Below are 141,860 nucleotides of genomic sequence, written 5' to 3' on the forward strand. Positions count from 1 at the left end.
AAGTTGTTGGACTGTAGGCAGGGCTGTAGCTCATACTCAGACTACTGGTGTAAGGCAGAGTCTGCAGGTGGTGGTAGTAGATGCTTTTGTTTAGGCATCTTTTTCAACAATCTGCAGGTGGAGGCAGAAGCTGCAGGTTGCAAGAAGAGGCTTTCGTTATTGATCTGCAGCTGACTGCAACAATGAGGCGGTAGGGGTGGCAGCTGTAAATGTTGTTAATGTCATTATTTTTTACTAGAGTCTAGAGTCGAGGCAGAGTGGAGCAAGGCATATTTCAGAGAACTACATTTCCAAAACCACCATGCTAAAACTCAGCTGCTCCAGGTGAGGCTCGAACTCACAACCTCGGCATGTCTCTGCAGGTTACTGTCTTATAAGTACCGCGCGCTGACCGATTGCGCCACTGGAGCCTGTTACTCTTGAGGAAGTGGTTCTCATGGTAAAATTGGGTGGAGCACTGCTGGGAGTTAGCTGATGTTACCACAGTATGTTTGTTCCAACCAGGACTGGATTCACCCACTGGTTCTACCAGGTTCAAAAGAAATACAGATCCCTGCTGGTATTAAGGAGTAAGAGCAGTAGTAGTCAGGTGACGTCTCCGCTTACTGTCAAGATTCGGACCTGTGTTGGTTGCAGAGAGTGGATCATTGTGATTCATGTGATCTATTTTTCTCATGATTCTATTACTACAGTCTAGAGTCTGATCAAAGTACAGGAAGGCATATTTCAGAGAACAACATATCCTCTTCCACCATGCTAAAACTCAAAGCTGGGGAACAATAGTCTGTATGGGGGGGGAAGAAAGAGGAAAGAAGGGGAAGAAGGGGAAGGAAGAAAAAGAGGAAAAAGAGAAAAAAAGAGAGAAAAGGAGAGAAAATGAGGACTCTTAATGGCTCTTCTGCATGTGAAAAGCCCCTCCAGCTCATAATTTTTTATAATAATTCCAGAAATCACCCAAATGTTGAATATTTGTAGTTTCTATAAATAGGAATTATGGATCCAAAGGTTGCTGGTTCTGTCCCTGCCTGGATCAACACAAATTTCACCCAAAGTGCTTTGGATTGTTTAGATTAAATAAGTGAAACAAGTTAAATGAGTTATGAGTTATATGACATAAGAAAACACTTATTAGTATTCAGATTTAGTGAAATCAATACTATTTGTCATTCTGTATTTTATTATGCATTCATGATGTGCAGGAAAGTGATAGTGTGATTTTCATTTCACCTCAGTTTTTAGTTTTATAGTTTTATTGACATTAATTCAAAGAACTGTATAAGTTATAAGACATTATTCCGAACTAATGAATTGAAAATATTAGCTTTTATTGTCTCCTTTCCATCTAAGAAAGGGTAATTTTATAGTCACAATATTATGGTACTGTATTGTGTTATCATGCATGGTGGGGCAAAAAGCAAAACCTTGTTTGACTCCTGGTTTTACACTGAGATTTAAATAAGTCAAATGAAAGAATTGTTGTAGAAACAAACCACATATTTATTATAAATAGAAAACACAGTGAAAACAAAGACGTCCCACCCCCCAAACCCTCTCTTTCACGCACCCCATCTCCACACACACGCACACAACATTATAGAACGACAATTAATTGAACACAACAAAATAAATAAGAAAAATTATGCCAAAAATGATTAATCAAATGACTCCGGTAGTGCAAAGAACACAATAATGAATAAATACAATACCAAAAAAAAAAAAATATAAAACAAATGTCTGCCCTTTTCCACTAAATGTCTTCCAGCCACTGCTCCAGTGGCATCCCTGCATGGGACAGTAGATGGTCTGTGGCCGCTTTCTTCGGTGGCTACACTTTCTTAGGAGGCTAAAGAGAAGCAGAAACATTAGTATAAAGAACACAACATCAACAATCTGCACATGACAATTTGATATTAGTTTACAAATACCTTCTTAGTATGGAAACCACAGTCACATGTCTGTGGGCCCCTGAACAGAGTTGCCTGCCCCCTCAGCTGCATTGGGCATTCCTCAATCTGTAATATTTCATGACAACAAATAAGCAAGTCTCTTTTTAAAAACATTTAGCTTTATCATTTATAACTGTATGCTAATTGCTTTACACAACTCTACCTTCTGATAGAGGTCACGCCACTTCTTCTGGCAGGGAGCAGGCCTGTTTCCTGCATCGGACGGCCAAACACCAGCGGCAGCAAACCTCCGCAGGCGTCACATCCATTCATCATCACCCATAGTCCTGTGTTTTTGTTGTGTTGAAGCCATCTGTGGCCAAAGAGGAGAAAAAATGTACACTATCAAATCCCACCATCTTAACACTGGTAATGCTACCATCATAAGATAAGATAAGACAGAACAAAGTCAATGTTAATATAGTATAGATATGTGGAATTAACTTATTCACAACTACTAATAAAACATAGAGATTAAGCATGGAATATAGGGCAAAAATACATAAACGAAGGGTACAAGAGGTAAAAGTAAGGGTCATGTTGTGTGTAATAATTCAAGTTTCATTAGAAGTATATGTAAGTTATAAGGTCATACTGTAAACAAAACACTGTTACTGTGAAATTGTTATTTAGCCTACCACACAGCAAAACTCCCCATTCTTTTTTAGTAACTGACCCCTCCCTCCACAAGATGTTAATAAATAATCAATAAGCTCATGAAATAGGGCAATGTTATATTCTATATATTAATAACTTAGCCGAAATGGCCTCAACAACGTTAGTATCGAGGTGATACGACAACGACGTGCGGAGATACAGGATGCATGACGATGTAACACGACAAAATACAATACAAACATAACTTACGCGTCTCTGACGCTGACAACAATAATCATTGTAGTGACTGAAGACATTGACCGTGTTAACCAAGACGACTGTCGCTTTTTTTTTTTTAATACCGACAACTGGATTTGACACAAAGACGCTAACCACAATGGCGCGAACGATCAATATAATAATATATGGATGACAATAGTTGTATTGATGCCATTTACCTTGAGATTGAGAGCTGAAATTCCGCTTCGAGTTTGAGTTTGCCGCCGCATCCGGTTCCCCGCAGAAAGTTGGACTTGCGTGGCTAAGATTGGCTGAGAGCAGGGAGGGGGGCGGGAGCTAGAAAGCTGAAATCCCCCGAGCGCCATTGGTTGGGAAAGATGAAAATTCTGAAATCCCCGCGACGCGATTGGCTTTGAAAGCTGAAATCGGGAGGACGCGATTGGAGGCTGGGAAACAGTCGGACGGGGGTGCGGTGCCGCCAAGGAGGAGGCATATTTGCTTGTAGAGAGTTATTTTATAGGCCGCAGTTGTCTTCAACAATCAGCAGGTGGAGGTCAGATAAAGACTGTTAGTGGCTGGAGGTGGAGGCCGTTGCTGCAGGTTGCTGGGACAAGCTGCAGATGAAGGCGCCAGCTTTTGTTGTGTGGCGAAGGCTGGAGGAGGAGGCACAGGGTGCAGGTATCAGTAACAGCAGGTGGAGACGGCAGCTTTATGTGGAGGTTTAGGCTACTTCCGTCAGCCACAATCCACAGGTGGTGGCACACAGTGTGACAGGCGTTTAAAAATATATAGAGAGAAAAGAAAGAAAAGAAAATAAATCTCCTTCCTCATGACTCCATGTTTGCTTATGCAGGTCATATCGAGGCATCAGTATTAATTTAGTTTTCAATACATCTGTCTGTTGATCTGGTTGTTGGATCTGAAAGTCACCATGACAGAAAACATAATTATAATTGTCATTTTGACTGTTTTGTACTGATTGTCTTACAATACAATCAGCTAATAATGCATCCTTTGGATTTTGTACAAATATAATCAAAGTAGATTTTGCAAAAAATGTTTTCTGTAGCTTTATTATTCACAATTTTGTTACAAAATTTACTTTTAATTATCATTATTATTTTTAATGCTGCTTTACTCCTAGTTTAAGTATGGACGTAGCTCTTGGACTGTGCTTTTTTGGTTGTGTTTTTTTAAGTGTGACAGCTCCCTAAAAGTGAAGCCAAACCCTCTCTATCGCCCCCTGCTGACTGGCTGCAGTATAGGTCATAAAGCCCGCCCTTTTTCCCCGTGTGTACAGGGTTCCCTCTGGGTACTCTGGCTTCCTCCCACAATCTAAAGACGTTCTCTTTAAGTTAATTGATGACTCTAAAATTAAATGTAGGTGTGGATGTGACTGGTTGTCCGTCTCTTTGTGTCAGCTGTCTACCTGTGATCGCCGCCTCTCGCCCAATGATCGCTGAAAGAGACATATTTTCATTTTTACTGTAAGGCGGTTTTTCACATTCAGATTTATTGTAATAGACAGAAAAAAACAGTATTCTTTTGATTGTTTGATCGAGTGCACTGAAAGTAGAAATTCACAATGACAAAACAACTTTTTTTTTGCAGGCTTGTTTCCACAACTCACGCAGGTGCTCCATAAACATTACAGAGAGCCGTCAGGTAATGCATTTTCCCTGCAATTGCTTGTTTTTGCCCCCTGTGATTATTTATATGTAGTTCTAATTGCTTTGAGTTCATTAAATATTCGTTGTCATCACACAGCAGCGGGAACGATTCGCGCGTCTGCAAACAGAGAGCACCTGTGCGCATTTTACGCACGCGGCACAGCAGCGGTATTATCCTTTCTCATCAAGCCGCCTGACGCCACAATGAGGATCTAACGGTACTCTCTAAATATCAGATATGTGCGCTGCTAATACACACAGATCTCAGGTGTAACTGCAACTGGAACACAGTTTTCATTAAACGTGACTTGAGATCCAATTCACTGATGGAGACAGGCTCCAGTGGCGCAATCGGTCAGCGCGCGGTACTTATAAGACAGTAACCTGCAGAGACATGCCGAGGTTGTGAGTTCGAGCCTCACCTGGAGCAGCTGAGTTTTAACCTACAGACAGTGAAATTAAACACATTCGAAGTCATGTTCTCACACTGAAAATTGACAGCTTAAACATGAATCACCAGACGTCTAAAAGCCACCATTACTGTGCTGGCCTCTTTCAGCAACATCTGCATATTTGAATGCAAGACATATGATTTCTAAGTTAATTGCAAATATTACAATAGTAATATTATTATTACAGTAATTTTGGCCTTTCATTAAATCTGAGTTGTGATCTAATTTGATTCAATTTCTGGCTCCAGGGGCGCAATCGGTCAGTGCGAGGTACCTATAAGACAGTAACCTGCAGAGAGATGATGTTGTGAGTATGAGCCTCACCTGGAGCAGCAGAGTTTTAGCATGGCTGTAGAGGAAATGTACTTGAAATATGCCATTCTTAACCAGACTCCAGACTAGACTCGAGCTGTTTGTGTGACTTAAAGGAGCAATTCTCCCCACTGTCTCAAAGCTGGCGTTCTCTGTAAACAATAGAAGCAATAATATTTAAAATTGGCGCCATAGCTGTGGAGAGAGATTGCTTTTTTGGCCAGTTGCATGTGAATGATTTCATAGAGTTCCTTTTGCTGACAGTCAAATGTTAAAGCAGATAACAAGAACAAGAACTTTATGAGGACAGGTATTCTGTGACTTTTTTCAAACAGCCAGCGACCCTGGTAGGACTAAACTTCAAATCACTGCTTTCTTCTTCTGGTGATCAAGAGATGTTCGTGTCTTCACTTGGTGATTTAGAATAAACAGGTTCATCTTTCCTTCATGGCCCCTGTAGGACCAGTAGATGAATTAGGTCCTAGTTGGAGCATTATAGTAAAGTCAGTGAACTCAAGTAACGCCCAAATTCAATGTGAAAAGTGTGCAGTATTTACAAGACAGTGACCTGCAGAGTGATGCTGAGGTTGTGAGTTTGAGCCTCACCTGGAGCAGCAGAGTTTTACCTGCAGCAATCACATTCTGTTCATCGTCAGAGTTGTCAGTCATCAGTTGGAAAGCTTAGAGACTTAAAGTCAACACCACCTTTGCTGTGCAGACAAAGAATTGTTTGTTAGAGTTTCCTTTTCTTCATCCCTCAGAGGAGACACTGCCCGTGTTCCCAGCAGTCATTTCTAAAGCATCCTATTGGTCAGAATCTGCTGAGTCATCTGTTGGTGTTGAATTTCCAGCTTAGCTCCATTGGATTAACCTGCTTTCAAATCTAACCAGAAGAAGGTAAACATGCTCCAGTGGCGCAATCGGTCAGCGCGCGGTACTTATAAGACAGTAACCTGCAGAGTGATGCCGAGGTTGTGAGTTCGAGCCTCACCTGGAGCAGCAGAGTTTTAGGATTACAGCTGAAAAAAACCCCTCTTTGACAGGTGCAACAGGAGCCCACATCAACCTCAAAAGTAATAGTCTAGATCCTCACATACATTTGTCGATCTTGGGCCCAGATGTTCAAAAATATTCTGATCTCATTCCTGCTGTCTGTAAAGATCAAGGCAAGAGAACACGTTGTTCCAAAGAAGAAGAAGATTATCCTGATGCGATCCCAGCAGAGAGGGATTCAGGCTGGATTTCAGAAGCGTAATTTAATACTTAATTATGTCAAACTTTTAAATCAATCAACATTTTTACAATAAAGTTTATACTGTAGACAATTTTTTAAGGGTTGTAAGAAATTAAATAATCCACCAAATAGCCGTCGTATCAAACATAACATATCCTTTTTAAAGCAACTGTGAGGGATATTCATTTTGTGTGATGTTGGCGCCCCCTGTGGACAATTTATGTAGTGCACCGTCTCATTCAGAGCACTGGTAATCCGGATGTGGTCATCCTGAAAGGTCTGTATCTGGATCAGGTTGATCCAAAAACTGGTTTTACTTTGAAAAACCAGGACAAAATAAGATGGATTAGCTGATCGTGGATTGAAAAAAAAGTGATGAAATGTTCTGAATAACTGGGCCCGTAGATTCTAATTTTAGAAGGCTCTGTCACTGAGGAGCTGAGACATGATCACACATGTATTCTGTGGGTAAGAAAAGGGGAAATATAACAAAAAACATGTTAAATCCACATAAAATACAGTTTAAAAAGCTTCTGTTTAAATTAGGATCACTTAAGGACGGAGCACTCGGGTGCCTTTAGGGGGCACCATACACTGACCACAACAAGTGCTTCAAACTAACACATCCACACAGCAAGCATGCAGACAAGTGGTGTCCCAGGGCCTTTAACCACAGTATGCAGCGAAGACATTATGCAGCTGTGAAGTCCTGGCTGTCCTGTTTAGTTCCATCTTTATCTTTTGTGATTGTAGTGACCTTAAACTCGCAGCTTAACTCCACCTCAACTGGGTACAGATTTTACAGCACAGGCCAAACAGGCTCCAGTGGCGCAATCGGTCAGCACACGGTACTTATAAGACAGCAACCTCCAGAGACATGCCAAGGTTGTGAGTTCGAGCCTCACCTAGAGCACCTGGAGTTTTAGGATAATCGTTAAGAAAAAATGATTCCTTGACATACACAACAATAACTCACACCAATCACAAAACAAACAGTCAATTCTTACATCTTGTGTTTCCTTTCTAAACTTTCTAAACAGGTTTTAATGTACCACACAAATGTCCATGAAGTCACATCACTTCCAGCTAGTATGAAAGCTTAAAAACGTTAGATAAAATAAAAGGGTTGAATTGAGTATTAAAGTTGAGGCACAGGTTTAGCAACACTATCCTCCGCCCGTTTATCATTATAGCTCAGTGACTGTTTATCACACAGACTGAAAGCATGACTGTGCACTTTTGCTAAGCTGAAGATCCTGTCATTATGCTGAGTCAGACCTCACTGCTGACACTGACAAGTCTAGTTATGATTCAAATGAATAAAACATAAAAATAAATATATTTTAAGGACAGCACTAGATGTTTTTGATAGAAGGCCTATATTAAATCAGATGGACTATTACTCAAGCGATCTGCTTTTATATCCCTGTTTCTGGTCTAAATGTTGCACATGGTGTTATGTAATCACTGTGAAAATGATGAATCCTGCTTATATGTGTATTAAAAACCTTCCACTATATAATATAAAAGCACACAGAAGCTTAAAAACAGAAACCAGCATGTCATGGGTGCACATAAGGGTGGGGGGGTCGTGTAAGGTCACCATAATGACTGCAGAGCCTCGATGGGAGGTTCCTGCATGATAACCTCGCTGGCACCGGCCCTCTCTCACCCCCACCCCTCTGAGCTTTTAGTCTCAGTTTGCACGTGTCCTTAGACAAACTTTAACTCGTGAAAAAACATGCGTCATTTGTTATTCCTGCAACATTTTGAATTATTGACGATGTATCCCGCTGTCCATTTACAAAGTAAAACCAGAGCTGAGGGAGTGCAGTCTATTAAAATCACGTCTTTTATTCCAATACTGAAAGTCAAAATGACATCTTTATCCAAGTCAAAATGACATCTTTATCCATAATTACTTTGATGTAATTTATTGGGGACTCTTTAAATTAGGTCTGGGTCACAAGAGGTCATAAGAGGTCATCAGGTTGTTTAAGATCAGGTTGGCTGAGTCAGTGGTGTCTTCTCAGTCTCTTCTTAAAACTTTTAAAGACTTTTATTGATTTACATTTAAATTTTTACTGGAATTTAAATTCTTAAAAGTTTGCTTTTGCTTATGATTTTATGACCGCTTTTATTTTGCTGACTTGGTGAAGCACTTTTGTTACAAATGATGAAAAATGCTCTATAAATAATGATTATTATTAGTATTATTATTATTATTACTTTACTTTACTTAGACTTTTACTTCATTTTTTGCAAAACCAAACGCAGCCAGAACTTCTACATGTAGTGTAAAGAAAGGCATATATTTGTAATAGTTCTATTAAATATATTTTTATTTTAAAGAATAATTTTAAAAAATGTCAATTACATATTATCAATTAACACGTTATCAAAACCTTGTTTTCCTTACATTGTAAAATTAATTCATGATGCCTTCTTTTTATTCTATTCTATTTTTTTCCCGTCTTTTTGCGTTGCTTTTCATGTCGTCTGTTTATATCGGATTCAAGATTCATTCAAGTCTTTATTGTCACTGTGCAAAACCACGAAACAGTGACGCATCTCCCTGAGCTGCGTGGTGCAGAATAAGATCAAATGTGTACAATAAAATATAGAATAACAAGAATAGATAGATATAAAATAGCCAACTTGTTTACATATAGTGTAAAGAACAGTGAATGTAATATAACAGATCTCGCTTATTCCAGAGAGAAAAGGGCATATTTAGTGCAAAGTTGTGATCTGATTCAGCTGATATTAGTGATGATTTGTATCAGTGTTTCTGCTCATTAAGTTGTTTTTTATTATGTTTTTGTTGTTGTTGTACTTTCCTACTTTCCTATGTGGTAGTTATGTGGTTTTATGATTAACTGTCACTTTGCACTAAAAAGCATGACTGATATGACGGAGGCTTTCAGACGGGATCTGGTTTGCCTGATTTTGAGGCCCTGCTTCTGCAGAGAGAGGCCCCCATGTGAAGACTTTAGCCTACTTTTTCAGTCACTTGTTGGCTTGTGTGTTCCTTGTTTTTCAATTGATGATTTTAAACATATAGTCAGCTAGCTCCTCTGTGCAGATGTTCTCAGTCAAGTGCAGGAATAAAACACACACCATGTCTCACAGCAAATGTTAAAATCCTCACATTTGTATCTTTGTCTCTTGACCAGCAGCTTATGGAGCTGCAGATAGTGGCAGCTCAGACGCTTTATCTGAAACAGTCTCCTCCACACTGCAAAGATGCCTCTGACTTTCATTCTTACAGTCAGGGTGAAAAAGACCATTTGTGGAAATTCAAAGAAATATTTAAGGATAAGCAATTATACCCCTGCTGTTGTATTAAAAGCATCTTCATTTTTATTCATTTCAAAGTCAATTAAGAGCAGATAAAACACTTAAACCTGCTAAAACCCACAAAAACAAATAAGATGAGTGGCACACTGGCACACACACTGCAATTGCAGTATCCAGCGTGACGCACGTTTATCTCGCAGCAGACAGCGCAGCGGTGGTGCGGAGCCCCCACCCTGCCCTGCCTGTTGTCCGATAACACAGAGGACGGAAACAACACTGAACCTTTACACCTCGTGTCCTTCACAAAAGGAATGATTTCTTCATCTTGTTTTCGTTTTTTCGGCGATAAAATGGTCGATTAACAGCGTTTACGCGAATAATCAGTCGCCTGTTGTGAATCTAACTTAAAGTAATCTCACTGTCTGGATTTTGAGCTGCAGTCAACTTTATAAGACAGACTACGATGCTCTCAAAGAAGGAGAGGGAGCTGATTGCAGAAATATGGGAGAGACTGACTCCTGTGGCGGAAGAAATTGGATCAGATGCGCTTCTTAGGTAGGTTCACACTCAAAAATACACACAAACTCTTTTTGTATCTGAAATATCATTTGTCACATGTAACACGTGTGTCTTTCATTGTAAACTCACATACACACCTCCAACACTAAATCTGTGGTGTGTTTTGGAAGGCTTCCAAACGGATCTATATCTTAGTGTCCCATCATTATTTAAAAAAACCTTAAACAATCAAACTTAAAGCCACAAATAAAGATGTAGTAGTAAGGAATTTATGGTATAAAGCCGTTTACCCATAAGCTACTGTAACCTTAAATTTGATGGCTATAAAGGTAAATGGTTGATTAACGACTCAGGATATAAATCCTACATGATAAAGAGGCACCACAGAAAGCATGCACGTCAATCTGATGATGACGACATTGGGAGCAACAAGAAGTAAACAAGTGCATCATTGCTGGTGGTATTCAGAAGAATTTAAATCCTTTACATAAGTATAAGTTCTAATACCACACTGTGAAAAAAAACATTAAAGTATGTACGTAAGTATTCTCAGCAAAATGTACTCAAAGTAAAAGTGCTCATGTTTTGGATAAATATTACAGCTGCTTTAATGTGTATGTTGCATTTTACTGCTCTAGATGTCCGGGGTGGACCTTGTTCTTACTACTTTTTATACTGTTGGGTAGCTTAATCTACAGCGATGCATCATATTGTATAAGATTATCATAAGTTACAGTACAATGTGCTACGATAGGATACGTTACAGTACAATAAATTACAATACAATGTGCTACAACACAATACGTTACGATCATTATGCTATAATATAATTCGAAAACTACAGTACAATTTGCTACAAGACGAAAAGTGGAGATAAGCTGTGTTAAGATACATTATGCTACCATACGTTACGATGCAATATAGTATACGAAACCTTACAACACAATATAGGATGATACTATATGTTACAATACATTTTGCAATGATACAATCATTTGTGATACAATATGCTACTATATGATACGTTAGGATACAATACGATACTTTACGAGGCAAGATGCAATGATACAATATGCAAAAATACAGTATGCTACAATGTTAGACATTACCGTACATTATGTGACGATACAATACTTTATGATACAATACGTTGTGATACAATATGCTATGTTACGTTACACTACGATACGTTACAATACGTTACGTTACGATACGATACGTTACGTTATGATACGATACGTTAAGTTACGATACGTTCCGCTACGTTCCGCTATGCTACGTTACGTTACGTTACGATACAATGTGCAATGATACGATATGCTACGATACAATATGCTACAATATGAAAACAAAGGTAGAACATGCTTACTGCAACTTTCGGAGGATCTTTTCAGGATGTTATGAACAGGTGGGTTCAGGTATGGCCTAAACTATTCTTGGAACCAAATAAAAACTTCCCGTTCAAAACATTACCAGAGCATCGTACATAACATTCTCAGAACGTTCTTAAAGCAAAACATTTCTAGCTGGGATGCCCTTTATTGACCCTGCAAGAAAATTTGCCTCAGAATGAAATGCTGCGCACATTTAGCTGTCTCCATAGTTGTACAAAGAAGAGTCCCTGTCCTGTGAGAACCACGTATCTCTAAATTTAAAACAACTAGAATCGTTCATTCATAAGAATTAGAATGATCACTTCCTTTTCTTCCACAGGATGTTTGCCTCTTACCCTGGTACCAAGACTTACTTCGCCCAACTGGACATCAGGCCTCACTCGGCCCACCTGCTGTCTCATGGGAAGAGGATCGTTCTGGCCATAGCCGAGGGAGCCAAAGACATCAGCCGGCTGAACGAGACTCTGGCTCCTTTGCAGACGCTGCACGCCTACCAGCTCCGGATAGACCCTGGGAACTTCAAGGTGCCTTTTTTAGTAGAGCATCACTTCTACTGATTAATTAATGTTGCTCATTGAAAATGTTTTTAATGCAGTGTGCTACTTTATTTTGGAGTACTGTTTAGTCATAAAACTTTGATGAGTTACTCAGTCTGCTTTAATCTTTTATCTATTTGAATCTTGACATTTATATAGAGTAGGTAACTTTTTGGAATATATACTGTATAATTGTGCTAATAAACTCAACAAACTAGCGTGTTTTCAGTGGTGTCACAATGACATCACCTCCAGTTCTTATCAGATCTCACTCCTGACGTCAGCAGCTGTTTACAGCTTCAAAACCAACATGGCTGTCACAACTCATGGAGCTGTTAGGGTTTTTGCAACACACGTATATTTTACCACACATGGAAATATAATGTATACTGGTATGCATTTGTTTAAGCATAGAATATTTTGGAAGATGCTAAGTATGTTACTGCATTTTGAACAGTCTTTCTCTGGCCGGGGGTGTCTGAGGGGTGCCAAACATTTTCTGTACACAGAACAAGAATAAGAGATTAAATCATTTTAGCCCCTAGGTGGGAGGTATGAAGCATGGAGGAGATACTGGAAGGGTTTTACTGGGAGTCAGCAGCAGGAAATGTTCAGTTGTGCCTCAAATAGGAAGTCAGTAGTGCTATTCAACACTCGGCTCTTATATATAAAGTAGGAAATGGACTAAGACGGCACTGAACAAGAAAATCCCAGGAGTGCAGATCAGACCTTTTTACTTGAACAAGAGACCCAACTGGAATGAGAATACTGTCGGTAACGCACCTTTTCCCTCTCTGCAGCTCTTCTCTCACTGTATGCTCGTGGCTCTGGCGTGTTACCTGGGCGACGACTTCACGCACTGCGCACACGCAGCGATGGACAAGTTCCTGTCAGCTTTCGCAGCCGTGCTCGCCGAGAAATACAGATGAGACCCAGAAACGGGGTTTAATGAAGTATATATATAAACATTTATGATGCATTATAATCTGATGTATTTATGTATGTGTGGATGTTACAGTGCAATGTTTTGTAGAAATAAAAATGTGCAATAATCACATTTAACATGTGTTTGGATTCATTGTAAAGAACCAAATCTGTGATTTACCATGTTCACCCCATGAGTGTGCACAGCTGGTTATTTTCTAAGCACACCAAATGTCATTAGACAATACTGAACCCCAAATTTCTCCTGTGTGAGTGCGTGTGAATGGTTAGCTGATTAGCGGCCTTGCACTAAATTAGTGTGTAAATGTGTGTGTGTGTGTGTGTGTCTGTGTGTGAAATGGTGAATGTTGACATGTAATGTAAAGCGCTTTGAGTGGTCAGACAACTAGAAAGGTGCTATATGTGTGCAGTCCATTACCATTTTGAACCTCCGCTTTTAAGCCCAAGAGTGAGAGGTGCTAACAATGTGAAGTCAAAATGTTAAATCCCCCGATATCTGGGAAACTTACATAAATGGCCAGTCAAGACTAGTCTTAAGCCTTCTCTGTGAAACTGGCCATTTATGTTAAGTTTCCCAGTTTCCCAGATTAAAATGTCTGTTTGAGCTGTCTTAACTTAAAGCGACTTGCACAGACTTATCTTATAATAGTCATAGACTTAGCCTGGATTAACCTAAACTGATTGCAAGAGGGAAGGTTAGAGCTTCTCTAGGACTAAATTAAAGCTTAAATTAATCCTTCAAAGAGGCAGGTTTAACTCCTGCTTAATACTGTTTGTGAAGAAGCATGGACTATTTGGAATATCTAAATGAAGACCAACATGCACTACAGAGGCCGGCCAGACGAGTAGTTGTGGATAAGTATGAGTGGTTTTTTTTTTAATTTAAATAGTGTTCAGCAAAACTAAATGAGTGATGAAATCAAGGCCATCTCAAGATGTAGTTTGTGGTGATTAAAATCCTCCATTAGAAGCAAGAAATATGACAAAAGTGAAATAGTGAAAACAGTAAAGATATCTCACAAAAAGTTCTCGTCATATTTTTATTTGTGCTGAATCTACCACTGATGTTGAATTGCGGAACTGTCCGTGGTACTGAAATATACCTACAAAGCTGTCTGTGGTGCTGAAATACCTTCCGAATGAATGAACTTACCTCATTAAAGTGAATACGGAGAAATCCCTTGCACAAAAATATGGGAGCTGTCTGTGGTGCTGAAATAATTGTGTAATCTGACGCCTCCATTAAAACTGCACACCACAGTTGTAAACATAAGTTGCAGGTAAAAGATAAGAAACAATAGACACAAATACAGTCAAATATCAAATCACGAGTCATGATTGGGTCACGTAAGTGTAACTTGGACAGAAGCGCCAAGATCTCCTTCGATTTCATGAGACATACAAATAGCGCCCCCAGCTGGATTTAACATTGTTTGTCAAGCACCGCTACATGACGAGTATGGGGAGGAATATTACATTTGAAAGTTATTGATTATTTGAGTTCAATTTTTATGTCTTTTATGCTTCATCTTATATAAAGATCATATTTAAATACCTAAACATCTGCAGCAGCCGCTTCGAAAAATCATTATTCGTCTTTTTAATGACTATTAATTCTGCAGAATTTATTCTCGTTTCTCACAGTGTCTGCTTGTTTTAGTGGTGACACCAAGCTCTGTCTTATCTTTAAGGTTAAAGGTGTCCTCATATGGCTTTGAGCTTGCACTCCTCAAACTGAGGCATTTTTAAGGGTTGGAGCGCTTATCTATTAAAAACTGCGGTCAGAGATAGTCGTAGAAGAAGTGCGTATGTGTGAGCGATCAAGTGAGTATCACACGGAAAAACCAGACCTCAAGACTGATAGCCCATTTGTCCTCAGCTGAAACCGAAAACCCATTCATGACTTTTATTTTGGGAATATTTTTGTTCATTATGATTATCATGTATTTAGTTTATAGTGTGCTTTATAAGAAATATTCTACTGTAAACGTCCCAAGGATCAGCGAACAAGAGTGACTCTAAAACTCATCAGGATGCTTTTACAGCTCACTGTTACCCGGTCATAGTGTCTGTCTCTTTTCCTGTTCTCCCCCTCCTTTTTGTCTCCTGTGATTCCCTGTCTGTCTCTCTCTGTGCTGTGTGTGTCTGTGGGCGTGCTCTCCCCTCCTGCTCCACCTGGCTGGCACACCTGTTTATAATCATCTTATCAACACTGCAGTATATGAACTCCGGCTCTCCTTCCACTCAAGTATTTTTGGTCTTGTATTTTTGCTTGTTCTTGTTTTTTTGGTTTTTTTTACCTTGCTTTTTACCTGTGCTTCAGGTGCAACATCCCGTGTGCTCAGTCTGTTCGGTGCTTTCTCAGCCTGCCTGCCTGTCTGCCCTCAGCCCTGCTCTCACCACGACTCCAGACCTGCCAGTCAGCTCATCAGCTCTCAACATCCTTTTCTTTGAACAATAAATCTCCTTTTGTCAAATTGTTAACTGGCTTCTGGTCTGTTCTGCTTTTGGGTTCAGTTTTTAACAATCATGGGCTCACCTCAGGTATTTGTTTGATTTTTCTTTCATTAATATATATAAAGACCATTTCTGATTAGGGTCTGTAATTTTGCCTTTGAAACTTTTTAATCAGAACCAAACATCAGTGTAATACTGTATGATCGTTGTGCGTAATTACGCACGTACAAAAACAAACACAAGGACAAGAAATGAACTTTGCTTCAGTGTGAATTTATTTCTTTATCAAGGAGACACATAACAGATGTTAGGCCTCCTTTTGGTGCCCTGTTGTGGCAGGTTTAGTGGTACTGCTTTCCCAGAGCGGACACCACAACGTTCATGAACTTCTGAAGGGCGGCCTGTGTGTCAGGGGTGAAGGCGCTTCCCATTTTGGCGGCGACGACGACGGCCAGGCAGTCAGCCAGCAGCTATACCAAGAAAAGAAAAAAATGAATCCCTTTCATATATTTACATTGATTAACAATACTGTCAGAAATACAATTTGAATCCTAGAAACTTTTCGTTTTCAGATACACGTTTTTTTACATGCCTTTATACCTGTGATGCCAAAGTGTTTGAAATGTGTGCGGGTGAGTTGAAGTTTAAAAAAAATGACAAAAACTGAAAGTTTACCCGGAAGTTGTCGGGGTCGACGTGCAGCTTCTCGGAGTGCAGCTCGCTCAGCTCAGTGTAGGTTGCTTTGATGTTGTCCATGTTCTTCAAGGCGCGGTCCAGGCCGTGCAGCACCGTGATGCCGTGTTGCGCGATTCTTTCGTTGCTCTTGATGGCTTCAGCGTTGTAGAGGTTGCCGAAGCCAGCGAAATGCCTCTGAGTCCAGGGGTAGACGATCAGACACCTGCAGGGAAAGAAAATGCGACAAATGTAAAGTTATACATTAAATGTACAATTCATAGCAGGTTAGTTTCAGGAGTGTTGTGTTCCGTACCTGCACAGAGCCTTGGGGCCGATGTCATCGTAGTTCATGCCGGCGAAGATGCCATTGATGATCTTGCGCTCCTGATCAGTCCACTTAACCATGTTGGCTCTTGTTTAGTTTGCGTTCAGGCTTGAAAGAAAAGGCTGAATGTTTGTCCAGCCTGACCTCCGTCTTTTTAAATGTTCTCAAGCGCCCCCGCCCTGAGGGAGAGGAGCTGTGATAGGCTGGAGATGAAGAGTCTCAGATTAACTAGAATCTCCGTCAGAAATGGTCTATCGGTTTGTTACAGATCTACAGAGATGCCAAATATTGGTTCAGGTCCCGTTAAATTGCTGCAATATGGGCAATGTGTTCTCAGGCTTAACATCCAGAACGCGTCAATTAGGCCTTTGTTAGTGGTGACTGAATTTAACTTAGATGTTAAAAACTTGGGTTTTGAAGGAAAAACTGTGTACAATTTATTTGGGTCGTTTTGTCCTGTGAAATGAATCCTCTTCCACACAAAAACTGCCATTAGCAAAGGTTACACAGCATCACTGTCTGAGGCAGGCGTTGGATAACTCACTATAATGCTATTGTGAAGAATCATGAGCTCATCTTGTCTCTTTGTTTGAATAAAACTGAATTTGTATTAAGGCCTTTTACTTTTTAGGGTCAGTATTTTTGCTTTTGCATCTTTCCCCATCAGTACCAAACGTCAGTGTAAAAAGGTTTCGTGCGTAATTACGCACAGATTGAAACAAACACAGGGACGAGAAATGAACTTTGCTTCAGTGTGCATTTATTTCTTTATCAAGGAGACACATAACAGATGTTAGGCCTCCTTTTGGTGCCCTGTTGTGGCAGGTTTAGTGGTACTGCTTTCCCAGAGCGGACACCACAACGTTCATGAACTTCTGAAGGGCGGCCTGTGTGTCAGGGGTGAAGGCGCTTCCCATTTTGGCGGCGACGACGACGGCCAGGCAGTCAGCCAGCAGCTATACCAAGAAAAGAAAAAAATGAATCCCTTTCATATATTTACATTGATTAACAATACTGTCAGAAATACAATTTGAATCCTAGAAACTTTTCGTTTTCAGATACATGTTTTTTTACATGCCTTTATACCTGTGATGCCAAAGTGTTTGAAATGTGTGCGGGTGAGTTGGAGTTTAAAAAAAATGACAAAAACTGAAAGTTTACCCGGAAGTTGTCGGGGTCGACGTGCAGCTTCTCGGAGTGCAGCTCGCTCAGCTCAGTGTAGGTTGCTTTGATGTTGTCCATGTTCTTCAAGGCGCGGTCCAGGCCGTGCAGCACCGTGATGCCGTGTTGCGCGATTTTTTCGTTGCTCTTGATGGCTTCAGCGTTGTAGAGGTTGCCGAAGCCAGCGAAATGCCTCTGAGTCCAGGGGTAGACGATCAGACACCTGCAGGGAAAGAAAATGCGACAAATGTAAAGTTATACATTAAATGTACAATTCATAGCAGGTTAGTTTCAGGAGTGTTGTGTTCCCTACCTGCACAGAGCCTTGGGGCCGATGTCATCGTAGTTCATGTCGGCGAAGATGCCATTGATGATCTTGCGCTCCTGATCAGTCCACTTAACCATGTTGGCTCTTGTTTAGTTTGCGTTCAGGCTTGAAAGAAAAGGCTGAATGTTTGTCCAGCCTGACCTCCGTCTTTTTAAATGTTCTCAAGCGCCCCCGCCCTGAGGGAGAGGAGCTGTGATAGGCTGGAGATGAAGAGTCTCAGATTAACTAGAATCTCCTTCAGGAATGTTCTATCGGTTTGTTACAGATCTACAGAGATGCCAAATATTGGTTCAGGTCCCGTTAAATTGCTGCAATATGGGCAATGTGTTCTCAGGCTTAACATCCAGAACGCGTCAATTAGGCCTTTGTTAGTGGTGACTGAATTTAACTTAGATGTTAAAAACTTGGGTTTTGAAGGAAAAACTGTGTACAATTTATTTGGGTCGTTTTGTCCTGTGAAATGAATCCTCTTCCACACAAAAACTGCCATTAGCAAAGGTTACACAGCATCACTGTCTGAGGCAGGCGTTGGATTACTCACTATAATGCTATTGTGAAGAATCATGAGCTCATCTTGTCTCTTTGTTTGAATAAAACTGAATTTGTATTAAGGCCTTTTACTTTTTAGGGTCAGTATTTTTGCTTTTGCACCTTTCCCCATCAGTACCAAACGTCAGTGTAAAAAGGTTTCGTGCGTAATTACGCACAGATTGAATCAAATACAGGGACGAGAAATGAACTTTGCTTCAGTGTGCATTTATTTCTTTATCAAGGAGACACATAACAGATGTTAGGCCTCCTTTTGGTGCCCTGTTGTGGCAGGTTTAGTGGTACTGCTTTCCCAGAGCGGACACCACAACGTTCATGAACTTCTGAAGGGCGGCCTGTGTGTCAGGGGTGAAGGCTCTTCCCATTTTGGCAGCGACGACGACGGCCAGGCAGTCAGCCAGCCAGCAGCTATAGAAAAAAAGATGTAAACGCCCTTAATGAGTATTTACTGTCACATTATATTGAGTTATTTGCGATCAAGGAAAATTGCATTTTTAAATATTATCTTCTCCCAAAATGGGCCTACATTTAACATTTTAACAGGTTTTATGCATACGTTTTAAATAAAAGTGTATTTATAGGCTTACACGGTTTTACAAGGTTTTTCTTTGCACCTTTACATCCTAACATATATTTGAAGTATTTGGATGCCACTTAATTTTGTTAAAATGAATGACGTGAGATAATAGCTAAAAGTTTACCCGGAAGTTGTCGGGGTCGACGTGCAGCTTCTCGGAGTGCAGCTCGCTCAGCTGAGCGTAGGTTTCCTTGATGTTGTCCATGTTCTTCAATGCGCGGTCCAGGCCGTGCAGCACCGTGATGCCGTGTTGCGCGATTTTTTCGTTGCCCTTGATGGCTTCAGCGTTGTAGAGGTTGTCGAAACCACCGAAAAACCTCTGAGTCCAGGGGTAGACGATCAGACACCTGCAGGGAAATAAAATGCAACAAGTGTAAAGTTATGCATTAAATGTACAATTCATAGCAGGTTAGTTTCTGCAGGGCGCATTAAAACATTTAAAAAGCCCACGATGGAAAGTCTCAGATAAATCCAGAGATACCTCCAGAACTCTCTGGAAAGTGTGAGATTTTCATAGAAGGCACATATCTGGTTCAGTTATAACGAAGCAGTTAATGGTTCTATTTGCTCCTTAATTATGGGTTTTGATTCAACAACATGGCAACTACTTTGGTGCTTGTGAAGGAAAAAAGCCAGGTTGCAAAGTTTATTCAGGTCGTGCGATGAACCCCCTTTACGCACATTAAACTCTTTTGTTTCGTTTTTAAATGAAGTATTCAACATTTTATGTTTTATTCTAGATTTTTTTTGTGTGTGTTTGTTTTCCTTCCACCTTTTTAAATCTGCAGGACAATCAGGCCCCTTTTTTTCAGCACTCAGGGCGTTAATTAAACCCACAGTATTGAACTGACGTCTACAGAAACCATCAATGATCGAATCTAAAGAAACAGCACGATTTTATCCTTAGGTCATACTGAAAGCACGCATACTATTCTAAGGAAAACAACACAAACAACTATGTCTGATACATGCATGTAAAATTTTCAAATTCCGCTGGACGGCATGGCCTTTGCCAAGCAGCCGCAGAGTGTTTCATGCCAGAATGTTATCTCTAAAAGCACGCTGGTGTTATCTGCAGCAGCGCCCCCTCCACCCAGGCACGCGCTGCCAAAATACGAATATGTTTTGATGAAGAGAAAATTTGAGACTGGTGAATATATACTCCCTTTGATAAGAAATGAATTGTAGACGAAGTCAAAATGTCGAATAAAATAAATTGCATTCTTGATAAACGTATACTACGACTACCACGGCTGCAGAGCAATTACACTGAACCTACGGAGTGTTTGGAATTGGTCACGTGCACTCTGCGTGGTGCATTTAAGTCCAAATGAACGTTTGTTACTCACTTTATTGTGGTTTGATTGAAATGCGTAAAGAACACGCATACAGGCACCTGACTGATTGTAACCAGCGTTCTCAAATGAGCCATAATTGTTTCTGACTGAGTGTGTTTTTACTATGGGAATTAAAGAATTCGCCTAAATAGCACTTTGTGCATTAATTGTGTCAATTAAGTCTTACAAGCTCACACAAGACACACTGTAAAAAACAAACAAACAAACAAGTTATTTGAATTAAAAAAGTAAAAAGTTTAAACTTTAAGTTGATCGAAAGACTAGTTGAGATAAATGTGTATTTATTCAAAACAAATTCAAGATTCAAGACGTTTATTGTCAACTGTGTGAAATTCTTAAGCTGGGAGGCTCCAATTACAGGGTTAATATGACATATAGAATAAAATTCATTAGCCGGGGCTGGAATAAGACAAAATAAAACTCCCTCAGGGCGGAGGATATTTAAGAAATATGTAGGCTACATTTTTCTAAATATATAGTCTCCAACTGAGGCAAAAATGTACACAATCAATTTCATACATGGCCAGACCAGGATGCAAAGCAGGGACCTTGGAGCTGTGAGGTGGCCACTTCTTCTCATGCCAACTTAATTATGTAACGACACACACTGTGTTGACATTCTTAATTCAATGGAATAAAGTTGTAAAACTTTGCATTAGTTGAGATGACATAAACTCAAAATATTGAGTTATCACAACATTTACACTACCTTTGTTAAACTGACAATGATTTATAAGTCATGACTTAGTGTCTTTACAGTGCAGGCCTATGTTCAACCCTTCCACCCTGTAAACATGCAGCTCCTTTCAGCCGAGAGACCCTGTGGCGATCATAAAAATAAATAATGTTCATAAAAGTAAATGTTTAGAATCCAAACAAGAATTTCTATGTTGCATTTGATGTTTCAGGGCTGAGCAGGAATGTCTCGCATCTTATGATAGCTGGAATTATGGATTTTAATCATTGGTGTAAGAAAGTCAGGTGTATTAATACGTTAGCACGTTACTCGTGCGTAGTGTGGCACAACTACTAATGCCAGCTGTGACCTGAGATGCCCTCGTGCACCTCAGGGAAAAAGCTGTACCACCTGTTCAACCCCCGACTAATCATAATGTGGGCACTCATTAGACTGCACATCAAGTTAATATCTCTGCCAACTGCCGCCCACGATGTGAGCAGCTGATAGTTTCTAATCAGGCGGGCACGAGGGCTCCGACCTGCGTCAGTGGACGCGGCTTGGCATCCATTCCGGTGGGTGTGACTGTCGAGACAACTGAATTTAAGTGCAAGTCCAAACTGTCCAGACACCACTGTCTGACTCAGGTAGACAAGCGACAGATCCGAAAATGAGTTTGAACAGCAAAGACAAGGCCGCAGTCAAGGCACTGTGGGCCAAGATCTCCAAGTCCGCTGATGCCATCGGCGCTGACGCTCTGACCAGGTAAGTGTCACGTCTGTGTTATTGTTTTTTATCAGAAATGTTTTTTTTTAAATACTTTTACTTTATCTTTAAGGTCGATTAATGACTTGTCTGATTGACCGAAGGTGCGCGATCACCCTAATCACTGATGAAGTGTTAGCGCAGGGCACTCCTAGCTACTTAACAAGTTAAAAAATAAAACTTTTAAGAATGTCTAAAACCGGAAAAAAATAACAAATAAAAATATATTTATAATTTAAAGTCAGAATATTCGATACAAGCCAGACTACCGAGCTTCGTAGTGATTGCCACTTCCATCTAACGTTCTATCCACCTCCACAGGATGCTCTGCGTCTATCCCCAGACCAAGATCTACTTCGCCCACTGGGCAGATCTGAGTCCCGGCTCTGCCTCCGTGGCGGCCCACGGAAAGAAGGTGATGGGTGGAATCAGTCTGGCTGTGAGCAAGATCGACGACCTGACCGCCGGCCTGCTGGATCTGAGCGAGCAGCACGCCTTCACGCTGAGGGTTGACCCTGCCAACTTCAGGGTGAGAAGCTGACATCAAGTAGCCCTATTATGACGTCATTATATAAGACATGTGCGGACAGAGATTAAGTTTAAGTTCATACTTGGCTCACATTTAGCGGGGTTAAGATCAGCACTCGTTTACATGAGTTGTGCGTACTTTTACGAGTAGACCTGGATTTACGCATAGATTAAGCCTTAATTCCAGTCGTAGAATACTAATTTCGATAAACAACTCAAATAAATCTTATTCAAATGTTTGCAGTGTAAACCATATATCTGCTATTTAATTGTTTTCTCTGTGATCTGCAGCTCCTGTCCCACTGCATTCTCGTGGTGCTCGCCACCATGTTTCCCAAGGACTTCACCCCCGAAGCCCACGTCGCCTTGGATAAATTCTTGTGCTGCGTGGCTCTGGCTCTCGCTGAGAGATACCGCTAAGCTGCCAGGAGTTTGGAGTGCGGTCCATCACACGCGGCGATTGAAATCGTTGTGAAAATTTTAAATAAAAACTAAACTGCATGCCTCCAAAAACCAAACCTACCACTGTCTGCTGTCCTTTATGTCTCCTGTGTTATCACTTTATACATGCATACGCAGCAACATGTTACTTTTTATAGGAAGGAAAACAAATAAAGAGATCCTTCATTTGTTTTTATCTTTATTTTATTATGAAAATCCACACAGTGATCACTTTGACATTAGGGTACAAAAAGAAAACTACAATATCCAAGTGACAACATGTCATTATGACATAAATGACACGCATCAAATTGCTAAACAGACAAAGGTTGAAGGTTTAATGACGTCTACATGAGAATAAACAGGATATCTGCAGGCTGTTATGATTTCATAACGACCCGAAGCTTATCATCACCGAGTAGGAGCCTAAAAACAAGAGAGACAGTGTTTAGTCTGGTGTTTTTCATTAAATACTTCTTAATTCAAACGTCCAATCAGATGTTGCTTCTCTTACCTGAGCAGAGCAGCGGCCACCACACCTCCCCCTGCGGGTCCCACCCAGTAAACCCAGTGGTAGGTCCAGTAGTTGGCCATCACAGCCGGACCGAAAGCCCTGGCAGGGTTCAGACACGTTCCTGATACGTCACCACTACGACAAGACAAAATACGTTTAATTTACAATACAATTTAAACTCTTAAACGTGGACACAAGAAATTTAAATATAACGATATAATATAAAACATAATTTAAATTTTACTCATTTGAACTTGATTATAAATTATTTTCTAATATCATACAGTATAACTTTGAATTTTCTTTGTACACCATTTAAATTGGTGGTTAGATCGAAATATTGCTTTTTTTAATTAAGAAAAAAAGCCAATTATACCAATGAAAACAGGATTCATTTTGTTACACCAACTTACATTTTTATAGCATCAGCGAAAAAACCCCAAAACGTAATAATGATTTTTAAATTATTTCAAATAATAACATTTATTATTTTTTATAATAAAATATAATGTATCATAAAATATTTTTTATTTATTTTATAATAAATAAATTTAATGAATTCATTTATTTATTATAAATAAATATATAATATTTATTATAAATAAATATATAATATTTATTTTATATTTTTGAAATAATAAAATAAATGTAATTATTTCAAAATTAAATTATTTTTTAATTTTATTTTAAAATATTTAAAAGTAAACTAAATCAGGAAGTGCTGAGTCAAAATATATTAAAATCCTTTTGAAGCTCTAACATCTTTAATGTTTTGGGGCAAAATTTCTGACTTTTATTTTTTTATTTTTCACTATTTAAATTTAGGGAACTTTAATTTGAAACTTTTTACCTTAAAGTAAATGCTATTATCAGTGAGGACTGTATAGCTGGTTCTAAGTGAACGTGGTAACTGACAGCTGGGTTCTCTCATAATAAAATCCTGTGTAAATATTTAACACACAGTTGACTCAATAAACTGTTAACACACATTATGGCCATAATCCTTTTTTCTCACCCTGCCAGGATGTTAATGATGACCGTGCAGCCCACCAGGAAAGGAGCCAGCGGGGTTTTCGTCTTGTTGTTGACCGCCACCAGCAGCACCACCATGGTGACCAGGCAGGTCATGGCCACCTCCCCAAAGATGGCCCCGGACAGCTGGCTCTCTGACTTTAGGATATCAAACGCTGCTCCTGTGGCGTTGATATAGCGCTCTGCTGGGGTCATCATCTATGAAATATGGATGGTGGTGAGCTTTATTTATTTATGGTTCATGTTAAACTATTAAGTATTTATAAGTAAGTTAGTCATTAAGTACATTATTTAGTAATAAAGTATTATGTAAGAAGGGTTCAATGTAGATATGCTTTTTGCTTCAGGGATCAATAAAGGATCACTTAACGTAACTTGACCTGACCTGATCTAGCTTATCTCATCTTAATGTCACTTTACTTAACTTGATTTAATTTAGCATAGCTTAGCTTAGCTTTACTTAATTCAATTTATCATAACATAACTTAACTAAACAACATAACTTAACAACTTCACAATAACCTAACTGAAACTAACATAACTTAATTGTGCTGAACCTATATATACCTTATATATATATAAAACCTATAATAGCTTAGCTTAGCTTAGCTTTTCCTAACTTAACTTATAATAACCTAACTTAACTGAACTTTAAGGAGCAGCTCGCCCATGGAAAAAGTTGCTGTCAGTCAAAGCTGGTGTTCTCTGTAATCGATGGAAGCAATAATATTTGAAATTGGCACCATAGCTGTGGAGAAAGTTGTATAAACAGCTCGGGGTTTAGCCCATTCTACATTCCTACAACACCCAGCATGCATTGCGCCCCTCCCTCTGAAATGAACTAAACAGCGAGAGACGCTGGAGTGAAATACTACTGTTTCGCTGCAGGCAACGGCTCAGAGCGGTACAGAATCCGAAACACGTCGAGGATATACCGGTGGATCGTCTAAGAAATCTTCAGGTCTGCAGTCTACATTTCAAACCTGAAGATTTTGAATGAGACATGACATCGGAGGCGGGCGTCCTAGATTGAGGAAGTATAGTTTAGCAAGCTCCCTGGAAAACCTCCGCCAGACTATGTAAAACATGTGATCTAGCAGTGGTTTTCCAGGACCCATTGAAGAGGCAGATAGCATCCTTCAAATGCATTACTGGCAATAATCAGTGATAACAAAAGCACTCTTCCCAATTTAACCCCGTCTACGGTTGGCTCCCTTTGTCACAGTTTTAATTTTTGATTTTCCTCGCTGATAGTCGCTTTCCTTTTTAGACTGTTTGCCTTCATCTGAGCGTCATATTTGTTTCTTTTTCTTTGGATTTTCACTTATTTATGAAGTTGTATCTGTAGTCATCAATTTTGCAGAACACTTGCAGAGACGGGAAAAGCAGCCGCTTAGCTCCGCCTACCCTCTCTGGCAGACCAACCACTGCTGGGTGATCGAAAACTCGTCACTAACTGGGCACAGCTTTTAATTTTTTCCGCGAACGTCTCCACAGACACCCAGTCTGTAATAATACTATATACTGCAAATGCAAAGGCTTTCATCAGTGGGCCATAGTCACCATTGTGTTACCTCATCCGGTGATAGTGACTTAAAAGACGTTTATTTACATGAGAAAGTTCGAGATCGTTACTTTAACTAACAAAATATTGCTTTGAACTCTCAACTGACCTTGGCCATTCCAGCTCCCAACACTCCCCCAATCAGCTGGCTGACCACATAGGGTCCCACTAACATCGGCTCCATGCCTCCACACAGGTAGATGGCAAGAGTGAAAGGTGGGTTGAAATGGGAGCCGCTGGACGTAGAGATGCAACAAGTTGAAAACATAGGAAAGTGCAAAAGTTAATTGTTACACACACAAAGGCACAGGGCAAGCAAGCAAAAAATGTACTAGGCATCTACTTTTATTTCATAGTACAATTTACCTGATCTTATCCATGACAGCCACCATCACTGCTACAGCCAGGCCATGCACCAGTGCAGGCTGCAGGCGTCCAGCTGCTGGCACATTCTCAATGACTGACACACAGCCGATGAAGACGAAGAACATGGTCCCTACTATCTCTGCCAGGCAGGGCTGGAACAGCCTCTCATATTTGTTTGGAGGTTTGGACGCAGGTTGCTTCTTGCCCTTTTCCATTAGAGTACAATCTGTGCCCTCCATTTCCATTTTCTCTACTCCCATTGTGGCTTGTTTGATTGCTCTGTTCCAGGATGATTTCCTCTGCACCTCCAGCTTGGACCCAGTCTGCGAACTAAGTCAAGGTCCGTGCAAGTTGTTGTGGTTATTTATAATCACCTGCAGCTGTAACACTGAACTAGAATTGCTTCACGGCGTCATAAAACGTCAAAGGTGAAGGATTTTCTATGATTCCTCGTAGCAAAGAACAATCTCCGCCCCAAACAACTTCTCTGACACCTGCACGGCTTTGAAGCTTCGGATCAGTCAGGCCAGGTAATCTCACAGGAGAGACCCTCTGTGGAGATGTATGATAAAATGAGCTGTTGACATCGGTCAGGGTCAGACGAGTTCAAGAGGTGCATATTATCATCATTCCCACACTTAGATTCACAGGCATGTGTAGAGTTTAGCCTACACATGAAGATAAGACCTGGACCATAGACTTTACAAGACTCAATGTAGGTTAATGCCTTCATGCAGTCTGTAGTTTTACATATAATATGAAATAACACATCTTTTTTTTGTTATGTCTCACTTTATTGTAGAGTGCAGTGTCCTGTCCCTGTCCTATCCTTTAAGCAATAAAACTATTAAAGAATAATTCTCCTTTCAGGACTTTGACAAAAACAGTGAGTACAACAAGACAGTTTATAGATAACAGAAAGTGTCATCATGGGCATAGAATTGTATGTATGGACTTTATTAAAAAGCAGCTATCAGATCCACATCACATCATAAAACACTTGAATAAAAAAAAACCTCTTAAAATAAACACATAAACGACATTGAGACTGAGTCATAAACTGTAGCTTGTTTCATGGGAAAATATATTTGCACACATTTTGCTGACAAATGTACATTTTACAGGCTTATTGGTGATTAAGGTTTGACTATATACTGGAAAAGCTGTTAACGTGTCAGTTAGGATGTCCTCTCTCTCTTCTTCTTCTTCTCAATAAATTACACATTCACTTCAACACAAGTCTGGTCTTCTGGTCACCGAACAACAACCTGCAAAAGAGGGATACATAAATTAGTCAACTGATCAGTCACAGCAGCACAGAGTGTGATTTAATATCACGTGAAGAACAGGGATGGATTACTGAACAGGCCCATCAAGCATGCCCTCAAATAGTCACCAAAAGATGGTAAAAAACAGCAGAGCGATGCAAAAGAGCACAAAGATATTTAAAACAAATACATTAAAACAAACCTCTGCGAGTTTTAAAACCAACAAAAAAGAACCTCAACAAAGAATGACGTGTAAAACAGCTACAGATAGATGTGAAAAAATTACAAAGACATTAAGTTACTTCTAAAATATGAAAAAAAAAAAAAAAGATTTAAAACAGCTACAGAGAGATTACAAAGAGAAGCAAAACCAACACAGAAAGACAAAACTGGGGCCGCTTTTTTTTAAATGTCTTTTAGGTCTGGGGGCCTGCAGGAGAGGTGGGGGCCTTTGACATGGACATGCCCAGGAGCCTTTTAGAATCCATCCATGGTGCAGAAGTATATTTGATATATAGTCAAATCTTGACCAAACGGACATAAGGTTGAGTAGGTGGGAGGTCAGGCTGTAATAAACATAAAGCTCATTGGGTGGAGCCACAGGATCAGTTTTTGTGTAACAGACTGAAGTCCAGTGGATTAGGAGGTAGATAGCTACCTTTACTTCTAAACAACATACCAGGACAAGTCTATTTAGCAAAATAACTTTGAGGTTTAAACCAGACTCTTATCTACACCTGTCTATCTCCAGGAGATAGTCACCTTTAGTGCTGACCTTTCAGCATCATGTGTATCATACAAGTCATCACCTATGTGTGCTTTTTTTCATTTTCACCATTTTGCTTCAGAAAAGTTGCGCTTCATGTCTCCGCCTATTTAAATTTAACTCTACCAATTGCTTTATTTCTGCTTCCACACAAATAGCTCAGCGAACAACAAATTGATATTAAACCTACAGGCTGGGAAAGTGAGGCAAAGCACCAAAAGTATACTGGAAATACTGTTTTATTGGGTGATTTTATAGCAGTTATTAAAGCTGCTCTATGGTGGGTTTTTTTGTTTTTGTTTCTGTACACAAACTTAATGTTTCGTATACATTCACAGTTTTCACCCAAACTCTGTGTGTGCATCATTTGGGTATAAAAATAAAATTTTAGAAAGCAAATTCGAAAAAAATATAAACCGTAAAAACTTATATCCGGAGAGCTGAAAACATACATATATGTGCATTCTAACAACAAAAAAGGATCCATGCGTAAAAGCACTGCTCCACAGCGCCTCTAGTGGTCAACAACAGTTCCTTTTGCTAACGAAGAATTTTATTGAATTAAAACAAAATAAAATAGGTTTTAAATAATCTTGGGAAATGTGTGAAACTTCCACTGTGTTCTGAACTCTACATACCTGATGAAGCTGACAGTAATCAGTGCACCACAAACAGGTCCAACCCAGTAGATCCAGTGATAGCTCCAGTGGTTTGCAGCCACTGCAGGACCAAAGGCTCGGGCAGGGTTCATACAGCCTCCAGATATCATCCCACTGAAACAACAGGCAGCATGTATCAACACTGTAATACAGCTGCTGACACAGCTTAAAGACCCCCTCCAGTCAAAATGAAGTGTTTAACCTTGTAAACATCCCCATGTGGTGTTTTTATGTGCTACAAGACATATCAGGGAGAACATCAGCAGTCATCTCCATGGCTGAGCCTGACAGCATTTAAACTGCAGTGTACCAAGGACAGGCTGAACAATACGTTTTCAGATTGGCAGGTTTGAGACGTCACAAACCTAAGGAGCCAATCCCGTTAATGGACGTGGTGACGCTATGCATATCATTATGTGCGACCTATGACAACTACTTTGGCGATGCGCGAGCCAGCTGTAACCGTCATCGTATCGTATTTATTTTTATTTTTTGCCAACTCACTACTAACTACTAACATTAACGTTACTACTACTAATTACTACATTTCAAGCTAGCTAAGTTTCAACAAGTTGCCTCTAATCGATGGCAGAGACGTGTTTTGTTTTCAGCTGTCATTTTACAAAAGTAGAAACGTAGCACATAGTGGGCGGGGACTATGCAGATTTAGGAATTTTTAATGAGGGAGAAGGAGGAGATGGATGGGAGGATTTTTACAAGGTAAACGTATTTTCAGAGACAATTTATTATTTCAAGCAGATAATTTTATACATCTTAAAGCATGACTGGAGCTGCTCTTTCACAATAAACTCCTTATTAGAAGTGGCTGCCACCTTTGCAGCAACAGATACACCCATATTAGACACGTGAGAGACATGATCATAAACATCTACCTGAGAATTGATAATACACAAGCATGAAGGACGGCCGTTGTCGGGGCTGTATCTAATTAATAACATTGAAGACACTATGATCATGTCTGTTTTTAGTGGTAATCTGGGAATTTTAGCAATTTTGGTAAGTCTTATAGTCTTTAATATTCTAAAAAGCCTAGAATTATTTATATATAATATAATAATGTATACTTATGCCAGTATTTATAGATTTTTTTAATATTTACATTTGATTTGGTTTATTAATCCTCAATTTGTCTTTTTTGTGTCCATAGTTTTCTAACTACTTCATAGAAAATATACTGGATTGAATTGCATCTTATTTAAGTTTAGTTTATTTAAAAATTAATTGAGTTAGTTATAGTTAGTTGAGGGTATGAGCGGTAACTGATTAAGAAGTAACGAGTAATTAATTAATGTAAGTAATTCAATCAATCAATCACTTAAATCAAATTATTAATTTACTGCTTAAACGAACAGCTGACTAAATGATAAACACAATAATGGTGATGACTTCTCTGCTGACGCTCTTACCCAGCGAATATGTTGGCCGTCACACTGAGGCCGATGCAGAGAGGAGCCCACGGTGAGCTGGTTTTTCTGTTGATGGCCCCCATGCACACCACGGTGGTAAGGAATGTGGTCATTACCACCTCTGCCAGAGTGGTTTCAGCCAGAGCATCGGGGGATACGCCAAAGGCCCCTCCGAGGGACGCAGCATACACGCTATTGGGGTAAATTGCCTGAAAGTGAGACAAATTGAACATACATTAAGAACTTGAATGAAGTGAATAGTTTATATTATTTTTTACCCAAATTATTTTAGTCTTTTATTTAGTATTTTTTTTGTCATAATTTTAACGTACTTGGACAATTCGGAGATATGAACAAAAATAATAAATATTATCTTGTAATTTGGATTTTTTAAGATACGGCAGGTTTTTTTTTTCTTTTTTTTTGTTTCTTGGCTTCATTGGGCTTCCATATATTTTTTCCTCACCTTGGTCAAACCAGCACCAGCCATCCCTCCGACCATCTGAGCCACGACATAAGGCACCAGCAGAAGAAGCTCCATCCCTCCACACAGGTACGCCATCAGGGACACCGCGGGGTTAAAGTGCCCCCCACTGCAATAAACATAATGAACTTTACTCTGTATCTCTCAAAGGATGTTATGAACTGATAATGATAACACCTATCTGTCCTGGGATTAACAGAATTTGCCAGCAATTCTTAGTATGTGTACTTACTTTGTTGTGTCAAATAGAAGAGTCAATGATTGACAGAAAATCAGAACAAACTTTGTTTTAAGCTGGACTCTGCTGTGGCTGTCAATGTTCCCAGTGCTATCTGACTTAGAGTGAACTTGCTGATCTTTTAATAAGACTTTGAATAAGTCCATTTATTTAGGAGGAAAATAAGAGAAAACTGTATTAAACTGTATCATGGAGAGCTCAAGAATATTATGAAAACAACATTCAGCACAAAAACAACCATTCACAATCAATTTAACACACAATAAAAATTAATGTGATCATACTTTACCTTATTTGTCCAAACACCATGATCAGCACTCCCAGAGCCAGTCCGTGTGCCACAGCAGGCTGGATGACACCCACGGTCCCCACATTTCCGATAACAGACGCACACCCCACAAACACAAACAGCCCCGTCCCAAACAGCTCGGCCAGGCAGGGCTGCAGATACTTTTCAAAGATGCATCTCGTCTTGTTCGATTCTCTCACGTCTCTCTCATCAGTTATTGTGAAGACCTCGGTTTTGGTTTCTTCCCCCGACATAGTGAATTTGAACTTTCAACCCTGTGTCAAGTTCACTTGTTCCTCTGGTGGACCGCAGCCTGAAACTAGCCGGTCTGATGTATGTACAGTCCAGTATATAAGCCATTTTTATGATGATGCATTAAGGACATACGCACATCCCCACTTTTTTTTTCACCGGGAGGCCCCACCTTCCTGCAATTGTTTGTACTCCCAAGACACTTCATCATGTAAGGCTCATAAAAATATTAGTCCTGTGTTATCGAGTGACAGAGGACACACGCAGATAAGGATGAAGATGGGAGGTGTGTCATCACTCAACAGCACATAGTGTTTCACTGATACTACATCTTTTAGTTTCCTGTCAGCAGCATTGTTTGATGCAACTGAGGATGTGCAAGCTTTGTTGTTTTAAGTGCAACTTTGATTATTTGAAACCAAACACTCCTAAATGTATAACTTGTAAGTAACTTGTTACAATATCGATACCAGTATCAGAAATGCCTCCTAAAATGCTGCATCCGTTATCTGTTAATAGCCTACATCAGACAATGCACTGCTCTGCTAACAGAATTTATTTGCCCCCCAAACGCTTAAGATTGCAGCCTACACAGCAATAAATGTTATTATGGCTGACACTTGCAACTATTGTTTAAGAGAGAAAAAGAAGAACAGATTTCAAGTTAATTATTGTGACATTAGCAAACAACCACAGTGCAATGCTAGCTTAAAAAGATAACAAAGCTAGCAAAACGTCTGCACTCCCATCACAAATTGTGATGCTGTACTTTTCTAAATTTAATGTTCAGTAAATAACAACGTATGTTTTTTTGCCCCCTATAAGTTGACTTGTTTCTTCTCTAACATAGCTGCCTACACAGGAATACATTATGTTGTGGCTGCAACTTAAAACTACCGTTTTAGAGCGTAAAATAAACAATTTCAAGTTAATTATCGTGACATTAGCAAACACCCACAGTGCAGTGCTAGCTTAAAATGAAACCTTTGTTGAAGCTTGCAAAATGTCTACAATCAGTGTTTTTCCATCACAAATTTTGGTGCTGCATGTTTCTAAATTCAACGTTCAGAAGCCTAAATAACCGGTACAAATTTACCAGAATTTATTTGAAAGCTGACTTGTTACTTGTTCTCTAAATAGCAACATACACAGAAATAAATTATATTATGGCTGCATCTTAAAACTACTGTTATAGAGAGGAAAAGAAGAACTGATTTCGGGTTAATTATCATTAGCAAACAACAGTGCGGTGCTAGCTTAAAATGTAAAGTTAGTCAAAGCTAGCATAATGTCTGAAATCACTCTCTTACTATCACACATTTGTAAGGCTGCATTTTCTTTCTAATTTCAAAGTTAAGTGTATTAAAACAGGTATAAACACAAAAAAGAGCAGGTTCATGGGAAAAATCTATGTTTGTCTTCGGCGGACACAGGAGTCAGGAGGGGTAGCGAGCAGAGTTTTAGCTAACGTTAGCCCAGCTTGTTTCTAGATGCTCAGCTTTATTTAGGCCTAAAGGTTAAAATTCCTTCAGTGTACTGAGCCAGGTCTTAAAACAATAACTTCCAAACAGGGTTACTAGATTTGATATTAAACAATGGCTATAATTTGGCTTATAGCCCTCTGATGTTGTAATACTTCAAACCTACAAATGAAAATTGGAGGTAAAGACTTCAGACACTGATATCTACAAAATGGCCAAATTCATCTTTACCATTCAGGCTTCATATGAAACATTTCTGTTCTTTGGTTCTTATGTAATTTGAACTGAGATGAACCAATACAATTTCCCTTACTGACAACACCTCTCCCCCACATGTGTTTGTTATCAACTATCAGATGGATTCCAAAGTGCAATAACTGCAATGTAGTGAAGTTTTTGTATACAGAATGCAATGTAAAATTAAGCTAAAACTTGCCCATATACAGAGGCTACAGTCCTTGATGCGGCGCCCCACCACATGGAGATGTTTACAAGGTTAAAAATGTTCACTTGAGAGGGTGGAGTGAGTGATACATGACTATTTAAAGAAAGCAGGATAAGATTTTTTTTTTTAATACCCCCACTTAAGCATGTACAGGACTAAATCAGGGGGCACCAAAATCAACAGAAACTGAAAGTTCCTCACAGGAGTTTTGAGTCCAATATATCATCTCCTTTAGCCACGTTTGGGCTCCTCTTGTACCTGAGGAAAATAAATATCTCTTAAGTAGCTAAATACTTCAAAATTATTTTTTGTGCATGGCCATCTGCGGCTGCAAACCATGCTGATGAAAGAGTGAAAAATGCTCAAAATCTCAGCAGAACTGATTCAAACTGCCAAATGATTTTGCACTACGGGTTTATATTTATGAGCAATATATGTAAAGTAATGTAAAGATGAAAAAACATGATCAACACTATTTTAACTCTGAGTATATGTTATTGATAAACTGACCAATGCCTATATAAAACGCTCATTTTAGTCAAACTTGATTTCTCTATGCAGGATCCAAACCACCATATTCACATAACTCACTGCAGGCTTATCTGTCCTTAGCCTGTCCCTCCCACTGCAGATAACCACACTGATAATGTGATAACAAGTTCATAACAGAGTAGATAAGTGACCAGAGCAACACTTTCTTACACAAAAGGACATTTTTATTAGACAGCACTTGACCGGCGTTCATCAAATATAATCACAAACTAATCTGTCGTGTCCTCTTAGAAAACATTTTATAAGCGATGTCTCTTAACCAGTAGCTTGTATGTAATGTATTTATTGCCGTTTGATGCTAGTTCTATCACATGCATGTGCGTTTTTGTAAGAAAATGAGTCTGCGATGGACAATTAATTTAAAAATAACATCAAAATGGCACATAAACACCAGGCGAAAACAAATATATGACTGTTTCATTCTTCAAATTTGTTACATTCTTTAATGAATAAAACAAACTTCATGTTATTTAACGTTGACAATTCAGTGCCAGGGTAGACCTTTTCTGAGACCTTCTAATTACCACTTGACTTCGACGCGCTCGGGGTCGCAGAAGGACGCTCATTAAATCACTTTCTGCTGATGGAGGGAGTTTTTCATGCCGGCTTGATGGAGAATTAGGGCTTCCTCTTTCCCAATCTTCTCCAGTTGTTGATTTTGGCTCTTGCACATGTGAAGCAGGTCCAACAGTGGAGCAGTTTTACGCTCAAAATCCCAGCTGTGACAGACCTGAGGAAACGGAACATGACCTGTTCTTGTAAACCACCTCAGCAGACGTTCAAACTGGACGGATGGGTGGAAACGTGAAGAATTTGACACATATGAGTAACACTAAATAAACAAACTAAGGGACAGCATGGCGCCATCACGGTCACCTGGAACTGAGCATTCATTATTTTTCTTATAAACTACAGCTAACAAATCCATTCAAGTAAATGTAACTGTAACATAGCTGTACATTACCCAGGTTGAGCTTGTCCTTGCTGGCCCAGCAGATGCTGTAGTGTTGGAGAAGCTGCTGTAAGAGCTCCCTCTCATCCAGGAACTCCAGACTCTCAATTCTGAAACAAGTAAAATATGTCACATATTTCATTATTTCTTTAACATTTCGTCTTAGAATGACATCAAGGCAAATCATTAGAAAAGGCTTAAAGGGGAAATATATAAAAGGAGGCTAGAGGGAAATTTACTCAGGTTTTTATTTCACTCCTTCTTAGATCCCTCGGATGGCCTAACTGACCAGTAATCTATGTTGGAAATGTCAGATGGAAACATTTTAAACTGTTAAGTGTTAACTTGTTTACCCATTTTGGGAAAAAGTATTAGAATAAATAGGGAAATGCGTCATCAAAATGTGACTCTGCGTTGATAATTGTAGGGGTTGTCACGGCTGCACAAGTGATCCTCAGATTATGGAAAAGTACATCCTCTCCGAATCCTAAAACATGGATGGAATTTATGTGAGAAATATTATCGTATGAACACAAGTTAGCTAGAATTAATGATGAAGGGGAAAACTTTAAGAGGTCATGGGACTGTTTTCTCATAGCATCCCTGGGACACTGTGGGGATATGGTTGAATTAGTGTAATTGCTTAAAGGTATAATCTGGAAGATCACTATCGTCGAATGAGGCAACACAATGGTGATTGGGCCTATGGCCCACTGATGAAAGCCTTTGTATTTGCAGTATTATGGACTGGGTGTCTGTGGCGACTTTCGCGGAAATAATCACAAGCGGTGCCCAGTTAGTGATGTGTTTTCCATCACCCAACAGTGGTTGTTCTGCCAGAGAGGGTAGGCGGAGCTAAGCAGCTGCTTTCAGGTCTCTGCAAGTGTTGCGAGTAAATAGTAATCTTACGAAAAAGAAACAAATTCGACGCTCAAATGAAGGCAAACAATCTAAAAAGGAAAGAGAGGAAATTCAAGAGGTACAACTGTAACAAAGGGAGCCAACTGTTAGTCTGGTTAAATTGGGAAGTGTGCTCCCGCAATTACCGTTTATCGCCAAAGGTGCTGCCAAAGAGAACGCAACTGAAATCTTTGACTTTAGACCTTTAATGTTTGTTTGTTTTGGCTGTTTTGTATGTGCAAATGTACCACAGGGCTTTGAATAATTTGTAACGCAAAGTTATGACAGTCAGTTTGTATATCTTTAAATAGATAAAAACTTTAATAATAAAAAAGAAAAGGCCTCAAAGGCCCAATGAAACATGACAAAAGTCGTCTTTGTTTATAAATAATGCACCAGCACTCAAGTGTCTTATTTATGAAGTATATAACTCTATGATGACAACATTACCAAATCATCAATGTCAACCTATTTTATAGCAAAGGGATATTCCACTCATTTAGAAAACATGCAAGTATAAGTTTAAAGTAAGAATATCTAACATTGATGCAAAAGAGACTTTTAGTTCCTGTGGTTCAAGCTCCAAAAATCAGGATACTACACTTCCCATAATGCAAATTCTATACCATCTTTCATAATCACCAGTTTCGTTTTAAGATATAGGAAAGCTCCCTTTGAGCCAATGACGACAGCATACAGCTGTTCTGACAGGACAAGTAGTACCCCCCGTGAGTAGTAAACTGATCTCCCTGTGCAGTATCGTTGGAGCGCTCCTCTAAGCTCACACTGCTCTATGAACAGAGAGTAAAGATGCGACAGCCGTGGTGAGGAGGATTAGTCACAAAACTTTATAACTGAAAAACATTGCTGTTTTGTACAATTGTGATGAATATTAAGCCTGCATTACCTTGCCACATCATCCTGGGGCAGCATACTGTAGACGGTCATCATGTCCAGAGCATCAGCATGCTCCCAGCCTGTCTTCAGAAACCGCTCCTTCTGCAAAACGACACTCAAATACGTTACATCTGGATATTTAAAAAAAATTTCAAAGAACTGATAAAAATAGGTGCAACAAATGAAGTTTCACCTGAGAGTCCACAGACTGGCAGATCTCCACTCCTGCCAGGGTGCACTGGCGACGCTGCAGGTTCTCGATCATCACCTGGCCAAACCGATCGCTCATGTTCACCTGATCGAGTTAGTGAATGAATCTCCGGTCAAACACACATATACGACTTCTGTCTGTTATACTGTACATATAAATGATTTTTAATCATGGTTCTGTTCACACTGACCAAGAGGAGTAAACATGAAGTCAATCAGACTGACAGATAACTTGTTACTTGGACAGTTTCGGTGATCCTGCATCATCAGTGCGTTATCAGGACTTTAATGGTAGTGTTTTGTATGTTTGTGTTCTATGGTGTCAGTAAAAGCTCACGGATAAAAAGCATTATTAGTATAGAAAGCAAGTTGTAATGAATAATGATTATCAGGTAAGGACAGGACGGTCTCTAGTTTAAACTGCTTTTATATAAATATTAAACCCAGATACTTTCTGATAATGACCAGTGTGTTCTTCTGCTGTCATTTGTCACAGGTTTACCTGCTCGTAGTTGATGAACATGGCAGTGTGGAAGGTTTCTGATGCCCAGTGAACTAGATTAGAGGACTGGGAGGGCGTCATGTAGACCAGCACACACTCTGACAGGAGCAATGTGGGTAATCTGGGAGTGAGAACAACACATTTTACCATAAGAACATACTATATGTAGTAAGCTTTATTAAATGTTAGAATTGTTTTTATGGATCTAGACATGTGTCGAAGCAAACAGGGCATACAGATATTTTTTTTCATTCAGTTAAGTAGAGTAGAAAATAAGGAAAATGTTGTAAACATCTCGAGGACACCTGTGCCATATTTTTACACCTGCGTCATTGAATTTTTCATTGATGTTTTTAGTTATCTTGGTAATTATCAGAAGTGGCACAAAGGATTACCATAACTCACAGTGTTTGCTTCTCTCTGGAGTGTTTTCCTACACTTTAAATCTACCTGTATATTTACAAAGGGATACTACACTTACACTCTCACCTTTAGCGAGGGGAGGCAGAACACATAAAGTAAATGACCTCTCGCTCTTAAACAATAAAGACCAATTTAAAAAAACACTATATTCCCTCTTTCCCACATGGTACTTTCCTGAAAATGGAGCCTCACAGTTAGTCAAACTTCCCTGCTGCATACTGGCAATAAATGTGAGTTACAGGCTGAGGTGACGAAGTGTGCCAGCCTGAGGTATCCTCACCAAAGAAAACATCCTATCTCACAAAAAGGATGTCTGTGCCCTCCAACATCCTACTTTCAAATGGGGACATTTCTTTGTTTGACGCTAGTGATGAAATGATTAACCGCCATAAAATTGTTTTTTCAACACCCTGAAGAACTAAATCGTCACAGTAAGTTCAGCAATGGAACGGATGATCAAACCCTCCAGAGAATCTAACATGTCATGCTAACACCCTCCTCTGAGTAGCATATTTGGCTGAACATACTGTCACGATTATGAACGACAGCGGGTTCAGTGTTAGGCGTTCAAAACATACATTTTGGGTGGGGGATCCCTTTAAATCTGGCTTCACGTTAAATATTATATCTGCATTACAGCCGTACACACTCTCTTAAGTGACCCTCTTATCTAGAGTTACTCACAGTGAGAAGACGCACAGATAAGCTGCAATTCTTAGATTTCTGAAGGCATTCTGGGAAAAACTAACTGACAGACAAGGGACTTAATGGACCCTAAATACCATCAGTCACTTTCTTTCAAAGCTAAATAACTTGATCAGCAACGCTAGTTTGTATTATACCATTGAGACTAATCTGAGGTAAGGAAATTCTATTTTTACATACTCTGGATTAAGCTGGAACTTCTTTAGTTTTTCATCCAAACTAGAGATGTCTCTGAGGTCCGCTCCGATGATGCAGTACCGGTCTGAGTCAAGGCTGTGGGCATCTGAGCAAACAAATGCAAACACGATAAGGAAGCTGGAAAAGATCATGAACAGACACCCAGAAGGATTTTCTTTTTACCAAAACCTCATAGATGTGGTGTGTAACGAATGAAATGTTTGTTCGTTACCTAGAAGTAAGGAGTCTGTGGAGTGGGTTTCGATGATGGGTTTGGAGAGGGGCGGTTTTGTCCTGGTCAAACAAAAGAGAAACTTTACAGTTTAAGCAACACTGCCTGTTCAAAGCTACAATCAGGCTTTAGATTCTACATTTAGGTCGGGAATCGCAGGATAACTCACAATACGATACATGATAAGTGGCCCACGATAATGATATCACGATACAGCAATACTGCGATAATTGATATATTGCAAGACAATCATATAATGAAACTAGGGATGTGTATTTAGAATTTTGACCTGTTAACCAACAAGATTAAAATGTACTTCTTGGATTGGATAAAAGTCTGGGATCCATGCAGACACTTTCCCAGGTCTCCACCGCAGCAATTAGTTTAGCCGCAAGGTTGTCAGCTGTGTGTCTGGCTGCCTGTGTTAGGAGGATGGCCGGTCTAACCTCACATGCCTCATCAATATAATGGCACGTATTTGTCACCGCCATCCAGCAGTCTGTTGTGAGAGAACAAACTTGGCACCGCCATGCATCGCACTGTCTCCCTGCTAGCATGGGGGGCAGAGATGGTTGAGAAACTTGTGCTGGACCTGCAGGACGGGATACTTGTGGACGTTTGCTTCGAATGTGGTATTGCACTGTGCTAGTACAACCACTCTATTTAAGTACTGCATCGTATAATTTACAACATCGTCGTCGTCTCACAAACGCTGCTTTTTTTTGCTTGTTTCATTTTGTTCTCCTCTCAGACTCAGCTCAGCTAACGACAACAAAACATGTGTTTCCCAAATATATATGTGTAAATGTATAAATTTTATTTAACCGTTTCACTGGTAGTATTAATGTGTTAACAGGGTAAAGTGCCCATCCCTAAATGATACATCTGATTCAACTGAAGAATACAAAATTCCCCTAATCTGGTGTCAGTTTCACAGAATTTGACACAAACTGAGATGAAACAAAGTTTCAGTCAGTAAATTAAATTGAAAGAACTATAGAACAACTGTAAAAACAAATTAGGCCTTTGGATTTTAAAGTGGCTGACACATCTCTTAACTTCTTTTCACCGCTGTCTGACATTATCCTGCTGTCTTCTTCTTCTACTATTCTGCTGTCAACTTCTTCTTCTGTCATGAAGTAGTGACGCGTAGTGTAGCATAGTGTAGTAGTGATATAGATAATTGTATTGCACTCATTAGTCATTGTGATTACATTAAAAAATATTATACTGGCTTAACTGTACTATATGAAGACCTTCATCTAAATTCTAGCAGCCATTTACATATACAAGGCATATAAAATATAAAAGTCAATCTAACATATAAGTCAAGATAACATACAGTATTAAAGCCATGCCACTGTTACTTTAACTCTTCTGTACAACTGCTGTGAAGGTTAAGATGATACTTCTGTTACCTCAGCTCTCTGTCTCCCTCTAGAGATCACAACCCCACACTGCATTGCTGAAGCCTCATAACCTCGTGCTGCACTTACTGTACTTCTTTAATGCACTTATATAAAATACATTTCTAAATAATAATTTCTAAAATTACTATTAGGTTTTTCTTTAATTAGAATGCATGCTGGTGCAGTGACATACTGCATAATATTTGAATATTAAATACCAGATTTTCTAACCTGTAAGGAAAGATTGCGGCTGCTCTGGTTCATGTATGACACATGGTATGTTATTAATATAGGAACTAATATTATATTATATTATAATAATTTATATAACAATAGCATGTTTGTCTTACTTTATATTGTGTATTTTTCTTGCCACAACTGTTGGAAAGTCAACTTCAAAGAACTTCCGCGGCATGATGTTTTCATCCTATAATACACACAAGAACACAAACAAACAAAAATCCATTGTATTACATTGTATACATCAGTATCACTGAATCACATTACGACCAGTGTGCTGGCAGTAAGCTGGAACTGACCTTTAGTCTCCAAAATGTGGTGTCCAGTCCAGCACCCAGGTTGATTACTTGACAGTCACACTTTGCTTTCCTTATAAACGCATCAAGAAGATGGTTAACCCCTTGAACACGGGCATAGTAACCTGTCAAATTAGATAAGCAAACAGTTAAACACACACCTGGGCTATGTCACCTGTGAATAGATACTACTAAAAATGTAGCTGTCAGAAATATGGAGGCCTATAGAAACTTTGTAAACATTATGACTTTGTGAGGGTAGAATTCTTACTGGCGACAACTCTTTTACCACATTGTAAAGAGAGATGTTGATAGCTGGTTATAAACATGTATTATTACTCTACTAAACTTTTAATCTTTCAGCTCTACAGCATGGTGCTTATGAAGTACTGTTGATCCTATGACTTGTAGTGCCACTAATAAATAGTATGACTTGCACTAAATGATTTCCCGAGGCCAAAAGAAATATATATGAATATATTTAAGATGTGTGTACAATGAGAGGCTGTATCACTTACCTCTATTGATTTCAGGTGCCTTCCTCTCCCCAATAGATCTTGCGAAATACTGGATATAGGGGTCCTTCCAGTAGCTTTTACTGGTAGCAAACCTGGTATAGAAATGATAAATTTCATTTGGTGACATTTTTATTTGCAAAAGATTTCTGAGCCTGCTGATGCACAAAGACTATAAATCTGTGCCGTTTTCTGCTTCATATTTAGTTGTGCTTAGTCATACTGTATGGTCAGATCCATACACGTCTCACTGGCTTCACAATTGAAATGGGTAGCACAATGTACATTACGACTAGAATTTTATCAACCACTGTTGCTCTCTTTGTCAGTAGACAAAGATTATATAAATGGTGCCCAACAAGCAACCCTACGCCTTAGAAATGCAATTACTCTTTTCCAACTTTAGTAACCTGAACATCAAGCAGTGAAAGCCGTTTCATTGCAACATTAAGTAACATAACGCATATCCTGCTGTTACCTTTTGCATGTGGTTGCATCGTCACAGGTCGCCCTCACGGCTTCATCGGCAGTATCCGTGTCCGTGAAGGCTTGCCGAGCTGCCATTAGAAATCCTTGTCCTAACGTTGTGTAGTCAACATTAAAGCTGTGAGCGCTGCAGAATAACGTCCACCTGCTTTGCACTGGCAAGCAACAACAAGCTAGCCACGGCTAGCTCAATTTGACAGGTGGGTTTATTTAACAAAACAGGGAAGGAGGATAATAAAACTGTGAGCATAGTCGGGTTGCTTAAGTACTTACGTATGCTATATGAACTGCAAGTTTAATGAAAATAAGCTGCATTAAAAGAGGGAATCATATTTTCTAGCCACGAGCAACTTGCACGGAGCTAGAAATGTACGGACAGTTCCGACCAGCTGACACTTCCGGGTAGTATTTTCAGATTAAAAGTATCAATGCGAAATGTCTAAATTTCATATTGAAAGCAGTGGTGTGTGGTAAAATGTATGACAAAATTTTAAGCATATTTAACCTACTTGACTTATGTCTCAGCTGTGCATTTCTGTGTTTACAACCTACATCCTCTTTTGGTCGATGAAAAATAGCTTTGCACTGTTAGACTTTTAACTTGAAATTACATAAAAAATGTAAATAATCCTGTCAAAGTACAAACATACGTTGTGGAGAATGTCATACAGAGACTTGCCTCAGGTTACTAAATGGCTTTTTTCATTGAAATCATTATTTTGAATTACTACTTACCCCTCTGACATTCTGCTGAATTGTATTGAATTAAAAGAAGCTGAATAAGAGGCTCCAAAACCGGCCACTGACTCCTATTTGTTTCATTCTGAAGATAATAGTGAAGACAGTCAAAATGAAAAAGGCGAAAACAGAAAGTATTTTGAGATTGTCTTACTTTCTTTCTCACTATGGGGAATACTGATTATACAGCCACTCTGACACATTTCCCCACAAACTGTGTGGGAAATCCTACAGTTACAAAGCTAAACTCTTTGATGTAACCTTATTTCAATCAGATAAGCAAGAATGCCACAGTGGCATCTTAGGAAAGTGTTTGACCTCCTTAGAGAATCTAATGCACATAAAAGAATCCCATCAAAAGAGAGACAGACTTGTCCTACTTGTGAAAGAAACTTTTGCAGATGTATTAAAAATCCATTAGATAATCCACACGGGGGGAGAAACCACACAGCTGCAGAGCATGCAGCGTCAGCTCTAAATAACCACATGCAGTAAAATAAAGGAAAGAAGCCCTGTAAATGTATTATGTGCTTCATCGACTGACTGTAACACTCAGCTGAAGGGTCTCCAATTAAATCTTAAAGCTGATTTTTAGTTCCAAGAAACTGGTGAGCAGCTGAAAACCATATGGATCTATAACTGCGTTCTTATTAAAGGATAATGCATTTGGCTTCAAACTGAGTTCTGTCTGGGTCATATAGGGTCAGCTACTTGAGTTGCATTAAGGGTAAGTAGAGCCTTATTTCCTCACAGCTGAAAGGATGTGTGCTTGTACTAAAGTACTGATTCCCGTAAACTTCCAGCACTTAAAAAAAACAAAAAAACACCACATCCAGTATTTTGTTGCGCAATTTTAGGAACTAAAATATTATGGTTTGTTCTTATGTCTAAACAGAACTAAACTATCAAAGCTGACTTTCTTTTCTTTTGGTGCATTATTCTTCCTGCATTAAAACACTGCTTATTTTAATTTGGATGCATGATGGATGCACACATATTTAATGTATTTCAGAGCAATATTACATACATTATACGTATGTATACACATTTTTCTTTTACAGGTGAATCTTTGTAATATTCAAACTAATCTGAGACATTATAATTAATGTAAACTTGCTGCTAACATACTGCACGGCTATGAGTTGATTCCAGGGTGTGCAAACTATTGTTTCATGTATGATATACATCATGTTTCATTATGTCTGATACAATACACCTGCACTTATGTGGTGCATGCCTACAGGTACAATTTTGAGGATGCTATTACTGTATTTCAATATCAATTTAACTATCATATATATAAGTGTATTTATTAGCTTTAAGATACATTTCTTAAAATGCAAAACCATTTTAAGAAATGTATCTTTTTAATTGCTTTTTTATAACTTTGATTCGGTTCTTGATGTCGTAAGTCGTAAGGTACTGTGAGGAACTTTTGGTCTGTGTTGATTCTGGCGACCCCTGTGGACAAAGTGATACCTCTTACCTCTTTGCTGATCTTGTTCTGTACATGTGTAAGAAGTGTTCTCATCCTGCTTTCTTTTAAAATTCAAACTTGTCACTCACTGTGAATCTTTGCCGTGGAAAATATAGAAAAAAGGCTGATTAAAGTTAACTGCCTCTTCTGACCCCTACCCCTCTGCAGTGGTTATGGGCATTAAAAATAACTAAAAAGATATAATCAATCTTGTTGCTGATGGTCTTGTTTGCTTTTGTAGCTCATATAGAGGCATCTGTATTAATTTCAGTCCATTTCATAACCAACTAAAAACTCGTCACAAGAGCTTTAACTTGGCTTTAAAAGATTTTATTAAGATGGTACTTTGCTTGAGTTAAAGAGCGCACAATAAAAGTTACTCTAGTATAAAAGTTACTAAATGCTAACTTAGCGAAAAAAAACTAACACACATGACAAGCTATGATTGTTTACACTTTTATACTGTAGTAAAGGATGGTTTCCTTCATTCCAGCGCTCCATATGTGAGCAGGTTTCTCCTTTCAGTGTCCAGGGGGAGGTGTTGCTGTGCGGCAGATGCTGCTCTCTCTCTCTCTCTCTCTCTGTTCTGGTTGCTCAGAGGTGTTGAACCCGCTGCTGCTGCTGCTGCTGTTCACTCGGCTCCCAGCTCTGCTCCGCTCTGCTCTGGGAAAAAGCGGTCGACGGGATTATCCAGCTCGAGCTCGGTAACGTTAGCTCGCCGGCTAACGGTCAACACAGCGCACGAGAGGAGCCATGGAAACCCGCTTGAGCCAGTGAAAGTTCTTCACTGCTGACTTCGGGACTTTAATGTACGGAAATACACGAAGAAGGAGGTTCGCGGATCATGCCGTCGCCCCTAACGGGAACTTTTCTGTAGGATTTCCACTTGGGAAAGGCTAGCTTAGGGGCTAGCGAGGCTACAAACTATTTTTAATTGGCTTTGGGCTCAATGGCTCGCGCTTGTTTCGCCCTGTCATAGCGACAGCTCGAGGAATTAAAACGGGGAGAGGCCCCCGTGAACTTCATGACAAACCAAAGCCTGGTTTTGAAGCTTAACTTCGGAAGGATAGACTGTGAAAGGACCGAAAATGAAGAAGCAGTTCAACCGGATGAAACAGCTCGCCAATCAAACAGTTGGCAGGCAAGTATTAAAGTCAGCCTTGTTTACTCATTTGACGCAAACACACTTTATTTTGCTCTTCATGACCTTCCTTTAATGTTTGTAGACATATTTTAACTCCTAACTGTCTTTAACCCTCCCTAGCTTGCTGTCTAGCAGTTGGGGCACTGAAAGATAAAAAAGAAAAGACAACCTGACCTCATTATAACAACAAATCTAATCAGTTGCCTTTGTTGACAAGGACAGTCTTAAATGAATGAATCATCTTCTTTCAATGGCTGACAACCAGTATTAGGGACATGACACCGTTAATAAAACTGGTTGGATGGGGTTGAATGCTTTCCTTTAGCCCTTGTGTGTGAATGCATCAACACTGCTGTCTGAACCCAACCAGATGTCTTCCTAAAAAGCCTGAATCAGCCATCCACACAGTGTTTGCACTATCTTAATGGGAAATAAACAGCAGCGAGGTGCACAGTGATGGTGCACTTTTCTCATTCAATCTATGCCTGTTGGCTCTGCACATTTCTTCCATTATGAGCTCTTATGTTGTTTAAAGCTTGTGAGGAAAAAAGCAGAGATGTCTGGCAAATATTGAAGACCTACACTAAGGCATGTGGCCAAGTAGAGGAATGTACCGTACATATATTTTAAGCCAGTATGGATATAAGAGATTTTCCCACGCTATTGACATTTACCTTACAGCCTTTTTGCAAGAGCCTTCTTATATGTGCAGTTGCAGAAAAGGGTAAAGATTTCAGATGTGTGTGCAAACGAGGGTTTTAATGGTTTTATGTGGCATTACATGAGTGATACAAGAAAAGTTCACAGAAATACTAGTTTCCAATAATGGCTAATGGCTAATCCTCTTGGGCTTTAACGGAAGAGATTTTTAGAGCATATTCCAGCTGATAACTGAAACAACATCATCATCATCAAAAGTTATCTCATGACTCAGTACATTTTTTTAATATTGTTCACACAGGCCAAACTCAAGCCAAATTATGACTACTTAAATTTGTGAGTCACTAGCTAGGGGTCAGGCCTTTAGGGGCCAGTATGTGTCTGATCTTACAAGCTCCTGTGCAGCTCAACTTAGACCACAACCCAGGGGGAAAAAAATGAAATTTTAGTGCAACAGGACTTTTTTATACAGCAGTAGATGACAGCTTTTATACTGTGCACCAAGCAGCTAGATTAGCTTGCAGTTGTTGCTTATAAAGAGGAAGTTAGAGCCTTCCAAAGTTCTGTAGCCCCTTGACGCCAAGCTTAAACCAGACAGGACACATGAAGCAAAATATGTTATTTTAAGCCATGGAGTAGTATCTGTTGTTCTACTTGTCAGTCATTCATTCTCTTCTGTCTGCAGTGTCTAACCCGAGCGTTTGCACTGTAAGAAAGCGTTCAGTGTTAATTAGTGCTCCTATGTGATGTCACAGTGTCCCTCTGTAACAGTATATTTAAAGTAGCGATGGCTTCAGCATGACCGTGTGTGCACAGGAGGGTGAGATGCGTCAAAGGATGTTTTCTATCACGAGAGGACGGCTCTAATGATGAGTGGCAGTTTGAGTGTTTTTTATGTGGAGGTTAGTGTGTGTGTATATATGGGTGTCAACAGTGTTTGGCACCTCAGGCAGACAGCAGGTGCACCCAGTACTGGATGGTGCAAGATCAAGCTACCAGCAGGCTGATAACAAATATTGTGTCATCTTTTTAAAAGGCAGAGGCAGCGCTGCCAAATAAGTTCTACTTCAGTCCATATAAAAATCAATCAGCAAAGCATATCACTACATGTAATATTTGATTACTCACTTTTGTGTTTGATCATTTGGTTTTATAATTTAATAATCATTTATGATTGCATTAAGGTGCTGCCAGCCAGAAATGCACCATCAGAAAGACCAAAAGGAAGCGATGGAGAACTATATTGATGTATTTATTCATCAAAACAGGATGTTTTGGTTGTGGTACTTCATCAGAGGTGAGGAGGTGAGGAGGTTACTTTGGGCTCTGATAACTTGTAATGAGCATGAATATTTATATTTGAAGTGCTCATCGTTCACAGTGTTTTTACTGGGAGCCGAATTATCGACTGATTAGAAACTGCCTCTTGTTCGAAACAAATGGACCCTGCAAGTAAAAACACCAATAGGCCTAAATAGTTTCAAGTTAAAAATCAATGACTTTCTCATGCTCTTCAACGGACACAGGATGTCCGGTGAGGGGGCTGCTAGCCGAGCTGGCACTAAAGTCAAGTAAAGTTCAGTGACTGTGTGTCTGTGTTGACGTCTAGCATACAGCCAGCAGTGTCCACCTGTCACTCAAGTGAGCCGGCCCCTATGATTTGAGGCTTAATATAATAAAAACGGGTGTGTTCTAAAAGAATTCACCCTCAGTACAATTATCTTGAACAATAAAATCTTTATTTCTGCTTTAAAGATTGGCATTTTCCCACCTGCCGTAATGTTATTTCTTGGTTTCTGGAGCCAGCCTCAAGTGGCCACTCGAGGAACTGCAGTTTTTTGCACTTCCGCATTGGCTTTATTTTTCAACACCGGAGGTTGCCACTTGCTACACATGCAGTCTTCAGCCTTTTTCCTACTGGTCAAAAAAACTGCTAACTACCGGCTTTTTTGCTTAGTGGGAACGGTTACAATCAGCATTCAGACTCCGGTCAAATGACTCTGCAGTATACCCGGGTAGTTATCGCCTCGGCTCTGTTTGGCAGTGATGGGAACACAAAACCAGTATCAACACGCTAATCTCCGCCCCCTTTCTGGCGCCATGCTTTGCTCCGTCGGTAACTTCTGCGACTCCTTGTAATCTCAGCTACAAATTCCGCCCGTCTCCGTCCGAGCAGCGCTCGAACATCGTTCCTAATTTGACTGTGCCGACTTTGATAAATAGACTCAATGATTAATAGATACAATAAAAACCTAGCCACTGTAACATCTTCACTGTTTACTAACCCCGTCTCCGCGTTTGTGACATCAGACGGTGATGCCGTAGAAAAGAAACCTACAGTATAGTAGTATACTTCACTGGCAATGGGAACAGAGACAATCAGCATTTATAAGCGGGTCTTCCCGAGTCTAAAAAACCTGCGTCAACACGCTAAATTTAGATGGAAGAAGGGGTATTACTGGCGGTTGTTACTATTTCTGCTGCTGTTTGATCTATCAGTATTGAGAAAAATGTCTAAAGTTTATCAGCGTTATCGATGTAAATCTTATCACAAACCCTTAAGACTATATTATGTCTTAGCCCTAGCACGATAGCATCTTAATTTTGTCACATTAAAGACTAGCGACTTATTAAATTGATTGCAAAAAATAAAAATGATCACAAGTAAACCGAGGGGGGCTTTTTGTAGTCAAACGTAAAGGCATAGTTTGGCACAGAGAAGCTCCACACAGTAATGCCCTCTTCCCTGCAGTGTTTATCTGGTGATAACACTATCGGCAGGCTTTAACAGAGAGAATCTGACCTAATAATGTTCCTACGAGCAAAATCCAAGAGAAGAAGAAAGAGGGCAGCTGGAATACTCATAATTTCCTCAGCAGCAGTAAATTAGAAGGAGAGAGTGTAATGCAGAAAACAGACCTGTGTGCATGTGCGTGGAGTAGCTATTTCTTAGGGTTGACCTATAATGCACTCATATGCATGCCCTTCGTAAGGAGAGATGTGTCAGTGTTTGGATTACTCTGCTTCGCTCATTATGTTCGTGTCTGCTCGTGCGTCTGCGTCTGCAAAAATTTGCGCGTGCAAAAGGCCCTCTCCGCTGCCCCCTGGGTTCCTGTGATTGTGCAAAGGCAGAACACTGTGTCCAGTAAGCAGCCGCTCTGAGGAAATCTCTCCTTCTTCTCCTACAAACAGGAAACTGCCTCCCAGAGACACGCTGGTGCTTTCTAGAGAGCAGAGGAGAGAATGCTGGGGAGACTGATGTATTAAAGGAAAGAGGGTGAAAAACAGCACGTGATTCATGTCTGGGAACATAAATGTTGAGCTGTCTGTGGAGGCTTTTTTGAGGGTTGTTATCACTGCACTCTGTGGCCTCATGCATGCATGTTTACTGCAGGTAATATGTTCAGTAACACCTTTAAAGAAGATAACATGAACAGGCTGTCGTTAAGCACTATCAGCATCAGATAAACTAACAGTTATGCTCCACAGACACAGAAGGAGATTCATGTTTTGCACTTTAAAGGTGTTTTTTAAATGTTTTGTTTGAGATAATGAAATCACCTCTGATAGATAAGTCTTTCAGTGGCTGATGAAGGAGTTTGATAATAACTGTTTCACATGAAGTTGTTCAATGAAGGACAAATGGGGGTGGTTCAAAGGTTAAGGGTCCAAGGTTTAGGTGCTGTGGGTCGACTGAAGTTAGTGCCGACTGATAAATCATATTTGCTATATGATTATGGGTGATAAACACAATTGCAACACAATTGAAACACAATGAGTTAGCAAAGCCATTTAAAGTACACATGTCAAGCATTCACACTCGGCATGCGAACATGAAACCTATCCAACTGAGCCCTAGATACACAGGCCATGCTTTCACACTATTTGGCCAATCTGATGAGGCCCCAGCTAGGTGTCAGCTATCCTTGAGTTAATTGGTGTCAATTTGGTGTCTACTGCAAGGCTGGCTAGCACTGTAGCTGGAGAAGGAGAGAAGAGTGAGTGGCAAAACATCATGCAACATGTCTGCATTCAGCAGGAGACATGACGGATAAATATCTGCTGAAATTAAGGGATGTTGGACTCGACATAGATCCCTACAATTTACCAAAGACACGGTGGACATGGGTTTCCTGACATTTATATGTACCTAATTTCAAAGCCTGGGAGCCTTGCAAAAGCCTTCCCCAGCATATAAGAGCCTTTACGCTTGGCGATACTTTGAGGCAGGATTTGTTGTTTGTTGTCAACAAAAAGATAGCTCTGACTTCCTGTTGAATCTGTTAAAGTACAGTCAATCGCACAACAGCTTTTTTTTTGTTTTTGCAACATTCAGGCTGACGCTCGTACTGACGCTGCCACTCGTACGTGCTTTCTGCCGCTCAGTGGGTGTAACCGCCGAACATGAAGTCACGTGCATCGCCTCTAAAAGACCTTGTTCTAAAAAAAGACAGAGATTCTGCTATTTGCAACTATTTTGGATTTAGTGTATATATTGTTTTACAAGCGCAGTTACATGCCCAACAGCAGAAAGACATAGCAGCCATTGTAGCGAATGTGCATCGTCAATGTTTATTTGTCACACTATGTTGTCATCGCAATATACAACATTTTAAAAAGACTTTCAAATCATGCAGTCCTTGCATGAATAAAATATGTTTTATCACGTATAGTATAGTATTAGTAAAATGAGGAGATTGATTCCACTCATATCTGCGGTTATCTGAAGCTACAGCCCCAACAAAATATTGCAATCAGCACCTTTAGGCTGTGTTTAAACTGATATCGTATCAATACCTTTCTGATTTATTCCAAGTTAAGTAAAGCAGAGTCTAACAGTAGAGCACTAACTCCCTCAGCTAATCAATTTCCTGGGGGAACCCGGGCATGTCACACACACCACATCAGTGTAACTGCTGAAACACTGACTAATCTGGGTTGGTACTGTAGTTGTGTTGTCACACAAGAGTAACACCAATCAATTAATCAATACAGACAAGAGCTAACAGCTAGTTGCTGACTGGAATGTTTTTTAAAATTGGGGTCAAAAAATCACAAATCCCCGGCTGTACTTCAACAGAGAGCGGTGACTGAATGTATACAGTTTTACTTAACCTTGTCTCCCCCTCCTCTTTCATCATTTACTGGCACTCTAAGCATTACACAATCCCTTTTTGATGATATCTATCAACAGAAGTCTTCTTACTTAATAGCATCCTGTTATGCAATCTAATGTAGACCTATTGTATGTGGAGGTCCTTGATTCACTCGAGAGGGAGTCGTGTTGAAAAGAGGCTTCCCCCGCAGGGATCAGCTAAAGGTCGAGTAGGAAAGGTAACGCTGGGCGTTTCCTCTGTATTACTAGGCCAGTGCCTCGAGGACAAAGGGGTGTGTCAGCCGGGATCCTTTGTGATGCTGCTAGTGATACGAACAACCCCTGAGGCCATGTTGTTTGTTTGCTAGATGTGAAAGTAATTTTCTTTTAAATTGTGATAGAAGGAAAAATGTGGCATGGCAATGGCAAATATCGGGATATCGTTTACAATAATCACAAGTGTAATCTGTATTTACAAATTCTACATACTAATGTAGAATCTGTTGGCGTGGCGTGTTCTGGTTTCCATTTGTAGTCTTAAGCAGTATTGACCAATCACGTGTCAGCAGGCTTTGGTTGCATGCCGCAAAACGTGTGGAGAGCAAAAGCAGGCGGAACTCAATCCACTGTAATGACATCCCAGCTGCCATTTGACGATGATATAGCTTGTTGTTTATCTCCATAAACAGATATCTGCAGCAAGTTCAGCTAACAATACATTTGAGATAACAAAACTTTAACTTGGGCGACATTTGCTTGGAGCTGTGTCCCGAAAGCCAATCAGTGTTTAGATTTCCCTGACTTCCTTGAATGCATCAGAAAGGATTGATCCGACCTCCAGTAAACAAGCTGTGTTTTTTTCCCTTCTTGACAACAAACCTGATAAAAGTTGCACTTTTCTTCTTACTAATCTGCGTCATGATGTTATTTCGGCAAACTTAAGAACCGTTAATTGCAAGTAAAACTCAAGAAAATATTTCTTTTTTTCGGGTTCATACCGCTGAAGTAAGCCAGAGTGAAGCTTCTGTGGGGGATTTAAGGAACCAAGAAATGATGGGGTTTATTTTGCAGACATAAGTGGAGGGGCAAATCCCGCTTCACTTTTGATCTGAAAACACGCTCGCTTTTCAGGTTAACTGAACTGTAAACGATGCAGCGCACGGAAAAGGAAGTCATGGCTGGAAGTCCTTATTGCTAACCAACTGGACATGTACAAGTTTGCAAAAACTGCAAAGTTGGACTCAAGAGTAATTGTCACAATTCTAGCGCTAAAACAATAATCAGATTAAGAAGAAATTAATTGGCATGAAAATGATTGTTAGCTGCAGTAGTAATAATATAATACCTTTTAGATATCGTTTACGTGGACATTTATTTATTGCTGCTGCATTTGGATATAGATATCTTTTAAGAAGGAAGCATCCTGCTTTGTTAAAATGCAAGGGTTAATCTTTTTACCTCCATTGTACAAGTTAGGTAAAGGCTGTCAGTTTGTACTCCCAATGTTTTGCTCAGGTCTAATGTTAACGTAAGAGCACATAATCAGCTACATAAGAGAGGTTGTCTGAGCTGAGTCACTCAATTATTCCAGCTCCTTTCATCCTGCTCTAGTATCCATTACCTCCTGCCTTAAGCTGCCAACTGTTGCACACACCCCTCCCTCCTCCTCCTCGGCCCCTCTGATTGTGTTGAGTGGCCGCTAACAGCCGCTCTATTGTGCTTACGGCTGCAGGATTCACTTACTCCCCTTCCACTTTAGATAGTAGATCGCCATGGTTACCGTCCTGATCTAGCTGCGCGGCGAGGATCTCTGGTTGTTAAGACAGTCACATGCGGCGCACAGTGACACACTTTCTCCAAAGGCTGCAGCTTCAGCGAGGCGCGGTGGGGTCAGCTCTTTTTTCGCTCCGGGTCAGCTGATGCCGGCAAAACAATTGTTGTTTTGTTGTTGTTGCTGCCCCGGCTGCGCACAGCTTATTTTTGCTGTAATGACACAGGGCTTTTTCGGATTAGTTCACACATATGTTGCTTTTACAAGAACTTTTGATTTCAGTTTTATCACTTGTGTTCTGATCATTTAATCACAAGGTCATGGTGGTATTTGTGAATGTCACGCAACCAGTCGCACCAGATTTTCCTCCTTATTTTAACACAGTTAAACACTATTAAAATCCTGTTAATTCAGCTAAATCCTTCTCTAATTTATCCTCTAATTTGCCCCTTTATGAACTAGCACTTATTTAGATTGTGTGTGGGAACTTATTTGTGTTAGCAAACGTTCTGCACAGTTGTGTATTCATGAAGGGAAAATCCAGCATGATATACTGTGGTTTAATACTCTAGATCAGGCCACATAAAGAGCTCCTCAGCATGTCAACTACACCAGAACATGGCTTCCATATTGCGGCTTTATAATCAAGCTCTGTATGTCTGCATGCATTAAACTGTGTGTGTGTGTGTCCCATTTATTTCCCCTGCAGTTAGCTTGTCTGTAGATTTCTGTGGCTCCTCACTCTTCACGTGTGACCTCACCAGCTTGGCTTTGGCTCTCCTCCACAGAAAGTCTTTCCATTCAACTCCGGCCTCTAGATTATTCTGGTTTGGCACTTAAAACCCGCCCCCCCAAAATCTCTGTATTTGTATTTCTTTCCCTCAGACCCCCAAACAGTCGTCCCCTTCTCTGTCAGTCTCCCTCTCTGTCTCTGTGTTGTAATTGAAAGCAGCTGTGACGAGGTAACTACAGTTCATACGGGGCAGTTTTTGGAGGAGGGCCCGGGCTTCATTTAGAGCTCCAGTTACCCAAAATGAAGGCAAGCGACTGTCTACAGGTCAGTTTAGTTGGAGGGCTGCACTTGGAAAAGTTTACTTGGACACATTATTTATCCTGCACAGAAAACAAACAGAAGGTTTGACAATAATGTCACGTGAGAGTGAGGGATGGAGAGGAAGGGGGGGGATGGAGGCCTGTAACTGGACGTCTGCCTATTAGCTCTACTTCCTGTGTAGTACAATGAAATTCACATTAGGTAGGTTGGATCACACTTCCTGCTGAACTGAGAATCATGTTAACAGCAGTATAAAGTAACACCCATAGAAATGCTGGCGTGTAGTGTTTGCATTAAATCCGGCTATAGAGGGACTAGGAACAAGCTTTTGATGTGCAGAAGTTACACATTCACCAGACACTGAAAACACTTTAATTAAAAGCTGGTGAAAATTTAACAAAGTTTGTCTCATGGTAATAAACTCCTATTTTAAGTTGAAGTGCATTTCAAGTATATTTCATTGAATCAGACAACATACTCTTTCCGTTTTGCACCGGTTGCATGATATAAACGTCATCACAACACCCTCTCGCTTACGTGACTGTTCCTGATAATTGGCTTTTTTCACAGCACACATTTTGAAGGAAATGAACAGGAGGAAAAGCACAGGTGTTAATAATAACTTTAACAATGGTTCTGCTCTATTCAGGTGTCTGAGAAAGCCACGACAGGCGGTCAGCCTGCACACAACCAGGACCATGAAATTGAAGCAGATAAATGGAATACAGCCCTCATTAATGCTACTATAAACACCTGTGCTTTTCTGTGATAGGCCTTTTTAGCATATTACCTGCTGAATTCACACATCAGCTCACCCCGACTTCTTGCTAACATTTTACCAGGAGACTGGCGGTAAAAAGTCTGCATAAAGTTCAGCCATTTGCGTTCACACATGCAGCCCACCCGGATAATGCTGGGAGATTCTCAGGAGTGCAGTGCATGTATGAAAGGGGCTTTTCTGGCATATACCTAAAATTCTGCTTTAGGGCCTGTGTCCACTAACGGCCTTTTTTGCGCTGGCCTAATTTCTGTACAAAACCAATGCAGGTCAGCGTTTTGAGCATTCAGTGTCCTCGGCTGTTTTTTATTGCTGCGCTCTCAGTTTGAAATAGTTCTGCTTTGGAACACTACCGCGCTTGTCAATGTCACTTCTCCCTCACTGACCAGTCAAAATCAGGAATGGGCAGGGCTTCTGATATCATCTTTGTCAACAACAATGGTGGAGGAGAAGCTAGTCCTTTCATTTTTTAATTGGTACAGTTTCCATGTGTAGAGCTGCTGCTAATGCCAGGACACGATTCCTTTCCATTGTTTTTATGTTTTCTTTGTATATTAAGCATACAGATCAATTTTAAAAAGACCTAACGATCACTACCAAGGGTAGTTGAAGTGTCGTCAGACAACTTTCATAACCTAGCAACAGTAGGAAGCTCTCTGAAATTGAGATTCTGGGCACTTCCAGAAAAAATGGGGTTAGTGGACACAGGCCCTTAAATGTCCATAAATGTTGATATTTTTTATTTTATTTAGTGTTTTTGTTTTTTAAATATATATACATTTATGTATTTTGGGGGGGGGGGACCAACAAACAGACAAAACTTTTAGAGCTTAATACACAACATATGTCATCAGGCCGAACAACCTACAAATACTTAGTAATTGTAATGGTAGTTACCCCAACTGTATTAGGAGTTAAAGTATCTGAATCAGTGTTAGTAAAATCTGGATCGGTGCATCCATGGGGAAGTTTGGTGCATTAGCTTCCTAATATGACATCTGTACCATCGAAAGAAACAGCAGATCAGGTGTAAACAGCAGTGTGCATCCCTCTATAATACAGTGTTGACATTGCTTATTCTCTAATTGTATAATAGTTGCAGTAAACCACAACAATCAACTCTTCCCGCCCTCCACCGCTCGCCCCAGAAGCAGTCAGCCTGCATATGTGAAGGTGTTGATAAGCAGTATGAGCTGAGTCTGTGTTTCCCAGCCTTCTCCTTTTAAGTGAATCTAATCTGTCTGACCTCTCTGAGTCCAACTATTAGTTTACTATTAATAGGCTCAGGCAGAGCATGGCTGTGTGGCTGCACGACACCATGAGCCTGGCTGGCCGTGGCTTAAGGAAATCAAAACTTGTTGCGCAGCAGGAACAGGCTTCTGTTTGAAACACACCTCCTCATTTAGCTTAACAGAGTCTTTTCAATGTTAACTATAAGACTGAAATCAAGCTCATGCAGGTGCAGAGAGACATGCTTAGCCTCCAGCTTTGATACTTGCCTGTTACTTGGCTGGTCGTGCCATGGAAACATACTGAAGAGACCCACCCTTGCTGATGCACCAGATTCAATTCCTCACGTTAATCTAGGTGAGAAGCTGAACGCGCAAACCAGTCTTTCAGGAGCCGTGTCATAGGATGTTTTCACAGCGACTGCAGTGTGTTGAAATACAACTATTGATCTGTTATCACAGTTTGTTAGTACTAATCTGTACGCTCTCTGTTGTCTTTTGTCACCCACAGAGCGGAGAAGACAGAAGTCCTCAGCGATGACCTCTTACAGGTAAATCATTAATCCGGCTGTAGAGCTCTGACCAGGTGGAACGGCTGCATCTGTTGGCTGCGGTCACACGGACCAGTGTTTGGCTCCACTGAGTCAAATCCGATTGTTTCTCAGAAGTATATATAATATATTTTAAATAATTAAAGGTCAAATACACCATAGTTAGCAATAAGGAGTCTATTATGCAACATTTTTAAATGCCATAATTATAAAGAGGTCAAGTTTTTATTCTTTCTTCATGTTACATACTGTAACAATATCTTAGGAGCACAACTTTAGTTCACTTACACTCAAAGCACCCACATCTGTACTCAAATTAAAACAGAAAGCAGTTCTTGCTACCTCGACAATTCCAAGGCTAAAGCAGGTGATTTAACTTTTTACTCCGTCCCCCTGTGCTCGTAGATGTGTTAATCATTGATACAGCCTGGTTTAGTTTTTAGTTGGAATGAAAACTTGTGTAGTGTCACTCTCCATTCCACATGACTGCATTCGTAATGATGTGCAGCCTCTGCCATATAAATACACATCAATTTCCTGCTCTGTTTCTGATTCAAACAAGAATTTAACCGTTATTTGTCTCATAGAGGCCCTTTAATTGTCTTTTAATTATGTTTTTTTTGGCCTTTTATGCCTTTTATTTATAGAGAGGATAGTGTTGGAAACAGGGGAAGAAAGAGTGGGGGGGTGACACGCGGCAAAGGGCCAAGGTGGGAGTCGAGCCCGGGCCGCGATGACTGTGGCTTGTGTACATGGGCGGCTGATTTAACCGCTGAGTGAAACCGGCGCCCTTATTGTCTTTTTAATAGGAATGCAATGATCAGTAAAATAGTTATTGTGTCTATTAATAAAAAAAAGGGACAATTACACATTAACCACAGTTTTCAAAGGCAAAGTGATGTTGTGAAATTTCTTCATCCAACCATTAGCCTTATTATGCTAATTTTAAGCTTCATATTTCCCTCTGTGATACCTGTGGAGTAGCTTAGCATAACTTACAGTTAAAAAACTCTGTGCAGGCCCTCATACAGCCTCTGCCTGAAACGACACAGTCAGCTCTGTCCCTTTAAGAAACCCTGCCCCTACAAACCAACTTTCTTCTGATTGGCCAGCTCTCCTGAGCCTGCTGAGGCTGCACTTTTTGGCGTCACAAAGTGAGTCAGGAGTCAGGACAACAATATATTGCTGTATCGATATTTTGTTCCACCCCTAATATAGAATATATATTTGTATATGAAGTTGGCAATTAATGTTCCCTGGATCAAGTAATTGATGAATTGACTAAATATTGCAGCTCCAGTTTAAATGCCTGCTACACCTCTGCATTGACTTGTCTTAATGTAACAGTATGACAGTATTGGATGCAAAACAGGCAGAAAAACGACAGAGAATGAGGTATTTTGTTTTGATGTCTTCCCTGTTTTACACAGGAAAGACTCTGATTGAAGTTTAAAGAGCAGCTGGACTTTTTGCTGAGCCGAAAGTATGCAAGTCTTCCTGCCAACTGAACAGAACAGCAGCTGATATCACTTATTAGATCCTCCTCTCTGTTTGAAGGCTGCTAATCAGCGGGGTTAGCTGGTGTAGCGCTTTAAGAGCTGCACAGTCATGAGTCTGTTGCTGACTTGTTCATTATCACTAAAGGGCTCAACAAGCTGCACAGAGATCAGTATAGCTGTGGATGTGTCAAACTTGCGTATATCTGTAGAGCTGTGTGTGTGCGTGTGAAAGCCGCTGGTGCAGGGATTTCCCTGGAGGATCTGTCTTCATCCACCGAGGCCGTCTGAGGCAGACAGCAGGTGGGGCAGCGACTTTCTGGCTGCTCAGCAAAGACATTCCAGCGATGAGGATCATCTTTGTGTTCGAATGGGAGGCGTCATACATGTGAAAACAAACTCAGCTGGCTTTGTGTTCTGAGAACAGCCAAGGCTACAAAGTCTGACACCCTTTCATTCCTATTATTCCTCCCTCCCCGCCCTCTTTCTAGCAGGTGCATAAACAAACAGCACCTTCCTGTCTCTCAAGAGCTATGAACATTAAATTGGCCTGTATGTGCAGACATGTATTTGAGTGACAGCTTGAACATTTAATTTATAGTTGCATGAGTGAACAGTGGTGACTAATAATGTGCTTCAGAGGAGAGGATGCTATATTATCACTGACAATTGACCTTAACTGTTTATCAAAGACACAATTGTTCTGCCCTCTCTCTGGGAATAAGCTGGTGTGACTCTGTGGGCTCTGTTTGTGACATTCATAGGGACATTACTGTCTGATAAAGAAAGAGGGAGTAATGGACGGAGAGAGAAATAGCTCAACTGTTCCTTTAATTGCTGAGATGTCTGTGTCACCAAATTTCTCAGTTTCTCCTTCAGTTAATGGAAAACTCATTGAACCATTTCTGGCCTTTAGTTTAAATTAAGTGTACTTACGTTTCCTCCTCCTCAGTCTTTCTTTCATAGGGATGCACCATATTGGATTTTTACTGATACCTGATATGCTGGTGTTATCCTCCTCATATTGATCAACTCCACTGAAACCACACTGTAGATCATGTGAACCCAACGACCCACCGACACCAGAGGTGTTAATGACTCTCGGTGATACTAGGTCAACAGCTCAGGTTAACGACTCTCACTTGATTACACATCTGTTTGCATATTAATGACCTGCAGAGGTTTCTATTTCTAGCTGCGTCCACCAGTCAGTTTAGAACTGAAGAAGCCTTTTGGATGAGAGGTGAAACGTCATCAAGGTCTTCAACCAAGTCCAGTTGCCTTTTGGATTAAATATGGTATTATGCTAATTTCAAGCTTCATATTTCACTCTGTGATACCTGTGGAGTAGCTTAGCATAATTTACAGTTGAAAAACTCTCATACAGCCTTTGCCTGAAACGACTCAGCACTGTCCCTTTTAAGAAACCCCGCCCATACAAGTGGCGGGTGTGGCTCAGTGGCAGAGTCGGTGGTCTTTCAATCGGAAGGACTGAGGTTCGATCCCCAGCTCCCTCAGGCTACATGTGGAAGCCAAAAATGCTCCCAGTGGCATAGCCAACGGGTGTGAATGTGATAACTGATTGACAGTTGGGCACTTTACGTAGCAGCCTCTGCCATCAGTGTGTGAATGTGATATGTAGTGTAAAAGCAGCTTTGAGTGGTTGCAAAGACTAGAAAAGCGCTATATAAGTACAGTCCATTTACAAGTCCACTTTCTTCTAATTAAATCTCCTGCCAAGGCTGCACTTTGTGACATCACAAAGTGCAACATGTAGACCTGGCGTTCATAGCAGCCTGAGCTGAGAAGCTAGGGGATTACTCCAACATACTTTTACCTACAGATTTGAAACTTCTCCCACGTTTAGTTCGGACATCCAACACTGTAACATTATATATATGTCTGAAAATGTGAAACAGCATAATACTCCCTCTTTAAGTACAATGCTTTTCAAAATGTATCATTTATTTGTCATAATAAACTACTTCAACTTAGATCACATGTAAAACATGCTATATTTATTTTTGTATAACATTTAAAAGTTGCAAAACCCCACCTTCTCTAATGGAGTGTGTGTGTAGTAATTGATCATCTGAATAGTCAATGGCACATGTTTTGTGAGTATAATTACAGGGTAATTCTATCTGCCCAAATACTTTTTTATCAGCCAATACCAATGACGTGCCATTAGCATCATGCATCCCTGAATCTTTATCATTTCCCTGAATGGTTTTAAATCAATACCATCTACAAAGTCTTGCAAATAAATGAAAGTGACCACTGGAAGTACAATCAGAATTTTATATATGCTTACCTCATCTTATCATACCAGCTGCTGTCTCATCCAAACAAAGATCCTCTATAAGAAAGATGATGCACAACAAGATACGCCAATGATAAGATATGCTATACACTTGGGCGTGGTCTCTTTTTTTCACCCTTCAAAAAATTATTAATCATAGCATTTTAAGCAAAGAAACACAAGCTCTTGATTCATGGCTTCACACCAGTAAAGGTGGCGCATCAGCAGAGAGGAGATCTGTGGAGACAGAGACAGGTCTCGAACATTTGTCTGAGAAACGCCACATTAGTGTCAAAATGTTCAGAAGATACGTGGCTATAAAAAATGGGTCAGATATTTACATTGGTAGATTCAGGGGAAAATAATCATTCACTTCTCCCATTCAAATGAATGAACTGAAGACGTGCCACTCGTCTCCTTAAGGGGCGGGGCAGTGGCAAAACACAAGTGACACAGATACAGGATTTCCCCCAGTGCAGGGTCTCTTTTCTGAACCGTTCCTCTCTAACCACCGCAGTTTGATCCCCTTTACATCTCAGGTGTGAGCGTGGTATTTTTAGCCCCTTCATCTCTCCCGAGACCTTTTTTGAATATAATCCTGCAGGGTCCCAAATTGCCACCCAGCATTCTTGTGTCAGCTGTCCATTCCTTGCTGCTGCTCTACATAGCTGCCCATCCTCTACAGAGTACCCCAGAAATACTCCAGAAATAGCAGGCTGACTACTTTCTCACACCCTTGTTGTTGTCTGTAATAGCTGAGGGCTTTTTATAAGGTAGTAAACAGCTGTCTTAAACACTTCTCTCATATTTCCCTAATGCTAACAAAGACTAGCTTGTTTGCAGTCAGTGGCTCTCTGCCTAATTCCACCCTTAATGCATCATAATATTTTATTTTTATCCATTCTAGACATGTCCAGACATGTTCACATCCTTTCTCTAAGGAACTGATAAACAAACACTGGCACCTAGACAGACACCCTCTTTCTGTATATCCTACTCAGTGTTGGGATTCCCTGCTCGATGACGTGGCATCATGGGATTGACCATGTGTTGACCTCATCACAGAGCAGGAAAAACACTCCCTGCCGCCTACTGTGTGGACTCCTTGGCTCCTTTTGGCTAAGGCTCTTCCGCACTCCTCCACATATTTTATTTTTTGACTTCATTGTGCTGTGCGTCTAACCCTATTTTACAATGAGAGGAAGAGGAATACTCCCAGTGCCATGTAACCCCAACACTTCCAATACACCCACTCAGGAACAGGGAGGGGAATCCCTCGCTTGTTTGGTGCCAGGCACTAACTTGAGTCTAAGAAGTGTTCCCAAGCCTGTGGAAGCAGAGCGTTTGCATGTCTGAGTGTGCGTTTGATAAGTTTGTATTTGACCCAGCTGTTTGGGGAATGCCGGGGGCCACCACGGGTCGGGGATGACGTAAAAGCGAGAGGACAGAGGGAGGGAGCACAGAGGCGGATATCTGCTGTGGAATTCCTGAGTTCCAAGTCCGTTCTGTTTTTGGAACACAATTGTCTGGTATTTCGTTGATCCTCCCTCTGCGTTCGTCTGCTTCCATTTCTGCTCATTTTACCCTCTAGACCTCTGTGTTCCCATTTATATTTGGCACATTGTTTGTCTCAGCTCTTGAGGAGATGTTTATCTCTTTCAGACTGAGACTCACACTTTTTCTTGCAATTCTAAAAAACAGACGACACACCTTCTGTGTTTGGAATTTGTGCACGCAATCTGATGTTGACTTTCTCACATGCGCTGCCAACCTGTGTTTTTTGCGTCATCAAACTATGTGGGGCCGACTTTTAAACAGACTGGAACAGTAATCTGCAATAATCATCTCTATTCATGGGCGGTGACAGCCAGCCTAATGTTGACACTGACAGTCCCAGTCAGGCACCTGGCATGACAAGGACAGTGAGAAGTCATCCTGCAGAGCTTCAGTTGGCCTCGGTCCCTGCCTCCCATCAATGACAGTATTATATGTTGTCACGGTTAACACACAACAGTGGATCTGTGTAGTTCAGTCGGCAGACAGGAGAACGCCTGTGTAATCAAACAGACTCTTTTTAACGCCGAAGAGCCCCTCGCTCTCGGTCACAGACCAGTGCCCGTTGCTATAGCGACACTTCCGATGAGTCATGTGTTTGAAAGATAACATTCCAGCGTTGTTCCCGTAGACGGGGCCTATCAATCGTGCATGAACTTTGACCCCTGACTCCCTCAAGGCAGCTACAAATCAAATCTGTTCGTGCAACTGGACCTCATCAGCCATCAATGCTGCGGACTGTGTGTTGTGTTGCTTTAAGGGGAGCAGTTATAGTGTTAGAGAGATTAAGTTCACAGAGTGTTTGTTTTTATAAAGACTTCTAGCCATGTGCACTTTTTTTTGTACTTGTACTGGAACACGACAGGAAGTCCAAGTTCTGAGGTTTACCAAAATAAAGCTTGGCTTATATTCTAATAAAACGAAAGAAGTGCTGAAAGCTGGTGTTCTCTGTAATCGATAGAAGCAATAGTATCTGAAATTGGCGCCATAGCTGTGGAGAAAGTTGTAGTGTTTGATTCACATTCAAATCTGATTTTAGTTGAGAGAGGTTTGGAGAATGATTTAAATTTTGTTCAATATTTATTCGTAACATTTTTAGCAACCCAAGGTCTTCCTCTTTTTCAGTGTTTAATGAAATCTAAAGAGGCAAAAAATAAACGCCAAAGTACTACTTACCTTTGTAATTTCAAGTGCCTTCATCATTTCAAGTGAAAGTTAGAAAGTGAATACAACGAGAATATACAGATGGATCGTCAAACAAATCTTGGAGTCTGCAGTCTACATTTCAAACCTGACGATTTTAAACGAGACATGACAGCGTCCTAGATTGAGGAAGTGTAGTTTAGCGAGCTCCCTGGCCTCCGCCAGGTGACGGGTTTTACGTAGTCTGGCGGAGGTTTTCCAGGGCCCATTGGAGCGGATAGCGTCCTCCAAAGGCATTTTTTCTCTACCATAACGGCATTAGCTCCCCATGATAGCATGATAGGACTGAGGTTGAAAATCGGCGAACTGGCCCTTTAACAAACGGAATCTGTCATCTAACCTAACCTTATACAAATCTGAACCTTGATCTATAAGTTATGAAGATATATGACCTGTTTAGATGTTTCCTTAAAATCTGTCCTTGTACGTTTTGTCTTCCGCACAGATTGAACGGCGCATGGAGTTGGTGCGTGTGGTGTCCCACAACACCCACAAGAGGATGGTGTCATGTCTGCAGGGACACATCGGTGCAGACGCAGAGAAGAGACATGTGAGAAGCTTACTATAATAAAACAAACCAGATCAATCAACTGTTCCAGGATGTGAAATAACTCAGTGTTTTATTGCAGCTGCGACACAAAGCTCTTATTGTTTTCATTCAAAGTGTCCACAGTAGGCCAACAGTCCATGATTTGTCTTTTGTGTTCTTTTACCCCGCACAACCCCTAAATGCACCACAGTCCGTACCACGCCTCTATACAGGAAACGGTCAGGTAAAAGCACTGATTACTTACTCGACTCTCTGGTCTTCAGCACCACTTGCTCCATTTCCCATTCAGACATCTGTCATCTTTATTCACTCTGCATGACACTCTCGCCTTTGGGATTCACTGGGTAGAAACAGGATGCTGATCACTCATGAATGTTTTGCACAAACAGACAGTGAGAACAAGCTCCAGAGCTGTCATCTGATAGATGCCTCACTTCCCTAGTTTTGCATCTTAAACTCCATTCAACATCTGTATTTTCCTTCCTTTGCTCGGAAAGCTCTCTTCCTCTTCCTGAATTTACTGCTCAATGGAAAGTCCTTGATGAATTTTCCATTTACCTTTTAAATACTGAAGCTTTCGCACATCTGCATAGCTTTCATATCTCAGTATAAGTCTGATCATGTGTCCACTTTCCACAGAAAAAGCTTCCCCTCACTTCACTCTCCCAGGCGATGGTTGAAGGCGGAAACCAGTTGGGAGAAGACTCCTTAATAGGGTGAGTTTCTTATTTTGATTGACAGGCCGGATAACCAATTCCTCCTACTTGGCAACTGTTGCTATTAGAGCAGATGCACCCCAGAGAGCATGAAATATGAGGCCGCGCATCCAGGACAAGCAATCTGCCCAGTTTGGTTTTCTGTCGACGGGACTTTCAGTGGTTCCCTATATGAGAGGTTCACATCATCATCGTAACTGAGAGCAGCACAGAAACGGGACCACACGCCCTGTAGCTGAGGATCTAGAAAGTAAAAGTTTGAGGAAGGGAAAGCACAGTCCGATGGTCTGCTAGTAAATATGACATGTTCATTACAACTGTCAGCTTAGACTGATTTGTTCCTCTTCAAGGCTTCAGGTTTTTTATAGCTGGAAAAACTTTTGTTTATTTTTTATCACGAATAGTCAATACAGCAGACTGTAGAAAAAGTTCTTGATATTTTTACATAAAAACCCTTTTCCAGTCAATTATATACATGTACATACACTAATCAGCCATAACATTATGACCACTTGCCTAATATTGTGTAGGTCCCCCTTTTGCCTCCAAAACAGCCCTCACCTGTAGAGGCATGGTCTCAACTAGACCTCTGAAGGTGTGCTCAGGTATCTGGCACCAAGACGTTAGCAGCAGATCCTTTAAGTCCTGTAAGTTGCGAGGTGGGGCCTCCATGGATCGGACTTGTTTGTCCAGCACATCCCACAGATGCTCGATTGGATTGAGATCTGGGAAATTTGGAGGCCAAGTCAACACCTTGAACTCATCGTCATATTCTTCAAACCACCTCTGAACCAGTGCAGCGTGGCAGGGAGCATTATCCTGCTGAAAGAAGCCACTGCCATTAGGGAATACCGTTTCCATGAAGGGCTGTAATTGTCAAAGGGGTGTACTTGCACTAGGTGGTACGTGTCAAAGTAACATCCACATGAATAGCAGGACCCAAGGTTTCCCAGCAGAACATTGCCCAAAGCATCACACTGCCTCCACTGGCCTGCCTTCTTCCCATAGTGTATCCTGGTGCCATGTCTTCCCCAGGTAAGCGACGCGGCCATCCATATGATGTAAAAAAAAAAAAACATGATTCATCAGACCAGGCCACCTTCTTCTATTGCTCCGTGATCCAGTTCTGATGCTCATGTGCCCATTGGAGGTGGTGGACAGGGGTCAGCATGGGCACCCTGACCGGTCTGCGGCTATGCAGCCTCATACGCAATAAACTGCAATGCACTGCATGTTCTGACACCTTTCTATCAGAACCAGCATTAAATACAGTAGCTCTTCTGTTGGATCAGACCACTCTGGCCAGCCTTCACTCCCCACATGCATCAATGACCCTGTCGCTGGTTCACTGGTTTTCCTTCCTTGGACCACTTTTGGTTGGTCCTGGCCACTGCAGACTGGGAACACCCCATAAGAGCTGCAGTTTTGGAGATGCTCTGACCCAGTCATCTAGCCATCACAATTTGGCCCTTGTCAAAGTCGCTGACATCCTTAAACTTGCCCATTTTTCAACAACAACTTCAAGGGCAAAATGTTCACTTGCTGCCTAACATGTCCCATCAACAGGTTCCATTGTAGCAACATAATCAATGTTATTCACTTCACCTGTCAGTGTCATAATGTTATGGCTGATCGGTGTATATGCACATACAGAGAACAGAGGTGAAACTCGTGGTCCTTAACTTTATACATTGAAATTATGGAAGCTAACATTTCTTTAATTCCCATCAAGAAGGGGAAGGGAGCATGGGAAGTAAGCTGACTCATAAAAAGTCTGCTCCCATTGGGAGTCAAAATTCAAAGTCAGCTTTTCCATCTTACATATTTCTAAAGTTATTCCATACTGAACGTCCAGTGTAGGTGGTGCTGGATTTGCCACGAGTGATTTTTTTTTTAACATGCCGACAAAAGTGCTTCCATCAAGCAGCTTTGTTTCCCTCTTTTGTTTCAAAATCAGAATGTGGCCCAGATAAAGAGTCTGAAGTTCAAGCTGTTTGAGCCTTGAATACCTGCTTAATCAAAAAGCCCTGTTTGAGGTCACAGATAAACTGTCACTGACCACTGTGTGCTCCCGGCCTTGGACAGCTACACGTAGTGACGTTAGAATAACCTGATTTTACTCACAGTTATAAAGGACCATTATCCCTCTTTTGTCCTGTTTTTGTGTTATTACAGCACGATATGCAACATATTACACTCGCATGCCTCACCCAGTAGTGCTTCTGATGTGATAATGAGGCATAAATCTTACTATGTTGTGATTTAACACCCCTCTCCCTCTTCTCTCTCTCTTTCTGCTGACTAACAGGAAGATGATGGAAGTGTGTGGTGAGGCTGAGAACCGTCTGGCCTCAGAGCTGATGCAACACGAGCTGCAGATCGAGAAAGACGTTCTGGATCCCCTCAGCCAGCTAGCAGAGGTAGGAGAAAGCTCACACTCCCTGGCCTTTAACAGACACTAAACACAGTAAATATTTAAAATGCTTACAAGCTCTTGGCTTGTTTTAAAGCACAGTCACACCCCTGCTTTCTGCTTTCTTTGTCTAATCATAGTGGAATAGATTATCTAATAATAGTGTTTGTGCATTTCTGTTATTTTGCGTTAACGCTGCACAGTTAAAAAGGTCGCATGGACTTTGAAGTATGTTTCACATTGGCCTGTTTTGGTAATTGGATCCTGTTAGATTGAAGAAGTAAAAACAAAACTAAACAAAACCTGGGAACACTAGCTAAACATAAGGGCTTCTGTCGTTGTCACTACAGGCCACATACACATTCATTGCAGGTTGTTTTTTGTACATCTGCCCTGCCATGACTTTCATTTACAGGCGTCTTTCTGCAACATATTAAGGTCTAAAAATCATTCTGATCACCTCCTCAACAAGCTGAAGTCAAAGTAAATGCTCCTAGAAATTAAATCAAACTTTACCAACATGCAAAGAATTGTAGTTATCTCTATCGTTTTAATGTTAAAGTAATCATCTCAAAGATTTTCATTGAAATAAATGTCTGTTAAGTCACTATCTATCGCTGAATGAGGTAACACAATGGTGATTGAGCCTATGGCCCACTGATGAAAGCCTTTGCATTAGCAGTATTACAGACTGGGTGTCTGTAGCGACTTTTGCAGAAAAAAATCACAAGCAGCGCCCAGTTAGTGACGCGTTTTCCGTCACACAGCAGTGGCTGGTCTGCCAGAGAGGGTAGGCGGAGCTAAGCGGCTGCTTTTCCGCTCTCTGCAAGTGTTGTGAGTAAACAGTAATCTACTATGGCTGAACAAACAAAGCAAGGATCGATGACTACAGATACAACTTCAAAAATAAGTGAAAATCCAAAGAAAAAGAAACAAATTCAACGCTCAGATGAAGGCAAACAGTCTGAAAAGAAAAGCGACCGTCAGCAAGGAAAATCAAGAGTTACAACCAGAGCGGTGGACGTCACACATGCAACACTGTCTGGATATCTGGGAAGTGTGCTCCTGCAATTACCGTTTATCGCCATAGGTGCCGCCAAAGAGAACGAAACTGAGATCTTTGAGATTACATCTAAAAAAAGACTAATCGGGGGGGGGGAACCTGAGGATCGTCATCCAGGATGAACAAACACGATAACTGTCATATTTTTGTCCTTCATCATTCACAGTCTCATTCTTCTCACATGTGTTTTTCATATAATTCTTGCAGGTGGACATTCCCAACATCCTGAAGCAGAGGAAACAGCTGGCCAAACTGGTGCTGGACTATGATTCTGCCAGAGCGAGGTTTGTCTACACCCTCTTTCTTCACGTGTTGAATGTTAATGCCGTGTCAGGTCATGCATCGAGTTACAGTTTTTCCACCACAGAAATCACATTATTGTAATTTCCCCATGCCTTGTCCAATTTCAGATGGTTGCAGGCAACCAAGTCAATAATCTCAGGAACAAACACTCAAGCACTGACGGCGAAGGCTGACCTACTCAAGGAGGAGATGGACGAGGCCACCAACAAAGTGGAACTTTGCAAGGTAACTGGCTTTTTTATACACAACTCTTTGGTAACACTTTTATATGGTAACTGTTGCTGCATTATGTTCATGCTGTTTGCAGGGCGGTCATGCGTAAGTGGTGTACTGTCAGCAGTGTTTATTCTGGCAGCTATTTTAGATTTAGTCTCAGTCTTTAGAAGAAAATGCTCATTAGTCACATTTTAGTCATTTTTACCCTTTATAGTTTTAGTCAATAAAAAGTCAAAATTTTAGTCATTACGTTTAGTCAAAATGTTTGCTCTCTTTAAACTAATTCAATCCGCATGATACAGGTTCAATCTGCTGTAAAGTCATTTCATCCATCCTTACATTCATTGTTTCCTGACGATGTTCTGCATGGGCAATATAGATCCTCAGCTGAGGATATATTTACATGGAAACTTCTGGAACGTAACGTTATGCACGTAAAGCCACAGAATGAAGCCGTGCAGTTATAGTAGCACATGTTGCACATTCCTCTCTTGCCATATTTGCAGCAGCCGTGTTGGTATTTAGTGTCGCTTCTCATTCAAACAGTCAGCCAATGAACTCCCCTTTTTTTTACGGAAGAAGTAAAACTCCCCCTTTTCTGTACCCGTTATCTCCAACTGGGATACCTGGTTACAGGAATGCATTGCCTGTATTTTGACAGATAAGACGCACAGTGGGGGGAAATGTGGATTTTAAATGTCCCACAGCCCACCACTAACATTTTAGTCCCGCCTCTCTCTTTTCGTTTATGAAATTAACACTGACTGTCAGAGTAACATTAAGGTACCCTCGTGGTAACTTCGTTGGTGTCTCTATTTGCGGACGACAAACTCTCCAATCCTGCGTCACACACTGTGAAGAGCTAGTGTCTTTGATTGTGAATTAATGTGGAGGCCACAGGTCATCTACGAGTCAAATTAAGCTTCAATAAGCTCCATTAGAAGTTTAAACTGCGAAGAAAACGCAACAACTCGACTTCCCAAAGACCCTCAGGCCCTCTGACCCAATTTGCTGACGCACACATGACCGAAAATGCCCTGTCAGCTCAGCCTGTGTTCATGTGTGTGCATCTAAACTGAATCACTGCTGCCGAGTGTTCGCCTGCAGCGGCTGCTTGATGTGTCAGGTTTTTTTTTGGTCCAGGAAGCGCAGAGCCCTTGTGTTTCCCCTTCACAGGTTCTCCCTCCCGGTCCCACTGAGTCCTGCCAACAGCAGGAGGATTTATGACTCACGTAGCGCTCAGGCCAGCGGCTTAGCTGACCGCTGACGTGCGTACTTGGAATACACAATAGATCATTAATGGATGACGGAGATGGAAGTTTTCTAACGGATTCATCAGAGCTCTCTGACTGGCGTTGTTAGTGTGACTTTCTCGATCATCTTTCAATGCTCTAACAGTTTCATTTCCCCCCCATTAGGATCAACTGGCTGCAGACATGTACAGTTTTTTCTCCAAAGAAGGGGACTATGCCCTCTACTTCGTAACAGTGAGTACAGCCAAACAAGCCCCACATGTGTTTGCACGAGTCATTGGTGGGAATGTTCACAGCTGCACAGAAAAATGGGAACACAGACTTGGTCTGCTTTTTTATTTACTTAGCTGTCATGTCTTTTTATTGTCCGACTCACCCCCCTCGACTCATTTCCATCTGTGGTTTTTGTCTCTGCAGCTCTTAGAAGCTCAGGCTGATTACCACAGAAAGTCTCTCACAGTTCTGGAGAGCGTGCTGCCAACCATCCAGGCTCAGCAAGGTAACAGACACACACACACACGTCTTCATACATGGGAAACACTGCAGCGTTGTTTAAAAACATTACACACAGGAATGCTCTGTGCAGTGAAGGATTTCGGATGTCTTTACAAATTTCCTGGAGAACGCACGTGTGCCTTTTTCCGAGTGGCACCCCCTTGCTTTTCTTTAGTTCCTGTGTTGTTTGGTGTCCCTTTAAACAAACCTTTTCCGGTGAGGCCCTGGAGAGGGCTGAGAAGTTTGCCCAGAGGTGTTCCAATTCACTTTTCCTAACAGTTTTTCGGAAATGAAACCAGCTGTTTTTCCAACTTCTGGACGAGCAGGAGTCGCCCCAGTTGCGGTAACTCTTACCGAGGCCCAGATATTAAAGAATACTCCTTTGTTTTCACTGCTCTCCTCTCCTTTTGACAAACACAGCGTCTCCTCTCTTAGCTCCCTCTCTCTACCTTTCGTGTCTCATTCAGAGCTTGTTTTTCTCTACCAAACACATGTGGTCTAAACCAGACAAGCCTGGTCTCCCAGCATGTGGCGATGACTCACAAACTCCACACACATATACCCCCCACCCCTTCTCACATCACACCCACCTGGGTTTTGCAAGTTCTCCCCCCCTCCTCTCTCCTCTGCCACCCTGTTCACATGCACATTAGCTCACACAAACACAGAAAGGAGGCAGAGCGGTTGCTCCTGCCTGCGAGGAGCATGTGGTTAGTGTTTTACGGCACCCTGTAGGGGGAGTGACGACTGGTCAGGAGAGGAGCTGCCCGAGGGAGAGTTTCTGACCCAGAAATCTGCCATCCAGACGACACAATCTGAGCCAGGGCTGATTTTTTCATTACATACCAGTGCAACAGAAGAGTCAACAAATCATCTGCAGCAGCTTCACTGCAGCACTTGTTTTATTTCTCCTCAGGTTTGAAAGCGTGTGAATGAAATTACAGTCTCATTTCATTTCCCTATTATTGCCGTGTTTGTGTTCAGACTCGTGGACGGAGAAGCCTGCGTTCGGCACCGGGCTGGACGAGCACCTGAAGAGGAGCGGGAGGGAGATCGCCCTGCCGTTAGAGGCCTGTGTCATGATGCTGCTAGAGACTGGCATGAAGGAAGAGGTAAGGAAGTGAAAAGAGAGAAGGAAGGAGAGTACAAGACATGTGGCCTGTGCATAGATCTTTCTACAGAATGGAAACCAAAGTGGAGGTATTGATCTACTGCATGCATGAAATCAAATTGACATGGATCATCTTTTTATAAGATTTGTGCGATAAGAAAGTGACAGAAGCATCGCTTACTTAAAATTTCTGTAGGAGCAGCAGTATCTCTAAAGCTTCGATGCTTTTGGACTTTTGTAAGCGTAAAACTGTTTATGTAATTTATCTTGCAGCTTGTGGACTTATGCCTAATACCCATAAGTACACTGATTGCTCCATTTGTCATTGCCTGCACTTTCAATGGCAATATGTTTAGATTAATGTTAATTGAAATTACAAGTGAAAGGGTTTGCTCACTGTGACAAGTACAACAAGAATTATACCCAGACTCTGCAGCTCTGTTTTTTTATCATTGAGCTAAATTTATTAAAATATTACATTATTAACAGAACTGTAACTCTGAAGATAAGAAGATATTTCAGGATGTCAGCTCTTTGTTTACATTTTGAACACCAGATTATTAATTGAGGAAAATGACAGATAAGCAAAACATTTAGTGTAGCTTTTTGTTTTGCTTCTACGGGCCAACATTTATTCAGTTGAGTCTCAATTACTTTTATCAAGTCAGCCGTTCTGGGCTGCACGGTGGTGCATGTTCGCGCTGTCGCCTCACAGCTAGAGGGTTTGCATGTTCTTCCCATATTCCCTCCATGTACTCGGGCTTCCTCCCACAGTCCAAAGACATTCTCGTTAGGTTCATTGGTGACTCTAAAATTTCGGTGTGAGCTTAAAGGTTGTCTGACTCTATGCGTCAGCCCTGTGATTGACAGGCGATCAAGCCAGGGTGTACCCTGCCTCTAGCCCAATGACAGCCGGGACAGGCTCCAGCCCCCCTGTAACCCTGAACAGGATAAGTGGTAGAGATGATGGATGGATGGATGGAGGTCAGCCGTTCTTAGCAACAAGCTTTTATAAACCCATTATCTGTCCAGCACCAAAACCTGTTGGAGCAGAGGTCGTCATTTTAAAAGCTAGATATTTCCTTCAGTAGATGGTGGAGACCAAAATGGAGCTTAAAGGAAAGTTTTGAATTAGAGTCATCAGCTGGCCAGAGACACAACAGCTATTTACAGTGATATTGATAGCCATTTCTATGCATAAATATTAAGGACAGACGTTTTAAAGCGTCAACATTAAATGACAACCAGCATGTAATAGAGGTCACGTCTTATCTCACACTAGTCGTCCTTGTGTCCCTGTATAAGCAGAAAAAGTGCTGTCGCCGCTCATTAACAGTCACATGGAGCTGCATGTAACGGCTCCACTGATCATTGACATAATTGAAACCAAGCTGCAGATTGTTTGTTCGCTCCAACATTTTAAGACTCAAAGCGGATATCCACAAAACTGTAAACAGGGGAAACTCCTGAATTACTGCTGTACTCTTCCAAAGAAACCGTCTCACCGTCTGCTCCGCTGATGATTAATGAAATGTTTGTGATGTCCTCCTCCTCCAAACAAATTTAGAATACAATAGAATCTACTTGTCTCCTGTCCATAAATCAGATTCCTTTCTGTGTGTATGTGCCTGTGCAAAAAGAGCCAGAGAGAGTGCAAGTGGTAACTGCACTGCACATTATTTGTAGCTCTATTCATTCCCTGGTGAGTCCAGTGTGTGTCATTATAGTGTGAAGACAACCTTTGTTTATGTGTCAGAGTAAAGAGCCGCTGTGCTGTGAGTGCCGGGTGTGTTTGTTTGCCCGCTTTAAGGTTTCATTATGTGCAGCTGGCAGTGTAAGTAGTGGATTTATACAGAGTCTGTGTGTAATAGAGTGTTAGAGGAGCGTGTACATTCAGTGAAAGCAGCACAGGGTCTTGTTTACACACTGAATGCCTGCATGTGTCTTTACTGTTGTTTGCTGGCGATGTAACTGTGCTTTCTTTGTCTTTCTGTGTTTGTGTGACAGGGTCTGTTCAGGATCGCAGCAGGGGCGTCCAAGCTAAAGAAGCTAAAGGCAGCGCTGGACTGTTCCACGTCACAACTCGAGGAGTTCTACTCCGACCCCCACGCTGTCGCTGGTACGTCCCAAACCACAGACTTTTTTTCTTGCTACATTACTTTGTCAATCCCTCTAATGTTATTTAAAGAAGCAATTTGCCCCTGGAAAAAGCCACTCTTCTCTGTAATCGATATAAGCAATAATATTTGAACTTGGCGCCATAGCTGTGGAGAAAGTTGTACAAACAGCTTGTGGTTTCACCCATTCTATATTCCTACAGCGTGCATTGCGCCCCTCCCTCTGAAAGGAACGGCTCAGCAAGGACATTGATCACTGCAGTCAATGAGCTCATAGCAGTACAGAATCTGAATATACCGGTGGATCATCTAAAAAATCTTCAGGTCTGCAGTCTACATTTCAAACCTGACGATTTTGAACGAGACATGACATCGGAGGCGGGGGCGTCCTAGATTGAGGAAGAGTAGTTTAGCGAACTCCCTGGCCTCCGCCAGATGATGTGTTCTATGTAGTCTGGTGGAGGTTTTCCAGGGTCCATTGAAGAAGCAGATAGCGTCCTCCAAAGACACAGAGCCAAATTGCATTTTTTCAACCATAATGGCATTAGCTCCCCATGTTAGCATGATAGGACTGAGGTTGAAAATCAGCCAACTGGCCCTTTAAATAGTCAAAAACAGGTCATGATGTCTAAGGAGGGGCGATATTGGCAAAACAAATGATTACAAATTGTTTTCTATACAGCTAAATATTGATCACAGTATATAATTGGCAGTTTGAAAATGATCTAGATAATGAAGGATGCCTAAATAAGTAGCTTTATTAGTGGAGTAAAGAATGGAAGCATTTGTGAGTTGATCTCTCATTTTTAAGGCTGTTCCTTTTTCTTTAACTAAAGCTGATTAAAACCTTTAAAAATACTGAAAAAAACATGTATCTGTTAAAACTCCTTGTCTGTCTGCACACACAGGAACTCTGTAGGGATCCTATCATAAAATGAGAACTAACATGACATCGTTCTTGTCAGCTCAGCTTGCAGGCCTTCCTGTGTAATCACTGATAAGGTTTTCTACCAGGAGATGAATTTGCCGCAGAGATCTCCTGATCCTCAAAACAAACAGACTGGGCAATTAAAACCAGTAAACAGTTTTGAGTGTCGAGGCTACAGTCTGATCACAGGTTTGACTCCCTGCCTTTGATCTTTTGGTGCATGTCATCCTCTACTCTCTCCTCCCCATATTTCCTGTCTTCAGCTGTCCTATCAATAAAGGCAACAAGCCCCCCAAAAATCTACAATGTTTATAAACAATAAACGGTGTCTTTGGCGGGGCCTTGGGAGCTCTGCGCTGAGCTGTGGCTAACGTTAGCTCAGCTTCTCTCAACTTTTCACACGTCTGATGACGTCATGAAATTCTTCATCTGGTTAAAAGAAAAACTTAAAACAACCAAGATCTAAAATTTGATGGGGACATTACCGCATTACTGTGGTCGCATGTATTTCTGGTGTGTGATAAGCCTCTAAATCAGACATGAATAAGAGGCGAGTGGTCTCCATGTGATCGTTGCTGTGGATACGGAGGGAGTGGGAGGTGCTTAATGGGGCCCAGGACACATGTGCGTACACACTGCCAGACATGTGGATGAATGCATCTCAGACCACCTCCGTATGTGGCCTGAGTGATCGGATCTGAACGCGTCGTCAATCCGTCCTCGGTGTGTTCACACCTGTAGTTAAGGCTGTCCACTTGTGATCCGATCACGAAAACAAGATGTTAATACCAGGTTTGAACAGGCGCTCAGATCAATCCATATCGGGTAAAACATGTAAAAATGTGTTCGTTATTGACATAGATTTTATCTTAACCAGCCCTAGTGTTGTGTTACATGTGGCTCTTCAAATATATTTACACATCAGAATTTTCATTAAACTTTGAATGAGATAAAAAACGTTTTCCTGGCTTAAATCTAACAAATATCTGTGGATGTGTTTTGCTTCCAGGAGCGCTGAAGTCCTACCTGAGGGAACTACCTGAACCTCTCATGAGTTACCAGCTTTATGATGAATGGATCCAAGCGTCCAGGCAAGGACAATAACATTATCTGTGGGAATAAAATGTACCTTTATTGAACAGATCTATCACTGTGCAGCAATGAGAAATGACAGCACGAGTAATTTTAGACATTTAGCCAGCGGGAAACGAGACTAATAACGTGCTCTGCTTTCAATCATCTCTTTATTTCTGTCTTCTTCAGTGTGACAGATCCAGACAAGAGGCTGCAGGCGCTCTGGGTTGTTTGTGATCAGCTACCAAAGAACAACAAAACCAACCTGAGGTTCGTTCATTAAACCTACATGAGAAAGATCATAACAGTGATGCCTTCATTTCTTATGTTGCATGAGATGATGTTTCCACCTGTGCTAATGGTGCTTCCCTGCAGGTATCTGGTGAAGTTTCTATCCAAACTGGCTCAGGACAGCGAGGTGAACAAAATGACTCCCAGCAACATCGCCATCGTCCTGGGACCAAACCTGCTGTGGGCCAAGACTGAGGGGTGAGAGAGAGGAAGGGAAAGATGATGCAGTTTAAAACAATGGAAATGTTCTAGTTTGTTAGAAGTGTGAGGCTTGTCTAGTTAAGCAGTGGAGGATTTCTACCAACGATACTCTGTTATTTTAGCTCCTTTCAGGCTGCCATTCATTATGTTAGAAAGCATCTAATTGCTGCTCATCTGTCCACCCAGGAGTCTGGCTGAGATGGCTGCAGCTACCTCTGTGCACGTGGTGGCCATTGTGGAGCCCATCATCCAGCACGCTGACTGGTTCTTTCCTGAGGGTAGGTTCTACTGCAATCCTCTACTTTGTAGCTATCAGGGCGTATGATACACCAGGGTTGCTCGGTGATTACGATCGATATTGTCTACTGAAAGCAGTAAAAAAGAAAGAGTCAGCAGTAATTACGCTTCCAATAACTGAGATTAAAATCAGCACTGTGTCTGCCCTGTCTCAGACTGTGGGCTTTTCTGTGGAGGTCACCTTGAAGACTGCAGTGAAAACGTAAAAAAACCAATGTCAAAGATGCCCTTCAACCACCCTGTGTCTGCTTAAACAAAGACCCAATCAAATTAATTCTAAATCACCTTAATTGGAAACAACATTTACAATTATTCGGGCCTGTGTCCACTAACTCCCTTTTTTGCACTAGCAGTGCCAATGACTGTATATATAGATGGACGACGCGTCTCTATCTGCTCTCATTGTACAAAATTTAAGCCAAAATAGCCGCGGTAACGGTCGCTGCCATCTTGCGATGGTGACGTCATTTGAAGCCAGAGCTGCGCAGTAGAGATCGGCAGGTGGAGCGGCCGTAGCCACTTCCATTAACCAAAACACACACTTAACTTACCAAAAAAAACAGCAAGGATCCCACATGTGAGCGTGTTTAACAGCAGGAACAGCTCTGAAGCAGACGTTCACAGATACTTTAATGACTCTAGTGATTGTTTTAGTTAAGTCTCCTCTCGCCTTTTATCCTCTACTCTAATCCGGAACAGACCGTCTGCAGGAGCCGTATTGGTCAACAGAGCTGTCATTCATCTGTTTTACAGCATCAAATAACTAATTAAAACTAAAAAACTCAGGAAAATTTAACACTTGGACATAAATCAGCATGATAAGAACTTACTATAATGACAGAAATCATGTTTGAGAAAAATGTATTTGAAGTGTATTTTGATTTAATAGTTTGACTCATGTCCCATCTGTTAACATGGAGGAGGCGGGCTTTATGACCTATACTGCAGGGGGCGCTAGAGATGTTTTAGCTTCACTTTTAGGAAGCTGTCATGTCGTCCATCTTTTTATAGTCTCTGGGCAGTGCCCACGACCTCAATTTCAGAGCACTTCTCACCGGCGCTTACTGTTGCTAGGTTGTGAAAGTTCTCTGGCGGCACTTCCTCTTCCCTTGGAAGTGATTGTTAAGTCTGTTTTAAACTGCTGTGTATGCTTAATATTTGCTTTTATTCACGAAACTATTACAAAGAAAACATAAAAACGATGCAAAGGAATCGTGTCCTGGCATCGGCAGCAGCTCCAGACCTGGAAATTGTAAACGGATTTGCGTCTCCTCCGCCGTTGTGGTTGACAGAGTTGATATCTGAAGTCCCGCCCCTTCTTGATTTTGATTGGTCAGTGAGGGAGAAGGGACATTGACGAGCGGCGGTGTTCCTATAGTTAAAATAATTTGAACTGAGAGCGCAGCGACAAAAAACAGCTGACGTCAAGGACGTTTTTGCGCTGAGGACGCTGAACTGCATCGATTTTGAATAAAAAATAACCAATGTGCCCTTTTCTTACTGAAAATTATACTCTCACTACTTTGGTCCAAACATTCTGCATTATCACCAGAGTTTATCAAACTTGTTCATCATAGCCAGTCTGCCCTGAGTGTCTGTATCTGAAGCCAACATGATAATGATCTGTCTACACTGTAGTCAGCATTACTGTCTGCCTCTGGAGCTCAAACATAAAGAGACGTGATGGGTCAGCAGCTTCTGCTCTTATGTTAAAGCAATAAGTACTGATTGCTGGATATTTCAGCAGAAGATTCCTTCCACACTCTCTGGACAATCATACACATTTCAAATTTGTGCTGGGCTGGTTGATTTTTGGTGTCCTGACAAAGGATATTGGATGAATTATCAGAACCGTCTTTGTTCTAGTTAAGAAAAAGGTGAAGCTGAATCTGAGCATCTGTCAAGGTTTGATTTGACTTCCTGTTTTGGGGCTATTCCTTGCATTTAGTTCAGATTAAATATTGCCTTAAAAAACAGTTCTCTCCCTTTCCTCTGAGACCTAGCGACAAGATAAATCCAAGTGTCTGATGGCTTCAGCTTCACAATTTTTAAACTACCATTACAGTGGTTTATTTTGTAAATCTTGCCTTCTCTGTTTCCACAGATGTGGAGTTCAACGTGTCCGGCATGTTTGCGATGCCCACACCTGCATCCAACCACAACAACCACCTCGATTACGACTGTAGCACCATAGAGAGGAAGAGGCCTGGCAGTATGGTGGGACCAGAGAACGACGCGATGCGCAAAGACAAGTAATAAACCTCGAGTCTCCTCGTACACTTACATCCTCGAAACCCTTCCTTCTGCTGTCACTACATGTGTTGCTTACTCGTTTTAATGCTTTGGAAATAATTTCGCTTTAATCCTTTTTCTGCCGCTTTTCTTTTGCTTCTCATAAATGTTGGGGTATAATTGATTTAATCCTCATAATATGATCCTTAACACTGTTTTTAATCTCTTCTCTGTACTCAGGTGATTCCTCTAATCGGTGTCTTTCTGATCAAAGCTTTGGTGTTTTTGTTTTTCTCCCTCACTGCTCTCCCTGTGTAGCACCCCTAACAAGCACTCGGACCACACCCTCCGTAGAGGCAGTAACACCTTAGGTAGAAAGCAGCACACCTCACCCGCCTTCCAGCCTCCTTTACCCCCTGTGGAGTCACCGGGGCAGGGGCACGGGCCTGGGCAGGTCCCCCAGCCCTCCGCCGAGCCCCAGCCGCAAGCTCCATCAGGGGGTTCGGGGCCTGACGCCTCCCAGCAGCAAAGCTTGGCGCAGGGTCTGGCTGCTCTCGCTGCAGCTCAGCAGCTTCTCGCTCAGCACACGGAGGAGCTCAGGTAAGAGCTGCGTGTCTGCTGCTGGTGGAGGATGACACAGCATGCCACATAAAACACACACAGACAGATGAGATCACTTTTTATTAATGCACGCTTCACTGGCATCTTTTAGACAACACCTCTTCACTATGATTCATGTTTCTTTAGCAAAACCACAAGTTTTCTTACACCACCGCCAGCTCCAGCTATGCAGACTGGTCTGAGCTCAGCCCACAGACTCGGCACAACAATAGCTGCTGTCATTCTGCTAACAGTCACTCGCAGGGGCCTCCGCTTTCCTCCCCAAATCACTGGAATCAGCAGGAACCTCACACAAACTGGCCCAAACTGCTTTGAAAAGCCGGGACGCTGGTGCCTGTTATGCAACGACTGAAGGGTTTCTTTGATTTAGCTGCTGAAAGGACGACATTCATGTCCACACAGATTACACTGCTCAGTGCAGCATTCTTTGGGTCCTACACACTCGGCTGGGAAGGTGAAGTCAGATGAGACCTCCAGATTAGATTTATCATATAGATTAGTGATCTGTTTAAATGGGTCTGTGTCTATTTTAATCCATTTAACCTTCAATACAAACCATTCAACAGATAGCTTTGTTTATAAGCAAGAATTCAGAATACTTGATACACTGTCTTTTTTCTTCTTCTTTAAAGCAATCCAAAGCACCGTGACTCCACCTCGGCCCACACCCCTCTGCTCCAGAGGAACGGCTCCGCAGGAGGGGGTCAGGCTGCAGGGCAGCTGAGCACTGGGAGCCCCGGGGCTGGATCCATGGGGCCCAGTCCTCATCTGATGCGCAGAGGTAAGAGTCGTTATCATATTATAGGGTGCAGGTATAGCTCAGTAGTTAAAGTGCACGCACCATATAGAGAGGCTCTGTCCTTGATTCAACTTGGCCCTTTGCTGCACGCCGTCCCCACTCTCTCCTCCCATATTTCCCACTCTATTTACTGTCCTAACGAATAAGGCAAAGGGCCAAAAACAGCGTTAAGTACAAAGTTAAAGAGAATTGGACGGGAAATTTAAAACGTTATTTTTCCTTTTTGGGAAATCTCTCCACATTTGTCTCATTTTGTAAGAACACAAGAATGCTAATCCCTCCTTTGAGTTAATCTCAGCTGCTCGGCTGTAATTCACCACACTCTGCTCTCACTCCCACGACTTCCCCAAACTCACAGCTCGTGTGTCACGTAGCTGTCTGACCAAACTGCTCAGAGTTTTCATTAGCTGTCTCGTGCACTGATTTCCTTTTCAAAACAGAGAATTGATTCTAAAGCATCTGTGATCGCTTACAAAGCTAGTCTGTTCTGCAGCCTCGAGCTCCATTTAAAAGGTCATCGGACTTTATAAAATCAGCAGTTCATTCTTTTGTTATGATTCGTTTCCCATAAAGAAAAGATCAGAGCAGGTTTGCAGGGACATTGTTCATTTTACTATGTAAAGATTTTTGTTTTTCTTTTTTACCATTATGTTAACATGACTTTTGTACAGCGCAGTAGAGATCGGCGGTTGGAGCCTCCGTAGCCACTCGCTAACCAGCAAAACAGCAAAGATCCCACACATTAGCTCATTTAACAGCAGATCAGCTTCTTGTGTTGGTCTGAAGCAGACTTTCACAGATATGTAAACTTCAATAACTGTAGTGATTGTTTGTGTTACGTCTCCTCTCGCCGTTCGTCCTCCACTCTGCTAATCCAAAACAGATCGGCTGCAGGAGCCAGATTTGTCAACAGAGCTGTCAATCATCCTTTTGACAGCATCAAATAACTAATGAAAAATAAACTTGTCAGAAAAATGAACACTTGGACATAACTCAGCATTTTAAGAACTAACTATAATGACAGAAACCATGTTTGAAAAAAATGTATTTGACGTGTATTTTGATTTTATAGTTTGACTCATGTCCCATCTGTTAACATGGAGGAGGCGGGCTTTATGATCTATACTGCAGCCAGTCAGCAGGGGGCGATAGAGATGTTTTGGCTTCACTTTTGGGGAGCTGTCATGTCGGCCATTTTTTATACAGTCTATGCCCAGACCGGGAGTAAGTGGGAGCTTTGTGCATAAACATATTCTGATATATATTGTGGTTGCTTTGTAAACATTAGCAGTTGGACTTTAAACTGTGTTGTTTCTGTTTTTCACTTGTAATCACACTTACCGTTAAATTTCAGGTACCAAGAAGCAGGCTCCCGCCCCTCCCAAACCGACCAACCCTCCACCCAGCCAGCCCTGTAACTCTGTGAACCACTCCTCCTCCTCAGGAGCATCCCTCAGCCCCACCCCCAGACCCCAGTCCGGCCACCCGCCCGCCTCACCCACCTCTCCCAACTCACAGCCGTGTGCCACACCCAGACGCCACTCCAGCAACCAGCCCCCGATCCAGGCGCCCAGCCATCCGCCCCCCGAGCCTCCGACACAGCCTGTGTCCCCCGGCAAGCCTGACGGGGACCAGCAGACGACGGACCCCTCCCCTCCAGGCACCCCGACCCCTCCGGACACCCCTCCGCCTTCCACTGTCACACAGGATGCAGTCGCTCCTCCGTCCCCGTCTCCCTACCAGACCGGCTCACTTCCCCGGCCGCGGCCTGTCCCTAAACCCAGGAACAGACCAAACATCCCCCCTCCACCACAGCCCACCGCGCTGCCCAGCGACACCAACGGGATCTGTGCCACCGCCTACAAGATGATGGGTGAGTGTCGTCTCTTGTGCTGTCACTGAATTAAAGTGTTTATCTTATACTACAGCCGAATACTAACATGCTCTCCTTCTAACAGTCTTCTTGCCTTGTAATACCTCCACAGGTTAAAGAGCGACATGTGAGAGGTTTGTTGTTAATTGACGTTTTCACTGGCAGCACCTGCACTTTATGTTCACCTCTAGAGAAAGTGTCACCTGCTGCCTCTGTCACATATCATTCATCTCGCCCTGACGCACGACTGTCACTGTGTGTCACAGCCTGTTTCTGATGTTTAATACCCAACATGTTCATGTAGGACAGAGGATGAGGGTAAAAACCCACACGAGTGCCCACACGAAAATATGGCATTCATGTTTGCTTCATGTATCAAAGCTAAGGTAGGCAACTGTGGCAAAAAAAGTAATCAAAATGTTTGATATCTTTGGCTTTTATAAGACTGCCCTCATGCTCAATGAGTGGACCAGCAGAGTGCACACGGGCAGGGAGGTAGCAAGGGAGGCCATTCAGTGTAAATTAAGTGATTAGACAGACTTATTATAGCGTCCTGCTGCAGCTGCAGACTTTCAACAAACTTAACAAAAAGTGGATCTAAAATAAATCGCCTACCCTACGATTAGTTTGAGAAAGATTAAAATGTTGTCTCCTCATAGGAGCAGAAAGTTTCCATCTTCATTTGATTAATGTATTTATTGCAGTTGGTGTTTTTTCCCAAACACCAACACTTAAAGATATAATCTCAAAGATTTTCATTTAAATAAATGTCTGTTAAGTCACTATCTATCGCCGAATGAAGTAACACAAAGGATATTGAGCCTATGGCCCACTGATGAAAGCCTTTGCATTCGCAGTATAGTATTACTACAGACTGGGTGTCTGTGGCGACATTCGCGGAACAAATCTGCGGCGCCCAGTTAGTGACACGTGATGAGTAAATATTTAAAATGCTTTCTGGCTTGTTTTAAAGCCCTGCTTTCTGCTTTCTTTGTCTAATCATCGTGGAATAGATTAACTAATAATAGTGTTTGTGCATTTCTGTTATTTTGCGTTAACACTGCACAGTTAAAAAGGTCGCATGGACTTTGAAGTATGTTTCACATTGGCCTGTTTTTGTAATTGGATCCTGTTAGATTGAAGAAGTAAAAACAAAACTGAACAAAACCTGGTATCATTAGCTAAACATAAGGGCTTCTGTCGTTGTCACTACAGGCCACATACACATTCATTGCAGGTTGTTTCTTGTACAACTGCCCTGCTATTACCTTCATTTACAGGCGTCCTTCTGCAACATATTAAGGTCTAAAAATCATTCTGATCACCTCCTCAACAAGCTGAGGTTAGAGTAAATGCTCCTACAGTTTGAATCAACCTTTATAAACAATTGTAGTTATTTCTATTATGTTAATGTTAAAGTAATCATCTCAAAGATTTTCATTTAAATAAATGTCTGTTAAGTCACTATGCATCTCTGAATGAGGTAACACAATGGTGATTGAGCCTATGGCCCACTGATGAAAGCCTTTGCATTAGCAGTATTACAGACTGGGTGTCTCGTGCGACTTCGCAGGAAAAATCACAAGCGACGCCCAGTTAGTGACGCGTTTTCCATCAGCCAGCAGTGGTTGGTCTGCCAGAGAGGGTAGGCGGAGCTAAGCGGCTGCTTTTCAGGTCTCTTCCTTTGCAAGTAAACATTAATCTACTATGGCTGAACAAACAAAGAAGGGATCGATGACTACAGATACAACTTCAAAAATAAGTGAAATTCCAAAGAGAACCGTCAGCGAGGAAAATCAAGAGTTACAATCAGAGCCAACTGTGGACGCATTGATAGGTCAGCTAAGGAGAGACAGGATACATTGGGAGAAGAGAGTAGAGAATGACATGCAGCAAAGGGCTGAGGATGGGAGTCGCTGGTTTAGCTCAGTTGGTAGAGCGGGCGCCCCACGTACAGAGGCTACAGTCCTCGACGCACTGATAGCAGGCGGTCTGCTGGTCCTTTGGTTCATGTCACCCCCCACTCTCTCTTCCCCACATTTCCTGTCTCTCTTCAGCTGCCATGAAAAAAAAAAAAAATTAGCCAAATCCAAATAGATATTAAATAGATTTTATACTTCCTGAACAAATGTTCTCTCCAGTGGGTTCTAATTTGCTGCAGTCATCTAAGACAGAACATTATATTAAATATCAGAAACGGGTGCTTCAGTTGAGTGACAATATCAGTGTGTCACATGACATGCCGTCTGTCAGGGCGATTATGTATCACAAGTCTTTCATCTTCATTTACCGTCACTGAGATGTCATATCATATCATCAGTCACACTGTGTTTCAGACCTGAATTTACAAACTGTGATTTCCAAAACCTCCACTGTCAGTGTGTGGATTCGGATTGTGTTTGAATATAATGTATTTTGTGTTAGTATATATTGTGATGATTGACTTTTAAATACCAGTGTCCTTGTATCAAGCATGTGTAACTGCATGTTTATAACTTATATGTTCTTGTCTTGTCACAAATGTCTCCGCACATACTCAGCTTGTGTCTAACAAACACACACAAGGTTTTAGCTCTTTTTTTCAATCAATAATTTAATATATATTTAATATATTCAGCAGCATTTTCTCTACACTGCTTCAAAAGTCAGAACTGGTTCATTTCACTTCCATCCTTCACATTTTCCACTTTCCCTGCCTGCTGCTCTCAGTCTGCGGCTGAACACCGCCCCCTGCTGTTCAGACGCTCACACTGACAGAGGTCTCACTGCTGCTGTTTAAGCTTATGGAAAATATGACACCCCTGCATTGGATGGCATGATTACAACAGCTTTAAATGTTTTCTGCTCTGGGACGAAGCTGCACATGTTTGTGATTATACCCATTGTTCATATAATGTCTCTTAAATGGTGTATTTATTTATTTTATGTGTTTAAGTGCTGTTCTGTTTCAGTGTCTGCATGCATGAAAAACACATTACTTACTAACACAAATGGAAACTAACAAGGTCTTGTCTAGATTTGATCATGTTTATTTTGATTGAAAACATTTCGTCTCGTCTGGTGCAGCTTTGAAAAACATGTTGATGATGTTTCTTTTGTTTCGCTCTGCAGACCCGGCGATGTCTTTCAAAGGGCTGAGTCGAGCTTTGGTCCCTGAGCTCGCTGTAGACCAGCAGCCAGCGACAGCCTCTTCCTCCTCCTCTTCTTCTTCTCTGCCTCCTCCCAAAGACTTTGACCTGGACTCTGAGAGCACCGTCCTATAAGGAGACAACAACATGATCTGGTCCAGTCTACCCCCCCTCCCCTCCGGCCACAATTCTCCTCCCATCATACACACATGTCAGTTACTCTGTTTTTGTCTTAACCCTCCTTAGAGAGACAAACCTCTGCTGTCTTCTCTCCCTGTTCAGCCTGAATGAACGACTTTAATGTGACATAATGAAGCTTCTGGCAACCATGATGGAGATCCACCGCCCCTGTGTAACACTGGTTATGATAGTAGATTGTGTTCTGGTTACATACATGTGTTGATGCTTTGATAGGAAGCTGCTCATTTCATCGTTAAACATCCGATAACTTCTGTGTTTAATTCTCTGCATCTTCACTGGGAAACCTACCTATTTGATTGGCATGCTAGCTAGTTTGTAGCATGTGTAGCAGCTACTACACACATTAACAACAGTTAATTAAGTCACTGGGATTCCAAAGTAAAAGAAACCACACTTAATCCAGGTTATCTTTAATATATTCATGCTTTATTACCTGTTATATGTCACAGTTACAGCTGACAGTCGGTTGATCTGCAACAATTCTGATTAATTGCTCACTTTTTAAGCAAAACTAAGCAATTTCTTTTACATTTTAAAGACCAAATGATTACTGAGCAGATGTGTTGTTAATTGTAGACACAGGCAGAGAGCAAATCACCACACTGTCTGTGACTTAAAGTGGGTTTAAAGTGACCACGCTGCCACAACCTCATTCAGGTATCATTTCCATTCTGTCTGTTAAATCTGTTAGTAGTAATATTCCTCACAGAGAGTCTTGTTGACCTCCATGATGGTGCCAGCCATGACTAATGGCTGTATACGTAGATGGACGACACGCCCCTGTGATACGCGCTGCCATCTTGTCGCACGGTTGAGATCGGCGGGCGGAGTGGCCGTAGCCACCAAAACACCAACTTAAATTACCGAAAAAAACCAGCAAGGATCCCGCACGCCGGCATATTTAACAGCAGAACAGCTTCTTTGTGTTGGTCTGAGGTTAACGTTGGAAACTTCAATGACTGTAGTCGTGGTTTTGTTACGCTTCCTCTCAACAATCCTCCTCTACTGCAGGAGCCGCATTTGTCAACAGAGCTGTCAATCATCCTTTCTATAGCATCAAATAACTAATTAAAATTAAACTTGTCAGAAAAATGAACACTTGGATGTAAATCAGCACGATAAGAACTAACTATAATAACAGAAAGCATGTTTGAGAAACATTAATTTGACGATGTTTTTTGATTTTATAGTTTGACTCATGTCCCATCTGATAACATGGAGGAGGCGGGCTTTATGACCTATACTGCAGCCAGTCAGCAGGGGGCGATAGAGAGGTTTCGGCTTCACTTTTAGGGAGCTGTCATGTCGTCCATCTTTTTATACAGTCTGTGGATGTGACGTACCATCCACCGCCTCCATCTATACACTGCTCTCCCTATAAATGAAGCTCCAGACAATCAGCAGAGGCAGCAGTCGACCAATCAGACAACAAAGATGCAAAGCAATATAAAGCATGGGGACTGGATATCGTGGAAAATTGGTAACAAGGGGGTTTGTGGGGGTTTGAACGCCAAAATATGGACTGATAAGACACATATGGGATTTGTTGTGAGGTGTTTTTGTATTTTTTTTTAATGTTAAAAAACGGTCTTAGAAGAAGAAATAAAAAGATGACTTCACATGGGGTGGGTCAAAGCTCAGCAGGAAGAAGTAGAAACCAAAACTGTTGCTTAAAGTGTAGCTGGTGACTGCAGGTTTCCAGTCGTCTCAAACACTTTGATTATTTTGTTTTGTAAGGTAACCCCATCCTCTTCTTTTCTCCCCTCACTCCTGTATTTATTTACCGATTTCAAACACACACATTCCCTGTGGCTTGACTTAATTAATGCAGTCTTTAAATGTAAATCATGCCTTATCGGTTCCTGCCAGAACCACGTAATAAGCATTACATATTTACTGTACGGAGGATATACTTGGCTCCTTGTACTACAGTATTTCCGAGAAGCTGTCTTGGCAACAAGTATGTATCAGGGATGAAGAAGGAGGGGGGATCCTTGTATGGTTCAGAAGTTGTGTATTTAAATGTTTTTTGCTTGATTTCTTTGGCTTTGTATGAGCAGACGTAGCAGGGTTAGCTGCCCTCCCAGCCTGAACAGTCAGTATTTTCTGTTTTTCCATCAATGTTTGCGTTTCCCGGGGCGTTACGCACAACAGGCTGCGTGCAAATGAATGTAGTGAAAGGACAATTCTGACCAGCCGAACAGAAAGCTGATGTTGCACTTGAGCGCAGGCCGACGAGCGGTTTCCTAGTGAGGATTTCTTTCAGTCTTTCCCGCTGAGCTGAGACACACTGCGCTGTGAAACCTCAGTAGTGATGTGGTGTTAGACTTCTGCCAGGTCAAATGATTATTAAAAAATGCTTTGATGTATTTCCTGTGTAAGCTTTGCTTTTTGTTTTGATGGCCTCTGATGTAATGCAGTTTTGTTCCCAGAGAACTGACCCAACATGGTACCAATGGAGAAAGTCTCGGATGCTGCAGTTGACCTGAAAACGTTTGGTTTTTTCAGAGACAATCGAGCATGATTATCCCCTCCTGTCTCTCTCTGCTCCTGTACCTCGCTGCCTTATCCCTGTGTATGAAGAGTTTGATATTTCAAGACTCTTTAAGATGAACAAATGCCATTAAACTAGAAATGATGCTGCATTTTTAAGCTCCATAGTTTTGTATGTATGCTGTCTGGTGAGCTTAAGATATGTTATATGAATGCTTGGTTATACCCCCTTTCCAAAGAAAATAAAGTATATGAAGAAACTATTGAAATCTCCTCCTGGTTTGTGTTTTTTTACACTGCACGTCTAACAGCCAGGACTCTTATTGTGAAGGCCGACTATTTATCAGCACATCAGTACCAGGAAGATATTTGACTTCATATCACTATTCCTGCAAACAGAGTTCAGCTTAAAGGTAAAATACGCTAGTTTAACGTTTAAAAAGAGTCTTTTAGACATTAAGTATTGCTATCCCATAATCCCATTGCTTGCATTTAATTTTAATTTCATAAATACATTTAATTTCATTTTTTGTTAGCAGCTTTGTGAAGCTGTACTCTCTTGCTTTACAGCTGCTGTGAGGACCTTTTGGTTTGTGTTGATTTTGGCGCCCCGGCGGACAAAGCTGTACCTCTTATCTCTTCAGCAGCGCTGAGATCGAAAGTGGCCGACGGCTTGCCACGGGATGTGCCACTTGGTGTGCCAGTAGTTCAGTGGCATGTGCCATTCCCATGTCACGCCTCCCAAAGCTTATCTCTGATAAAGCTATCAACTAAATTTACTTTTAAACATGTCCAAATATTCTTTGATTTTAGCAAAATGTACAGGTAGGCTTCTACAATTGAAATTAATTACTGAGAATGTCTTATCAAGTTCAACAATATCTTTAAGTTGTCCATCAGTATAATATCTACAACAATCATTGATATGATTTAAAAACATGATTCTCTGGATCCACATCACTTTCAAAATCATAGATTCTATGTTCTGTGAATTCAGATCTTGAAAAAACTTGAACTATTTGTCCAGAGGTGACTTGGTTTGAGGGAGAAAGAAAGAGGGATAGAGAGAAAGAGGGAGAGAAAGACGGAGATATACCTTACCATAGCTCATCTCCTCTGCTGGGACTCAGTCCCTCGTCGGTGGGATAGGCTCCTCTCAGTGGAGGCTCTACTGAGAGGAGCCTATCCCACCGACGAGGGACTGAGTCCCCCCTAGTATCACAAACCCAGTATCCAAGCCGGAGCTATTTGTCCACAGGGGAAAGAAAGAGGGATAGCGAGAAAGAGGGAGAGAAAGACAGAAAGGAATGTCCTCTGGCCTGCTCCTGAACCCATTCACGGAGGAACAGTGCAGTCCGCACACCAGATCTCATGGCGCCATGGCCCAGGACCTATCTGGTGGAGAGGCCAATCGTCCAAGCCAACTTCACTTACACTAAAAGTACCAGCAGGGATATGGTCATACACAGTTAACCTGCTCTCACCCTTGACAGCCATGGCTGAGGTACCATGACCCAGGGACGACCTGCAGGCGGAGAGGCCGATTTTCCTTTCCTCCCTCTTACCAAGTGTACCGGCTAAGAAGCCAGCAGCCTGCTAGAAGCAGGGAGCAGCCCTGCAGGGATGAGCTATCAACCTCGTAGACCATGGCTTAAGAGTTCCGACCTGCACAGCTCCTACTTATAACCTCGGTTCGGAAAGCATCGTGACGTCTAAGTGAGGTCACGGTGCAGCAGCGCGGAACATGACGTCACGTGTTCCGTCCTCGTCACAGTATGATGGAATATGGCAAGCCGTTTTAACATTTAATCGAACCACGCTCCTATCTGTAATTACATTTTAGATAGCCATAATAGCATTTCTCCTAGTCAAAATTGTATTCTCACTAGTCAGAATGGTAATTAAAGATACCCGCAATAACATTCTTACTAGTAGAAATTGTATTTCAAGATATCTACAACTTTGATTGTACTAGTCAAAACTAAATTTAAGATATCTAAAAATCCTTAAAAAGTATAAGTGGCCGTTTTAACATTTAATAGCTAGACTGGATATGTATTGCAGATATCTGTAATTCAATTCCTCCTAGTCAAAAAGAACATTTCAGATATCCACAATGACATTCTTCCTATCCACAATTGTCATTTCAGATATCCACAACGCCATTCTTCCTAGGACAAATGGCGTCACTTTTGCCATTCATGTGTATTGGGCTTTCAATTTCAGATATCCACAATTACATTCTGGATATCTGCAATAGAATTCTTACTAGGAAAAACTCCCATTTCAGATATCTTCAATCCAATTGTTACTAGTCATAATTTTCATTTCATAAAATGGCGTCCTGTCTACCCGTCAACAGATATCAACAATACTTTTATGGATATCTGCAATTGTATTGTTTCTAGTCATAATCCTAATCGTAGATATCTGAAATTACATTTTTACTAGTCATAATACGAATTGTGGATATCCATAATGACATTTTTACTAGTCACAATGTATTTTGGATATTCAAAATTACATTCTGGATATCTGGAATAGTTTTTCATTTTGGATATCTGAAATGAAAATTATGACTAGTAACAATTGGATTGAAGATATCTGAAATGGGAGTTTTTCCTAGTAAGAATTCTATTGCAGATATCCAGAATGTTCATTCTAGATATCCAGAATGTAATTGTGGATATCTGAAATTGAAAGCCCAATACACATGAATGGCAAAAGTGACGTCATTTGTCCTAGGAAGAATGGCGTTGTGGATATCTGAAATGACAATTGTGGATAGGAAGAATGTCATTGTGGATATCTGAAATGTTCTTTTTGACTAGGAGGAACTGAATTACAGATATCTGCAATACATATCCAGTCTAGCTATTAAATGTTAAAACGGCTTGCCTGTTGTGGAATCTTAAACACTCCGTGTTTTTTTTCAAATTGATGTTCTGCATGAAAAAAAAAAATCTAATCCATACTAAATGTAACAGAGTTAGAAATAACCTTTGTGTTCAATTTATGCAAAATTGATGTGACTGTATTATTGATGTTGCTCTGTCGCCACCCGGTGGATTATAAGTGCAACTGCATGGGTAGGGCTCCGTGCTGGCCACAGCACCTGCCTCGGCAAAGGAAACATGTCCTGAGCAGAAGGTGGGTGCGGTGTTGTAATGCTGCAGTCGATGTTGAATTGTTTGCTTTAAAATGATTGCATTGCTCAAAGCCCGAATTGAAGCCAAATCGGCCCTTGCAATGTGTTCGGCTAATTAGTTGGCAACAGATTGAGGAGCATGGAGTCACACACTCTGCAGGAGCAATTGCGACTCATGATATTCAGCATTTTCAGAAATTGAAATCACACTGTAAGAAAATCATTGAGATCTCCATTATAGCTTTCCCCAAATGAGTAAAAAAAACACTGTTGTCACTTATAAAACGTCATCTTTGTATTTATTTTTGTGAAACAAAATATTTACATACTGCACTAGGCAGCAGAGGTGCAGCAGAGGTACCAGCATGGGTAGGGCTCCGTGCTGGCCACAGCACCTGCCTCGGCAAAGGAAACATGTCCTGAGCAGAAGGTGGCTTTTTCCAGGGACGAATTTCTACTTCAATTTGCATGTCATAGAGTTCTGTTTGTGCATGTGTGTATTTGGGTCTGTGTGTAGCATGTTTCTAATAATAACAGAGTGAAAACATTGAATTTCCCTTCGGGGATTAATAAAGTTTGTCTTCTTCTTAAAAAAGTAATTTTAATTCAATATTCTCTGAATATCTGGAACTATCATACATATCTGTATGTTCAAAATGTGTACATTTCAACAAAAATGTAATCTTTCATTTAACCAAAAGTTAATAGATTTGTTTTAATGACACTACTCAGACTCTGTAGTTTAATCTGTTAGACCCTAACATTAACTAATAAGGTATAAACAGTAAAGAAGGAATGTATTGGGTTACAAGATGTACTCTAACAGAAGTCTCTGTACAAACTTTAGATATTGTTAATTGTGAGGCACAAAAAAAGTCGGGCAGTTTTTACTTTCAAGCATGATATTTTGGTCTGCGGTCCGACCTGGAGGGGAGCTCTTCGCAGTGTGTCACGCCTCCCAAAGCTTATCTCTGATAAAACTATCAACTTAAATTTACTTTTAAACATGTCCAAATATTCATTGATTTTAGCAAAATGTACAGGTAGGCTTCTACAATTGAAATTAATTACTGAGAATGTCTTATCAAGTTCAACAATATCTTTAAGTTGTCCATCAGTATAATATCTACAACAATCATTGATATGATTAAAAACATGATTCTCTGGATCCACATCATTTTCAAAATCATAGATTCTATGTTCTGTGAATTCAGATCTTGAAAAAACTTGAACTATTTGTCCAGAGGGGACTTGGTTTGAGGGAGAAAGAAAGAGGGATAGAGAGAAAGAGGGAGAGAAATACAGAGATATACCATACCATAGCTCATCTCCTCTACTGGGGCTCAGCTCCTCTACTGGGACTCAGTCCCTCGTCGGTGGTTATTGGCTCAATGGACAAGTACTCTCATTGGCTCAATGAGCAAGTTCTCTGATTGGCTCAATGAACAAGTAATCTCATCTTAGTGTACATTTTTGTTCAGCCAATCAGGGTACTTGTTCATGGAGCCAATCAGGGGACTTGTTCTTTGAGCCAATCAGGGTACTTGTTCAGTGAGCCAATCAGGGTACTTGTTCTTTTAGCCAATCAGATTACTTGTCCATTGAGCCAATCAGAGTACATGTTTGTTCAGCCAATCAGAGTACTTGTTCATTCAGCCAATCAGGGTACTTGTTCATTCAGCCAATCAGGGGACTTGTTCTTTGAGCCAATCAGGGTACTTGTTCATTGAGCCAATCAGAGTACTTGTTTGTTCAGCCAATCAGAGTACTTGTTCATTGAGCCAATCAGGGGACTTGTTCTTTGAGCCAATCAGAGTACTTATTCTTTTAGCCAGTACGAGTACTTCTCCATTGAGCCAATCAGAGTGCATGTTTGTTCAGCCAATCAGAGTACTTGTTCATTCAGCCAATCAGAGTACTTGTTCATTCAGCCAATCAGGGAACTTGTTCATTGAGCCACTCAGGGGACTTGTTCTTTGAGCCAATCAGGGTACATGTTCATTGAGCCAATCAGGGGACTTGTTCTTTGAGCCAATCAGAGTACTTGTTCTTTTAGCCAATAAGAGTACTTCTCCATTGAGCCAATCAGAGTGCATGTTCCTTCAGCCAATCAGAGTACTTGTTCATTCAGCCAATCAGAGTTCATTCAGCCAATCAGGGAACTTGTTCATTGAGCCAATCAGGGGACTTGTTCTTTGAGCCAATCAGAGTACATGTTTGTTCAGCCAATCAGAGTACTTGTTCATTCAGCCAATCAGGGTACTTGTTCATTGAGCCAATCAGAGTACTTGTTTGTTCAGCCAATCAGAGTACCTGTCCATTGAGCCAATCAGGGTACTTGTTCTTTTAGCCAATCAGATTACTTGTCCATTGAGCCAATCAGAGTACTTGTCCATTGAGCCAATCAGAGTACTTGTTTGTTCAGCCAATCAGGGTATTTGTCCATTGAGCCAATCAGGGGACTTGTTCTTTGAGCCAATCAGGGTACTTGTTCATTGAGCCAATCAGGGTAATTGTTCTTTTAGCCAATCAGATACTTGTCCATTGAGCCAATCAGAGTACATGTTTGTTCAGCCAATCAGAGTACTTGTTCATTCAGCCAATCAGAGTGCTTGTTTGTTCAGCCAATCAGAGTACTTGTTCATTGAGCCAATCACGGGACTTGTTCTTTGAGCCAATCAGAGTGCTTGTTCTTTTAGCCAATCAGAGTACTTCTCCATTGAGCCAATCAGAGTGCATGTTTGTTCAGCCAATCAGAGTACTTGTTCATTCAGCCAATCAGGGTACTTGTTCATTGAGCCAATCAGGGTACTTGTTCATTGAGCCAATCAGGGGACTTGTTCATTGAGCCAATCAGGGTACTTGTTCTTTTAGCCAATCAGATTACTTGTCCATTGAGCCAATCAGAGTACATGTTTCCTCAGCCAATCAGGGTACTTGTTCATTGAGCCAATCAGGGGACTTGTTCTTTGAGCCAATCAGGGTACTTGTTCTTTTAGCCAATCAGAGTACTTGTTAATTGAGCCATTCAGAGTACTTGTTTGTTCAGCCAATCAGAGTCCTTGTCCATTGAGCCAATCAGGGTACTTGTCCATTGAGCCAATCAGGGGACTTGTTCTTTGAGCCAATCAGGGTACTTGTTCATTGAGCCAATCAGGGTACTTGTTCTTTTAGCCAATCAGATACTTGTCCATTGAGCCAATCAGAGTACATGTTTGTTCAGCCAATCAGAGTACTTGTTCATTCAGCCAATCAGAGTGCTTGATTGATTGTTCAGCCAATCAGAGTACTTGTTCATTCAGCCAATCAGAGTACTTGTTCATTGAGCCAATCAGGGGACTTGTTCTTTGAGCCAATCAGAGTGCTTGTTCTTTTAGCCAATCAGAGTACTTCTCCATTGAGCCAATCAGAGTGCATGTTTGTTCAGCCAATCAGAGTACTTGTTCATTCAGCCAATCAGAGTACTTGTTCATTCAGCCAATCAGGGAACTTGTTCATTGAGCCAATCAGGGTACTTGTTCTTTTAGCCAATCAGAGTACTTGTCCATTGAGCCAATCAGAGTACTTCTCCATTGAGCCAATCAGAGTAAATGTTTGTTCAGCCAATCAGAGTACTTCAGCCAATCAGGGTACTTGTTCATTGAGCCAATCAGAGTACTTGTTTGTTCAGCCAATCAGAGTTCTTGTCCATTGAGCCAATCAGAGTACTTGTCCATTGAGCCAATCAGAGTACTTGTTAGTTCAGCCAATCAGGGTACTTGTCCATTGAGCCAATCAGTGTACATTTTTGTCTAGCCAATCAGGGTACTTGTTCATTGAGCCAATCAGGGGAATTGTACTTTGAGCCAATCAGAGTACTTGTTTGTTCAGCCAATCAGAGTACCTGTCCATTGAGCCAATCAGAGTACTTGTTTGTTCAGCCAATCAGAGTGCTTGTTCATTGAGCCAATCAGAGTACGTGTTTGTTCAGCCAATCAGGGTACTTGTTAATTGAGCCAATCAGAGTACTTGTTTGCTCAGCCAATCAGAGTCCTTGTCCATTGAGCCAATCAGAGTACTTGTCCATTGAGCCAAACAGGGGACTTGTTCATTCAGCCAATCAGGGGACTTGTTCTTTGAGCCAATCAGGGTACTTGGTCATTGAGCCAATCAGAGTACTTGTTCATTGAGCCAATCAGAGTACTTGTTTGTTCAGCCAATCAGAGTACTTGTTCATTGAGCCAATCAAGGGACTTGTTCTTTGAGCCAATCAGAGTACTTGTTCTTTTAGCCAATAAGAGTACTTCTCCATTGAGCCAATCAGAGTGCATGTTTGTTCAGCCAATCAGAGTACTTGTTCATTCAGCCAATCAGGGAACTTGTTCATTGAGCCAATCAAGGGACTTGTTCTTTGAGCCAATCAGGGTACTTGTTCTTTTAGCCAATCAGAGTACTTGTCCATTGAGCCAATCAGAGTATTTCTCCATTGAGCCAATCAGAGTACATGTTTGTTCAGCCAATCAGAGTACATTCTCATTCAGCCAATCAGGGTACTTGTTTGTTCAGCCAATCAGAGGACAAGTTAATTGAGCCAATCAGGGTACTTGTCCATTCAGCCAATAAGAGTACTTGTCCATTGAGCCAATCAGAGCACTTGTTCATTCAGCCAATCAGGGTACTTGTTCATTGAGCCAATCAGGGTACTTGATCATTGAGCTAATCCGAGTACTTGTCCATTCAGCCAATCAGGTTACTTGTTCATTGAGCCAATCAGAGTATTTGTCCATTGAGCCAATCAGAGTACTTGATTGTTCAGCCAATCAGGGTACTTGTCCATTGAGCCAATCAGAGCACTTGTTCATTCAGCCAATCAGGGTACTTGTTCATTGAGCCAATCAGGGTACTTGTTCTTTTAGCCAATCAGATTACTTGTCCATTGAGCCAATCAGAGTACATGTTTCCTCAGCCAATCAGGGTACTTGTTCATTGAGCCAATCAGGGGACTTGTTCATTGAGCCAATCAGGGTACTTGTTCTTTGAGCCAATCAGATTACTTGTCCATTGAGCCAATCAGAGTACATGTTTCCTCAGCCAATCAGGGTACTTGTTCATTGAGCCAATCAGGGGACTTGTTCATTGAGCCAATCAGGGTACTTGTTCTTTTAGCCAATCAGATTACTTGTCCATTGAGCCAATCAGAGTACTTGTTTGTTCAGCCAATCAGGGTACTTGTTCACTCAGCCAATCAGGGGACTTGTTCTTTGAGCCAATCAGAGTACTTGTTCTTTTAGCCAATAAGAATACTTCTCCATTGAGCCAATCAGAGTGCATGTTTGTTCAGCCATTGAGCCAATAAGAGTACTTCTCCATTGAGCCAATCAGAGTACATGTTTGTTCAGCCAATCAGAGTACTTGTTCATTCAGCCAATCAGGGTACTTGTTCATTCAGCCAATCAGGGTACTTGTTCATTCAGCCAATCAGAGTACTTCAGCCAATCAGGGTACTTGTTCATTGAGCCAATCAGAGTACTTGTTTGTTCAGCCAATCAGAGTTCTTGTCCATTGAGCCAATCAGGGTACTTGTCCATTGAGCCAATCAGTGTACATTTTTGTCTAGCCAATCAGGGTACTTGTTCATTGATCCAATCAGGGGAATTGTACTTTGAGCCAATCAGAGTACTTGTTTGTTCAGCCAATCAGAGTACCTGTCCATTGAGCCAATCAGAGTACTTGTTTGTTCAGCCAATCAGGGTACTTGTCCATTGAGCCAATCAGGGGACTTGTTCTTTGAGCCAATCAGGGTACTTGTTCATTGAGCCAATCAGGGGACTTGTTCTTTGAGCCAATCAGAGTACTTGTTCTTTTAGCCAATAAGAGTACTTCTCCATTGAGCCAATCAGAGTACTTGTTTGTTCAGCCAATCAGGGTACTCGTCCATTGAGCCAATCAGGGGACTTGTTTGTTCAGCCAATCAGAGTACTTGTTCATTGAGCCAATCAGGGGACTTGTTCTTTGAGCCAATCAGAGTACTTGTTCTTTTAGCCAATAAGAGTACTTCTCCATTGAGCCAATCAGAGTGCATGTTTGTTCAGCCAATCAGAGTACTTGTTCATTGAGCCAATCAGGGAACTTGTTCTTTGAGCCAATCAGGGTACTTGTTCTTTTAGCCAATCAGAGTACTTGTTCATTCAGAGTACTTGTTTGTTCAGCCAATCAGAGTACTTCTCCATTGAGCCAATCAGAGTAAATGTTTGTTCAGCCAATCAGAGTACTTCAGCCAATCAGGGTACTTGTTCATTGAGCCAATCAGAGTACTTGTTTGTTCAGCCAATCAGAGTTCTTGTCCATTGAGCCAATCAGGGTACTTGTCCATTGAGCCAATCAGTGTACATTTTTGTCTAGCCAATCAGGGTACTTGTTCATTGAGCCAATCAGGGGAATTGTACTTTGAGCCAATCAGAGTACTTGTTTGTTCAGCCAATCAGAGTACCTGTCCATTGAGCCAATCAGAGTACTTGTTTGTTCAGCCAATCAGGGTACTTGTTCATTCAGCCAATCAGGGTACTTGTTCATTCAGCCAATCAGAGTACTTCTCCATTGAGCCAATCAGAGTACATGTTTGTTCAGCCAATCAGAGTACTTGTTCATTCAGCCAATCAGGGTACTTGTTCATTCAGCCAATCAGGGTACTTGTTCATTCAGCCAATCAGAGTACTTGTTTGTTCAGCCAATCAGAGTACTTGTCCATTGAGCCAATCAGAGTACTTGTTTGTTCAGCCAATCAGGGTACTTGTCCATTGAGCCAATCAATGTACATGTTTGTTCAGCCAATCAGAGTACTTGTTCATTCAGCCAATCAGAGTACTTGTTCATTCAGCCAATCAGGGTACTTGTTCATTCAGCCAATCAGGGGACTTGTTCTTTGAGCCAATCAGGGTACTTGTTCATTGAGCCAATCAGAGTACTTGTTTGTTCAGCCAATCAGAGTATTTGTTCATTGAGCCAATCAGGGGACTTGTTCTTTGAGCCAATCAGAGTACTTGTTCTTTTAGCCAATAAGAGTACTTCTCCATTGAGCCAATCAGAGTGCATGTTTGTTCAGCCAATCAGAGTACTTCTCCATTGAGCCAATCAGAGTACATGTTTGTTCAGCCAATCAGAGTACTTGTTCATTCAGCCAATCAGGGTACTTGTTCATTCAGCCAATCAGGGTACTTGTTCATTCAGCCAATCAGAGTACTTGTTTGTTCAGCCAATCAGAGTACTTGTCCATTGAGCCAATCAGAGTACTTGTTTGTTCAGCCAATCAGGGTACTTGTCCATTGAGCCAATCAGTGTACATGTTTGTTCAGCCAATCAGAGTACTTGTTCATTCAGCCAATCAGGGTACTTGTTCATTCAGCCAATCAGGGTACTTGTTCATTCAGCCAATCAGGGGACTTGTTCTTTGAGCCAATCAGGGTACTTGTTCATTGAGCCAATCAGAGTACTTGTTTGTTCAGCCAATCAGAGTACTTGTTCATTGAGCCAATCAGGGGACTTGTTCTTTGAGCCAATCAGAGTACTTGTTCTTTTAGCCAATAAGAGTACTTCTCCATTGAGCCAATCAGAGTGCATGTTTGTTCAGCCAATCAGAGTACTTGTTCATTGAGCCAATCAGGGAACTTGTTCTTTGAGCCAATCAGGGTACTTGTTCTTTTAGCCAATCAGAGTACATTGTCCATCCACCTGTGGGACAAAAAAGTTTATCTTGATTTTGATTTGAAAAGCTTGATTTTAATGCTATTTTGTATTTGTTCAAGCTTAGACAAAGATATGTGGGCATCTTGATGAACAGACAGAAGATTAATGATAATGTAATGGTGGTGACTGAACAGAAAATAATAAGTAAGTTATTAAATACAAAAAAAAGAAAAATTGAAGATACCAAACAAGGAAAATAGAACGAGCCTGAGCCTGAACCCAAAGCTGAGCATGTTTCAGGTGTAAGGGGAAATCAATACAATGGATCATGATGATAAAAATATAGAAAGCAAACACGAGGATCAGGATAATGAAGCAGAAAACACAGGACTTTGGTCAGATTCATTTCAGGCTGTTTGGTTTGCAGAAATGACGTCCCAAACCTGAAGACTGCAGCCATATGTCAGAGAAGCCAAAGTTTGAAGTGTTTTAAAATGATGAAACAGCAGCTTCTTGTGTGTTGGATAAAAATCAAGCAGAAAGGAGGATGTAATCAGAGAAAACTTCAGAGTCTGTTTGAAGTCAAGTGTGTGATGTTTCCCTCAGAACTCTCATTTCTTTCTTTAAAATAAAAACTACAATTCCCAGAGTAACCTTTACAAAGTCCACTGTCATCCCGAACATGAAACAACAGAAGAAATGTTAAGAATGATGACAATAAAAGTCAGAAATATAAAGACAACGGACCCAACACCAGTGGGTATAAACATGAATCAATAAAGGAGTAATAAGGAGAACATTTTATAGATTTGTTATAAAACACACACACACACACACACACACACACAAAGAAGAAAAGTGCAGCTATCCTCTGTAAGGTAATTGTTTACAAGTAATTAGCTGATAATGAATGCCTGTTGTTAAAGTGTGTGTGTGTGCGCGCGCGTGTGGACAGGATTATTCAGACGTTTAATTAAAGTAAGGATACTCTCAGCTGGACATAATAGGCTGCAGGATGAATTTATTTTGTTCAGACTTCATGTTGTGTTGCAGGGTGTGTATGTGTGTGCGTAAGTGTTACAGATAAACAGAATAAAACACCTCTGACCTGCATCACAGAAGTGCGTGTGCTTTTACAGCACGTTATCTGGGATTACTTTTACGGCCTGACCAACCTTTGCTCTTCTCTTTTCTCTCCTTGCTTTTCTTCCTCAGCTGTATCTCACTAATTTACAAGCTGTGCGTCTGTGTTTGCTGTCTGCCAGGTCTCACACATACAGTGAGAAATAACACACACACACATGCAGGTCATCTTTCATAGCAGGAAGTCAGATTTTCCATGTTATTTTGTCATGGTTTACACCTATTTCAACAAATGAAAGATGAAGTGTTTTAAACGTATATGACAATAAAACCTTGTAAATTTTTTCCGATGCCACCCCTTTGTTTCTCCTACAAAATAAAACCTCTAATATCCCAGCTGTTCCTGGTTCTACTTGGTCCTGTTATCGAGTGTGTTCAAAATGAGGTGAGTTAATATCAGTCAGGCCTCATTCGTCCATACCTGAGTTGCTCTTAACTTGTGGTCAGCATTACTCCAAAATAAAGACAATAAAAAATGTATTATGTAAATAACATGTATAAACTCACATAGCACCTTTCTATTCTTCCGACTAAGATGCTTTACACAACATGTCAGCATTCACCCTTTCACACACCCACACACACACACACACACACACTACCACTAATGATGCTGCCATGTAAGGCCCATCATAATTTTTATTCAGTATCTGACCTAAAAAAAAGCCTTGTACATTGGAGGAGTTTAAACCACCAACCTGGCGATAAACGGTAATTGCAGGAGCACACTAACCAGATATCCAAACAACATGTGTGGCGTCCACGATTTTCCTCGCTGACGGTCGTTTTCCTTTTCAGACTGTTTGCCTTCATCTGAGCGTCCAATTTGTTTCTTTTTCTTTGGATTTTCACTTATTGTTGAAGTTGTATCTGTAGTCATCCATCTTTTCTTTGTTTGTTCAGCCATAGTAGATTACTGTTTACTCGCAGAGGCCGGAAAAGCAGCCGCTTAGCTCCGCCTACCCTCTCTGGCAGACCAACCACTGCTGGGTGATGGAAAACTAACTGGGCGCCGCTTGTGATTTTTTCCGCAAAAGTTGCACCATAGGCTCAATCACCATTGTGTTACCTCATTTGCTGATAGACTGTGACCTAACAGACATTTATTAAAATGAAAATCTTTTAGATTATATCTTTAATCAATGATATTTAAATCACGAGCCAAATATATAGAGGCTCAGTCCTCAACACAGCGGTTCAACTCTGACCCTCTGCCCTTTGCTGCATGTCATCTCCACTCTCTTCCCCCACGGTTTTTGTTTTTATTAATAATGTCTCTTTTATAAACAGTTTTTATTCAATAAGAAGATTCTGATAGCCATAGATATTGTACTTTATAAAAAGCAGGTCTATCTATTTACTTACATAAATCTCCAATGAGCAAGTACTTGGCAACATGAGTGAGGAAAAATCTTCTTTTTAACAGGCCAAAACCTCGAGCTACCGGCTGGCATGAGAAAGTGGGATAGAGGGAGAGGCAGAGAGAGAGAGAGAGAGAGAGGCAGACATAAAAACAAACAAACAGACAGACAGACAGACAGCAACAAAAATTCATCTTACACTTAAAGAGATTATCTGTTGATTTGTTGAGTCCTCTACAAGATTTCTCATTGGTTTTCATTTTATTTAAAAGCGGTATAGTCATATTAATTGATTAATTGATCAGCCATATTAGCTGCTAATCAAACTTTTAATCCCAATAAACAGCAGGACTATTTTCAGAACCTTTCAGAAGTTACATGTGTGCGAGGCCTAACCATCACCCTGCTATTGCAGCTTATTTTAAGCCTACATTACAGTGAAATCATGTATTCTTATGTTTTTCTCTTTGACTAACTTTGAATCTTATAGCATATGTGTCTATTATATCTGTGTTTATTACCAACAAGCCCACAACCAGCTCAAATATATGCCCTGTGTTTGTGTGTTTGCCTGGGTTTTAAGATTTCATTCAGACCTTGGCCCAATAACAGTGACAAGGTTATATTGCCCGCCTCTGTGTCTTTAAAGGTTGTATATTAACAACTAGAGGTGGGAAGGACGGGTGAGCCACTTAGAGGAACAGAAGGAGTGTGAACCTGCGAAGCGAACGACCCAGAGGAGAGAACAGACAAGGATTTGGACACTGGATATGCTCTGGTGATATTTACAATTTTGCTACGGCCATGGTGGATTAGACAAAAATTAGTTCCTGGAATTTGGAATTAAATTTAAGAGGAAGTTCTTGGATTGATTGATGACTTTACTGCACTACAGACGCACTGGACTAAAGGAAACACACTGAAAAACTCTGACAGGTCATGGACTAAAATATAAATAACAGAAACGACAGAGTTGAAAATGGGAGCATCGAAGTGGTGGTTGTGTTTGTGCGTCTTAGGGATTACTATTTTTGCTCCGTGTCGGGGCATCAAAAAGTGTGTGGACGGGATTACAATCAATGTGATCCTGCTCGATGATGAAGTGTCTCCTTGGAGTCTGAAGTTTGTGAAAGGCAAAATACTGAAGGCCATAGAGACAGATGCATCCATCAATGAGGAAGAAGGTAATCAAGTATTTATACTGTAGATTCTATTGGAAAATTTTTAAGCATTATTTAGCAGTGCAAAAATTTGTAGAATACATTACTGTGTTATTCAATGAAACCTGTAGTGCGCTATTTATATATATACATATATATATATGTATGTATGTGTGTATTTTTCTTTGTCTCTGTTTTTTCCCTGTCAACTCCTCCAGTGATTTCACAATTGTGTTGGCCCAACTGCAATGACTGTTGACAGATAAGATATTAGTTATTCAGCGTCATAAATAATACCATTATGCTATTAACCAACAGAAAATTATCCTGATACCTGAAATCCTTGTTCAATGTTTCCGTTAGCTTAGCTTGACCTTGAGTGGACGACTACAGAAAATGGAATACCCTGACACAATTTTAAAGCTGGATTGTCCTGCTTGAACCTCTGGGAAAAAATTATCTAGCTATTAGCTAATTTCCAGCTTATCACCTATGGGGGACATATTAGTTGTGGGTGGACTAACAGCCAGGGTTATTGATAGCCAACTGACTGTTTGTTAAGTCCCTCACAGCTTAGTTACGGTTACGACATCAATTCTTTTAGCGTATGGCACTCATGAGGTCTACTTTGAACGTGTTGGCATATTTACACCTCGAAAAGTGAGGCTAAAGCTAGATTTCCTCTGCTGTAAATTTGTATCAAGCGTTAATGATACATGTAGAAGATGTGGTAATAAAACAACTATTCTTATTTTGCAGTGTAGGGCTAGTTTGTCAGAGTATTATTAGCATGATAAGCAAAACATAAGGTCAGATGCTCAAGTAGTTAGCCGGACATGCTACTTTTAGCTTGTGTTGAAGAAAATGAACGCTGTTACCATTGTTACCTTACACATTTGCCCTTGCATATTTGTTTCTTTTAGAGGATAAAAAAGTCAATCACCATTCAAACTCCTTAGATAGTGTATTGCTTCTACTTCAGTGCCAGTACACCAAAGAAATGAAAGCTACATACAGGCTAAGCTACAATAGCATAACCGCTGTTGGGGGAGAGATTTAGCTAACGGTCAACTGACACTCATTTTAAAGTTGGCTACAACCTTTAAACAGTGAATGATAAAATGTTTTTTCTTCCTTTTTTTGTTTCCACAAACAACAATTAAGATTTAAAGTTTAATATCACACCTAAATTTGGCGGCTTCAACACGACATGGTATCGAAATGGAGGCTGCTACAGCAGCGCATGTGAGGGAGTGGACCAGCTAAAACAACTGATGGTGAGTAGCTACAGCTTAACATCCACCTTTTATTCATTGCAAAAAAAAATGCACTTGTAGGCTTGCCTGCATCTTTAGCGTGTACAGTAAGAATTAAAGTTATATCCAGCAGGGGGCAGACTATGCTGTGTCATCCCCATTCTTCCCCCAATGTAAAGTGCTATACACGGAGCAACTCCAGGGGGCTACAAGTGTTCCCACCGATAGTTGCTGTTGTTAACTTGTGAAGACACTTGTACAAGTGGGAAAGAAAGGCATGGCACACAGGGGTACCAAACACATTTTAAACCTATAACTCAGGTCTTATATTTAGCTACTAGCACATATGTGAAGCTAACAGCCACGCTAACTACCAGATGAAAAACTCATTTGTTTTCTCTTGCAGAATTCAAGTAGCTTGGGGTGTGCGGTGCTCGGGCCAACCTGCCACTACGCTACTTACTCAATTGTTGAGTAAGTGATGTTTTTCCAAGGTTACATTTACACTAGTGCAGATACATATACTAACACGTGTAAAAATGTTACAGTATGGTAACATTTTTCCCCCCTCTGACAGTGCTGAAAATGGTCTGAAGCTCAGCACTCCCATTATCTCGGCAGGAAGTTTCGGACCCTACTGCGACTACACACTCAACCTGCAGCGCCTCCTGCCGCCTGCACTAAAGGTCTCTAACTTTTTAATCCACTTCTGGAATCACACCAACACAATCAAACCTGAGTGGCAGACGGCCTATGTTTATAAGAAGCCGACCAGCACTGAAGACTGCCTTTGGTAAGTCACTTAGATATTTTTAAAGAGTAACCCAATTTTGTAAGACAATACAGTGTATTTTTTGCAATGGCAGGTTTCAAATTCCTTTTTCTGGAGTCCAAAAAATTTGACAATACTTCCTACTCAGAAATTGATTCTGCCAATCACCTAGCAGCTGTTGTACATTTTGTAACGTAACTGCTTAAGGCCTATCAACCCTATGCAGCCCAGCACCTACTTGTGATCACTTTCAGCATACATTTTAGCAAATATTTGAACAGCTTTACGAACTAATGCATAGTCAGATTGTGAAGAAAATGAGATACTTCCTTTTATGGCACTCTAACAGTGATGCTACAGTATTTTCAAAGCAGCTCTGAATTTTCTTTTAACACAAAGGTTAAGAGTGTATTTGAGAACTGAAAAAACCTTCACCACTGTGGAAAGTGTGAAACAACCTTCTGGTATTTTCACACCTTTGTGTATTTATCACACTCCCTCATGCCACAGGATATGACGAGTTATAAACTGGGGTTAGCTCCCACTGTCACTCTCTGATGCCTTGATTTGATATGAGGACAAACAACGTGACTTTACTTGACCTAAGAAAGCTTAGTATCTGATTTTAGAATCTATTATCCAATAAAAATCTAATATATGGGTAAAGATTAACTTAAGTGCAGACTTCAATACTTGCAAAAACTTTCAGAATTGGGGGGGCATGATCATCTTGATTTTACTCGTACAAGCTTTTAGAGATATTCTTCTGTACAACACATCTCGGGCTGCTGAAACTGATTAATCACAGGTATAAATTTGAACATCATAATATGTGTTTTTGTCGACTATGAATGAATCCTTCTTTTATGGAAGAGATAAAACCTTATAAATGTTCAGAATGATTTTACCTAATACAACTGATAAGCAGTATTGCCAGATTAATTCATTGAATGAATATTTTTTATGAATAAAAATACATTTTATAAAAAATTGAATTCGATATAAATTTAATATCAATTTTAATTCGATTTAAGGGACTTTGATGATGTTGAAAATGCTGTGTGTCCGGCAGTGTCAATGAGGAAGACAGACCAGTGTGGCTTGTGTGTTTAAGTAAAACAATAACGTGAATGTCTGGTCTGTCACTTGTTTCTCTTCCACAGGTATATAAATGCTCTGGAGGCAAACTCAAGGTTTGCAAAAGAGAGAGATAGAACGATGGTGCGCAGAGCAGAGGACCTGAGAAAAATCATTAAACAGGACAACAAGACAAGCAACCGTGAGTGAAATTACTAAAAATTATTAAAACGTTTTGTTTAATTTGGTGGCATGTTATGTTGATAAAAGGCAGATGTGGGCACATACGTCCCAGATAACTAGGCATTTACGGTTGGCTCCCTTTGTTACGGGTGTAACTTTTCCTCCCTGACGGTCGCTTTCCTTTTTAGACTGTTTGTCTTCATCTGAGCGTCAATTTTGTTTTGTTTTCTTTGGATTTTCACTTTTGAAAAAAAAAGTTGTATCTGTAGTCATCAATCTTTTCTTTGTTTGTTCAGCCATAGTAGATTACTGTTTACTCTCAACACTTGCAAAGACTGGAAATGCATCCGCTTAGCTCCGCCTACCCTCTCTGGCAGACCAACCACTGCTGGGTGATAGAAAACGTCACTAACTGAGCGTTAGCGTTAGCTAGCTGACAGAGCTGTTAGCTAGTAACTTGCCTTTATTCGGTCATATGGTTTGACTCTATCAAACAGTTAGCTAATAAGAGGTTGAATGCTAATGTTAGCTCTTGTAAGAAATTGCTAATTGGTTATCAAAAATATTGTTTCTACATGATATGTGGTCTGATGTCCATCATGATTTCAGAGGAAAGTGGCTGCTGTGTGAATACTTTCAATACTTTTGTCAGTTTGACTTTCCGATGCTGTTAATGATTTCCTATTAAACCTTAAATATATGTCCACAACTAGAAAATATTAGCTCTTTGTCTAAACATTACCTTTCCAAATTAATACGTCACACTAAATCACAAGGTTAAGTAAACTAGTGCATACCTTAGCTTTCTGTTTCATGTCAGTGCAGCTATGAAAAGGGGCATTTTGGGTTTGGTATTAACTTTAGTTTCAAGGTTAAAAGAGAAATTTACATGATTATAAGGGTCAGTTGGACAAATACAGGACTTGACCTCCTTCTATTGCACCTTGCTGATGATGAATACACAGCTGCTCTGTGGTCTTACATACAGCTCTTCTGTTTGCAGTGTTCATCATGTGTGGAACACCAAAGGACGTACAGGAGGTGAAAAATGGCTCCAAAGAGGCAGATAGCAGCAATATTCTCTTTGTCCTTATTGATCTCTACAAGTCAGTGCTTTTTATTCAACTAATCCAATGCTCCATTGTTATATCTCTATTCTTATTCTCTTATATTCAGTGGTTTTCTTATATCTCGTTCTCACTCTCTTATCTTTATACTTTTTGTAAACACTTCTTCGGATATTACCTAAAGCAGCTCTACTGTAGTCTATATGCTATTAATCCCAGGATGTGCTTCTGCAGAAGCCGGGTAGTTATGCGGAAATATTGTGAAGTGATAAAAGAAAGTTTTTGATTAATAATTAAAGAGAAACAGCTTAAATTAAAAGCTTTAAGCGTAAGCTAAAAGTGATGAATAAACAGTCGGAGCAGAAACAGTAAAAGTAAAGGATAAATAGTTGAAATTGTTATCTTAGAATAATTAATAAACAGTTGAAACAGCTTATCTTACAGTGATGAATGAAAAAGAAGAATATTTAGCTTAAAGAATGGATAAATGGTTTAAATAGTTAGAAATATAAAATATTGAATAAAATAATGGATAAAAGTAGATTTATTCTTTTCTTTATTTCTTCTTCTTTTCACAGTGATAAATACTACACTAACAAATCATCAGAGCCATACATGAAGAACGTGTTGGTGCTGACTATGCCAAACACTAGAAACTACACTATCAACACAGACCTGAAAAACAACAACACGGTGAGGACACAAGATTCAATCAACAAATCAATCAACACTGTTGCCTGTACTGCTGGTTAACGGAACAGTTTGAACAATTAAAAAAAATCCCTTTTTAGAATTATTGTACCTGTTATTTTAAATTACAGACAGTTCTTATAGTAACTACCGTATATCAATATGTTTGTGTGTCTCTCTGCAGATGAATGATTACATGGCTGCGTACCATGATTCTGTGCTGCTCATTGGCAGGGTGATACGGGAAATTGTCAAACAAAATAAGTCAGAGATGCAGCAGATGGAGTATGTCAATGTGAATCACTTCAGAAACATCTCCTTCGATGGTAAGTAAAGAGGAAGAGGATATATATATATAGATAAAATACAGTAAATAAAATTCATAAGGGAGAGACAAACAAACTGACAAATCAAAAAGCACTGACTAACAAACAGCACACAAGTCAATATTAGTTTAGAATACTAAAAAAATATAATTGAAAATTAAATTTGTCCAGGACTTTAATTTAAGACAAAATACTTGGTAAGTAAAAGCATTTAAATCATCCTCAGCTGTGGTAAGTGCTAGTTAGCAAATGCTAGCATGCTAAACTGGTGAACATGCACACATTATATCTGCTAACATTAGCATGTTACCATTGTCAATGTGTGAATGTTAGTATGCTGATGAAAGCATTTAGCTCATAACACCACCTTAGTGCAGCCTCACAAGCTAGCTAGCATTCACCATATTCACACAACAGCTATTGGAAACACGCTCAGGGTGGATCGTTAGCTGTCATAGTGATGTACTACTGTATTCCTAAAATAAATATTGGGCACCTGTCTGACAATTATTATCATTTTATCACTTTCCAATAATTCGGCAACTGAGCCCACAATTGACGGTGAAAATCCGGAAATCTCTTCATATTTCAAAGTAAAACCACATTTTTAATATCCCATTAGCTTCCTTTAGACAACAGCTAATACTTGCATTCGAACACTTCCGAGACATTATGTTAGCTGACATTACGTTAGATAGTAGTATGTTAACTAGTTATTTGTTCCAAGCTAACATAATGTTTGCTAGGAATTTATGCCTTTCTAATTGAATTGTGTAAAACTACCAAGCGATAATATTAGCTTTAAACGACTTGCTAGCTAACGGTAATATTATCTAGTAGGTGGCTGGATGCTAATGTTAGCTGTAGTTTGTCTGTAGCTAATTGTTTATTCAATATGTTGTTTTATCTTGAAATATAACCACATTTACCTCGGGATTACAGTCACTTAGCAATCTGGAAGAGGTGAATATATAACGATTGTCATAAACCCGAAATTTATACAACTAGCGACATGGAACACAGCGCACATCATAACAGCATTTGAGCTTTGCACCCTGAGCATAATGTAAGAGGAAAATGGCCACCGTGTGAATATAGTCGATGGCTTTGGACTTATTTAACAGGCAAGTTGTCAGTGTAAACAGAGTCCAAATAATAATGGAATTAACTTAAAAACATGCATATGCAAAATAGTGATTGTGGAAGTGAAACTTCTCAAAGATATGCAAAACTCCTCAAATTTCCTCAATGAGTAGCCTACTGCTAACGTGACCTCCGCAGTCCTAAAAGCAGCCCTGAGAGTTGACATTGTTCTGTGTGACGCCTAACAGACAGAAGTTGCCAGCTGCTATCTCTTATTAGTGTTTTTAGCCGACATGATGAAGTGTTATCGCCTGCAGGCTGCAGCTGCAAGTAGCATGTGTGTAATTGGTGCGAGTTAGTGACTGAGAGACCCTTTAAGAGAAGTCGATCCTTCATAATGTGAGACATGTCTGTCTGGCTCTTTTACACTCTTCACTAATGACAGAAAAAATATTTCAAACCACTCAGTTCACACAGGTTCTGCTATCATTGTACTGTACAGAGTGTCTGCCATATGTTTGTATGTAAAGATGTTTCTGTGATCCTGTGCAGGCATTGCAGGAAACTACAAGCTAGACGAGTATGGAGACAGAGACGTGAATCTCTCTGTCATTTACACCACGACTAATCAGAAGGTACTTTGGTCTACTATAATTGTTTTGCCAATTAGGATTGAAAATATTATATTTTATCTGCAATGTCTCACAAAGATCTTTAAAAATCCTCCTGTGCTGAATCTCTTTCTGAGATTTTCTTTCTTTCTGTCGCACTGTTTTATTCTGAAATGTGTCGTTTTCTCCTCTCATGTGATCCTCAGTACGGAGTTTTATTCACATTCGACACTATGTACAACGACACCAAATTGGTTGAGACAAACCCGTCCTTCATCTGGGGTAAAAGGCTACCTGACTCCGCGCCAGAAAGAGGTACAGCTAACACACACATGCACGCATGCACCTACGTACACACACAGTCATGTCTAGCCTGATTGTATTACCTGGCCGTCACAACCTATAATAATTAACTGTCTTTCTACTTAATCCAACACACATGTGCACACATACAAGTGTGCAAACAGACATGTATCACACCTGTGAGGTGACTCTATTAAGCGTTTATTGCTGTCAGTAAAATGTGCTATCAGTCTGCAGTGCAGTGATCTCAGATTAAACTCCAGGTGTGTTTTAAAGAGGTCAAGTTTCATATTTGAGGTTTCACTGTCTCTAAGGTGAAGTAGGAAATGTCCCAGTTATAGTGTGACACACTGTCTCATAACAATAGCTTGTCTACATTCCCGCAGACTCCAATTTAGAAGATGTATGACAGAATGTGACTTTTTTGGTGTATAAGTATAAAGGTGTATTTATATACAGAACTTTTCTTATTCTGTGGCACATTTTTTCCTGCAGGTGATCACATGTCCCCTGACACGTAAACCTGTGCTTTATGGCATTCTTAATAATATGACTGGTAGTCCTGCAATTTACAGTAAATCCCTAAACAACTGTTCGAATATAACATTGTGTTTTTTGCTCCCACCTTTAGGCCCCGCTTTCATTGACATCATTGTCATCGTGTTGGCTGTCACTGTTGTTGTGGTGACCACCATCGCCTTCATTTTCTACAGGTGAGTGAATCAGTGCATAAAACCTCTCAATCAAGGATCCCAAACAAATACAAATTAACACCAATGGGATTTGTAGTTGTTAAATGCAAAAGGATAGACCAGCTCACGGTGTCAATGGCAGTTCACAGTTGAACAGGCATGTTGGAAGTAGGGGTGCGGGTGGTGCTACAGCAACCCCTGTCAACATCACCTGTTTGTCCGGGATTGTCCCAGTTTCAAGCTGGGCGTCCAGAGTCCTGGCGAATATAATAAAACACTAAATTGTCCCAGTTTTCATCACAGTTAAAACAATAACACTTGTTTTCAGCACTAACATAGGCGTTAACATGTTCTGTCCAACTCATTATTACCTATCCCAATCAAAAAACATCATGCGTCTGAATTCAACACAGATTTGTCTGTATGTGTTTCATTCAATCAATTTGACGTTGTCAGGGCCGTTGCTATGACTGTTGTGGCTGGATTTTTGATTGATTTAAAAATCAATTTAATGAAAGAAAATTTGATGAAACTGTCAAGACTGAGCAACTTACTTTTTCAGAATGATACAGTGGTGCCATTTCATTTGCTTTTGATGCATTATTTTTAGTGCTTGTTTGTACAGCGATGCAACCGGTTTAATAGTCGACTGTGAAGCCTGGCTCCATACAGTAACACAAAAGGATAAATGTGTGACCTACTGAGTTGACACCTTTGGCCTGATTTAAAAGCCAAGTGAAGGATTAGTTTTAAATCTACAATATTGGAAGCTAAGTAAGGGAGATAATATCTTCATGGCAGTGTTTCTGTGCAGACAGAACATGAGAGACCGTCGGGTCAGGAAGGGGTGGTCCTACATCCCCCCACATCTCATCACACTGGTGGAGAAAAACGAACTCAATGTCATCTCTCTGAAGGTAACTGAGCTGTATACCGACGTTTTCAACACGATTTCACTTTACCCAGAACCGTTTTCCATAGCTCTCGCCTCTTTCCTTAATTGTATTCCTCTAAAAGTGCTTGAGCTTACCTTCATTTTAAGCATGAATTAATCAGAGCAAAGAAAAAAAGCTATATCTCTGTTAAAATGTCTGTCCTGTATTTGCCCCATTTAGATTGAAGACGAGAGGAAAAAGATGGATTTCAAGATCCGCCGTGCGTTCTACGATAGGAAGGTAGATGCACACAACCTCCTGCACAACATGTGAGCATGTAGTTTTTTATTTCTTTTGGGGCTGACGCTGCTGCTAAACGTTTCAGATTGTGATTCTGAAGGAGCTGAAGCACTCAGACGGGAACTTTAACGAGACCCAGAGGATAGAACTCAATGCGGTAAGACACACTCTGCTCTTTACTGTTCTCTGTGTTAATCTTTTTCCAACCAGCTTCTGTACCATTTAAACAGCTTCTGTTTCTTCCTTTTTGTTTTTGCCTGCAGCTCCGGCAAATCGACTATTACAACCTCACAAAGTTTTATGGCACAGTGAAGTTTGATCAGGGCGTGTTCGGAGTGTTTGAGTACGGAGAGAGGGGGTCGCTCAGGGTAAGCATGGCATGCACACGTTCACTTCAATTCCATTCAGGTTTAAATTGAAGCTAACTTTGCCTTTAGTCACTATATAAGTCAACAATATCATTAACTAGTACACAAGAGGAAAGAAAAGATTAGATATCAGATCAGAAAAACTCACACAAACAAATGCCATCCGTCTCTTTCTTCTTCCAGTATGTGCTGAATGATAAGATCTCGTACCCAGAGGAGACCTTCATGGACTGGGAGTTCAAAATCTCCGTCATGTTCGACATCGCCAAGGTGAGACACAAACTCTGCCGCTGAACGTCACATCATGTGACTCTGAAATGCTGTGTTGTGTTCTGGTCTGAGGCACGTGATATGGTATGAAGCTTTATGAATGACTGAAGAGTAGGCACCATATGTTAAGCGTGACACAAAGGCACTTCTCACATGTCTTTAATCTCCCTCAGTTAACAGTTTTACATTATGAAAGATGTACTCAATAGTAATGAAAGTATCAGGGTTAGGGTTAGGGTTCTCATTACATTATTCAGTTGTGGCCTGAATTTTGTTACTTTTGTGTTTCCTTAGTTTGTAATTATTTCAACATAAACATGGATGTTAAGAAAAAAACTGTAACTCTTCAAAATAAAAGCGTCCGTACAGTTTTGCTAAAAATGACCCAGCTTAAGAATCTCTTCTCCATTAAACATATGTCTAGCTTAATAATGATTCACCCAAACAAAGAACAAACACAATATAACTCTTTTTATTTGCATGGTGTGGAACTTTCTAGAGCTCCTCTGAGTCATTACTGAGGTTTTACCTGTAGATACAGGTACACTAGTCACTTTATTATGAAACCTTTCCAAAACACCTGTACCCAATAAAAATTAAAGCCCAATGATTTGCTCCTCCTCTGAAATTTTAATTATTTACACGCAGTTGATAAGACTTATACACCAATACACCTATAAGAGTTGTTGTTGCAGTTCCCTCTGGCAGCCTGTAGAGGTCAGTGAAGCTCACTCAAAACCTTCTCCTCCTCCTCCTGTGTGTGCAGGGCATGTCGTACCTCCACGCCAGTGACATCCAGGTGCACGGTCGCCTCAAGTCCACCAACTGTGTGGTCGACAACCGCGTGGTGGTGAAGATCACAGACTTTGGCTGCAACTCTTTTCTCAGCCAAGGCAAAGGTAAAACCGCAGCAGAAGTGTCTCTACAAAGTCCTACCTCACTTGAACATTTTGAATTCCTTGATTTTAACTTCTTCTTCATCTTTCTCTTCTCCCACTTCCTCCTGTCAGACTTGTGGACGGCTCCAGAGCATCTGAGGAAACAGGGCACGTCTCAGAAAGGAGACGTGTACAGCTTTGCCATCATTGCTCAGGAGATCGTCCTCAGAAAGAGCACCTTCTACACCAAGTGCTGCTCCGACAGAGCAGGTGTTACACAAGATGACAACCCATTTTCACTTACTGTTGTTACTCCTGTTACTTTGATACACACACACATACACACCTGTTAGTAACTCAGTGGGGAGTTAATGTCTGTGTGTTTCTGAACAGAAAAGCTGTCCAGAGTCATCACGTCGTACTTCAGACCTGATCTTAACTTTGAGACTGCTTCAGAGAAAGAGTCAGAGGTGAGTGAACACCAGCTGTGTCACAACTTTATGTACTGTTTGATGTGTCTTTAAAGCTCTGTGTCCTCTCTCTCTTAGGTGTACATGTTGATAAAAAGCTGTTGGGAGGAAGATCCAGAGAAAAGGCTGGACTTTAAGAAGGTAGAAAACTGTCTGGGGAAAATCATCAGGTAATCACTGTCTTTACACACTGTGTGATGGATGAAGCCTGAGATTGTGAAAGTAGTGAAAGTATATTTTAACTTCCTTCCTTCTCCTGCGCTTCCTATGTAGTAAAATTCATAACAAGGACAATGAGAGCTACATGGACAACATGATCAGACGGCTGCAGATGTACTCCAGGAACCTGGAGCACCTGGTGGAGGAGAGGACGGCGCTCTACAAATCAGAGAGGGACAGGGCAGACTGCCTCAACTTCATGCTGCTTCCTGGGTCCGTTTACACTTACAGGAACACACCACATATTTCAGACACAAACCTAAGATCACAGATTTCAAGATGAAACATGTAGCCCAGCAGAGAATTGGTTTTGGCTTTGCAAACACTAAACAATACAATATCTACTTAGCCCAGTGATTCACAACCAGGAGAGTTTGTACACCTGAGAGTAGGTTGGAAGATTGTGGAGTAGCTCAAGTAATTTGATAAGATATAAATCATGACATTATTTAAAAATATCACCACTTATTCAGTCAGCTTTAACGCGTGAATACCACAAGTTGCTATGAAGAGTGAGAAAGTTGAAATCAGGCAAAGAAAGACTGCAAAAGTCTTTTGGGTAAAAACTGCTAAACGAGTTAGGTAGTTGGTCGGTAATTCTTGTTTCTCTCGGTGCAGGCCGGTGGTGAAAAGCCTGAAGGAGACCGGCGTGGTGGAGCCCGAGCTGTACGACGAGGTGACGATATATTTCAGCGACATCGTCGGCTTCACCACCCTGTGCCAGTACAGCACGCCCATGGAGGTGGTGGACATGCTCAACGACATCTACAAAGGCTTCGACAGCATCGTCGACCACCATGACGTATATAAGGTATCAACGATGGTTAAAGGGCCAGTTCACCGATTTTCAACCTCAGTCCTATTATGCTATTATGGCAGTGGTTCTCAAACTTTTTCTGTCATGATCCCCTTTGGAGAAATAAAAATTTCCTGCCCCCATGCCCCAACAAAATAGTCACAAATGGGTCAAGTTTAACTTTGATTGAAAAAAAAGTCAAGATCGTGAGCATTCTTTTCACTTTTCTCTGAGCAATTTGCTGTGAAAAAAAACAAACTATTTCAATTGCTCCATCAGACTTTTTCAAATAGAAATATGATCAAATGTGCAATACCTTTTTCAGAACAATAACAATAAAGTTCAATCTGTGCTAAGAAAAACAACAAACAGATTTTTGCTGCAGCTGCCAGACTTTTCAGACATATAACACTGACAGGTCTCTCTTCATCTCCTACCATATTCGCTGTAAATCCAAGAGCAAGATAAGCGTCGTCAGATTTTCTTGACTTCTTGGATTTTGGTGGTTGGTCGGCGTTAACGTCGGCCGACGTCGTCTTGTTGGTATCTGACACGTCAGCTGGTTTTGTTTTCGCCCCTGTAATATATTTGTCCATTGGCAATGCTAGACTTTTTCTCTGTGTGTGACTGAATGTGAAATCTGTCATGGAAATCACCAGGGCAACACGTTTGTGTACTGTGCCACCCGAAAATGAGTCCGGGTTGTCCAACGTCAAAACATAGTTCTGCCTGCTACATTTTCCAAACGAAAAAAAAAAACACACAGGAGCGGTGGCGCACCCTCCTGTCATGCTGCTGTGCCCCCCAGGGGGGGCGCGCCCCACAGTTTGAGAATCACTGTATTCTGTGGAGCTAATGCCGTTATGGTAGGAAAAAAAGCAATTTCGCTCTGTGCCTTTGGAGGACGCTATCCGCTTCTCAACTGGGCCCTGGAAAAACCTCCGACAGACGTAAAACACATCATCTGGCGGAGGCCGAGGGAGCTTGCTAAACTACACTTCCTCAATCTAAGACGCTGACTTCGATGTCGTGTCTCGTTCAAAATCGTCAGGTTTGAAATGTAGACTGCAGACTCGAAGATTTTTTAGACGATCCACCCATATATTGCAGCAAAAATGGTAGTATTTCACTCCAGCGTCTTTCGCTGGGCTGTTCCTTTCAGAGGGAGGGGCGAAATGCATGCTGGTATTTGTAGGAATGTAGAATGAGCGAAAACACGAGCTGTTTGTACAACTTTCTCCACAGCTATGGCTCCAATTTAAAAAATGATTGCTTCTATCGATTACAGAGAACACCAGCTTTGACTGACAGTGGCTTTTTCCAGGGGTGACTTGCTTCTTTAAATTTACTGGATAGACAAAAACAGCTATAGATAGACGATTAATAATCATTTCTTACATCACTTTCAGGTGGAGACGATTGGTGACGCCTACATGGTGGCGTCCGGGCTTCCAAAGAGAAACGGGAACAGGCACGCGGTGGATATCTGTCGCATGGCGCTCGACATCTTGGCCTTCATGGGCACCTTCCAGCTCCGACACCTGCCTGGTATCCCTGTGTGGATACGTATCGGGGTGCACTCAGGTAGACAGCACTAAACTATGAATTTTCTGTTAAGAAAATTACACGTTATAAGTAAATGGAAATGAATGAAAGATCTGTTGATCTGCAGTGTGCAGGCTACAAATGTATTTAGCTTTAAATGTCCTTAATAGAAAAGTTCAATAATCCCTCCATAAACTGTAGCCTACTATCTTGTAAATGGGTGTAATCTGCTGGAAAAACTGAACACTTGTGTGTGTGTGTCCAGGTCCCTGTGCAGCAGGTGTTGTGGGCTTAAAGATGCCCAGATACTGTTTATTTGGAGACACGGTCAACACAGCGTCTCGTATGGAGTCTACAGGTCACCGTGAGTAGACAAGTAAACGCACCTATAACAAGTTAATGATCAACCCGATATACACTGACATTCATGCTGCTAACTAGCATGTTCAAGATAATGTACTGCTAATTAGTCCCATGCAATTACAGCAGCTAGCTATCAGCCTAATTAGATACATTTACATCAGCCAAACTTATGTAGAAACTTAATTATGCCTGTTGTTTGAATGTTGTTTGAATGTCCTGCAGCGCTGAGGATCCACGTCAGTGAGCCGACTATAGACATCCTGCAGAGGACTGACTGCAAGTTTGAGTATGAGATCAGAGGAGAAACGTATCTGAAGGTAAAGACAGACCTCTTCTTAAATTGTACAAAAAAATCTGCCATTTTTAAAAGATTCCAAAAACCATCACTTCCACTGCCACACATGGATTGAATGTAAATGTTTGTGTGTTTTCCAAGGGTAAAGGCATGGAGACGACCTACTGGTTGACGGGTGAGTCGGGAGATTACTACGACCTCCCAACTCCACCCACAACGTAAGCAAACCCTCCACCTGCTCTATTCAAACATCTGTCTACTACTACTAACACTAACCAGTAGTTTGTGTCGCTTTAGTCAACTCCCAACAGTGTCTGATTTTTCTGTAAAGTGCATGATCATTATGTGAAATGAACTTATTTACTTTCTTGTGTTAAGATACAAAGATTGGCATCTTTCTCTTGTCTGTACGGTAAATATGTAGCTACAGTCAGAAGCCAGGTTAGCTTAGCTTAGCACAAAGACTGGAAGCAGGTGGAAACAGCTAGCCTGCCTCTGTGAAAGGCGACATTAGCCATCTACAGTTTGATTTTGGTTCAATAAATCTTAATAGAAATGATCATCCTTATAGGAGGATACTACACGAAGGTTTATGTTTTATTAATTTTGATTTAACTGACTTTAGAATTCAACATTTAGAATTAAAATTTGACAATGATGATGTATTTATTATTATTGTTGGTAGAAACTCACTTGTAAAAACCTGGTTCCTTCAGGGAGAACTTCCAGCGGCTCCAGCAGGACCTGGCTCAGATGATCCTGGCGTGCCTGGAGCGTCGCTATCGAGGATCCGTGAGAAGGAAGAAGCCGCTCTCGAGTCAGAGCGAAGACGAGGACAACAAGGACCAGATTTCAGAGGAGGAGTCTGAGGGGGAACATCCTGAGTACCTGCAGCTGGCCACTGTGGATAACACCCTCAGTACCTTCCTGTAGCACAAACCTGCTGTGGAGTACATCACTGTCACAGTCTGACTGTATGCCATTACTCTAAGTGGGAAAGTAACCACAATTTGTCAGTGTGACAAAAGTCAAGCAGAGACACGAGTTACTTGTTATCTGTTCCATCATTTGAAGCTAAAAGAGCCTACAAGGGGCATACATGTCTTTAAGTTTATTGTATATATTGACTTTAACCTATATATTCCTTTAAATATGTATTTGATCAACTATTGGTCTAAATCTGGGTCACATGGAGGAACTTCAAAGAAACTGTATATTGCAATCAGTACTCAACGTGTCATTCATATTTAGGAAGGGAATTGTTGAGTTCATCTTTGTTGATGAGTCGGACAATATGTGTCATTAACTACTGATTAGTAGCTGTAAGAAATGACAAACTGCAACAGATCTCAACTAAATGCCAGAGAAGGTTTAACTTCAAATCTAATAATTGTTTGTCATGTTACTCAGGCACTTCTTTATCAATCTTCAAAGAATGACACTGAGTGCTCTAAAGTGCTTTTAAGAGCAACTCTTTTTACATGATTAATCACACGTACGCTTTGAGCAGGAATCAGTCACTAGGATACAACTAACTTATCTTATCTGCCATATTGTTTGTCTTTAAAGTTATAATCTTGAGGATTTCAGTTTTGTTCTCTTTGGCGGCACCCATGGCGATAAACGGTAATTGCAGGAGCACACTTCCCAGATATGCAGAGTGTGACGTCCACGGTTGGCTCCAGTTGTAAACTCTTGATTTTCCTTGCTGGCGGTCGTTTTCCTGTTCAGACTGTTTGCCTTCATGTGAGCGTCGAGTTTGTTTCTTTTTCATTTATTTTTGAAGTTGTATCTGTAGTCATCGATCTTTTTTGCTTTGGACAAAAGCGTCTGCTAAATGAAATTGTAACAAATTTTCTTTGTTTGTTCAGCCATAGTAGATTACTGTTTACTTGCAACACTTGCAGAGATGGGAAAACAACTGCTTCGCTCAGTTTACCCTCTCTGGCAGACCAACCACTGCTGGGTCATGGAAAACGCGTCACTAACTGGGCGCCACTTGTGATTTTTTGTCATTCATTGTGTTACCTCATTCGGCGATAGTGACTTAACAGACATTTATTTGAATGAAAATCTTCAAGATTATTACTTTGAAAAGAATCCAGGCATTTTATCAGTAACATTTTTTAAGTGCGATTAAGGCAGGACAGACAAAGCTGCCGGTGGTGCAGACAACAAACATGAATGATAAGAGCTGCAAACAAAACTGCTTCACTCTTGTTGGTCGCACCACTTATTAATGCAAAGTGCTGTATAATCTCTGCAAAAGTTCACATCAACTGTAAATAATACCAGGATAAAACCTATTTTTATATTGCTCATTCAGTATATTCTTGTGTGCACTCACACGACTCTCAACTCTTATTTCTAAGAGAATTGGAGCTTTTAGGCTTCAGTTCAAGTGAAAGATTCTTACTTAAACCAAATCTCAATTTTAGAGCTTGATATAAAACTGACCCTGTTTTATGTGTACTCTCATTTTTGTGCAATTTTTTTTGCATCCTGTGCAAATTACTGCTGCATTTGACCACAGCCATCTCTCTAAAGGAGCACAGCACATTTCAACCACTGAGATGAATGCGGTATGGTTATGAAGGTAACTACTGCACTGACTGCTTCATTATCTCAGTGTTTGCACTAAATGTACAGCAACATGTGGGCTCATCATGTTTGTAACATTTGCCTCCAAATAACACGTTCAAATCTATATTTTAAACCAAAGGACAAGGATTTATTTTTTTAGAGAATTGTGACATTCATTTACATTAAATAAAAAAACAACTTATGTCACATGGTTGTAAATGTATGTTGTTCCGGTCCTGATGAAATACAGCTCAGTGAAATGACAACACAGCGTTTCTTGAAGCCTGTACAGGTTCATCTGAGGCGTTACAATGCATGTGTCACACAGTTTGTCTCATGTATACAGACACTGAGGCTCGATGGACGGCAGAAGAAAGAAGTCCAGCATCAGATAAAAACAGTTTTTCTATCCACAGCTGCCTGAAAGATTTGTTTTTTTGCACAGAATAATGAAAGAAGACTACGGCTGTATGTAGACTTTACACATCGAATACTATGTAAAAACACACGCTTCAACAAGTAGTGTACAAATTAAAAAAGTAGTGTGGATCCAGCAAACAAACAGTCATTTGACATGCAAATGGAAGTTTTATGGTTTAACACATTTTCATTTGAGAGGATTCGTGGCGAAATGTCCGTCCAACAGCTAAAAAGTAGCATACTCGGTAAACCGGTGGAATATATTTCTATGTACTGTTGAAGAAGAAATAGAAGCTGATCATCAAGTAAAAAAAGCAAGTCACCCAAAGATCACATAACCCCCCCCCGACACACTAAAAAAAGTCAAAGCCCAAGTTCTTCTTAGTGTAACATTCAAAAAGAATAAATTAGACAACTGAACTTACAAAAAATAAAAAGGCATGACATTTTATACAAAACTGCTCAAACCTCGCCGCCTACGTTCTCTAGCTCCACTTTTTGAAAAATAAAGTTCTCACAGCAAATCAGCACGAATACCGAACCTGGACTGAGATTGTAAACTACCCAAAATATATGAAAAAAAAAAGCATGTTAATAACATCTGTGACCATATTGACGCGTCAGAACTCCTTGAACTCGAGGCACCCAATGATCCGAGTTAAAATGGCCACAAGAAACAGCTGAAGTAAGAAACTATAAACATAATTGTGTCTCTTTCAGTCTTCTGCCTCCTCCTATTGTCACTGTTATGATTATCATAAGCACAGAGTTTCTGCATCACCTATTCTAACATTAGCTGCTAATCCAGCTAATAGCATATCGCAGGTCCAGGATCAAATCTGTCGACTCACAATGTTGTTTCTTCAACTGGTAAAATTATCAAAATGTTATCAAAAACGTCGCCAACCATGATGTTAATGTCAGATTGTCTCACATTGTAACTCTGTCTATTGCCTGTGTAAAACAGTCTGAGTGGATCTGTGGCCCTACTGCATGTTGCTGGCCGGTCAGTGTTAGACAGGAGCTAAACAGCAGGGAGGGGTCAGGCATACGCTGCTGACAGCAAACGCTCAATATGGCAGCAGAAACAATCTCTCTGCTCCGTGGGCAGGGGCAAAGAACTGTAGTGTTTTAGGGTTAGTGCAGAGGGCGTAATGTAACAAGTTATCGTATAGTGATATTGTATATTTCTTCTGGTTAACAAATAAAAAAATAACAGCTGTTAATTCCAGGAAATGTTTAAATCAGCAGCTAAAAAACAACCAAACGAGAGCATCATGTAGCCTGTTAAACAATGTTACATTAAACTGTATATTCGTGAGCATAGTTCATTCATTTATCTTCATGCCATAAATAATGTCGGAATTCTGTTAACCATCTTATCTAGATAAGCTTTATTCTGCCCCTGTGCTGTGATTGGCTAGCACTACTGTGCTGTTTCCTGTGTGAAACCAAATGTCAACATGAACATAAAGTGTTAATGATACTTCATCAAGTAGTTTTGGTACTTAAACCTGGCCCAGTATGTGACTCCCATTGTGAAGCGGTCGAAGTTTGGTTGGATTTAGGTACAACCGCCAATCACAGCGTATAGGTGAGTGTGGGAGTGGTTCAAATTAGCAGCTGGGCCCCATTCAGACCGGCGAACATGGCGAAAGAGCGATGCAGAGTTGGCCTTCTTTCTGTTGGACAGGTAGGTGCCTCAAACCGGGAAGGACAAGCTAAGCGGCAGTTAACATGCTAGCGCAACGGTAACCGGCGGTTAGCATGTTAGCGCAAAGGTAACTGTGATGCTGCCGGTGTTAGCTCGGCGGGGTGGGCGTGTTCTCGCACGAGAGTGAGCTTCTGGTGACGAAGAGCCCAGGAGGAGGGGCCCAGTTTGAATGTGATGTTGACAAACTGCGAGGAAAAATCCTACTTATTATACCTTTAATATAAACTATTAAGATAAAAAAAACATGGACCAATACACTCGATAATAACAGAGGCTCTTGTTCCCCTAAGTGAAACAAGTACATGGCTTTGAGTGAACGAGCCGTGTAGCCCTGAAGGAGAACGAGGAATAGCCAATCACAGCACAGGAGGCTCTTTGGGAAAAAAAACCTATCTAGACAGGCAGCTATTGGCTGGTATAGCAAATATGGCAAGCTAGAATCTGGAATGTCAACTTTGCTAACGAGATAAACTAGAAAACTTTTGTTTCCCTTGTTATTCTTGCTTTCTTGTATTGTTATGATAGTTTGGCCGACAGGATGAACTTAATTGTAGATTTATTGTATTTCTTCATCGTTTGTGCTGCTACGATTCCATTAGAATCTGTGTTTGGAGGGTTTTCATAAGGGTTATTTGTTTGGCCTTTATTAGATAAGACAGTGAACAGTGACAGGAAATATGGGGAAGAGAGAGTGGGGACAGCATGCACCAAATGGCCGCGAGTTGGAGTAGAGTTGATGCGTTTACCTCTGTACATTTGGTGCCTGCTCTACTGACTGAGCTAAACCAGCACCCCTACAACTTCCTGTTTTATTTGATTAGATGTTTTCTGATAAGCTAAACATTGGGCTTCTGTAAATACATTCTAGGCTTAATGCAGACTTACATTTATAAATTGTTGCTGATATACAACCTGTTTTGTTTTGTATACCCCTTTATTTTCCTGCATTTAACAACTGCACCTCCAAGATTTTACAAGTAAATTTACACTAAATGTAATGCAAAACCTTGCAGCATGTATATTTGCTGAAATACACCTGCAAAGTAATTTCATCACACACCATTACACCAACTCCTGTCAGATCTGTGGTGCAGTTCCAACAAGTTGCCAATAGAGGTTGTTAGAAGTCATGTGTAATCTAACTTACTGCTTCTTAAAACCATTTCAATCATACACCTGCACTGCGGCAGATCTGCCCACTGTCAGAGTGGATTGCATGAGCTAAGAGCTGAGCCTGATCTACACAAACAAAGGAAATGACAGAGGACGCAGTGTGAATACACCTAACAGTCCTGTCTCACCCTCTCCGGCTCATTTTGATCTCCCTCCCTCCCTCTCTCTCTCTCTCCTTCTCTGTGACTCTCTGTTACACTCTTTGCTAACTCATGCCAGCGTCTCTGTCAGCTGGGGACAAAGCCGGCTCTGGATCGCAGCCAAGGCGACAGACTGAGACGAGGCTGCTGCTGAGCGTGCACCGGCACGTGGTGATGCAGGTGTGTATCAGCGCACCACAGGGTGTTGATGCAGGAGGGAAGATGAAGAGCAGAGTGTGAGAGCTCACTGCTGTAGCTCTGACAGGGCCTGCTTTGGTCTCTGAGAGTCTTGATGAAACCTTTGTATTATGACAACAAATAAATAAATCCCAAATGAACACGGCCTGTTGTCTGTCTCAGCTACGCTGTTTTCATCCGTCAATTTAAAGCCAAAAAAGCAAAAAGAGGCTTAAATAACATGTAATACCATCAGATTAAACCAGCATTGACTCAGTTCATGCTGAGAGCAACAAACAGTTCAATTACTAATTTTCACAAGCTTAAAGCTAAAGTAAGGTTGGTTGTTGGCTAGCTAGCTGGATCACTCTGGTGCTTTTCTTCCTTTGACAAGGTGATTTTTTTTACATGAGGAACCTCGTGCAAAATAAATGACACGAGTGGGAAGAGGGAACAAGTGCATCTATCACTGGGCTTCAGAAAAAATCTTTTTTGATGAATTCATTAAAGGAGCAATTTGCCCCTGGAAGAATCCACTGTCAGTCAAAGCCAATTGGCCGCATAGCTGTGGAGAAAGTTGTACAAACAGCTCGTGGTTTCGCCTATTCCTACAACACCCAGCGTGCATTGTGCCCCTCCCATTGTGCGAGACGCTGGACTGAAATAAGATAAGATAATCCTTTATTGATCCCCTAATACTAACATTTTCTAGTCAAGGACATTGATTGCTGCAGGCAACGGCTCAGAGCGGTACAGAATCTGAAATACGAGGAGAATATACCGATGGATCGTCTAAAAAATCTTCAGGTCTGCATCTACATTTCAAACCTGACGATTTTGAACGAGACATGACATCAAAGGCGGGTGTCCTAGATAGAGGAAGTGTAGTTTAGCGAGCCTCGGAGGTTTTCCAGGGCCCATTGGAGAAGCAGATAGCACCCTCCAAAGGCACAGAGCCAAATTGCATTTTCTTTCCTACCATAATGGCATTAGCTCCCCATGAAAGCATGATAGAACTGAGGTTGAAAATCGGCGAACTGGCCCTTTAATGTCTCGATCTGTGGAGCTGCAATCCTAAACTGTTCAGCACAGGTGTAATCCGATCCTTATGGACCATGAATCAGATTGATGCAGCAAAAGCTCCTTTTTAGGTAACAATGACGATGTCAATTTTCTTCAGGCAGATTTTATAATCTCTGTATGTTTTAAACGCAGCACCGTGGACCAGCCAGCTTACATCTGGATCTTTGGTTACAATTTACTAAGCTCCACTACTGCCCTTGGCGATATAACGTTTGCACACACCAGCACGTGATTATTCTACTGATAAAATGAGCATCACCAAACACAAAGAAAAACATTTTGAAGATATTGCTGCGACCGACTGTGAGACATGTAGTTGTTCTTTTTGGTCATCTTTCTAACCGACATTATGTCAATGAACTGCTAACAATGCTACAGATCCTGTTTTGATGTCCATTGAGACATAACACACATACACCGTGTACAGAGTGTCATAATAAGCCAAGAAAAAAAATAACTTAAATTCTTTTTTTTTTTAAAGATTTTTTTTACATCCGGGACCCATGGATCTGGAAAAGCTGTGGAAAAATTAGATAAAAACGAACGTCAGGAACAGGGGATCCATAGCAATCTCATATACAGACATTACATATAGATATACTTAGCTATGTTTGGCTGTGGTGATGGTGATGACAATGGTGACAGAATGTAAACAAATGACTGTACTGACATGAGCAACAAAAACATGTGTTGACCAGTTACTACATGTATTAAAACATGTTCTGTATGTTTCCATTATGTTGTGTTTACTGTGCATTGAGACTGAATATACAGTATGTACACGGACTGGGAAGGACGTCCAACACTACAGCTTCACTGAAAGGTCAGAGATATTTCATGTCACAGCATTGGTAATGAGAGCCCACAGAGACACAGTGTTCAATCAATATCTGTGCGGCTGTGTCGGGTCACTGAGAGACCAGACTGAGCATGTCCGTGTTTACACACCGACACAAGCTGCAGCAGGTCTGTGTGACAAACAGCACGAAAGCTGGAAGATTAATTCGATGGCCAATCAGCCGAATTTGTATTTTTTTTAAATAATTTAAAACAATTGAATATAGGTATTATAAAAAAGTCAATTTTAAGATGATAAATGTCCCACCGGAAACGATGCTACTGCCTCTAACTGTGCGCGCTTTTCAAAATAAAAGCAGAGCGACGGGCCTTGCTGTTTGTGAAATCTACCTCCATGATTGAGCCAAAAAACAAGAAGAAATTCAGATGTTTCTTCTACGACAGATAATTCTGGGACTATTTTTTTTTTTTAAAGCCATATCATATGTTTTACTGACAATATACTGTAGATAAATTTATTTTGACGGTCATTGTAATTATCAATATTAGTTGTTAAATTGTTGTTGATTAATTGTCTTCTGGGTTTTTGCACTTTGCTTGTTAACTTGGGTTTGCTGTTATTTTTATTTTATTTATATTTTTTGTTCCCTTAAAATTGGTTAAATTGTTGGCAAAGAAAAACATCATTTTCCATAATTCCCACAGCCAGCTGTTTAAGGGCCTGTATCCACAAATGGCATTTGTTGTGCTGGCAGCACCTGTGACCTCAGTTTCAGAGCGCCTCTCACCAGCACTTGCTGTTGCTAGGTTATGAAAATTGGCGGAACTTCCGCTTCCCTCGGAAGTGACCTTTAAGTCTGTTTTAAATCACACTGTATGCTTTATATTTGATTTTATTCGAGATCATTTTCCAAAGAAAATGTAAAAAAAAGAGTAAAGGAATCGTGTCCTGGCATTAGCAGCAGCTCAACACCTGGAAATTGTACCCACGAAAAAAAACAACGGATTAGCTTCTCCTCCACCATTGTTGTTGACAAACACTGTGTCCCAATCCAGGGGCTGCGTCCCTCGAAGGGCGTATTTGAAGGCTGATTGTGTCGGCGTGTCGAAGGCTGTCCCAATTCGAAGGCTCCTTCAGTTGCGGCTGACAAATGCGTCCACCTTTTCCCGGACCACGAAGGATCCAAGAGTCTGCCATCTTGTTTGAATTGGCGGACTCTTACGTACGCGGCATAGGATTACACTAGAAATGTAAAAGTTTTTGGTTTCAACTCAATCGAAAAGCTGACATTACAAACAAAAAACAGAAACAGAAAGCCTTGAAACAAATTATCTTTAAAATAATAGGTTAAGTGACGTTTGTTATACTAGCTAGTTAGCCCGCAAGCTACTTGTTGCTAGGTGACAAGAGGTGGCATTTGGTGATGCTAGGGTAAGGGCGGGAACAGTTCATGACGCAAACAGTCTCATTTCAGTTCGGCTTCAGCGGTTTACACAGGCTACGAATGACTCATCCTCCGTAGACCACGTCCGTCGAAGGCTGCAGCCCCTGGATTGAGCCACAGCTAAAGTTAATATCGTATGTCCCACCCCTTTCTCGATTTTGATTGGTTGGTGAGGGACAAGTGACATTGACGAGCGCAGCTACGACTAGTGTAAGTCAGGCTTGGTGCACTCGGTGTAAATTCGAATCAAGAAGTCGGTCATAGCTAAGTCGGACCTAAGAGAAACGACCTATTGTTTTAGGCCCAGCTAGTGAACCCGGCTCCTGGTGTCAAGGGCGTTTTTGCCCTGAGGATGCCGAGCAATGAAAACGATGAATTGCATCGCTTGCTTTTTTATTGAAAATAGTCGCCGCCAGCGCAAAAAAAAACGCTGTTAGTGGACACAAACCCAAACCCAAAAATGTTAAAGCCTCATTTAGGCAGCAGGAAATGTCAGTGTAAAGTTGAGTATTTTCACTGTTTTTGTATTTGTTTGTCAGGGATATTTAATATAAAGTGTTTTCATTTCGCACTTACAGCTCTTACAGCTAGAGGTCATTCTCAATGCAGTGCCAAGAAACACCCCACATCCCTGTAGACATCACACTCACATATACGCGCACACACACACACACACACACACACACACTAAAATCTATGAGGTCTACCCACTAGCACATCTATCGCACAGTTCCTCACCCATTCCCGCCTCTCATGACTCCCTCATTCTCTAAGCCACTCATTCGGTGCCGTATCTCTCCCTCCCTCCTCCTCCTCCTCTTCCTCCTCATCCTTCGCTGCTTCCTCCTCCTGCATCTCCGCCGGCTTCATTCATGATGGACGGAGGGGGAGACACAAAAGAAAAAAAAAAAAAAAACAAGACAGAAAACGACAAAAAAATGAACATGTTGATGAGTGTCAGTGAGTGGACTGTGAGAGGTTGAGAGGTAAATACAGAGACAGACAGATATATATCTATATATCCACAGGAAGGAGAGAGAGAAGAGGAGAGAGTGACAACAGCAGGAGAGAAAGGAGGAGCTGTGTGAGAGATGGAGTAATGATTTTGTGAATGACATTTCGAGATGAGTGACATTTGGAGCTTTGAGTGGAGAGCGCAGGATCAAAGCACACACGCGCACCCCCTTCAATGAGAGGAGAGCCCCCCCCTTCTCTTTCACACACACAAAACAAGGACACCACCACACATGGACACACAGCCTGGCAGCCTGATCTTACAGGGAGTCTTTAAACATATATTGTGTGTTTGAGGGATAAAAAGACAAAGAATCACCTTGGTTTTGTGGCTCTGCTCCGTGCCCAGTCCGGATCCAGGCGTGTGAAGCTCCTTGGACACGACACACAGAAACTCAGCCTGGTCCTCTGTTCCGTAGCTGTACGACGAGCCGATGTTCACCATCTAGAAAAAGACACAGATACAGAAAGATAAACAGAGACAAAGAGAGGCAGAGTGAGTGTCTGGAAGAAGATGAGATAACAGCAGAGAAATCTAAAAGCGAGAGGAAGGAGGGAAGAGAGCTGAGGTCCCAGACTACAGCGAGGAAAGATTGTTGCGCTCATGCATGGTTGGGGTGGGGGTGGAGGAGGGGGTCGGCCTGCTGTTTAACTCAGCAGTGGACTCAACAAGAGGTATTTTGTACTTGTGGGAGCAACAAAACTGTGGGTCAGCTTCTGCAGGAAAAACTCGTAGCTGTGCAGCATGCGGTGGAGCAAAGTGCCAAAGCAGCAGGAAGGGCAGGGGGGATCTATACGCAAAGTCTAGGCTACAGTGAGGACGGGCTGACCTATGAGACTCCATGAAGCTCTCAGACATGTATGTCTGTGTCAGTCACACCTGAAAAGATAGTGTTGACGCTGGAAGGGTGTCCAGTGACTCCATGATCAATATAATTCTTGTGTTCACACTGTGAGCAACGTTAAAGTGGGTCGCTGTGTTCTATCTGACCGTCGATACTGTGAGCGTAAATACCAGTCTGCAGCAACAACGTTGAAACATTTGTGGGCCACAGTTTAATGTTAATAATAATTTGGTTTATAAGAAGTCTTTGAAAATTGTAAAAGGAATTATCCATCAACATTTCTTGTATCCTAAGAGACCAAATTTATTTTGCCTGTTTTATTTTTTTTTATTAAGATCATCTGATCACTGGTCAAAATTGGGGCAAATACATTTTCAGTCCATTGGCTTAACGATTAACAGACAAATTGTTTTAGCTCAGGTGCAGTGCAGGATATCTGTTATGAGGGAAGTAAGTCTGTTAAGTCACAATCTATCGCCGAATGAGGTAACACAATGGTGATTGAGCCTATGGCCCACTGATGAAAGCCTTTGCATTTGCAGTATTATGGACTGGGTGTCTGAGGCAACATTCGCGGAAAAAAATCACAAGCGGCGCCCAGTTAGTGACGCGTTGTCCATCAGCCAGCAGTGGTTGGTCTGCCAGAGAGGGTAGGCGGAGCTAAGCGGCTGCTTGTCCGGTCTCTGCAAGTGTTGCGAGTAAACAGTAATCTACTATGGCTGAACAAACAAAGAAAAGATCGATGACGACAGATACAACTTCAACAATAAGTGAAAATCCAAAGAAAAAGAAACAAAGTCGACGCTCAGATGAAGGCAAACAGTCTAAAAAGGAAAGCGACCGTCAGCGAGGAAAATCAAGAGTTACAACAGTGACAAAGGGAGCCAAACGTGGACGTCACACATGCAACACTGTTATTTAGTGATGTCTTTCATATTGTTGCTCACAGTGTGAAAACACTAATTATAATTACTAATGTCCTGAAATCGTAGACTAAAATAGAAGACATTTAATTGTCTATGATTTTGCTAAATAAAGAGTCTAACAGCTTTAAACAAAACTCTTCAACAAAGACAGAGTCGGCAGCTTGGGTACCACTGCAGAACCATCTGAGCCCTAACAGGCTTCAGACCCCACTGAGAGACTGAAGGCAAACGTTACTGAAGATAAGGTGGGCCGCAGCTGTGGTAGCATGATGCCTTTATCCAGTCCGAGGGGTAGTAGAAAATATTTAAGATTAAGGGCTGTTGGGAAAAGTCAGCTAACTATATTTGCCCTTTTTAAGATCAATATATGAAGATCGAGACCTGACAAACTATCACAATCTGGAAGTCCTAAACTGATTTGGGGAGTGCAGATAGCAGGGCTCAGGTGAGGGCCAAGGGGTCAGGCCAAGGGTCAAGATTGAAGGGTCAGCAGCAGCGTGAGTCCAACCCACAGTCCAGAGCAGTCCGGTGCGGGGCTTTCTGCAGGCGCGCACGCTGACCTGCTCAAACTTCCAGCCGTCCGACATCGTGGAGACCATCTGGGTCAGCTCCTCCTCCTGGCACTGCAACACCCGGTAAACATGCTTGGGGGGCACCTGCTGGGGAGAGAGAGAGAGAGAGGGGTTAGGACACGGGAGATGCTACAATAATCCTTAAAGAGAGAAATAAAAGTCAGCCACTAGTTGGTCAATAACCCCTTTCAAAGCTGATCCCAGGTCACTTTAGTCTACCTTCACCTAAGCTTTCCAAAATGGAGGCGCTGTGCAGCAGAAAAAACTAAACAGATACACTAGCACTACTGTTTTCACATTATTCTACAATATGTAACCCCAGGCAAACGCTTGTGGGTGTATGTTTGGGATAGTAGTGCAATTATGTAAGAGTGAGTGCAACCATCCTGAAAAAAAAAAGGAGAGAAGCCTGATGTACAGCAGCGCTCTTTATCGGGACGCATAGAAGAGTGAAATCACTAACAAAGAGAATGATTGAAAGGCATCACACTGACACCATCACATTATTAAAACTGTCAGTGCAGCGACTGAAGGAATCTGAGTTTCACGTTTAAACCCATTAGTCGTGTGAAACTGCAAAACTCCCCCTTCATGAAAACACTTTGACTTTGTTCTGAGTTTACCTGCGTGGCTTTGGAGTCCCTCTCCACAATCCTCTCCTTGATCAGTTTGATCAGTGGGGTGATGTTGTAAAACTCCGCCTCCTCCAGGACACCTTCAAAAAACAAACAAACAAGTGATTCGGATCCTGTTTGTACACTGAAGCAAAGTGGTTCCAAACTCCACAGCTCTGATCACTCTAACTTATAAATAAAATGTAACTATTTTAAACGTTAATACACATTTACACAATACTTACTCAACACTTTTAGCTAGGCTAACTATTTTAACAATTCATTCGTTACGTTTAGCTAACTATTTTCACCATTCATTTGTTATGTTTAGCTAACTATTTTCACCATTCATTCATTACATTAAGCAAATTATTTTCACCATTCATTTGTTACGTTTAGCTAACTATTTTCACCATTCATTCATTACATTAAGCAAATTATTTTCACCATTCATTCGTTACGTTTAGCTAACTATTTTCACCATTCATTTGTTATGTTTAGCTAACTATTTTCACCATTCATTCATTACATTAAGCAAATTATTTTCACCATTCATTCGTTACGTTTAGCTAACTATTTTCACCATTCATTCATTACATTAAGCAAATTATTTTCACCATTCATTCGTTACGTTTAGCTAACTATTTTCACCATTCATTTGTTATGTTTAGCTAACTATTTTCACCATTCGTTACGTTTAGCTAACTATTTTCACCATTCGTTACGTTTAGCTAACTATTTTCACCATTCATTCATTACGTTTAGCTAACTATTTTCACCATTCGTTACGTTTAGCTAACTATTTTCACCATTCATTTACGTTTAGCTAACTATTTTCACCATTCATTCGTTACGTTTAGCTAACTATTTTCACCATTCATTTGTTATGTTTAGCTAACTATTTTCACCATTCATTTATGTTTAGCTAACTATTTTCACCATTCATTCATTACATTAAGCAAATTATTTTCACCATTCATTTGTTATGTTTAGCTAACTATTTTCACCATTCATTCATTACATTAAGCAAATTATTTTCACCATTCATTCGTTACGTTTAGCTAACTATTTTCACCATTCATTTGTTATGTTTAGCTAACTATTTTCACCATTCATTTGTTATTTTTAGCTAACTATTTTCACCATTCATTCGTTACGTTTAGCTAACTATTTTCACCATTCATTTGTTATGTTTAGCTAACTATTTTCACCATTCATTTGTTATGTTTAGCTAACTATTTTCACCATTCATTTGTTATGTTTAGCTAACTATTTTCACCATTCATTTATGTTTAGCTTATTATTTTCACCATTCATTTGTTATGTTTAGCTTATTATTTTCACCATTCATTTGTTAGGTTTAGCTTATTATTTTCACCATTCATTTGTTATGTTTAGCTTATTATTTTCACCATTCATTTGTTATGTTTAGCTTATTATTTTCACCATTCATTTGTTATGTTTAGCTAACTATTTTCACCATTCATTCGTTACTTTAAGCTAACTATTTTCACCATTCATTTGTTATGTTTAGCTTATTATTTTCACCATTCATTCGTTACTTTTAGCTAACTATTTTCACCATTCATTTGTTATGTTTAGCTAACTATTTTCACCATTCATTCGTTACTTTAAGCTAACTATTTTCACCATTCATTTGTTATGTTTAGCTAACTATTTTCACCATTCATTCGTTACTTTAAGCTAACTATTTTCACCATTCATTTGTTATGTTTAGCTAACTATTTTCACCATTCATTTGTTATGTTTAGCTAACTATTTTCACCATTCATTTGTTACGTTTAGCTAACTATTCCAACAATTAACAAATGGCATTTATTACATACAGATCGTTATCTTAACCCTTAATTTGTTACTTTTATTTTAACTACTTTAACCATTCATTTGCCAGTTTAATCATTTAAATTGGTCCTTCTAGCAGACTATTTTAACTATTAAATTTTTACTTTTGCCTAACTATTTGAGCCATTCATACTTGATTGTGATTTGTCTCACTCACAATTCTTTTTCAAGCACTTTTGTCATGCCCAAGTGTTACAGCTGTGACAAAATGTGGAATCTAAAGTGCTACAAGACACTCAAAGAGAAAAGACATCACATAAGGCAATCAATAATAGATAATTCCATCAGCCCAACTAATAAAACAAACTCATGCACCCAGGACGAATCAGACGAGCAGAGTCAAAGCAGATCAAAGACCTTCTTCAGCCAGCTCCTTGTTGTAGACGAGTTTGCCGTGCCGCAAGTAGTTGAGGATGGGGCCAAAGTATGTTGGGTCTCTGTCAATCACGTAGGCTCCTGTCTCGTCCTGTCACAGAGAGAAAAAAGGAGAAAAAAGTGAAATAAAACACGGTTATGCCATGATCACATCATAAAGTGCATGTTCAGAAAGCCTTAAGATAACATTTGGTGGTCATGTGTACTTAAATGGCCTTATTCAGTCTTGTATATTAATTTGACAGCTTTGTAAACCAAAGGACCTTTATTTAGAGGACTTCTGTTATTTAATAGTATTTTTAGATTCAAAGTTCACTGGCAGGAAAATAACATCCTGGTATGCTGTTTTCATCTGACGTATGCAGTTTTGGCTGCCCAGAGGGGATGTACGCATGTCAGACACATTGCAGAGCTCTCCAAAATAAAAGCACCCAACTGAGTAAAAGTACTGTTGATGTTAGAATGATGCTATAGTTTACTGTTTTTTGGATTAAAAATGGTTCGTTATGTTTTTATGATCTTTCATACAGACAAAAAAAACAACTTTTCAGTGCTCATAAAATCATACAAAAAAAAAAGTCAGCTTTAACCTTATATGTCATTTAGCCCTGTTGCAACAACAACATTGGTATTTGTGATTTCCTGCCACAGCACCAGCTCGTAACAGCTGGACACAGACTGCTCCCTGGAACTCCTGAGTAGTTGAAACTTTATTAACACACGTGTGCAAACAGCCTGCTTCTCTCCCACCTCCAGGCTCTACTTCTGTCAAGCCTGCCTGGCTGTTATGTCATAACTACAGCACCTCCAACATACACACACAAAAATCCTCCCCCTGCTCTCTTCAACATGATCGCTTGAAGCAGAGCCCCCTCTTTTAGAGGTGAATTCACTAAAGAATCGCTGCTGGAATAATCTGTGAAAAACATACAGGCCTTTAAGAGACTCGAGGAGGAGGAGGAGGAGGACAAAGAGGGGAAAGAGACGAGGAATTGAATCATTTCCTTGAGCTGGTTATGTGTCATTAACACATGGTTTAATGGTGTCTGTAGAGAGAGAAGCATTCAGGCAAGCGGGGAAAACCGAGGCTCAGACACAGACAAACTTGTGTGTATTTTGAACCCTAAGATGAAAACCCCCTTCAACCCATTCATACCAACTGTATGATTAAGTAGGCCTTCTGCAGCATTAACTAGCAACTAACATATGATGTTTTGGGTGTTAGTATGTGAACGGGAAGAGACTGAGAATGAGAGGAAAAATGTTCATCTTAATAAAGAAACCTGCTGTATTCACATGACTGACTCTATTTATGGCTGTTTGCTGAAGCGGCAAACGGACAACCTCAGCCTCCAGCTGCATCTTCTACAGCATGTTATCGCCTTTATTAGCAGGTCCTTACTCATTCACACGCACAGTACCACTCGCCATTGCTGGGTTGTTACCTAATATTTCATTATAATCCTGAAATTCAATGGCTGAATGAAACGTTTCTTCACTGTTGAAACAAAAAGTAGTGCCGTTGTATCTGATGTTTGCGTTCCAGTTTGGTGTTGTCACTGCTGCAGGTCGACCTGATAAGGGTTTAGTGCTGTTCTGAATATTTTAAGGGATGAACTGGTTTCAGGTTGTTTATGCAAATCCCAGTTTGTTTACTTGGAACAGCAATATTATCAGCTCCTACCCTTGATTTGACAGATCGGGGTTTAAAGTATAGATGGCTTTCAGATCACTCTGAAAAGTGGCTTCTTCCACCATTTTGCTCTTGACTGTGTTTGAATGGTCACCTGTGATTTATGGTAACCCTGCATGCAAATTCAAACCTCTGCAGATGATCCAGAACGCAGCAGCGCGACTGGTCTTCAACCAACCCAAAACAGCACACGTCACTCTACTGCTCATATCCCTCCACTGGCTCCCAGTCGCCGCTCGCATCAAATTCAACACCCTGTTGCTCGCTTACAAAAACGGCTCCTGCCTACCTGAACGCCCTCATCCAGGGCTACACTCCCTCCTGCCCACTATGCCCTGCCAATGAAAGGCGCCTGGTACTCCCATCACAGCAGGGCCCTAAGTCTCTAACTAGCCTCTTCTCCTCAATAGTCCCCCGGTGGTGGAACGAGCTACCAAACTCCATTCGGCCCGCAGAGTCCCTTTCACCTTTAAGAAGAAGATAAAGACCCAGCTCTTTAAGAACACCTCTGACCTTCATGATACTGATGCTATTGATGATGATGACATTGAGGTTGTTGTTGATGTTGATTAGGATATTCATGATGATGATGACGACCTTGTTGGTGTTGTTGATGATGATAAAAAAAATTTTTTTAAGCACTGCCTGAAAGCACTTGTGTCTAATCGCACTTGAAGCTGTTTGTTAGAACTTACTGACGTTGTTCCCTCCTGTCTTGATCGTTGCTTGTGTTGTATTAGCTCTCAGATGTACGTCATTTTGGACAAAAGCGTCTGCTAAATTAAATTGTAACATTTAAACAACCTGGGTGTCCAGCACGTGAGAGGTTAATACACCACCTTCGGCAAATATGATCATTGTGTTCACTTTTCTTTCACCTCCTTGGTGCTCCTTGCTGCACCAGTGAGGCAATGAGGTGTTTTGAGGTATCTAGGAAGTCCTCCTTCGTCAAACTGGGCACCAGCTCTTAATAATGCCCCTTTCCCACCAAAATTAGCGTGTTTTTCAGACCAATGCCAATTGTCTCTTTTCCCATTGCCAGTAAAGTATCCTCCTGTCGGTCTCTTTACTGCGTCATCGTCTGACGTCACAACCGCGCCAGAAACAGGGTTAGTAAACAGTGAAGATGTTACGGTGGTTAGGTCTTTGTTGTATCTATTACTCATTCAGTCTGTTAATCAAACTTGGCGCAGACACATTTGGAAATGATGTTCGACTGCTGCTTGGACAGAGACGGGTTGAATTTGTAGCTGAGATGACGAGGAGTCGCAGAAGTTACAGACGGAGCATAGCCAAACCAAGTCAAGAGAACATGGACTTCCTGCGAGCAGCAATAAGACATCTCTGAAGGAAAGATGGTGCTGTCAACCCAATCTAAACCACGCGTATGACTTTGTCCCTTGGGCACTCGTCTCTTCGACTGCAGCCAATCTCTGCTGGTGTAACATGCCGAGAGCTTCTGATGAGCTGTCCCACTGTGAGTCATGAGACGAATGCAACGAACGAGGAAACCTACACAATCAAATGGTAACATTCAGATTGTGGTGAAGTCTGCAGGGTGGAGATGCAGCTGGATGGGGAAGACAGATAGTGAGACTATTGTAGAGAGCTTGAGGGGAAAATGTCAGGATACTACATATGTGTTTTCTGATGGAGAGATAAAAAGAGAGGGTCGAGAAAAGACAGGATGGAGAATTGGGACACGAGGACAAGGAGGAGGCTTGTAAAGATATACAGCAGTGACATCACTATTTGGTTGCCTTTGTCTGCCCTGAAAATCACAGTTGATAACAGTGTGGAAGGGCTGCAGGCTCTGCAGCACACAGATGCAATAACACATCATCCAAAATGAGCGGAGGAGCTGCAGCAGCAGAACAGACCGACGCCTCGTCAACGTGACTTGACTTGACAGTGTGGGCATGACAACACTGGCAAAAAGCTTCCCGAATGTGCCAGAGCGTGCTTTCTGTTTCTCTCTCACACACGCACACATATTCTGTAGCTTCTCATCAAAACAGACCCATTTTCAGCCGCAGCACACGGACGTACTCAAACAATAACATTGTGTGTTGTTGAGAGGTAAGGGCCACTGGTTAGTGAGTTAATGGTTTGCAGGATATGTGTTCATGGAAATAGGATGTGACTACACAATACCTCTCTGTGCAGGTAAAAACATCCCCCACAGGTTATCACCAATAGCTGAACAAAAGCCCTGTTCACGTCTGACTAAACACACAAATCAACTGCCTACAATCGGCTGCCTGCTCGGACATGTGTTTACATAAGTGGTGAATAATACTGAAGAAACATAACACTGCAATAAGGTGCGTGATGGTAGTTCAATCCTTTTTTTTAAGGATTAAGAGAGTTAAAGTCTATTATTTCTTTATGGTGTTTCTGTGCAGCACTAGCAGCAGCATCCCTGCATCTGTCATAGTGAGTTTCATGGTACTGCATATTTCAAATTTGCTTTAAATCTGGGGTTAGAAATGAACTGAAAAAGCAACATCATAAATCACAGTCCCTGGGTTCCACTTCCACCCTCGGCCCTTTGCCGCTTGCCATCCCCACTCTCTCTTCCCATGTTTTCGACACTATCCACTGTCTCTCTCTCTCTCTCTCTCTCTCTCTCTCTCTCTCTCTCTCTCTCTCTCTCTCTCTCTCTCTCTCTCTCTCTCTCTCTCTCTCTCTCTCTCTCTCTCTCTCTCTCTCTCTCAATAAAGGCATAAAAGAAAATCAATAAATAAACATTACATTTCCTATCAAAATTGTCTATATATAGTACCAGGGTGACTTTGACACATGCAACAATGTGATGGACAGGCTGAACTTATGTATTTCTCATCCTCGTGAAAACACGTCTCTGGCCTGTTCGTGTAATTCTGACATAAGGGGAGGAGGCGGGCGGGAGCTGTGAAAAACTCTGTTTTCCTGTGATTTCTAATTAGGGATCGGCCTCATTCATCATCACAGATGGTCTGTCTGAACCAACAACTTCACAGTGTCGGTGACATTTGATGTAGGAGGAATGACAGCAGCTCAACACTCTTTAATGTATGAGCGTCCTTCCACTCCTTGCTGGGTGAATAAAACAGATGTATGGTTTTAAAGGAGTTTCCACAACCTCCTCCTTTTTAGACTTTGCCTTAGAGATGTTCTGAAAACAATCCTGAAGGGGTAATTCTCCAATGTGCATCTAAACACTTTTATTTGTATTGGCCTTTTATGCCTTTATTGGCAGAGAGAGAGAGGACAGTGGATACTATCCACTGGCTAGTGTTGGAAACAGGGGAAGAGAGAGCCGCAAATGGCATGTCCCCTGTACATGGGACATGCCATTTAAGCGCTGAGCTAAACCAGTGACTCAAGTTTCACTTTCAATAAACATATATTGGGGTACATTACCTGCAAACTTTTCCAAAAATGGTAACAACATGTGTTTGTACATTCAAAGCTGATATTTCTCCCTGGTTACATCCTATACTGCTTCCATCTGTGTTGATTTAATCGAATAAGTTAATAATTGAAGTGCTAGTATCGAAAATCTCAGTTTCGTTCTCTTTGGCGGCACCTATGGTGATAACCAGTAATTGCGGGAGCACACTTCCAAGATGTCCAGACAGTGTTGCACGTGTGACGTGCACGGTTGGCTCTCTTGATTTTCCTCACTGACGGTCGCTTTCCTTTTCAGACTGTTTACCTTCATCTGAGCGTCGAATTAGTTTCTTTTTCTTTAGATTTGTTTTAAAGTTGTATCTATAGTCATCGATCTTTTCTTTGTTTGTTCAGCCATAGTAGATTACTGTTTACTCGCAACACTTGCAGAGACCGGAATAGCAGCCGCTTAGCTCCGCCTACCCTCTCTGGCAGACCAACCACTGCTGGCTGATGGAAAACGCGTCACTAACTGGGTGCCGCTTGTGATTTTTTCCGCGACAGACACCCAGTCTGTAATACTGCAAATGCAAAGGCTTTCATCAGTGGGCCATAGGCTGAATCTCCATTGTGTTACCTCATTCGGCGATAGACAGTGACTTAACAGACTTTTATTTAAATGAAAATCTTCGAGTATCACTTGAAGCACTGTGGTGATAAACAGAAACTCTCTCAATTGTTTTCCTGGGAAATACATGTGAATTTCAGCCGGATGTATTCCGCGTCTAACAAAGGGTTTTTTCAAAAGCTCTAACCAGATTGTAATCTGTGTATCACTCTGTTTACACAATTCAGTGCTGTTCATTCAAATAAAGACATTTGCTCTCACACTTTTTATGCACCGTGGTCGCTGCCAATGTTTCATACTAGACATCTGACAGCACAGATGAAATGATAGCGAGTTCAGACTTGTGGTGGAATCCATGCCGACACTGTGAGATGAAACAAAGACCGCATTGATCCACACTTTATGATCCGGCTGAGAATTTAATAGGAATCAAAACATTGCTAATCGCAAATCTGCGATAAGCTGATTATATGGTTATACTCACACCTGTAAGCTAGCATGGTCAAAGCTGAACTTTAGCTGCGTGATATTATTGTATCTAGACTGTGAGGTCATCTTGGGTCTTATTAACGGCAGGAGTTAGCCCTGGGTTTGGTTTGGTGCGGGGGCAGGGAAGCTGAGGCACCAGTAATCTCATTAAAACATTCACACACAGCCAGACAGTGTGTGTGTGTGTATGTGGGCTTAAAACAGCCAAGAACACCAGAGCAGAAACACGCTAACATCAGCAGATTACAGGGGGACTATGTCGCGGATAAAACCAGCTTGTCTCCTGAGTGAGAGAAGAAAACACACAGGCCGATCTGCCCCTGTGTGTGATTCAACTTCAGATTGCTCTGTGTACTCAACATCCAGAGCAGAGGCTGGTTTCAACCTGCTGTCTGCTGGCTCACTGAGCCCTTCAAAGACACTTCAATATGCACTTCATACTTCTCCAGGCCTCGTTTCAGGACACCAATCTGCCCCACATTCAGCTGATTGTTTCCTTAAGAACCTCAATTACAGGGTTTCCTCTGACACGGTTGTGCAGAGGTGGTGCAGCCACAGATCTGACACATCTGGTCTCTTGATCTATTTAGTAAGGAGATGACAGTCTACTAAGAAATGTCTTTTCCCTGAGGGTTGATGTTCGATCTGAAACAACGATTGTACATATAGATGGACGACGCGTCTCCATCTGCTCTCATTGTACGATATTGAAGCCAAAATAGCCCTCCTGATAGGCGTTGCCATCTTGTGATGGTGACATCATTTGGAGCCAGAGTTGCACAGTAGAGATCGGCGGGTGGAGCGGCCGTAGCCACTTCCGCTAACCAAAACACACACCAAGTTGCCGGAAAAAAAACAGGAAAGATCCCACACGTCTGCGTGTTTAACAGCAGAACAGCGCCTTGTGTTGGTCTGAAGCAGACGTTCACAGATATGAACACTCCTCTCATCGATCCTCCTCTACTCTGCTAATCCGGAACAGATCAGCTGCAGGAGCTGTCAATCATCCTTTTTACAGCATCAAATAGGCAAACTGGGGTCCAAAATTAGCACCCGTCACTCGCCAGATGAGGGTAAAAATCTAATTTAGCGACTAAAATAAATGAGGTCGGGCGCCAGGGGCGGGTGCTCCCATTACTACAAAACATACTTTAAGTTGTTGACGCTTCTGTTATTTAGCTCGCGCAGGGCTTTAGTGCGTCAACAATCTGATAAGTACGAGTTTACACTTTCACTCGTGGCACCTGACATGTAGCAGGTGTAACAGAGTCGCTGTTAGAATCGTGGACTAGTCGTTGGTGGGCCGTGGGCGTCCTCTGTTTACTGCTATGCGTCCTTTGGACGGTCACACAGCCACCTCGGCAACCCGGTGTTGTCGTGGTGACGGCTCTACAGGGGCTGCTGGACGGGGAACTGACGCTACATTAGCAGCCCGCACCGGCTAATGGGGACTTGCGACGGCAGCTAATCATTGAGTATTCATGTTGTGGAGATGTATTTCCAATTCACTTAGCCTCGCCATCACTGCATCTAAACTACAGTATTAACATGTACCGCTGTCACTACAGGAGGCAGAGGAGAAGCTAAACACCTGAGACACCTAGCAGGAAACAGCAGAGGCTATCGCTAACAGCTGAGCTACAGTATGGTCACTAGAGGAACTTAGCACAAGCACTTAGACATAAATGAGTCTGATAATTAACTATAATGACAGAAACCATGTTTGAGAAAAATGTATTTGACGTGTATTTTGATTTTATAGTTTGACTCATGTCCCATCTGTTAACATGGAGGAGGCGGGCTTTATGAGCTATACTGCAGCCAGTCAGCAGGGGGCGCTCCAAATGTTTTGGCTTCACTTTCAGGGAGCTGTCATGTCGTATATCTTTTTATGCAGCCTGTGGTCTGAAATATTAATTTGAAAGTGTTCACATGATTTTGCTTGTTTGATGAATTGAGAGGAATACACTGCATTTGCAGTGAAATGTTTCCTCTGAGCAGACAGATAAACCTGCATCTGTGTTCATTCCATGAATGAAGCAGATTTTTCTCCTCTCGGTTAACTGTACGTCCCGTCTGTTGAATCATTCACGCTTCTGTGCCTTCACAGCTGTTAGGATCAGTGGCTATGACTGAACCAAAGAAGCATTGTTTGTATTCATGACGAAGCTTCTGAGAGTCTTTTTCTCTTGACTTCAGATTTCGACAGCGATTTTTCTCATGACCGATTATCTTACCAAAATATGATATTTCCCTTTGCAGCTCTGCATACATCTGATACATATTTTTGCTGAGTAAAATCCTTCCTCCTCCAAGACAAGTGTTTTATTTTTCATATGAAAATCTGAACAGCATCCCTCCCTCTGGAAGGAAAATACAAGTATCGACACTTCTAAAGGCTCTCGAAATTCAGGAGCTTCGGATAAAGGGCAAGAATAAAAGAGGCAGACAAGGGAGGACAAACGTGTGATAAGCATTCACAGTGAGTCAGCTGCTGAGAGCGAGGATGAGGAGAGGATGGGTGATGAAAAAAAAAAAGGGAGGATGAGGTAAGGAATAAGGGAAGAGCTGTAGGTGTGTGTTTGTGCACTCGTGAGACAGAGAGAGAGTCTGTGTGTGTCTTGAAGCAGCGCAGTGGGAGCTCCCGTCGGGTCGCGCCTGAAGGTCACATGAGAATATTCTTTCTTTCCAAAATGCCCGGCGCTGCCTCAGGGGAACAGTCATCTCTGCTGTCTGGTATAAAACTCCCTACTCATATTTTGGAGGCTGTTTTTGGCTTTAGCTCAAAGAATACCTGCTCTACAGCTGAGGGTTATTCTATGCTTCAAACGACAGCGGGCACGTGCCACTGGCAATAATATGACAGATACTGTGATGTGGAATACATTAGTTGACTTTCATATGGGGGCGGCTGTGGCTCAGCGGTAGAGTTGGTCGTCTCTCAATTGGAAGGTTGGGGGTTCAAACCCTGACTGCTACAGCCACATGTCAAAGTGTCCTTGGGAAAGACACTGGACCAAATTGCTCCCGGTGGCATAGCCATCGGGTATGAATGGACATAGATCTGATTGAAGATTGTGAATGTGTGTGTGAATGGGTGAATGTGACATCTAATGTAAAAGCAGCTTTGTGTGCTCTCAAGACTAGAAAAACGTTATATAAGTACAGTCCATTAACCATATATCCTGCCATCAATTTGTACTGTTGCTAAGTATATTAGATAGGGATGCACGATATTATCGGCACCTTATCGGTAACGGCCGATATTGGCTTAAAAACGCCGATATCCGCCAATATAATTAACCGATAAAATAATGGGCTGCTGCA

General features: G+C 41.0%; 10 protein-coding genes, 3 non-coding genes and 1 pseudogene across 20 annotated transcripts in view; 6 read left to right on the plus strand and 8 right to left on the minus strand.

The window, feature by feature from the left end:
* Positions 1–316: 316 nt before the first annotated feature.
* Positions 317–410, minus strand: trnai-uau (transfer RNA isoleucine (anticodon UAU)). The gene is made up of 2 exons: positions 373–410; positions 317–352 (listed from the first exon to the last, which is right to left on the minus strand). It is a non-coding gene; the product is annotated as a tRNA-Ile (tRNA).
* A 4,379-nt stretch (positions 411–4,789) lies between these two features.
* On the plus strand, positions 4,790–4,883 carry trnai-uau (transfer RNA isoleucine (anticodon UAU)). The gene is made up of 2 exons: positions 4,790–4,827; positions 4,848–4,883. It is a non-coding gene; the product is annotated as a tRNA-Ile (tRNA).
* Positions 4,884–6,122: 1,239 nt separating this feature from the next.
* trnai-uau (transfer RNA isoleucine (anticodon UAU)) lies at positions 6,123–6,216 on the plus strand. Its single transcript has 2 exons — positions 6,123–6,160; positions 6,181–6,216. It is a non-coding gene; the product is annotated as a tRNA-Ile (tRNA).
* A 3,784-nt stretch (positions 6,217–10,000) lies between these two features.
* hbae4 (hemoglobin alpha embryonic-4) lies at positions 10,001–13,210 on the plus strand. The gene is made up of 3 exons (XM_069664967.1): positions 10,001–10,306; positions 11,984–12,188; positions 13,001–13,210. The coding sequence occupies exons 1-3, from the start codon at positions 10,215–10,217 to the stop codon at positions 13,127–13,129; spliced, it is 426 nt and encodes a 141-aa protein (XP_069521068.1). The 5' UTR covers positions 10,001–10,214; the 3' UTR covers positions 13,130–13,210.
* Positions 13,211–15,856: 2,646 nt separating this feature from the next.
* LOC138593165 (hemoglobin subunit beta-like) lies at positions 15,857–16,738 on the minus strand. The gene is made up of 3 exons (XM_069664048.1): positions 16,591–16,738; positions 16,278–16,500; positions 15,857–16,072 (listed from the first exon to the last, which is right to left on the minus strand). The coding sequence occupies exons 1-3, from the start codon at positions 16,680–16,682 to the stop codon at positions 15,944–15,946; spliced, it is 444 nt and encodes a 147-aa protein (XP_069520149.1). The 5' UTR covers positions 16,683–16,738; the 3' UTR covers positions 15,857–15,943.
* A 602-nt stretch (positions 16,739–17,340) lies between these two features.
* On the minus strand, positions 17,341–18,205 carry LOC138593164 (hemoglobin subunit beta-like). Its single transcript, XM_069664047.1, has 3 exons — positions 18,077–18,205; positions 17,764–17,986; positions 17,341–17,558 (listed from the first exon to the last, which is right to left on the minus strand). Exons 1-3 carry the CDS (start codon positions 18,166–18,168, stop codon positions 17,430–17,432), a joined length of 444 nt encoding a protein of 147 aa, XP_069520148.1. The 5' UTR covers positions 18,169–18,205; the 3' UTR covers positions 17,341–17,429.
* Positions 18,206–18,826: 621 nt separating this feature from the next.
* Positions 18,827–27,614, minus strand: LOC138593200 (hemoglobin subunit beta-like; annotated as a pseudogene).
* hbae5 (hemoglobin, alpha embryonic 5) lies at positions 21,872–23,066 on the plus strand. The gene is made up of 3 exons (XM_069664101.1): positions 21,872–22,016; positions 22,338–22,545; positions 22,836–23,066. Exons 1-3 carry the CDS (start codon positions 21,922–21,924, stop codon positions 22,962–22,964), a joined length of 432 nt encoding a protein of 143 aa, XP_069520202.1. The 5' UTR covers positions 21,872–21,921; the 3' UTR covers positions 22,965–23,066.
* LOC138593198 (aquaporin-8-like) lies at positions 23,366–26,721 on the minus strand. The gene is made up of 5 exons (XM_069664099.1): positions 26,462–26,721; positions 26,205–26,331; positions 24,515–24,729; positions 23,500–23,634; positions 23,366–23,411 (listed from the first exon to the last, which is right to left on the minus strand). The coding sequence occupies exons 1-5, from the start codon at positions 26,719–26,721 to the stop codon at positions 23,366–23,368; spliced, it is 783 nt and encodes a 260-aa protein (XP_069520200.1).
* LOC138593197 (aquaporin-8-like) lies at positions 27,286–31,865 on the minus strand. The gene is made up of 5 exons (XM_069664098.1): positions 31,593–31,865; positions 31,048–31,174; positions 30,582–30,790; positions 29,134–29,268; positions 27,286–27,729 (listed from the first exon to the last, which is right to left on the minus strand). Exons 1-5 carry the CDS (start codon positions 31,844–31,846, stop codon positions 27,687–27,689), a joined length of 768 nt encoding a protein of 255 aa, XP_069520199.1. The 5' UTR covers positions 31,847–31,865; the 3' UTR covers positions 27,286–27,686.
* Positions 31,866–34,477: 2,612 nt separating this feature from the next.
* Positions 34,478–42,642, minus strand: lcmt1 (leucine carboxyl methyltransferase 1). Its single transcript, XM_069664704.1, has 11 exons — positions 42,259–42,642; positions 41,784–41,875; positions 41,269–41,390; positions 41,080–41,156; positions 39,321–39,382; positions 39,092–39,194; positions 37,784–37,904; positions 37,265–37,366; positions 37,082–37,173; positions 35,287–35,384; positions 34,478–35,052 (listed from the first exon to the last, which is right to left on the minus strand). Exons 1-11 carry the CDS (start codon positions 42,342–42,344, stop codon positions 35,030–35,032), a joined length of 978 nt encoding a protein of 325 aa, XP_069520805.1. The 5' UTR covers positions 42,345–42,642; the 3' UTR covers positions 34,478–35,029.
* A 2,496-nt stretch (positions 42,643–45,138) lies between these two features.
* arhgap17a (Rho GTPase activating protein 17a) lies at positions 45,139–87,956 on the plus strand. Of its 5 annotated transcripts, XM_069664126.1 has the most exons (22): positions 45,139–45,622; positions 56,724–56,763; positions 63,764–63,868; positions 64,059–64,091; positions 64,508–64,584; positions 66,893–67,004; positions 68,268–68,344; positions 68,471–68,588; positions 69,998–70,066; positions 70,250–70,331; positions 71,312–71,439; positions 73,446–73,557; positions 75,493–75,574; positions 75,747–75,827; positions 75,933–76,046; positions 76,236–76,327; positions 78,451–78,598; positions 78,897–79,178; positions 79,832–79,980; positions 81,353–81,871; positions 81,984–82,005; positions 84,983–85,042. In XM_069664126.1, exons 1-21 carry the CDS (start codon positions 45,570–45,572, stop codon positions 81,986–81,988), a joined length of 2,478 nt encoding a protein of 825 aa, XP_069520227.1. In that variant the 5' UTR covers positions 45,139–45,569; the 3' UTR covers positions 81,989–82,005; positions 84,983–85,042. The 5 variants fall into 5 exon arrangements, with proteins under 5 accessions (XP_069520227.1, XP_069520225.1, XP_069520228.1 ...); XM_069664124.1 differs by lacking the exon at positions 81,984–82,005 and having other exon boundaries at positions 84,983–87,956; XM_069664127.1 differs by lacking the exons at positions 78,897–79,178; positions 81,984–82,005 and having other exon boundaries at positions 84,983–87,956.
* Positions 87,957–101,986: 14,030 nt separating this feature from the next.
* Positions 101,987–117,539, plus strand: gucy2cb (guanylate cyclase 2Cb). Its single transcript, XM_069664080.1, has 27 exons — positions 101,987–102,191; positions 103,332–103,444; positions 103,830–103,897; positions 104,001–104,216; positions 105,359–105,474; positions 106,459–106,561; positions 107,101–107,215; positions 107,397–107,538; positions 109,174–109,256; positions 109,439–109,547; positions 110,167–110,248; positions 111,042–111,144; positions 111,343–111,402; positions 111,488–111,559; positions 111,666–111,770; positions 111,954–112,040; positions 112,807–112,939; positions 113,051–113,188; positions 113,312–113,388; positions 113,467–113,558; positions 113,662–113,820; positions 114,226–114,418; positions 115,813–115,987; positions 116,214–116,312; positions 116,534–116,628; positions 116,748–116,824; positions 117,323–117,539. The coding sequence occupies exons 1-27, from the start codon at positions 101,987–101,989 to the stop codon at positions 117,537–117,539; spliced, it is 3,234 nt and encodes a 1,077-aa protein (XP_069520181.1).
* Positions 117,540–123,270: 5,731 nt separating this feature from the next.
* kctd17 (potassium channel tetramerization domain containing 17) overlaps positions 123,271–141,860 on the minus strand; it is a 22,204-nt gene continuing 3,614 nt past the window's right edge. The window contains exons 2-7 of one of the 4 annotated variants that reach the window (XM_069664084.1): positions 132,331–132,439; positions 130,120–130,211; positions 129,437–129,583; positions 127,473–127,598; positions 126,878–127,003; positions 123,271–124,414 (exon numbers count right to left, since the gene is read on the minus strand). In XM_069664084.1, coding sequence (XP_069520185.1) covers positions 126,902–127,003; positions 127,473–127,598; positions 129,437–129,583; positions 130,120–130,211; positions 132,331–132,439 — 576 coding nt within the window. In that variant the 3' untranslated portion in view covers positions 123,271–124,414; positions 126,878–126,901. The remainder of the gene's footprint in view (positions 124,415–126,877; positions 127,004–127,472; positions 127,599–129,436; positions 129,584–130,119; positions 130,212–132,330; positions 132,440–141,860) is intronic. The other 3 variants (XM_069664083.1, XM_069664081.1, XM_069664082.1) reach the window with 3 other exon arrangements.

The sequence above is a fragment of the Semicossyphus pulcher genome, unplaced genomic scaffold (genome assembly GCF_022749685.1).
Source record: "Semicossyphus pulcher isolate SPU_LCO1_2020_fin unplaced genomic scaffold, fSemPul1.0.p SCAF_16, whole genome shotgun sequence".
NCBI lineage: Eukaryota > Metazoa > Chordata > Actinopteri > Labriformes > Labridae > Semicossyphus > Semicossyphus pulcher.

Coding starts and splice junctions, on each gene's coding strand:
- LOC138593197 (XM_069664098.1), bottom strand. CDS start 31,846: ATGTCGGGGGAAGAAACCAAAACCGAGGTCTTCACAATAACTGATGAG. Junction 30,791..31,047: donor CTGGTGCTGGTTTGACCAAG/GTGAGGAAAAAA, acceptor TCTCACTTTCAG/GCAATTTACCCCAATAGCGT. Junction 27,730..29,133: donor ATTACTGTCAGCTTCATCAG/GTATGTAGAGTT, acceptor CCTCTTTTGCAG/GTTGTTGTTCGGTGACCAGA.
- LOC138593198 (XM_069664099.1), bottom strand. CDS start 26,721: ATGGGAGTAGAGAAAATGGAAATGGAGGGCACAGATTGTACTCTAATG. Junction 23,635..24,514: donor ATCATTAACATCCTGGCAGG/GTGAGAAAAAAG, acceptor GTCTTGTCGTAG/TGGTGACGTATCAGGAACGT. Junction 23,412..23,499: donor GTGGCCGCTGCTCTGCTCAG/GTAAGAGAAGCA, acceptor TCTTGTTTTTAG/GCTCCTACTCGGTGATGATA.
- hbae5 (XM_069664101.1), top strand. CDS start 21,922: ATGAGTTTGAACAGCAAAGACAAGGCCGCAGTCAAGGCACTGTGGGCC. Junction 22,017..22,337: donor GGCGCTGACGCTCTGACCAG/GTAAGTGTCACG, acceptor CCACCTCCACAG/GATGCTCTGCGTCTATCCCC. Junction 22,546..22,835: donor TTGACCCTGCCAACTTCAGG/GTGAGAAGCTGA, acceptor TGTGATCTGCAG/CTCCTGTCCCACTGCATTCT.
- arhgap17a (XM_069664124.1), top strand. CDS start 45,570: ATGAAGAAGCAGTTCAACCGGATGAAACAGCTCGCCAATCAAACAGTT. Junction 63,869..64,058: donor CAGACGCAGAGAAGAGACAT/GTGAGAAGCTTA, acceptor AATGCACCACAG/TCCGTACCACGCCTCTATAC. Junction 79,179..79,831: donor CAGCACACGGAGGAGCTCAG/GTAAGAGCTGCG, acceptor TCTTCTTTAAAG/CAATCCAAAGCACCGTGACT.
- lcmt1 (XM_069664704.1), bottom strand. CDS start 42,344: ATGGCAGCTCGGCAAGCCTTCACGGACACGGATACTGCCGATGAAGCC. Junction 41,876..42,258: donor GATGCAACCACATGCAAAAG/GTAACAGCAGGA, acceptor TTTCTATACCAG/GTTTGCTACCAGTAAAAGCT. Junction 41,391..41,783: donor GGCACCTGAAATCAATAGAG/GTAAGTGATACA, acceptor CTAATTTGACAG/GTTACTATGCCCGTGTTCAA.
- LOC138593165 (XM_069664048.1), bottom strand. CDS start 16,682: ATGGTTAAGTGGACTGATCAGGAGCGCAAGATCATCAATGGCATCTTC. Junction 16,501..16,590: donor GGCCCCAAGGCTCTGTGCAG/GTACGGAACACA, acceptor CTTTCCCTGCAG/GTGTCTGATCGTCTACCCCT. Junction 16,073..16,277: donor TCGACCCCGACAACTTCCGG/GTAAACTTTCAG, acceptor TTCTTGGTATAG/CTGCTGGCTGACTGCCTGGC.
- gucy2cb (XM_069664080.1), top strand. CDS start 101,987: ATGGGAGCATCGAAGTGGTGGTTGTGTTTGTGCGTCTTAGGGATTACT. Junction 109,257..109,438: donor ACACCACGACTAATCAGAAG/GTACTTTGGTCT, acceptor TGTGATCCTCAG/TACGGAGTTTTATTCACATT. Junction 116,629..116,747: donor GAGGAGAAACGTATCTGAAG/GTAAAGACAGAC, acceptor GTGTTTTCCAAG/GGTAAAGGCATGGAGACGAC.
- hbae4 (XM_069664967.1), top strand. CDS start 10,215: ATGCTCTCAAAGAAGGAGAGGGAGCTGATTGCAGAAATATGGGAGAGA. Junction 10,307..11,983: donor GGATCAGATGCGCTTCTTAG/GTAGGTTCACAC, acceptor TTTCTTCCACAG/GATGTTTGCCTCTTACCCTG. Junction 12,189..13,000: donor TAGACCCTGGGAACTTCAAG/GTGCCTTTTTTA, acceptor CCCTCTCTGCAG/CTCTTCTCTCACTGTATGCT.
- LOC138593164 (XM_069664047.1), bottom strand. CDS start 18,168: ATGGTTAAGTGGACTGATCAGGAGCGCAAGATCATCAATGGCATCTTC. Junction 17,987..18,076: donor GGCCCCAAGGCTCTGTGCAG/GTAGGGAACACA, acceptor CTTTCCCTGCAG/GTGTCTGATCGTCTACCCCT. Junction 17,559..17,763: donor TCGACCCCGACAACTTCCGG/GTAAACTTTCAG, acceptor TTCTTGGTATAG/CTGCTGGCTGACTGCCTGGC.